At 40.7% G+C, this 127,172-nt stretch overlaps 2 protein-coding genes across 2 annotated transcripts in view; both read left to right on the top strand.

Annotated features, from left to right (window-relative positions):
* The first annotated feature begins 7,516 nt into the window (after nucleotides 1-7,516).
* znf608 (zinc finger protein 608) lies at nucleotides 7,517-98,003 on the top strand. The gene is made up of 9 exons (XM_034092080.1): nucleotides 7,517-8,639; nucleotides 67,714-67,984; nucleotides 78,799-78,886; nucleotides 81,166-83,626; nucleotides 84,619-85,060; nucleotides 88,020-88,189; nucleotides 88,963-89,110; nucleotides 89,396-89,452; nucleotides 94,858-98,003. Exons 1-9 carry the CDS (start codon nucleotides 7,737-7,739, stop codon nucleotides 94,875-94,877), a joined length of 4,560 nt encoding a protein of 1,519 aa, XP_033947971.1. The 5' UTR covers nucleotides 7,517-7,736; the 3' UTR covers nucleotides 94,878-98,003.
* Nucleotides 98,004-98,750: 747 nt separating this feature from the next.
* cep120 (centrosomal protein 120) overlaps nucleotides 98,751-127,172 on the top strand; it is a 32,117-nt gene continuing 3,695 nt past the window's right edge. The window contains exons 1-18 of the mRNA XM_034091669.2: nucleotides 98,751-99,010; nucleotides 101,015-101,171; nucleotides 102,058-102,172; nucleotides 102,259-102,403; nucleotides 103,133-103,272; nucleotides 104,183-104,380; nucleotides 104,660-104,884; nucleotides 105,548-105,773; nucleotides 107,491-107,662; nucleotides 108,346-108,495; nucleotides 110,154-110,336; nucleotides 110,415-110,511; nucleotides 111,350-111,511; nucleotides 112,223-112,312; nucleotides 112,493-112,585; nucleotides 113,859-114,020; nucleotides 114,996-115,118; nucleotides 115,475-115,573. Coding sequence (XP_033947560.1) covers nucleotides 98,965-99,010; nucleotides 101,015-101,171; nucleotides 102,058-102,172; nucleotides 102,259-102,403; nucleotides 103,133-103,272; nucleotides 104,183-104,380; nucleotides 104,660-104,884; nucleotides 105,548-105,773; nucleotides 107,491-107,662; nucleotides 108,346-108,495; nucleotides 110,154-110,336; nucleotides 110,415-110,511; nucleotides 111,350-111,511; nucleotides 112,223-112,312; nucleotides 112,493-112,585; nucleotides 113,859-114,020; nucleotides 114,996-115,118; nucleotides 115,475-115,573 — 2,583 coding nt within the window. The 5' untranslated portion in view covers nucleotides 98,751-98,964. The remainder of the gene's footprint in view (nucleotides 99,011-101,014; nucleotides 101,172-102,057; nucleotides 102,173-102,258; nucleotides 102,404-103,132; nucleotides 103,273-104,182; nucleotides 104,381-104,659; nucleotides 104,885-105,547; nucleotides 105,774-107,490; nucleotides 107,663-108,345; nucleotides 108,496-110,153; nucleotides 110,337-110,414; nucleotides 110,512-111,349; nucleotides 111,512-112,222; nucleotides 112,313-112,492; nucleotides 112,586-113,858; nucleotides 114,021-114,995; nucleotides 115,119-115,474; nucleotides 115,574-127,172) is intronic.

Here is a 127,172-nt window from a genome sequence, read left to right as displayed (position 1 = left end):
CGGTCTATTTTAGAGAAAGCTGCAAGACGTGTGTTGTTGTTTTGTTAAATTATGGTTGAAGGTTTGCTCATGTTAAGGAGGCCGTAATTACGTTGCTGGTACAACCAATATTAGCATTATCATTAAGAGAGACAAAAAACATTTTGTGGAGCAGGGTTTTGTGCATGATCTGTTTGATTTTGATTGGGGTAAAATCGATCTGTGTGCTGATGTGGAAACCGCATGGTCTTATTTTTATCTTGGTTTTATGGAGATCATTGATAGACATGCACCCCTGCATACATTTAGAGTGAAGGGACGAGACAATCCTTGGTTTTCTGCTGAGCTGTCCAGTCTCCTTCATGAGAGAAACAAGGCCTGGGCAAAGGCTAGGCAATCAGGCTCAGAGGTAGAGTGGCTGCGTTTTAGGCAGCTAAGGAATAGCTTCACTTCAAATGTCAAAAGTGCAAAGTCGAAGTACTATTTGTCAGTTACCACAGAAAACCTAAATAATCCTAGGAAATTTTGGAAAGCAATAAAATCGATATCCACCGGTGAGATCCGTAATGAGCTACCTCCGTGCCTTACCACAGCATCTGGCACTATATCGGACAGGGCTACTATGCTAAATTGCTTTAATGAGCATTTTGTGTCCTGTGGTTCTATGTTTGATTCTGTGACTAACTCTGCTTCTGTGAACACCCCAATCCGTGACTCTGAACAATGTGGTCTGGAAAACCCTTTCAGTTTTACTCCTTTTACTGTCAATGTTGTTCATGAAGCCTTATCCAAGCTAGATCCTAGGAAACCGGCTGGCCCGGACAACTTAGAACCTTTCTTTTTAAAGATAGCTGCAGATTGTATTGCTCCACCTCTTACTTCTCTTTTTAACCTCTCCCTCAGCACAAATACAATTCCAAAAGTATGGAAGTCTGCTTATGTCTTGCCTTTACTGAAAGGAGGGGAGGCAACTATTTTAAATAACTATAGGCCAATCTCTAAATTGTCAGTTCTGGCTAAGGTGCTCGAACGACTTGTGAGTGAACAAGTAAAGGAGTTTTTATCTATAAATGATATCCTGTCTAAACATCAGTCAGGCTTCAGAAAGAAACACAGCACCATCACTGCCACAATGAAAGTGGTAAATGACATTACTAGTATTTTAGATAATAAGCAGAGTTGTGCAGCTCTGTTTATTGACCTTTCCAAAGCGTTTGACACCGTTGATCATCGCATCTTAAAGCAGAGGCTACTCAGTATTGGCCTATCCAGCCTTGCAGTGGGGTGGTTTGTGAACTACCTCTCTGAAAGGTCCCAATGTGTTCATTTTGATGGACTGTCTTTCTAATGGTGTACCACAAGGTTCTGTTTTAGGACCACTTTTATTCTCCATATATATCAACAGTTTAGGTGATAATGTGGATGAAGCTACTTTACATTTTCATGCGGATGATACTGTAATGTATTGTGCAGGTCCCTCCATTAAATAGGCTGTTGTTAAATTACAGGCTGTTTTTAACACTATTCAGACTCAGCTCTCTGAATTAAAGCTTCTTTTAAATGTGGATAAAACCAAGGTAATGCTCTTTTCTAAAGCTAAAAAGACACCAGAACCTGTTTTTGATATTGTAACTACGCAAGGAACAAAACTTGAAGTTGTTGCCTGTTACAAATACCTTGGTATCTGGCTTGATGATTGTCTTACTTTTAAACTTCAGGTCACTAATTTGCTTAAAAAGCTGAGGGTTAGGCTAGGTTTCTTCTACAGGAACAAGTCCTGTTTCTCATTTGAAGCCAGGAAAAGGCTAGTCACTGTGACCTTTTTACCTGTGCTGGACTATGGTGATCTGATCTATATGAATGCACCTGCCCATTGCCTGGAAAAGTTAGATGCTGCGTATCACAGTGCTCTGAGATGTGTTACTAACTGTAAAGCACTTACTCATCACTGTACCCTGTATGCCAAGGCAGGTCTGCCTTCACTAACTGTACGGAGGCTCAGTCATTGGTACATGTTCATTTATAAAGCCATGTTGGGTAACTACCTTTTTTATATCTGCTCTCTGATCTCTCGACGAATTGAAAGTACGTATTGCCTGAGATCTCATGATGTTGTTTTATTAAATGTGCCAAGTGCTAGGACTGTCTTAGGGAAGAAAGCTTTTAGATGTGCAGCTCCACTAAATTGGAACAGTCTGCAAACATGTTTAAAACTGAGCACTTTGGTTCCCCTGCATCACTTTAAAACTCGGCTGGGTGACATGCTGTTTGATACTCATGGTACCTGTCACTGTAAATAGAGTTTTGTAAACTGTACCCTGTACATTATGTTGTATGTCATCCTTATTTTTGTTCTGTTGTTTGTATGTTACATGTGTAACTAATGTCCTGCAGGTCACCCTTGAAAAAGAGATCTTTTGATCTAAAGGGGCTTTCACCTGGTTAAATAAAGGCTCCAAACAAACAAACAATATTTCTTCACTGATACACACCTACATCGTTTTCTTATGGAAAACCAAATGTGGCTCAAAATACTTGGGAGTATTAAGCATGAGAGCAGAAGGGAAAGTTAGTTGTACTTATGGAGAAGAAAATGAATGAGGTCCAAGCTAAAGGAGTTTGAATTCGGGCCAGATAAAATACCGTCTCAGAGACTGAAAGCATTGTTAAATGGATTCCAGCTTCAAAAACTCACATTTCCTCCTCAAAAATCAACTGTCAAGAGCTTCTCCCAAAACAAGGATTTCCTGACATCTTACTATCTATTTCATTCATTCATAATTAATTTATCTCGCCTTAGAACTGCAAAGACATTTCTCAGAGCAGCATACAGATTAATACGTACTCAGTTTATTCAGAAGTATACCGTTTTATTCACTCAAAAAATGTAAACGTTGACTTTAATTAATTGTATTATGACAACCGATTACACATATATTATATTAGGTTCGATGTCATATTAATGCTTTCAACCAACTAATACAATTGTGTAATCTGTTGACATTGTAGATTTAATTAAAGTCAACGGTTACATTTTTTCACTGTATATTGTTATCAAGAACTCTGGGCTCCTGGTGTATTTATATAGCAACATATTTTAAGTGTCCCTTTAAGTGACTCTGAAAACTGTTTAGCAAAACCTTCATGTCCAACCACTTTCTCACGTATATTTAAATATATTAATTATATTTTTGATTGAAAATATCCTCGGAAAACGTATTTGGGGTCAGTATCAGAAATTAAAGCACAATTGAAACATCTAATCTCAGAATGCCCCTAAGAAATATGATTAAGATTTCTTTTTTATATACTTACCAGTTAAACATATTAAGCACAACTTAAAATATTTAACTCCAAGAAATATATACTAAAGAGACTGCTATTTAATTTAAAATTATATCAAAATGTTGTAGATTTCCCCCAATTTTTAAATGGCTTTTAGATAAGCTGCCCTACACAATGTGTTCCATACATTGTTTGGGGCATTGACCGCACACTTTAATAATATATATTCAATGAACTTTAGACCAAAAATCATTAGGCTCCTGGCTATGGAAGCAAACAAGAGACAGAAGTATTTGAATTATATCAGACACCGAATTTATAACATTGAAAATAATTACTTTGAAAATCATGTATCTGGATTTTTTTGCTCCGAATTTACCTATGTGAAATAAAAATGTAACAATTCAAGTTAAAAAAATTCAAAGTCAAATTCAGATCCCAAAAATTCAAGTAAAAAAAAAACAGTTGCACTAAGTTTTGATAACAGTTCAATATTATTTTAATAATACATTTATTTCAATGTTGATGAATTTAGAACGGTTTATTCATAATCTGATTATCTTTGTAGTACACTGTTGGATTTAAAAAACACATTCAAATAAAAAAATCATTATATTTATAGCCCCTGAACAAACAAACACACCTCTTTCTTAAATAACACACTTGCTCTGCAATAATATGTTTTTTGATATTTCTGTTAGGAAAGGACATGTCTGAGAGACAAGACTGCTTCATCATGTTCTCTTTCTCTGAGGGTCCAGAAGAACATCCAAGAGGGAAAGGAAAAGCTGATGTCATGAGATTTAAGAGCAGTACAGGACACTAAGAGACACTTATATTGTAACACAAAGACCTGCACACTGACTAGTTTTGTAGTCTAACAGGAACTTAATTGTTGTGTTGTTTTCTGTTTTACGTTGCACCTCAGAGACAGTGTGATTATTGTCAGGCCTATAAAGTTTGGCAAGAAAAAAAAGTCAGCTGATCAAATGCATTCACCTCACTTTATGAGCTTCGCAATACTTGTGCCTTGTACCGCCGAGTTTGCAACGTCACAAATAAATGGGGACAATCTTCAGTCAGATGTGAATGTGTCATTTAACATTTTCAGTAAGAATAATGGACAAAAGGAGTGCAAATACAATTTATTGAAATGTGAACTAAAAGTTATAAAGCATGAACCATCACCATTTTTTATTTTAAATAAAAACGAAATAATATACATAAATTACACTAAATGTTAATCTGTCAATTGACAGGCTAGGCCTGTGCAGGTGGTAACAGCTATGCCCAGCATGGGCTAAGTTCTGTAGGTGCAGCTGGTGCAGGTCCTCCTCCCTCAGGCCTGGTCCTCCTCCATCAGGCCTGGTCCTCCTCCCTCAGGTCTGGTCCTCCTCCCTCAGGCCAGGTCCTCCTCCCTCAGGCCTGGTCCTCCTCCCTCAGGCCAGGTCCTCCTCCCTCAGGCCTGGTCCTCCTAGCAGGGAAAGACCCTCAGCCCTCTCCGGCCAAACCAACAGACATGACGTTCATACAGCTGAGGTCTCCCCCAAAGTCTCTAATCATCCATCCTGTGAATATGAGAGGGGAACAAATAGTGTAATAGATGCTTTGGACAATAAGAAGTATAAAGTTAACTGTTGAGTTGCTCAGTTTTTTTAGATTGACAAGGTTTAATAATACAAACAAAAGGAGAGGCATCGTAAAATAAAGATTGGTCTTTCAATAAATTGTGTTGTTTTTGTCTTTTGAATTGTTTGTCTAAAGTCAAGTAGCTAGAACTGTTACTTATAGTTTGAATGATACAGTCTGGTTATAATGTTTGGAGGAGGCATCACAGTTAAGAGCACCATTTGTTGTGTTCCAACAAATGCCCACAGATTGATGTGTGTGTATTTATTGATCTACTATTTCTTGAATCATTACTGTCAGTCCAAAACAAGAGATTTTGTTTTAGTAACATGTTTTTAAAAACATTATCTCTTTTCCACAACACTATCCTGAATATTTTAGTTTTTACATCACTACATTTATCTCACAGCTTTAACATTGTAAAGGTGTCACTTCGGACTCTGGGTAATTATGACAGCATGTCCTTCTATTTTGAGAGTTTGAACAAACCAGACCTTCATCTATTAATGTAGAAAATAGTCAGCACATTAAACCATTATGAAAGTAATCATTAGTTAGCTCTTTGTTCAAAATGAGCTCCAACTACAACAGTTAAGTCAACTCTTGCATCGGTAATAATAAAACAAATGATATAATATTATAGTATAACTTGTGTCTACTTTAAATACTTTAACAACACTTTCCTAATTATACTAGCATACTTTTACTAAAGTAATATTAACATGTTTAAATGCAGGGCTTTTGTAAGAGAGTATTTGTATAGTGTAGCATGGTCTACTTGACTTATTTAACCGAAGTGATCGTAACGTTACTTTGCAAACCGTCAACCCACCCCCCCCCCCTCACTGCTTGTAAAATAATAAAATAAATAGCACAAACCAGAGATGGAGTACTCGAGTCCTGGACTCGGACTCGAGTCGGACTTGAGTGCCGATTTTCGGGACTCGTGACTTGACTCGGACTCGCGCACTGATTGACGCGACTCGGACTTGGACTCGTGAATTCTCGCACAGGATGACTTGGACTCGGACTCGGACTCGTGACTGGGGATAAATCTTTATTGGTAAACTGATTTAACCCGTAAAAGTTCCTTCAAAATAAGAGTCCCGATCTTATTACTATCAAAATAAAAGTGCAAAACGAAAACTTTACCATAGGAAAATATTGGCATACAAATATAATCACTTCTCTAAAAGGTAACTCATTTTAAATATAGTTTATTTATATATAATAATAATATTAATATTAGAAATAAGCTTTATATTTGTATAGCACCTATTACAAGAATTTTAGCCAAACTCGCTTCACAACAGTTCAATAGACAGGATAACAGCAATGTAGAGGAGCAGCTACATTTCAAAACATATATCCACGAAGATTAATACATGAAGACTTGTGACTCGGACTTGACTTGGACTCTTCTTAAGTGACTCGGAATTGGACTCGGACTCGAACACAGGTAATGATGACTTGGACTCGGACTCGACTTGGACACTCCTTGGGTGACTCGGACTCGACTACGACTCTCCCTTGGTGACTCGGACTTGGACTCGGACTCGAAGAGTGGTGACTCGAGGGTGACTTGGACTCGTGAATTGGTGACTTGACTACAACACTGGCACAAACTGACTACTTACCCGAGCCCCACTGTTCTCCGTCATTTTTCTCCCGGGTTGTTGTGATCACATGACTGACAAAGCCGTGCTCTGATAGGCCAGAAGTCGGTTTGATTGCTCGATTGCTTATCCTGTCTGAGTAGCCCGGATGATGCTGCATCGCAATTTTGGACGTCAAATTTTATACACCGAAAATGTTGACCTCAAATTTTTTTCACTTGAATTTTTGGGATCTGAATTTGAGCATTCAAATTGTTTTAACTTGAATTTTTACATTTGTATTTCACATAGGTAAATTCGGAGCAAAACAAATTCAGATACATGATTTTCAAAGTAATTATTTTGAATGCTATAAATTCGGTGTCTAATAAAATTCAAATACTTCTGTCGCTTGTTTGCTTCCATACCTGGCAGCATAATGATCCATGTACATTTATGAAGTATGAGAACAAATGTGGAGATAATTAATCAAATATTATTTTCTAGTTTCAAGTTGCCAAAATACCAGAATAAGAACAATGTGTACACAGTAGGTTGTTATAGGAATGTATTTGCAGAGAAACAAAGTCCTATTGACTAAGACTATTGTATGATGTTTCAAACATATCAAGTAGACAGCGCCCCTTGTGACCAATCAGTGCAACTGTAATGCTCAAGAAAACAGCAGCTGATTGGAAGCATCAGTCCATTAGATTTGGTGGACATCCAATCAGTTACACCTGAGTTTGAAGACTAAAGCAAACACTGCATCGCCCCCTGTGGCCAACCACTGTCATGTTCTGACAGGAATCGACATATATTTTCTTCTTAAATCAATGTGTGTCTTGTGACGCTTTCGCCAAGCTATTACTCAGGGTGGGAGAGAAATGAACACTTCCAGAATATTGGCTTAGGCTATATTTTTTTTATTTGTCAACTAAAAGGACAAGTGTCAATTATTTCTGGGACGTGATTTTACTTTCTTTGAGTGTTTTATTATAATGTACTGTAGCCTATAGCCCATGTGTGAAAAAACGTTTTTTGTATGTAGGCTATTATAAGTGGACTAAAACACCCAGCCAGAGCTGTCATTCAGTAGGTGTAGTTAGTGGTGGAGCAGGCCGGATCCAGCAGCCTATAACAGGGCTGTGCTCACCTACTCGGTGCTCTGCAACACTGCGGCGGGCTGACAATGACTTGAATGCTGATTATTGTGAAGATCGACAAAGGACACGAGGAGAGGAGGATATGAACCGTTTCCTGAGAGCTGGGGAGAATGGAGGGTTGCTGACGGACTGCAGGGAGCTGTCACCCAACCACACCGCCTCCTCCTCCTCCTCCTCCTCCTCCTCCATCTCCATCACCTCCGCCTCCTCCAGCGCTCCTGGCTCAGCCGACAGAAACGCGGCCTTGCCCTCGCTCCAGACCCGGGGACCTGTCGGCGGAGGCGGCAGCGGCGGGTCGGAGCCGAGGAGATCCGCGCTTAGACGCAGCCGAGCCGGTCGGGAGGTACGAGAGGAACCGGAGGCGGCAGATCACTCAGCGGCTGCCGTGGCGGTGTGCGGCGGCGGCGAGCAGCAGCAGCAGCAGCAGCGTAGGGAGGCTCAAGGACGGAGCGGCGGTGGAGAAGGTGTGGAGATGATTTCAGCGGTCAGCAGAGACACTGACGGCCGTGGCGGGAGCGGCATCATCAACAACAACAACGGCGTCTCCGAAGTGACCACGGCCTCCTCTGCGACATGCGCCAAAGGCAAGGAGGAGAGAAAGGGGAAAAACGTTATCCGGGGCTGGAAGAGGGAGAGAGACAGGGAGAGGGACACTGCCGTTCCTCCAGCCCGGGTGAGGAAGGAGAAGCCCGGCGATGGCTCGTCTCCTCCTCCCTCCCTCTTCCTCCCGTCGTCCGCCCTGCTCGATCATCATCTGTGCCGCGACGGCCCCGGACACTGCCACTGCGCCGCGCCGGACTCCAGATCCATGGGAGATATTAGCAACATTAGCAACGTAAACAATAACAATATTAGCGGGATTAACGGCGGAGGTGTTGCCAATAAAACAGCGCTGGAGTGTGTTAAAAGCGGCGGAGGCGCTATTGTTGTCAGGCGGCAGCATGACGACACGCCGGCGGCCAAGAAACACAGAGGAGCCGAGAAGGTAAGCATCTCTTATTGTCTAGAGGCCAATAATAACACCAACACAAACACATCAGATGTCACCTCACACCTGCAGCTTCTTTACATGCAACACACACACACACACAGCAGATTAGAAGATGGGAAACATTAAGATAAAAGGAGAGAAATTAAGTATTTTGGACATTCAGAGCACACAGTGAGATGCAGGTGTGAGGAGGCCACAAAGAAGCCTGTACAGCAGCATGACACCCAGCAGGAATGTTTAAAGGGATGGAGTTTATGGAGGGATGGCTGCCTGCCTGCCTGCCTGCCTGCCACATTATATGTATTTCCTTTTGTCGTTGCCCAGCTGGTGTCATTGTCTCCCTGGCTGTCTGCTGTTAACATACTGATGTAAAGAGATGAGATTTTTTGTTTCTTCTTTTTTTGGAGGGGAGATGAAGAGAGAAGGAGGAAGGAAGCAGCAGCAGTTTATCCTCCATCCCTCTCCCCCTCCTCCTTTCAGTACCATTACATCCAGTCCTCCTTGTGTTTGCTGGATATTGAAGCAGAGAGCAACTATTTTACATGTGCTGCAGCAACTAAGCAAATGTATGAAGGAACACAAATGAGCCTCTTCCGCAAATCCTCCTTTTTGTTGAGTCTGCACAGGCTAAATTAATTTGGGAAATTACGCGGGATGTCAAAATAAATCAGGTGTAAGAGCGTGGATCAAAATGTTTTAAAATAAGACACAACAACTGCAGCTTGACAGGTAGGACTGGAGAGGCTTAAGCCCTTCAGAGCTCTTTTTTCCAGTGAGTCTAACAGGGATGTCACCACTTGTGAAATTATTTTCGGGTTTAAATAAGTCGTCCGCAGGAGAGACAAAGATGGAGGAAGATGGGTGGAGAGAGGTGAAGTGGGGAAAGAGATGTTTGATCGAGAGGGAGGAATCAGACGTGACAGCAGAGGACACGGGCTGAAAGAGTCTGAAAGGGAGGGAAAAAAAGAAACAGATGGAGGATGTCCAGAAGGAGGTTTTTTGTTCTTTTTTTGTAGATGCAAGATTAGACGAGGCAGGAAAAACCCAAAGCTTCTTCCCTGCTGCTGGCAGATGCCGCTGACAGGAGGAACGCTGGCCTGCCCTGGCTGCTTTGTTTATTTGTTGATCTGAAGGATTCCCATTCGGCTGTGAAACACACACACACACACACACACACACACACACACACACACACACACACACACACACACACACACACACACACACACACACACACACACACACACACACACACACACACGCACACGCACGCACGCTCACACACTTATGAGCTGCGTAGTGACTCTTATTAATTCCCTGTCAACAGAAATCTGGGATGCACTGAAGAGTCTTAGTGTCCTGTGACAGTTATAGTGGCGCTCCAGAGGCAATTAACACCTATAAATGATAAACACAGAGAATAATCTTGAGTTCAAAATGTAAATATTTGAATACTGAATGTTGGCTAAAATAACGGCTAGCTGAAAACATAAATAATAGACAAACAGACGCTTTTTCCTGTGTCAATAGAAATGCTTTTCAGACATTGTTGGATGAAGATTTCTAAAAGAAGAGATAAAGATGTTTCTGTACCTCTACCAAAAGTCTGTTTGTGCCCACCGCAGTATGAAAACTGAGAAATGGTACTCCAAATGAAACTGCATTTATAAAATCTGACATGGAAAATGGATAAACCTTAAAAATGCTTTTTGAACAAAACATTGTGTTGATGTTTGAAAGACTTTAAAAAAAAGGTTTCTACCGTTTTAACTTTCGTGGCGGTAAAATCCCAGGGTATTAAGATCAACAGACATCGTATCACATCAAATGTATTACATCTTGTATAGAACAGACTGTAGTTACCAGAGAAGTATGATCTCAATCATTTGTTTGAACCTTTTAATAACATTACTAGCAACAACCTGTGTGGTCATGTTGGTCAAATCTCATATGTCAGAGAAGCCAAATAGGAAGTAATAATAATTCATTGTATTTATTTTAGAGTTTTCCAAGTGCTCAAAGCCCCTTACATTACATATTAGACATGTAATCCAGTGAATACTGTGGACAATACCCACAGGAGAAATTTAGGGACAAGTGTCTTGCCGGTATGTTGTGGGAAACATCACATCCTCCACCCTGATCCTCAACACCGGAGCCCCTCAAGGCTGCGTGCTCAGCCCTCTCCTCTACTCCGTGTTCACTCACGACTGCGTGGCCACACACAGCTCCAACACCATCGTGAAGTTTGCTGACGACACGACCGTCATCGGCCTGATCACAGACGGCGACGAGACGGCGTACAGAGAGGAGGTCGGAAAACTGACATCTTGGTGCCAGGATAACAACCTCCATCTCAACGTCAGCAAAACAAAGGAGCTGATTGTTGATTACAGGAAGCAGCAGAGAGAGGGACACGCCCCCATCGCCATCAAAGGGACTATGGTGGAGAGAGTCAGCAGCTTGAGGTTCCTCGGTGTCCACATCACTGAGGGCCTGACATGGACTCTTCACACTACCACCATCACCAAGAAAGCTCGATAGCGGCTCTTCTTCCTCCGTGGAAAAAAGTGGATTTTGCATAATAGGTGACCTTTAACAATTACAAGTAAGGCACTGACAAACAACCAATGTCAAAACGATCAGATAGGCTAAAGTTGTAATTGAATACTTCAAGTCTTAGTTTACTGACTCTTTGTCCAGATATTTCTTACTCATTAGTACCTTACTTATTAGTTTTATAATAGAAGTTCTTGTACAGCTGCTTGTGATGAGATGATAAAGCACTGCTGTTTGTGCAGTTAATCTTATTATTTTAAAGAGATGAGCTGTTATTCTATGAATTGGTATATACAACCTTGACAGAATCCTGTCAGAAATATGGCACATATATTTTCTTCTAAAGAAAGACTTCAACTGCAGATGATTGTTGATGTAGAATTGTTTTTAGGATAAATATACCATCCAGTTGCAATATCAATACAATAATAGCTTCAACACAAAGTTCCACATTAGCTGACTTGTTCTGTTCCTAGGAAAATTCATGTTTATATCTCTAACACAATTGTAGGAAATAAAAAACAGATAAATACTACCTCAAGTTAAATTCCATCTTTAGATGGTTTTACAAATATTTCTGTTAAATCAAAAATCTAAATGTGTAATCTTATATACACCATTCTCATGGAAGACGTGGTCACTTGTCAGGGACATGTCTGCCAGAACAGCTAAAGTTTTAAACTGGACCTTAAAGAGCCTGTGAAAGCCTCCCAACAACTGTTGTGCAATGAAATATTGGGCTACTAGTCATCTCGAACCGTCAGTTTAAAAAATAAGTTGCGATACCGTTCCGATAAATATCAATAATTTCGAACATCGCGGGGAAATTCCTTCGACTCATTTTGAAGTTTTGGGGGAAGCCGGAAGTGACGTCAATGCGGGAACGCTCCGAGAGCCAAACACGGACAAAGTGTGTTGTTATGCGTAGAAATGGTGAATGACTGAGTTTAGGCACGTCAATAACGTTGTAATGAAGTTGACTACAGTATATTCATATTTGTCAGTGCTTTCATGTCAATTCGGCGAACATAAACATAAATGATCGTGGTGAAGATGATGATTCAATTAGGATTAAAAATCGGTAGTGAGAGCTGCTGAATTTCCTCCTGTCGGATGTGATATAAAAACAAATCGATTATTTTTGTAGTTGTAAACTCAAGTGGATTAAACTACATTTATTAGTGCTTTCATGTCAATTCGGCGAACATATGATACATTAAATGATCGTGAGGATGATGATTAAAAATCATTTGTTTGAGCCGGTCTGCATTTCCTGATGAGAAAACAAACCGATGCTTTTTGTAGTTGTAGTACACCAACATGGATTAAACGTGTGGTTTTTTTACCACAATGTTGGGGAAATTAATGGATAAAATGCACGGATTATGATTTATGATCATGATTATTATTATTCCCACTCCGATCGGGACACTAGGTCCACCGTTTCCCCGCAGCGAGGCTCCCCCCCGTTGACAGTTTATGTGGGCTGGGCTGGGTGCAGTGGCGGACTGGCCATCGGGACAAATCCCCATGGGCTGGTACCGAAGTGGGCCGGTCGGATAAGTCACTAGCACATCCCCCACTCCCCCTGTTGACAATTTACTAGCGGTACTGAAGTGGGCCGGTCGAGAGTCCCGGGCTGATTTTTAGTCCCAGTCCACCACTGGCTACATGACCGTATTATCGCCCATATTGACGCACCTCATTCCTAAACTTCTAACAGATACAACATAAACCGATCCTTCAGCCTCATATGAGCTCTCAGACACGTTCAAAATTAAACTGTCATCGCTGTCTGAGCTTGCTGCTGTCTCCGCCATCGTGCGTTTACATGCAGATGCTGGGATCCGGAACTGTGCAGCTGGAGCTCTTGGCCCGCAATGACGTCACACATCATTTGGCGGGATTTGAAGAATCCCAGAGAAGATCCAGAATATGGTCAACATTGAAGGGCAGATTAATGGTTATCAAAGTACAAATATCCAAAATCAGTTCAGTAATGGTTTTCAAGGGAACAATATTTACTCAAATTGATGGGTTTGGATGATGGGGGAAACTCGTGTCACAGGCTCTTTAATGTAATGTAGATGGTGTTGTTGGTATTAGTTGCACCCATGATTAACAAGTTAAATGTCTGCTTAAATGTATCAGGAGATGTTTAAATAATTTCTTCTTGCATGGGAAAGGAGCCTTTTTAAGTAATTTGTCTGATCCACTGTTCTCTCCATCAGCCAGACATCAACATGACTCTTCCTACAGCTGAACGCACTTCTACGCTGTCATCGTGGTCTTTGCTTCTGATTTTTAAAATCTAAGTGTATGACTGCTAAAACAGCACAGTTCTTTTCACTCTATCCTCCTTCTCTAACTCCTTATATCTGGACTCTTTTTTAACCCACATGCAAACTGAGTTGCTGTTGACTGAGGTTATAAAGTTCGGCATTCAAAATACCGTAAAAGTCAAATGCCGTAAAGGTCAAAATAAAATGAAAGAGACACCCATGCATCTTGAATCAAACACTGCAGTTTCCATGATACAGTTTTAGACCTTTTTGGACGAGTGAACTGAATCAACCCAAATCACATACAAGAAAGAGTATGGAGATTTAAAGATGCATTTAAATTGAACAGTATTTTGAATTAAATAGTTATATACCCCTATTATTAGAGAGAGGCATCACACATATTTTGCAGAGGTTGTTGTGTGCTTATTTAAAAGTGAAATTGATTTTGGTTGACACAATGGGCGTTTCAGCTGTGTTTTTCTGTCTGTCCCATGCACATCTTTTACAGCGGTTGAACTGATTGCATATATTAGCTGTAAAGCTATTTTGTTCCATTTAATGTGGAAAATGATGGTAATTGCATTGATGACCTTCACTTATTACTGTGCCTGTTCCATGGACTATTTGAAAATTGGACGTAGTCATCGAGAGTTCACCCATCGGTTTCTGAAAAGCCTCCGCGTAGCTCAAAGTGGTTGGTTACCAATGTCCCTATCTTGGCAGTAACTACTACACCTTATCCATGTAGTAAACCATGTATGCTGTTTTTCATGGCACTCCATCTAAAAGTAGTTGAGATATTTCAGTCTGGACAAAAGTGGTGGATCAACTAACCATCATGGCTATCAGCTGTAGATATATAGCCATACCATACAAACTGTCCCATTTAAAGATCTTTAGAGTGACGGCTGAAATGATAAAAATTCCATTTAATTTCTGACCCGGCCTTTGTTGACAGATATAAAAAGCAGTTCTGCGGCTGCTAAAGCTCAGACTGTCATCTGCATGACAATGAGATGCACTTGGGTTATTCTGTGAATGACAGAGGCTGCTCTGCTATCACTTCCTGTCTGTCAAAGTGGATCCCTGCAGGCTGCATAAAGAAGAATCAACAAACACAACTCCTGCTTCTGATGTATTTTATTGGTTTATCTTGAATTCTGATCACCTCGCAGGAGCGTTAACATTCACGTTAATATCCGTGTATACCTGAGGAATTTGGAGTGATTCCAGCACATCCTGTTTACTGTAACGGCAGACGGCTGAGATGTTATGAAACCTCGCCAGTCATCACGATTGATTTGGTGGAGCTTTTAACATTGTTTGCTCATACTCGGTTTCCATGGCGACAAGGAGTGTTTTTTAGTTTGATTAAAGAGGGTTGTGATTGGGGTGTGATGTCGCATTGAAACGGCTGATCCCGGGGGAGCGAGCATCGGGATGAAGAAGGACACACGTTTCATTTCGAAATACAATTGCATAAGAAGCCAAATTCACGAAAAAATTCCAAAAAGAAAAGTAGCCCTCCAATGATGAAAAATGCCACCTTGTTTTTGGATTTCTTTCATTGGATTTACGTTTTGGGTGTATCCAAATCATGGGGTGTAAACACAAATGTCTCTCTTTAAGTAACACAGAGCTAGACAGGGCATAAGTGCTGCATTCCCAAGTGGGATAATTCACTTGAACACCCCCTCAAGCTGGTACAATAGAAATCAATGTATCGTTTAATCATTATGAGAAATAAAATACAACAGTTTTACCGTCCATGTTGTTACCACATAACCAATTAAAGATCATGAATATGAACACATTCACAAGTCTAGAAATGGGCTATCTAAGGAGCTTCTGAAATCTATGCTGCCCGAGTGCCATAACACTGTTGTTGACTTTGTCTTTACCAATCTGTGATAAACTGTTCACTGTCGTCCTATCATTAAAACAAGAATTTGGCAAAAAAACTATAATAATCAAACACTAACCAGGTATGATCATTGTACATTTAAGAGGGAGATAAAGTGCTTTACATATGCAATAAAAAAGCATCAGCATGACATGCCAAACAATATGAAATAAAAAAGCAGAACACAAATTAAAATCAATGGAATACATTTAAAAATATGTTGCAGTTCTCTGCTTAAAACACAATGCCATCATGTTAATTACATCCATTCAGGCATGGTATTTATTGCATATCAGGTTAGGAAGGTGCATCTGCTAACACTTAACTATCTGCACATATGGAATATAACACAAAGACAATCAGGATATGAAAATGATGGTGTCTTTGTGTTGGTGAGCTAACAGTCTGCGAACAACAGCCTGGAGCTTCACTTGCTGATAACACATTTTTCTCACTAACCATTTTGAGGATTTAGTGCGAGTGGGCCAGAGCTCCCCCAAATTTCATAGCAGAGAAAAAACGACTTTTAATTACAGCATCTTCATAACAGATTCATAAAATATGAATTAAAAGACACACCCCAAGGGTTTTTATGCATTTAATACAACATTTCTATTCCAATTGGTTTAAAACATATATTTTAACTTTCAACACAGATGTCGACTTTATCACAAGGCAAGTTTCTTTCTACAAGAGCATCAGCCTGTAAGGATGAAACTGTAGAGCAGCCTTACCATTTTAATACACCTTGCTCATGTTCACAGTATTACACTTACAAAGTGTTAATGACGCTGAAAAGAAAAATAACAAAAACGCGTTAATGATACTATTCAATTCAACATATATTGTTCCAGTGGGAAAGAAAACTGAAATATTAAAATAATTATTTTCAGTTTAGAATATTCTTATTGTAAATGAATTACTTAAGTATTATTAAACATGTACATGCATGAAAGTATAATTAAGAGAACAATAAAATGCATTATTGTTTATGTTCATTATAAGGTTTTTTTTAATCTTTTGATCCCTGGCAGGATTTAAGTATGGGTCTGTCCTTTTTTTGCCATCATCAGACAAAGGTCACCTGTCCTCAGGATCACATGTCCACATGACCTGATAATAATCAGCACTTTGATGTTGTTTATCCTTCGATTTTCAAAGATTATTGGCTGCAGCGGATCTCAGCCATGCTTCGCTTTGGTCAGACAGTTAACAGCCAGCCAGTCAGACGTCTTCCCAAATACACTCATCACATTTTTCTAAAGGCACAACATGTCTGCTGCTGACTCTGGATGTGAATTTCTAAACGGGGACAAACTAACTGGGGATCTGACCGATCTGACTGTCTGCGAAGATGTCAAGTCTGACATGTGCGAAGACATTTACAGCTTTTAAACTGTGAGTCATATCCACAATAATTTTTAGCAAGGAATGAGTTTCTGTTTTTTTAAGAGGTTTGTACCTCTCTGTATAAAACCATGACAAATACCAACAGTCCAAGTTGTAAAGCTAAAAGTATTTTTTAGAAGGGAATAGGTTAAAAGAAAGATAAATCACCAGAAGAAGGCAGACAGGAAGTACACACTGACAGGAACACGGTATGAGCTCTGGCAGTGTTTAAGGACTTGTTAGTGGAAAATAAAATGTGAACAGACTCGGACAGTTACAGAATAACTCGATCAGTGCTGCCGTCTTTTTAAGTTACGTTGCTGTTGCCGCAGTTTAAGCCGTTGGTAGGCCATGGAACGGAGTATTTTTTTCTTAGCAGAAGCAATACGATAATTTATAAGTCAATCAAATAATTTTCAATTAATATTGGGAGTCAAGTCATTCGTTTATTTAGTAAGGCAAGGCAAGGCAAGTTTATTTATATAGCACTTTTCAACACAAGGCAATTCAAAGTGCTTTACAAAAAACGAAAGACATTAAGAAAATGGCATTTAAAATCAGTCATTAAAAATAAAAGCTAATAAAATAAACATAAAAAGAAAAAATACATGGATAAAAGTTACAGTGCAGTCTAAGATATGAATAGTTCAATTAAAAGCAGCGACAAAAAGAAAAGTCTTCAGCCTGGATTTAAAAGTAGTTAGAGTTGCAGGGGACCTGCAGGTTTCTGGGAGTTTGTTCCAGATATTTGGAGCATAATAACTGCACGCTGCTTTACCATGTTTAGTTCTGACTCTGGGGATAGAAAGCTGACCAGTCCCTCAAGACCTGAGAGATCTGGATGGTTCATAATTTAGCAGGAGGTCAGAAATGTATTTTGGGCCTAAACCATTCAGTGCTTTATAAATTCAGTATTTTGAAATCTATTCTTTGACACACAGGAAGCCAGTGTAAAGACTTCAGAACAGGAGTGATGTGATCCACTTTCTTAGTGTTAGTGAGGACTCGAGCAGCAGCGTTCTGAATCAGCTGCAGCTTTCTAATAGATTTTTTAGTGAGACCTGTGAAGACACCATTGCAGTAGTCGAGTCTACTGAAGATAAAGGCATGGACAAGTTTTTCCAAATCCTGCTGTGACATTAGTCTTTTAATCCTAGATATGTTCTTTAGGTGATAGTAGGCTGATTTAGTAACTGTTTTAATGTAACTGTTGAAACTCAGGTCAGAGTCCATGACTACACCTAGATTTCTGGCTTTATCTGTTGTTTTGAACATTGCAGGCTGAAGCTCAGCGCTAACTTTTATACATTCTGCCTTGGCTCCAAAAACCATTACCTCAGTTTTATCTTTGTTTAATTGGAGAAAGTTCTGACACATCCAGTCATTGATTTGTGCAATGCACTTACTCAGTGTTTGAATTGGAGCATAGTCTCCTGGTGAAATTGTTACGTAAATGTGTGTGTCATCCGCATAGCTATGGTAACTTATTTTGTTGTTTTTCATTATCTGAGCCAGTGGTAGCATGTAGATGTTAAAGAGAAGAGGCCCCAAGATGGAGCCTTGAGGTACCCCACATGTCATATTTGTCAACTCAGATGTGTATTTACCTATAGAAACAAAGTTGTTTCTGTCCTTTATGTAGGATTCAAACCAATTTAGAACTGTTTCCGAAAGTCCCACCCAGTTTTCCAGTCGGTCTGTTGTGGTCAGAGACGTGCACACATAGACTAGGTAGTGCTTGAGCACCTGCCCGTTTTGCCCTCTGGACAGCAATGTGCCCTTTTGAAAGTTCGTTTTTTTTACAGTGTACTGTATGTGGCTCATGGTAACATCGATCAAGTCTGGATTAAAAGCTTCTAATATATACAACAATGCCCCAAATGCGCGTTGTAATTTTGTCAGACATCCCCACACGTGCCTGGGCCGCGGCACTCCCGTACGTGCCCTGGCTGCAGCCCCTCCCTTCCCTGCTCTCAACGTGAACGCGCAGCGCGCAGAGCTGACAGTCAAGTCACTCAGTCAGACAGGCCACGGCGGGTGTGTGGTGCAGCAGCACGATTAAAAGTGCTATAGTGACGACCAAGTAAGTAACCACCAGGTAACAAATACAAAGAGTGTATTTTTTAATCCCCTAAATCAGATGCTAAACTATACAGGGTTCGTACGGTCATTGAAAACCTGGAAAAGTCATGGAAATTCAAAATGCAAATTCCAGGCCCTGGAAAAGTTATGGAAAACAATATTTTTCCCAAAGTTTTGGAAAAGTCATGGAAATGTAACTAAAGTTGCGTCAAATATAATTTACATATTATCTAATCGCCGAAATAATCTGCGGTCGCGATGGCACATAACAGTTTATGTGCCATCATGATGATGACGCGCATGGTGTTATTTTTTAATATATGAAGCGCGAGCTGTGTGCTCGAGTCTTCTTGCCTGTCGGGCCGGCTGAACTCTGCAGCTACATTATCTACGGTGTGTTCGTTAACTGTGTGGAGTCACTGTGGCACAGACTGAGCCGCTGGTGAACAGCTGTTAGAACGGGCCGTTCAGGTGTTCAGAGCAGAGCGGCAGAGCTGATGTGAACTGAACAGTTTTTCTGTCGCAATATCATTGTCACTATCTGCTAACGTTAGCTTTAGCCTTCGTTTTCTAATAGTTTTTTTCATAGGCTATAAACAGAGGTGGTATAAGTATAGAGATTGTACTAGAGTAAAAGTAGAAGTACTCAGATCTTGTACTTGAGTAAAAGTAGAAGTACCAGAGTGTAGGAATACTCTGTTACAGTAAAAGTCCTGCATTCAAAATGTTCCTCAAGTGAAAGTAGAAAAGTATTATACAAATACTAAGAGGCATGAAAATACATTTTCAAAATGCTCAACAGTGCTGCCAAAATTATAAACTGACTGCTACACAATTAAAATAAATGCTTTTATATATTTCTACGAGATGTAACTCTTTGGCCTTTCTGTTATTATTACCTGCTGCTTTAGTTGTTCTGACTGGTGGTCAACAGTGTCAAACGCAGCACTGAGATCTAATAATACTACTAACACTGAAGTTCTGCCACTGTCTGTGTTTAAGTGGATGTCATTAAAGACCTTTACAAGAGCAGTCTCAGTGCTGTGGTTTGGACGAAAGCCTCACTGGAACACATCAAAACAGTCATTTAAATGCAAGAAATTACTCAACTGTTGAAAAACAACTTTTTCAATGATTTTACCTAGAAATGGCAGGTTTGATATGGGCCTGTAATTGTTCATTACTGAAGCATCTAGATCAGGGGTGGGTAATTATTTTTTCCATGGGGCCACATGAGAAACTGAAAATATTGTGGAGGGCCGGGCCAAAAGGCTGAACTCAATTCTGCATAATATTAATTGTATTTCTTTATAAAAAGCAGTAAATAGCATTGTTTTGACAAGCTGGTAAGAGTATATGTTATAGTTAAGCAATGAAAAAGTGAGGTTGCTTTACAAAAAAATGTCATTTATTAAATCGAATTTTCCAAAACAATGGTAAACAAAATGAACGTTGTTCACCATTTGTGACTCATATTAGTAAACATTTTCAGTCACATTCACTCAAACACATTTTGAGTTTCATTTACTGTTGGAAAGAGGTTCTTAGCATTCTAAAGACATCACAATATTGTCTTTGTACTCCAAATATTAAGCAAGATATATCATATTGAACTGTCACTAAACATCACTGAACTGTGATTTTGAGAAAAAAGGCTTCCAAAGAAAGTGTCCCAGTTCACTGCTAGTTGGTGCCTTTAAATGCCAACATTTGTAGTCTAACCACCTCATTTGGTGTTTTTAAGTTCTCTTTTCTTGTTCAGTGAGAGAAATCTAGCGCATCGAAGTCAGGTTGAATGTCTGAGGTGGAGATGCGAAGCACAGCTGACAGATGATCATCAGTGAGGGAGGATCTATACCTGGATTTTTGAAACTTCATAATTGAAAATGTTTGTTCACATATGTAGGTAGAGCCAAAGAGAACCAACATCTTCTGAGCATGTCTCCTCATGTTTGGAAAGTTCTCCTCCTTGAGAGAAGAGTAGAAATCCAGCAGAGATGCTGACTTAAAGTGCTCTGCCAGTACTGCATCAGACTGCAGGTCGATGAGTTCCAGTTGAACATCACTGGGTGCATTATCCACACTGCAGGTAAAGGGAGAGGAAACCAGCTGCATTTCATCCTCGATTTTTCTGAGATCTTTAAATCGCCTTGAAAACTCACCATGCAATGCTCCCAACATGGATGAGTACCTGCAGAGGTGATCAGCTGATGGTGTGACTTCTTTCAGAGTTTGCATGTGAGTGAGCCGATGTCACGATGCTCAGTCTCATGCTCCTCCAAAAGTGTGACAAACTGTCTGTGATTCAATGCCCGTTCTCTGATGAAGTTTACTATTTTAGTAACAACATCAATAACATGGTCAATTTTTAGCACAGACTTGCACAACACATGTTGGTGTATAATACAATGCAAACATACCAGTTTCTGATCCGCGTCGATTTCAGTCACTTTATCTTGCATACGTTTCAAAAGTCCGAAATTTTTTCCGGTAAGATTTGGACAACCGTCCGTTGTGACACCTGCCAGTCTGTCCCATTTCAGTCCCAGCGTGTCCATGCACTCGTTTACCTCCGTGAACAGATCGCTCCCTGTCGTCGTCCCTTTCATCGACCGCATTGCTGCCAGCTCCTCCGTAATCTTGAAGTCCGGTGTTATCCCGCGGACGAATACGAGTAACTGGGCTGTGTCGCGGACATCACAGCTCTCGTCCAAAGCCAAGGAGAAAAAGGCGAAACTTGCCCCTTCATGTTGCAGCTGAAGCTCCAGATTCCCCGCAATTTCCTCGATCCTTCTAGTCACGGTTCGCCTGGACAGCGGGACTTGCTCAAATGCGGCTTTTTTTTCAGGGCATATTAGTGCTGCAGAGTCCACCAAGCACTCTTTGACAAACTCCCCCTCCGAGAACGGCTTACTGTTTTTAGCGATTTTGTGGGATATCACAAAGCTGGTCTTGGTTGCTGCATCCCTGGATGTGTGAAGCTTGGTAAAAAAGCCTTGCTGCTTTTGCAGCTTAGCTAGCAAAGCTTCCGATGTCCGCGCCCTTTCAGCGTCAGTCAAGTTTTTATATTTCTCCGCGTGTTTCGTCTCGTAATGCCGACTCACATTGAAGTCCTTAAAAACGGCCATCTGCTCCCCGCAAACTAAACACACGGCTTTACCTCCGACTTCAGTAAATAAATACTTAGCAGTCCAATTTGTGTTGAAAACCCTGCATTCAGCATCTACCTTTCTTTTTTTAGCGGACATTTTGAGGGCTAAAGTCGTCTTGTGACAAGGATCCAATCATGTGCACGTCTTGATATACGTATTGCGTCATTATGCACGTGAATAAAAAACAACTTCAAAATAAAAGCAATGCAGCTTTAGTCCATGCATGAGGTAAAGTTAGAAAATATGTTTATTTTGTCATTTCCAACACGGGCCGGTCAGAATCATCCCGCGGGCCGTATGTGGCCCGCGGGCCGTACAATGCCCAGGTCTGATCTAGATTATTCTTTTTTAAGAGCGGTTTAATGACTGCAGTTTTCAGGGCCTGTGGAAAAATACCTGAGTGAAGAGATTTGTTTACTATATGAAGTAGATCTGAGGCCATGCAAGGCAAAACATCTTTGAAAAATCCTGTTGGAATAATATCAAGGCAGCAGGAGGAGGACTTCAGAAGTTGTATAATGTCCTCTAAGTTTTTATCATTAATCTGATGGAATTGTGTCATGGTGTTTGACTTGATGTTAAGTGGACACAGAGACAACACATTTGCTGTACCTGATGCAGAGGCACTGACTGCTTGTCTGATTTTCTGAATGGTGTCAGTGAAGAAGGAGGCAAAATCATTGCACGCCCTGGTGGATAGAAATTCAGAGGCTACTGACACTGGGGGGTTAGTTAGTCTGTCGACGGTAGCAAACAAGGCACGTGCGTTGTTTTTGTTTTTGGTAATGATGTCAGAGAAGAACGATTGTCGTGCGTTTTTCAATTCCAAATTATAAAGGCCAAGTCTCTCTTTATAGATTTCAAAGTGAATCTGGAGATTTGTTTTTCGCCACCTACGTTCAGCTTTTCGACATTCTCTTTTTTCTGTTTTCACGGTCATGGCCTTTCTCCATGGAGATATTTTCTTCCCAGTCACTTCCTTTACCTTAGTTGGAGCAATAGCATCTATAACATTTTTAATTTTTGAATTAAAATGATCTACTAGCTCATTTACTGAGATGTTAGCAGGGGCAAGTGTGGTAGAAAAATTCTGAGTAAACATTTCCCTAGTATTTTCAGTTAAATATCGCTTTGTAGTTATCTCTTTTTGAACATTTTTGTGAACAGAAATAGAGCTCTCAAAGAACACACAGGAATGGTCAGAGAGCGCAACATCAGTCACCACAACCTTAGAGATATTCAGACCCTTTGAGATAATTAAGTCCAGAGTGTGCCCCTTATTGTGCGTGGGCTCCGTCACATGCTGAGTCAGTCCATAGCTATCAAGCACACAAAACAGTTCTTTAGCCCCTCTGTCCTGGGGGTTGTCAACATGGATGTTAAAATCACCAACAATGACTAGACGGTCAAAGTCAATACACACTATAGACAGCAGTTCAGTAAAGTCATCAAAAAAGCTTGCACAGTATTTGGGTGGTCTATAGATATTTAGGAACAGAACTCGAGAGGAGCATTTCAGCTGAAGGACCACATATTCAAAAGAATCAAAGTTTCCATACGATGTCTTCCTGCATTGAAGGGAATCATTGAACAGAATAGCAACTCCACCCCCTTTCTTATGCATTCTTTCCTGACTCATAAAACTAAAGTTGGGAGGGGTTGATTCTATAAGAACAGCTGCACTGTTATTTTGTTCAATCCAAGTTTCTGTTAAAAACATAAAATCGAGATTCTGCTCAGTGATAAAATCATTGATTAAAAATGTTTTTCCTGCCAGAGACCTGACATTTAATAAAGCTAGTTTAAGTTCGTTAAACACACTATCAGTCAGGTTTTGTGTAACAAGCTGTGGCTGACATGGAATCACTGCTAAATTAGATAAACTCACACAAACGTTTGAGCGCTTCCTGTATCTAAGATGATTCACCGCTCTTAATCTATTACCTATCAACACAGATATCGGCAAAGCTACAGGCAGGCAGGGCCCCGGCATGTCCTGGAAAGAGTTGAAAGTGCCATACGCCCTTGAGCCTGGTGGCGGGATAATGTGCAACAAGGTTTATCAAGTACTGTAAGGGACATTGTGCAGCAAGGCAGTCATTATTGAAAAAAGAACATCATGGAGTAAACTAAAAACAAAAACTTCCAATACATTTGACACAAACAGAACAACATCTTGAGGTTTAGGCAACAGAACTATTTGCCTATTACGCAAGGATCGTAATTTAGATTGGTGATAAACTGCGTGAAAATATGAGAAAAACCTATTTTGTGCAGCAGGCCCCTTACGACCCATATTTAAAACGGCCATATCATCTGATAGTATTTCAATGGGGGGGGGGGGGGGGAGGGGAAACTTGATCGCAGTGGAACAAGCTGTTAACAGAACACTGACATGTCATCACCTCAATGTGATACATTATTATTCAGGTTTGAGGTCAAGGGATTGTTTTGCAGCACTAAACGTAGGAGCTGGATCTATGGTGATCATTGTGGAATCATTGATTTGGCAATAAATAATATGACAAGTACTATGCCAAACACTGTGCAAGGATTGATGAAGAACCAGTGTTTTCCTAGACTTTCTCTTTTGTATCTGTTACAGTGTTTCCCTTAGGTGTACTGCTTTGGCAGGGTGCTGCTCGGATACTGAGCTGCCCCCAAAGAATTGTTTGGGGTACCCGCATTTTTTGTATCCTCTGGAGCAGAGAGAGGAGCTGCGGATTATTGTTATTGATATGGTACAGTAACAAAGCATTTGTACATTAAAAAGTCATAAAGTACAGTGTTACACTGTACTTTATTACTTTTATTCAAACTGTATTCCCTTCTTATCATGTAGCCTACACTTCTTCCTTTCATTGTTACATTTAAATCACCTGACTACAGCATATAACATACCTGCTGCAACCCTGTGCTGCTGCTGCTTCTCTCTGCCTCATCCTCTATTGCTGGAGGCAGCTCCACCTCATCTGATCTCTGATATGAAAGCAATCGTGTTATGATCATATTGAGCTATTGGTGTGAGTCTAACATTAAACAAGCAGTCTGCTTGTCATACATTGCTGACGATACATTTTAAGAGGTAATTTGTTGAGTCACTGCTGCTAAATGCCGGTAGCATCAAGCTTAAGGTGAACAGATTTTCAAAATTAAAACCGGGGACATTTAGAGTTTTGCGGTCAAAACATCATTAACATATCCAATTTTCTTCACTGTTAAAGAAAAGAGGGGGACAATTCTGGTTCAATTTAATTTGAACATTTTAACTGTTGGATACAAACAGAAGGATGATAGTATTTTATTTTGAAACTCTACATCAGATTTTCCTGATTTTCTTTGATTGACTTGATGGGGTTTCCTGCTATCACCCTGAAGTGAAGTAAGTATTTTATTGACTTCGAATGACTCTTTGATTATGGACAGTTCCATTAAATAATAATCAAAATATAGATGGACAATAGATCTAATTTGAGATTTTAACAAAACAGCATACATTTTAAATTGTGCTTCAGAAAGTAATGTTATTTTAGGAGTGTGATGTCAACATCAATTGAAAATAGTCACCCAGTGGAAATGTCCGATATGTCTTCATAACTGTATCCTTACATTTTACATTCACTCAGTTATAATGTGGTAGTTATACGTAGTTTGTTTTAAATTATTATTGATCACATTATATAGTACATATTTCTTTATTTAAGCTCCAACATGAATATGTTTGGTGTGTTTTTTAGGTATTCTTTCACACACACATACGGGTATTGGGCCGAGGGCGCCACCGTACTTCCGGTATCCGCCGTTTTACGCAAGGTGCAAGCAGGCCAAGGGTTTAGCCGTACACCTTCTAGGTGTTGCTAAGCTTCCTGTACTGAATATCATAGTCTATTGCCTTAATCAATATCTAGTCAACTCTAAAATACCACATATATGCAATGGCATGATAATATTATTGTGAGAAGTGGGGTATTCACCTGGTGTTTCCAGAAATTAGACGTAGATGCAGCCAAAATCGACGAAGGCCACTTTCGAGGGTCGTTTTACCATACATCTGCAGGCAGTCTGTAAGGGTAATCCGACAACCCACACAGCTCTAGTTTACGCTGGTAATGACCTAGAGCACACCCCTCAAGTCCAGAGATGTAATCCGAAGACATGCAGAGATTTCTTCGGTTGTTAATTCAGAAAAAAAAACTAGTGCGCTCTGCCTGGCTACGTTAGCTAGCTGTTTATATGTGCACCTCCAAGATATTTGCACCTCCAGGAAAATGGCGTATTTATATATATATATATGGCGCGCGTTGCATTGTGGGTAGCTCGTGACGTCACTGTGTGTGAAAGAATATTTGTTATTGACCGAGTAAACGCTTTTATTTTGAAGGCAGTTTTTACAGGCCTCTACCGTAATGCATAGGATATTCGCACCGCAATACAACGTGCGGGCTGGCTTGACTGTGTTTTCCGAAGTGGGGGCTGGCTTGACCGCAGTCTGTTTACCCAGTGTTTCCTGACATGAAACGTTTTATTTCACCTTGCTATGTGTTTTTAACGTATATTAAAAAACGGGGACATTTCCGGGGACAGTTTCAACCGGGGACAGGCCAATACAAACGGGGACTGTCCCCGGAAAACGGGGACGTCTGGTCACCCTAATCAAGCTAGCAAATCCTGCATTAGCCTCACATCAACAGGTGTAGACAGAACATCCAATTATCCTGAGCTAATTTACTGAATAAACCAACTCACATCTCCTGTCTTTTTTTTCACCCAACTCATTAGACTATTGTTCTGCTGGCGTTTCAGTGTTATTTTCTGTCAAATTCAATACTGTAGTTCAAAACCGCGGTACCTGCTAGTGCTCACCATATGTGAGCTATTTTTAGAATGCGCACGCTACGTTCGTTGTCGCGTTCGCGCGCGTCCACCTGGGCAGGCTGTGTGTGTCCTTCTCTCGTGACGATAACGGCTTGCGGTTAAAAAATAATAATAAACAAATTTGAAACTGGGGGACACACACACGGCCAGACAGCAGAGCTCGGGGCAATAATGCAGATTTGTTTGACTTTTTTACACTTTGTTGTTCTCCTCCTTTCCTCCGCTCTTGTCTCTGATTGTGAGTGTGTGTATTCGTGTGTGTGTGTGTGTGTGTGTGTGTGTGTGTGTGTGTGTGTGGGGGGGGGGGGCCTTCAGAAACAGAGCGAAGGGAGAATGTGAATACACAAAGCAGTGGACACTGAAACATGCACATACATTGGATAAATAATTATTTTTTTAAATAAAAAAAACATCTTGAATTTCAGGCGGGGCGCGGGGCTCCGTTGGCAGGGCACAGCGTCCCGCCAATACAATGGTAGGGGAAACACTGTGTTATAATTGGCTGTGCAGTGGTTTGGTGTCTGATCCAAGGGTCTCTTTTGGCCTGCTTTCGGTTCATTTGTTCCACAATTTCTGCCTGGGTGGTCGGAAGATGCCTTGGGTTGTGATTGTCTCTATTGACTGAAGACACATTTCTATCCTTGAACATGGTTTTCTTTTAGTTTACCTTGTTTGGAAAAATATGTTTTCTTTATTTGTATCCCCTTGCTTAAGAAAGGATGTGTCAATTTAAAGCTCAATGTTTGACTTGTGATGGTGGAAGAGTTTTGATTTAGTCTTTGTGTGTCAGCTCCACTGTGCTGTGATTGACAGGAGATTATTGGTTGAAAACATGGAAATCAGACAGGCTGAAGGCAGAGGAAGTCCCGCTGGTGAATTTGAAAAGAAACCTGAAGCGTCAGAAGTTTTTCCAAATGAGCAGGTGACCTTGAAAGTCCTTTTTTTCTCTTCAACACCTAGATTCATCAGTATGCTTCAGGCTCCTCTCACCATCCTGAAGAAAACTTTGAGAGTGAGATCTGCAGGTTTCTATTCTTCTAGGTCTGAACAAGAAAACAGTTTTACCAACAAATAAAAAGATGATTGTTGAATTTCAACAAAAGAATAAAGTCAATAAAATGTTTATTTAAGTAATTCCAATATGACACAGTCCCCATCAAGTATTTTTGTCCATGTCGTATTGATTCAAATTCATATTACTATGAAGGTGCTTAAGATTCAACTCGTTAACTTGGCAGAAATGTATTACTGATCAGTGATTTCTTTTGCGAGTATATAAAGAAAATTAAGAGATCACTCCAAATGTTGCTAATATCTCAATCTCTACATGTATGGCCACCATTCCATTCCAGCCTCTGTTGAATTCCAACACAGATAAATGTTGTCAGTAGTTTATAAAATGTAAAAGAAAATGTGAATTTTACTCAAACACATAGCTAGAAACACTAACACCAGAGAAACTGATAAGGCTGCAGTGGGCTCTTCATTTTTTCCAGAGATGTATTTCAACACCTTTTTCGTGCGGACGCTCTGAGCGACTCAAGTTGAAAATACTACTTAATTTGGATGAAAAGCTTGTTTTTTAGATACTGTTATTACAAAGACCGAAAAACCCTGTATGTTGCTTCTGGTGCATGTATGCTTTTTATGGTTCTCCTTTTTCGCTCATTCGTACAAAGTGTGAGAGCCATACTGTAGTCTTCCGGTTGGTGCTCATTGTGAAAAAACAATGTCAAACAAACATGTGGTCGCACAAACATGATAACATGCCAGGGTCTTTACCGGTTCACATCATTCAGGAAAATTCTCAAGTACATTTCAAATGGTTGCTAAAGAATTATTTAAGTATTACAAAGTAAATTTGAACTGTGCCTGTGGCTATGTATGCATATATTATTATGTACACTTATTTGTATTTACTTTTGTTTGGCCTTAGGATGGCGATAATTGGATGACCATTTTAGTTTCACTTCATTTCACTGTAAATAGCATGAAATGATGAGCTGTTTTGTTTTAATTTTGTTGTATGTTTATGTATGTTTTGAGTGTGTGAGGACCCCAGGAAGAATAGCCAATGCTCATGCTAGTGCTAATGGGGATCCTAATAAAGACATAAAGGGGGCGATGCTGGTTTGTCATACAACAGCTGTGATGCTTTGTGGAGATATCATAGTCATAGGAAAGATAAAAAACAGTCGGAAATGCTTTTCTGATAAAACGCTCGGTCGAGGCTCTCCCCAGCGCCCTGCCAGCTCCTTTCTTAACAGAAAAAAGCACTCTGTGCCACATGTGGACATAGACACTTGGAAAGGTATGGTCAATTTAAAGCCAACACAGAAGCACTTTACAGATTCGTGCTGTTTTTGTTTCTTCATGCTTGATTAACTTCCATGTTGTTTTCGATAATCGTGTCAGCTGAATGGAATGTGTAACCCGTGCTAAAGTTACAGGTTCATCAATACAACGTTGTATAACTGCATTATCAGAGATATGTGATAGACTAAAATGCAAACATTTGTTCAATATATTGGTATTTTGTATTTATTTAAAAAAAAAAGATTTCCATTGACTTGGTACTTAGACATAAGTTCAGATACAAGAGAAGAACAACAATTGCACCGGGTGCGTCACAGTATTATTCTTAGCCGAGGCACACAAGTGTGTTTTCAGAGCAGTACAGCTCATGTGGAGGCTGCCAATCCATTAGGTATCAAAGAATCAATGCCAGCCAGTGTGAAAGGGCTTCATGGTACGATGGTACACCCACAAGCTCCACTCTGCAGGTTCTCCCCTGCTTTCATTCACCATAGCCTTCACTGCTGAAGGAAACGGAGAAATACAGAAAACAGCCATCGTCTGACGTTACCTTCCAAGAATCACCTCGTATACTCTCCTCTCTTGCCTTTCATATTTTATTTATCTGCAGCTTTCCTCAAATGTCGTTCCCTTCTACACAGGAGATCTAGTTCTCTCATCTGAAATCAGATTTGCATACGGTAATATACGGGTATGTATATATAAAGTCTTATTTAAAATGTGTCCAGATGTCTTGTTGAGCATCATAATGGCCTACAAGCATCTGTAGCACTACATTGTATGCAAGTTATTCTTTATCCAGAAATACTCAACTCAACTCCTTGTTTGTCTGCTATGGTTTAACACCAACGTTTCGCATAACTGATTTTAAAACAGCCTCAGGCAAACTCTGTTCTCATGTCGGAGGGATGTAAGTCCCCCTGGAAATGTCTGAAGGTGTTTCCAGAAGCAAAGCTAATTCTTAACAAATGTAGTTGTTCTCCAGACCATGCATCCACATTGATTGTTTGTTTAACCTTGTGAATTGGTTGGATATTTACGCAGAAAAAAGTACTTGTATATGTTTATTATTAGTATTACTATATTTAGTATAATGTTTAGGAAAAGATCATGGTTTGTGTTTCAACGGGTACATCTGTTATGGAATTAAGCTCCATACTTAAAGTAACCTATGTAACTTGTGTGCCGTTATTTAAGTCATGCAATATGTGACAAGTTAAGTCTGTTACTGTTATAAGTCTGTTAACTGATGTAAGTTAAGTTTGAGTTTCACATAGGGCAGGACAGGAGTGTTCAAGTCAAAATAAATCAAAGTTGACATTTGGTTTTACACAGGACGCAGCGGTCACCTGATCGAAAGTCATTTGTTTGTTGAAACCATTCGTCAAGCCCGACTTCGATCTATGTCAACCGACGTCCTCGTTCTTTCCTGTCATTGATATTAGGGCACCAGTGGTCGTCGCTTAACAATAAACATACATATTGGTCGTAATAGGCTGCTAGGACAAACGTTTTATGGGTGATGACATTCTCTTCTTTCACCTTGTTTTAAAAGATTCATTGTGTGCTCGTACCTAAGACTTCCCTTTTGGGGAAATCAAGGTTATAGTAGAGGTTTGACCAAATAAATAATGTGGTTGTTTTTCCCTGGTGAGGACAATCTCACCCATAATTGATAATATATCCTTTTTACCATCAGAGGTATCAGATGTCAGTCGTCTGCAGTCCCAACACAACGTCCTAACAATTATGTTTATCGTCCTTATTTGTTATGCCATGTGATAGGGTTTGGTTACATTTCCATAACATATTTGTCATGTCTTCTGTTTCAAGTTACATTTAATTTTTAACAAAGACTACAATATATTCCTAACCTAGACCTAAAGAGCCTTAATATTTACACATCAAATTATGTAAGCATTTGGGCTGGGCAAGTTAACACGTTATTATCGCGTTAACGCATGAATTCATGAACACCAGTGACTGCTGCAGGGCTCACATGCACGGTAACAGAGAAGAAGTGGCGAGGACAGAAACGTGGAGGAAGGTTCCAAACTCTTCCATGGACATTTCACATCTCTTATCAGAGTTCATAGAACCAGAGTTATTGTAATCACTGCAAAGTTTAATTTAATTATCTCTGGACTCTGAGGGTAACTTGTTCTTCTATAACGATCTAGATACAACGTTAATTCCCTGGCAGTGGCAACTAGCTTTGGTTTTATATTTGATTTGATTACATTAATTAAAGTTGAGATTTACAAGAAGTATTTTAACTGCTACTGTGTAAAGGGAATACTGCTGTTAAAAAGCACCGTATTTGTTTGAAGTGTTTGCAAACCAAAGGTTATTGCACTTTTGTCCCTATAGCAGTATTTTCTGAATTAATTATTGAATGTTTCCCATTAGAATGCTATTAATCGCGATTAAACATTGTAATCATTGCCTGGCACTAGTAATCATGCTATCAAGATTTTGCATTTTGGCAAATAATAACTAACTTAATGGAAAACCAAATCCTGGGAGGGGATAATGTTTCCTTCCAATTAGTTTTGCTTTTGCAAATGCGTTGTATATAATATAAAATGTCTACGACACAGGATTAGCAGTTCACATCGGGGAGCTTCCTGTCACTGTAAAACAATAACAAGAACACGGTATGGGCTCTGGCAGTGTTTCAAGTCTGGTTCATGGAAGATAATGTGAACAGACTTGAATGTTTACAGAAAATGAAAGCAATACGATCATTTTTAAGTCAATAAAATAATTTCCATTTTTTGGTTTATTCAGTAAGGACGTGTAATGTGCAGGTTCATGTGCCGAACCGGGTGTTTTCCATTAATGCCTGCCTCTAGCACATGATCCCTTACTGTACGTACTGTAGTCACCTGATTGAGTCTCTACTGTTACATCTGCTGACAGTGCCAGAAGACTGTGATTTATTTCCCAGTTCTAATGAAAACATAATGAAAATGCTGCTTGCAAACACTTCAAACTGTTTAATGTGAAATTGGACTAACATAATAATTGTTAACGGTTGATTGTGTCGCGTTGATTTCGGTGAAGAGAAGAAAATGGTTGTTGGTTATGAGGATGTTTCGCAGCAGCAAGAGTTATTATGGAAGTGAGTACACCATTAAAGCTTGTCATTCAATAGAAAGCTAAGTGGTGTGTGTGTGTGTGTGTGTGTGTGTGTGTGTGTGTGTGTGTGTGTGTGTGTGTGTGTGTGTGTGTGTGTGTGTGTGTGTGTGTGTGTGTGTGTGAGTGAGAGAGAGAGAGAGAGAGAGAGCTCTTACAGTGATGAGGGATGGAGATAAAAAAGATGTGAGGCTGGAGAGACAAAATGGGAAAAAAAGATGGCTGCACACACACACACACACACACACACACACACACACGCACGCACGCGCACACACACACACACACACACACACACACACACACACACACACACACGCGCACAGTGCGTCCTCTTTCAGCAGCCTGACAATAAAGACAGGGATGATTTCCGTCTGGGAAAAAACCTCTCAGTGTGGCTGCTCACTGGAGGATTTAATAGAAGGGGAGGAGGACGAGGAAGAGAGGGGGGAGAGGAGGAGGACATGAGGACAAGAAGAACGGAAAGGGAAGGCTGACGGAGAAAAGAAAAGGTAATAAAGCAGAGGAAAGAGGGGAGAGAAAAAAGAAAGGGGGAAAATGAATGTAAAAGACAAGAGGAGGACAGGAGAAGAGGCCAGGGAGAGGAAAAGGAGAAGATGATAAAAACATATAGGAGAGAAATTATGAAAGCACGAAATGTGACGTCAAGAAGGTGGAGAGGGAGGAGGAGGAATGAGCAATGGAGAAGAGACGAAAAGAAGAATAAGGAAGGAAATGAAACCCAAGGATAGGAAAGAAAGCATAAGGCTGACTGTTGGATAAGGCAAGGGAGGAAATACCAAAGAGGAGGAAGAGGATATTAAGAGGAGGAAGGAAGAAAGGGGGGAAAGGAAGAGCATACAAGGAGGGAAAGAGAGGGGTGATTAATGAGGATGGGAGGGGAGGAAATGAGGAGAGTGGATTATGAAGGCAGAATGGAAATAGGGGAGAAAGGAAGAAGAAAGAAGTGGAAAAGTGAGGAAGAAGGGATGGAAGAGGAAAGGACAACATGAAGGAAAGGAGGATGAGGGACACAAACAAAGGTTCATTTAGAAGAAAGAGAATGAGAAAAGGAAATGGGAAGATAGAGGAAGACATGCAGAGGTGAGTAATGGGGGAAGAGAAGGCAGAAAAGAGGAGAAGGATGCAGTAGAGATGGAAGATGGAAAAACGAGGAGAGAATAAGAATAGGATGAAGGGATCGAGATTTTCTCCTCACACAAATTGTCAAAAGTCTGTTTTACACACTCCTGCATCTATTAACAGTTAGACGAGGGGGCGGACGGAGGATGGGTGGATGGATACAAATATGGATCATTCGATTGAATAAACATTATTAGCATCTTCCAACACATACAAGATGATTTTCTCTAAGGCGTGACAAATGTGATTTAGTTTTTCTTCACAGCATAACAAATAAAGATAAAAAAGTGTCTTTGTTAATTATGGATTTTTGAGGCAGAATCAATGGGAAACTCAGCTGGCTCCCCTGGTACCCCCCCCCCCCCCCCTCTCCTGATTAATTTGGGTAAATCCAGCTCTGTATCTGCAGTTAGTGGTTCAACCTCAGAGCTCCACCGAGTCCAAGGAAACTTCGAAGTGAAATATTTAAAGATTGTTCTGCTGCTGTTTTCCTCTGCTCTCACCACCAAAGTGGGTGAATTCAATTGAAACACATCTTTTACAAGGATCTATTGAGTATTGTTAAAACAAATATTGTTTTTAGTTGAACCTACACTACTAACCTACACTACTAATATTGGTCACTCAAAGTTTTTGGCACTTTTTAAAGCAGCTACCTTATTTCCTCTAATGAGAAGGTGCTTCAAACAGGGGCAGTTTTTTATATGTTCATGTATTATTTATATCTTACATATATTCATATGTTTTAGAGACCATGGAAATAATGAAAACTTAGACGACTAGTCTTAAGCTAAGATTTCATTCAGAAAAACAATCAAAAGTGAGCCCAATTTAATCTTAACTTCAAACATTGTTTAGGTGAATAAGAGCCTTTTTAAATTGTTATTTACATTTTTCATCAACCAAATCATTGAAATGCCTTTTTTTGTTGATTCATATTATAGCACTTCAAGGCGCTAGATTTAGCTTTGTAGCATAACGTTAATACTAGTGATAACCGGCTAGCTAGCTATAAGCTAGTTTCAGTGTGCTATTGGCCAATCCAGTCGATCAAGAGTGAACCAAACTGACTGCTGAGCCCAGTCGCTATACTTTTTTTTGTTGACGGGCGGAGGCTGCGAGAGCGCTTTGAGGTGGATGTGTGTCAGGAGCGGTTGATGAGTTCAAGTGAATCTGGAACTTCAAGGTTGTGTCTCAAAAGCATGAAAAACTCATCAACATTTGTCTATGACTTAAATGATATCTCGGCCGTATGATTGGGCTATGGAAACGTTATGTACTATTGCTTACCTAATTGTTCTACACATATATAGTGATTTTTGGAAAACCAATCAAGCATTGTTATATTCTTAGGGTTTCTATACTGCATATTATGAAGCAATGGTTAACCTTACCTTAAATGATGCTATTTGACCGCAGAGATTAGGCGAGACCAATGAAATTAAGCTACAGCTAGAAGGCTAATACTTGAGGGGATTATGTGTGGAATTCAGGGAGATGATAAAAACCAAGTATGCAGTAATGCTTTACTTGAGAAAAGGTTTTAAAGACTAATTGGTTGGTAAAGTAATTTAGAGCAAATACCCATGAAAAATCAAAAAACAATCAAACATTATAATCAGACGATGACATGCTAATTGTCATTTGGAAGTCACACTAATGTCTGGTTGCATCCGTTGGTAATAAGCTTATCGAGATAATAGATATGCATCGTTATTGTGTAATCTTGAGACAAACAAATTCTTCTTAAGATATTGATATAAATATATTTCAACTGAAAAAACTAAAGCTAGATTTCTTTATGGATTCCAATATTATATATAATATTATAATATATTTTTCAAAGATAATGACTTGATAATGACATGAATCCTTGACCGTTTGTCCTTTTGAGTTTAATTTACAATTTTGTATCTTGAGAAAAATGTTCCTTGATCTTGTAGAGTGCCTTTTATATGTGTCTGATTTTGCAAGGGAGAGTTGAAAGGACAAAATCCACTAAAACATCTATTTTTTGGTGGAATATAGCACATCTGTTCAGTTGTTTGCTTGGTGAATCTGCTGCTGTCTGCGAGGAAAGTTGGGGGAGGATTTGATCAAAGACAAAGTGAGGAAGAAACATTCTGTGTTTGTGCACAGCTCCAGGGTCCATGCATATTTTAGAGTGAGTGCTTTTTAATCAGTAATGCTTGAGTTTCTCAAATTTTTGTTTAGTTTTTTCATCTCAGTCTTTGTTACTCAGCCACAAACACTGAAGGGCTCACAAAACAAGACATTGAAGACTCAGGGAATACAAAAATCCAAGAACTAAAATCGATGATAACAGAAGCTTGAGGTGAGAGACTTTGAAAAAGAACTGAAAGACTGAAATATGAGCTCTTTCTGATCGATTCTGAAAGCTTTCGGTCACTACTTGCTGACTGATGGGGAAATATATTTTTTACCATTAAAGGAAACGATAGTTACGTCTGTAACTACGGTCCTATGAGTTCCGGATGACCGCCAGAGATGGTGCTTTAGCACTGGATATGTCCATAGCGCATGCGCAGCTCGTGTACAAATAACAACAAAGTCACCTGTGACCCACGTGACACCGGCTATATCAGCCGGTGTCGTCGTCGGAGGATCTGTTCCCAGAATCTTATCGCACACAATAATTCTGAGTGACAGGATACTCTGGCGGTCATCCGGGACTCATAGAACCGTAGTTACAGACGTAACTATCGTTCTATTTTGTCCCTACTGTCAAATAACAACAATCCGTTCACGGCAACAATCGGTCTCAAATCTACAGTATAGGGTGCAATAACGATTTGTATCCAATATGCATAAACAGCGGACACTGTTTATAAGCAGCCCTCACAAACCACACACGGCCATACAGTATAGCTTATCTAACAGTTAGAACCTATATACGAGACACAACCTTTATAGTCAGAAAAAAAAGCGTGATTATTATAAAAGAAGAGAACAGCACACATAGAACAGTACAAACGTAACCGTGGCCAGTGCTTCAAAGCGTCGGCCAAACGGCTGCACACTAGCGATAATATAATATAGGGAGGGATGAAACCCTCTTTAATGGCCACACATGCAGAGCACACAGCACACACAGTGAAGATGTTCTCTGCATCTAACCCATCCTAGTGCTAGGAGTCTTGTACGAGGAGCAGTAAATACAAAGATATAGTTATGCTGCGTTCAGACCGGACGTGATGCGATGTTTGGGGGCGGCGCGATTACATGTAAAGTCAATGCAGAGACGCGGACAGATGCGAATTCGCTCCGACGGCGCGCATGAAAAGGTGGACGCGGCGCGAATCACGCGATTGAGGCGATTGAACTGTGCTGCGTCAAACACGAGAGTTCAATTTTTTCAACTCGAGCGTTAAATACACGTGACGCGTTCTCGCGGAAGCCAATCAGCGGTGAGGATCTCAGCCTGCGGTTACTGACGTTCAACCAGAAAACATCAGCCATTAGCTGTTAGCAGTTAGCACACAGAGATCACAGCTCCTCATATCTGTTCAGAAACTAGACAAAAGTTAAACAAGTACAAACCACAGACTGTCTGTGTCATGGCGAATACAGTCGCTGGTTTATTTATGTCTGTATAGGCCGTTGTTATGAGTGTGGAATGAGCATATACAACGTTAGCTTAGCCTGGTCGACCCAACTCCATTCAGAAAACATGCATTTTAAAAGGTTTTTCTCTGCCGTCTGTCTGCAGACTTGTCAAGCATTAATTCATGGTTTTTACTAACCGGCATCAGTATGTTGTTACGTCGGCATCATTTAGAAACGTGTATTACAATTTAATCACTGTAAATATGTTCATTTTGTTGTAGTTAGCTCCAGAGAAAACCCAACCCCTGCAGGGGGGTCCCCCAGGAGATTTTTTTAAATACTAACATGAAATACACATTCTGGTACTCTCTTGAGAAGAAAAATAAATAAATCTATTACTACACGACATATTTAAAAAAAATGAATGCCATTTTAGTTTTTTTTTACTTTATTCTGAAAGCTGAACCTGCTGCTCCTCACTGAAGAGGAAAGAGGTTGTGTGAATTACTTTAAATTGTGGATAAGGGTGGATAGCCCCCATTGTTCTGTGTGTCAAAATGAAAGACAGCCCACACACCTATCAATCATCAAACCGTGGGGTCTTATTTCATTACGTGTTGATTTCTATCAACACGTAATGCTGTATCGATGTATATAGGCTCGAGATGTACTACCGGTACTACCGCAAAAGTATTCTCTGTCGGGACTTCCTGCAACAACACCACGCCGTTATCGTGATTCTGATTGGCCAGAAGACATTATCAAAGATGTTTTAATGAGAAGACGATCACTACGTGACAAAAGTTTTCAAAACCGTTTCTGGTCTTCGGTATTTCCAGACAAGTGGCTACTGAAATCAATCTTACTAACTGCTGTCTGTGCAATTTACTCCGCGCAAGTTGATGGACTTTATTTTGCTTACTTTAACATCATTTTTCATGGTGGGGCTAAGCCATTTCTTGGTATGGCTGTAGCCTACCCCAGCCATACCCTGGCACCGCCACTGAGCACAGGGATGTCAGTATTGTTTATGAAGCAGGGTATAGAAAGTACATTATTGAAATGAAAATACTATTTATTTACTTTTACAAACGGTGAGCAGCTGGGCAGCTGTAGCATGTGTATTGCAGGAGATGTGTTGGACACAGACTGTGTGGTTGGACTCTGTCTCACAGGCAGGTTGCAGTGTAACATCATAGGATACTGGGCCAATTGTACATTCTCAATCTGCACCACTTAGAACCAACTAAAGAATGCAGATTATTTTCATATAATTGTATTCAATAACCGTAACAAAATTAAACAGTATGCAGTGATTTGTAAATAGGAATACAGATATGACTTAATGTTTTCATAAATATATTTTTCTCCCAGTGAAATTGGCATGGGACTTATTTTTACCCTCTCAAAGAACCGGAATCGGGAACCGAAAAGAACCGGAATCGAAAAGCATAACCGGAATCGTTAAAATCCAAACGATACCCAACCCTATGTGTGATGCAGTAAAATGTTATAGCTCACTTAACACCACAAAAAATGGAGTGTTGATGTTTCAGGGTTAGACATTTGAGAGTTGATTTTAACTCCAAAAGTGTAATTTTAACACTTTATGAAATGGTGTTCAGTGTTGGAGTTATTTGAAAGAGTTGATCACATCAGTGTTGAACTAACCCTGCAGAGATGTAATTAAGCTCCACCCACGCAAGGCACGTGCAGGCACTCCCGCATTTCAGTTCTTCCGTTGGAAACAAGAGACACTGGGTGCCATGTGGTGAGTTAAATCAAGTCAAACTACAGAAACAATTGATGCTGTATGTACAATGACTACCGAGAATATATGCGTTTACAACTTTGTTTCTAGAAGTGAACAGCAAAATGTCGAGGTGATAAGCTGATTTAGCTAACTGTCTATGTTAGCTAGCTAACTTCGCTAACTGTCTATGATAGCTAGCTAATGTTAATGTCTCCAATTGTATAAATGACGACTTAACAACGATTACAATTGTAGCTCAAAGCAAGTAAAACAAAGATATACATTTTGTTTTTACTATATAAGATTTAGTTTGAGGCTGGAGCTAAGTTTTTTACTTTGCCATTGCCATGCTTGAATATGAAAGCAGCACAGCCGCAGAAAACGTGTCCCAACACGTGCGTGTTTCAACATGCATGGGTTAAGTTGTCTGTGACCGGGACAAAGCTTTATTGTACTGTCCTTTTGTCTAAATATTGAAATTTAAAATGTTGTGTCAAATTTTCTTTCATCTTTTAGTAAAATGCTGGTCCAGGTGAAGTACTGTGCACAGCAGAAATACGTAAAATTGGATCAGGTTGATGGACGGTTTGACTTTCTGCTATTCTACGAAAAAGGTATTTCATTTTACTTTAGCTTTGCTTGGTTACAAAGTTAAATAACTTCTATATATTATTATAAATAGTAGCCTAAAAAAACTTCCTGATATTTTTTACTCTGATTTATTTAACGTTACATGCCTTTTGCCAAATTTCATGAATGGGGATTCATTTGCTAAACATTTTTTTTTTAAATGCAATATGCAACAAGCACAAGATAAATGTGCAACTTTAAATCAACTTTTAAACTTGAACTGAAAAGGTAATTTAAAAGGTAAATTAATGTGATATTAATAATATTTCTTGCTCACAATTCACTGTGAGCAAGAAACAGTGCTGGCTTCAAAAGCACATTGAGTTTTATTTTAATTTTATTTCCAGTCATTGAGAGATTTTGCCTTCCTCCTGATGCAAAAGTGATATACAAGGATGCAACAGGGACAGAAGTTGATGCAGAAATATTCAGCGACCTCGTTGGACAAGGCAATGTGGTTCTCACAGTTTTCTCGAATGACGGTAAGATATAAAGATGGGTACTCTGTAAAGTGTCTCTGAGTTTCAAGAAAAGCGCTCTATCAATAAAATGCATTATTATTATTATTATGGAATAACATTATTTTAAAAATGTTCTATTCCTTTAGAATTTTCTGAATGCTCCTTGTCCTCTTAATAATAATGTTTGTATGACACTTTCATATTATTCTTGCATGTTGTGACATGAAGTGTATGAATAACATTGACATTTCCTCATGAGCAGAGAATGACAATGCCTTTTTTTATGGTCCAAAGGAAGATTTGCAGAGGATCTGCTATGCCACCAAATATCCCTATTGACTTGGGGGGCCCAAACTTTAGAGCTGCTCAATTAATCGTATTTTAATCGCAATTACGATTATGGCTTGCCACGATTACGAAAACAACGTAATTGAAATAAAACGATTTTTTTTTTTTATTATCATTATTACTTTTTTTCTTTTTAATTGTTTTTTTTCAGTTGAATTATACTTAAAGTTCAGGGTAATCAACTGTTCAGAACATACTGTTCACATATTGCTTTCTCCAATAAATTGATGTTTTCAAATAAATGGATAATCGTTTTTAATAATCGTGATATCAATTATTGACCCAAATAATCGAGATTATGATTTTTTTCCATAATCGAGCAGCCCTACCAAACTTCCAAAGGACTGTTGATGTTGAAAGGCAGCTTGATGGGGATGCCTGCCAAGAAGCTATGTCTTCGCTTAGCCATACTTCAGACAATTCCCTGATTGTCCAGAAGATGAGGGAGACCTTTCAGCACCGTCAGAAGCCTGTGAATGACCCAGGCAGAAGTGCTGATATCATCTCCACCTTTCCAAGATTCTTGGACACAAAGGGATTGGTAAGTTTGGATTTTTAAATGTTTAGGATAGCTTGACATTTAAAAGTATTTCTTGTGGTAGTAATTTAATATCTGTTTTCGTAAAGGTGGATCAAGACTTCACGCTTCTATTTGATGATGAGACATCCTCCCGGCTGCTTCAAAAATGGGATGTGTTCTTCAAGCCAAACGTCATAAAAGAGGCCAAGCGGCTCACTGCAACACCAGAGATGCGTCGCTTGTTGCAGTCAGCTGACAGTTCCCCTGGAATTGATCTTGATGAGGCCACAAGTGAGTTATATTTGTCTTGCTGTTTTTAAAGCATTTGCTGTAATAGTATTTACAGTTACATTACAATTAGGAAATGAGAGCCTGTCATTTGCTTAATCTGTGTGTGGGATAAACATAAAAAAGATGGATGACAGCCAAAACTATGTCATAATGGCTCCTTGTCTCAATCAAACTTAAAAGTATTAAATGTGAATAGATTTAAGTTCATTCTTGTGACTCTTTGTCCTTAGCCTACAACCAAGAAATGGCCTCCCTGTTGCTGCTCATCCATCTCCTTCCACCACCACCTCAGGGACCAAAGGCTCCACAAATTAGTGCATTTGATGCAGTGGAGAGACTTGTAGTCTTCCATAAGGTAATTATATTGAGGCAATCATAATCATTTGTGACATGTCATCTTCTCACTTAGTAAAAATGAGGGTTGTTGAAAATGAAATGGAGTCATTCACATCTTGCACAAGCCATTGCCAAAATGTTTGAATAATCACTTTTCTCTGTGGCTGTGCATTTCTGTGTCTAATTATCTGTTTCCTTATTGCATGTTTTAACCCTAGTCATGCTGCAGTTTGGAGGAGCATCTCCGCAACCAGCAGGGTCGGCAGCCTTACCTCCTCACTGTTGGGCGGCAGAAAAACAAGATTGACAGCTTCTACATCGCCATGGATAAGCATCTCATCTCGTGCCAGGCAAACCGTCCCCTCGGGGCATTTGACAAACTTTTTAAAACACATTTTGTGTTTAATTTGTCCTATGATGCAGCATTAGTTAACTTTTACACATTTCTGCAGACAACAGTGTACAACATTGATGTTGGGAAAATGAAGGAGTCACCCAGAGTGAGAGACTTAAGAGCCAAACTGCTTAACCAGCCAGTAGTACAGCTCACGTTTTGCGACTAAAAAGCTAAAACAATGCTAGTCTGTTTCAAGTGTCAGAAACAATATCCTAGCAGTCAGCAGTTGATTTCACATTTAAGAGTAGAACATGGTTACTATCCCGGACCCAAGTTTAAATTGTTCTGTTTTCAACAAGGCTGCAGGCTTCAATTTCTAACATATGCAGGTTTAGGAAGCACCTAAACAGTGTTCATAGCAATATTCAACACATTTCTCAAACTTCTACTGCTGCGTGTTCCTCTAGTGCAGGGGTGGCCAACCCGCGGCTCTCGAGCCGCATGCGGCTCTTTGCCTAGTTTCATGCGGCTCTTCAGTTCATATCGAATTGTATATGTGTGAGTTTGGGGGAGAGACACTGACTCCTGACTAGTGTTGACGGTGTACCGATACTTGAAAGGTACCGCGATACCCTGTCGTTAAAACGTTACGATTTTATTTTTCATTAGTATCGGTACTTTAAGAATGATGGGGGAAAGTACTCCGGTGAGAAAGCGCCGTTTTACTAAGAGCCGTGTGTGTTCAGCGCTCTGCTTCCACTCCCTGCACTGCAGCCGTGCCTGCAGTCCCTCCCCTCTCAAGCACGCTCTAAGTCCCTCCCCTCTCTCGTGCACGCGCTAGCTGCCAGAGCATGTGAGAAAACGAGAAGCATGGCTGCAAGTGGGAGTGCAGCTGCCGCTGCGCCTCGGCTTGTTGACAAAAAAGACGCCAGAAGCTACATTTGGATGTATTTGAGCTATATCTCTGACAGTGAGGGCAAGCCTACGGACACCACGAGGCCTGTCTGTCATTTATTTTATTTATTGTTCTCATTGTTTAAAAGTTTGTGTTATGGTTATGGTTCTGGTGTGAAATAAAGCACAATTACATTTAAGACTGTTTCCCTTTTTTTAAGAAAAGTATCGAAAAATAATCGGAATCGCAATTCTTGACTTGGTATCGAAACCAAAATGTTGGTATCGTGACAACACTACTCCTGACAGTTAAACCTGATATTTAGTAGGTCTGTTAAGTATTGAATGCTGATAATTCTGACGTAATTTGGCCGGTCAAAGTTGTTTGGGCTCGGATATAATCGCTGTGTTACTTTCGTCCCATGTTACTTTCGTCCCGGTGTCAGGTGTGTATGTGTGGTGTCAGGTGTCAGTATGCGAGGATGACAGCGCGTCTAATTTTGATGTGGCCCAAGAGACAATCACAATAATACCTGCGATGCAGTGAACCAATCACCTTTGAGGGGGGGGAACCTATCGTTGATTAAACACTATCCAGTGTTTCCCCTACCATTGTCTTGGAGGGGCGCTGCGCCCCGCCAACGGAGCCCCGCGCCCCCCCTGAAATTCAAGGTGTTTAAAAAAAAAAAATATATATAATATATATATATAGCAATTGCAATTGCAAATAATCTATAACTACTGTCACTTTTCACATTCAACATGTGCTCTTTTATTAAATAAACTAAACACTTTCATTTTAAGTTGTGAGTTTAGTGTTTTTGACCCTAAGAAACACTGATGCATTAATCAATAACAATAAGCTCCTCTCTCTGCTCCAGAGGATTTAAAATATATATCCCAATGTCACAAAAACGCATCAGTGACGTGGTTGAAATCTTGTCTCCAGAAAACAAAAAACTGAAACAAGCGGTATCAGTGACTGTGTGTTTGATGTGGCTCTTTGCAGTAACATAGAACAAATGTGGCTCTTAACCTCTGACTGGTTGGCCACCCCTGCTCTAGTGAGCCAGTTGTAAGTTCTTCAAGTCAGCCAGTTGCAAGTTCTTCTTCCAGTGTTGGTTCTGTGAGCAATGATTCAGAACCTACTAATGATCAAACCAATGAAATGTGTGCATCCATAGTGGCCAAATTACAGGGGAGTGGGATTTCCAACAGTATGGTATCCTCAATTGTAGGGGATTTGGAGGAACTAACAAGTCAGCTTCGCTCGCAAGCAAAGGATAAGGTTATTTCTGCTTTAACTGTAACTGACCCCAACATATCTGTGACCCCTCTAGCCAACACCGGAAGTTGGCTAGAGGGAACGCTGGTGTGTTTTTCGCCACTCTTCTTGGCAACGCTTATTCCTCGTGTCTATCACTCCCTGCCGTCAAATCTTTTTCACATACACAGCGAAAAGATTGTTCTGCTCTGGTTTTGTGTTTCTGCCGTCTCCGTTGCTCAGTTGATTATGTTTGGCTGCTGTTTAGCTCCTAGCCTCTGCCATCCTGCCATTAGCAAAACGAGCTCACCGTCATGCTCTGCTATCCGTGGAATCCCCGCTCCGGAATACCCTGACTGGCCTCCTCTCTGCCCCGCTCCCAGGACTATCCACGAACCCTCCCTCAGTCCTGCCATCTCAACTGGGGTGTTTTCCATCACCGCTGCTGAGGTTCGAGGTCCGGTTTCTACCAGGCTAATGGTGCTAGCTGCTAGCTGGCTCGCTGTTCTTCCCACATGCCCGACCCCCGAACCTGCGGTCTTCAGACTCTGGCCCCCCGCACCAACCTGTGAACCTTCGGGGATAGAGCCTTCAGTATGGCAGCCCCCACTCTCTGGAACACTCTCCCTGCGGAGATCCACAACATCCCCACACTTGACTTCAAAAAGGCCCTCAAGTCCCATCTGTCTGCCAAGGACTTTGGCCCCAAATCTATTTGTTGTTTTGTCTGTCTAAACTGTTCGTCTGACTGCCTTTTGTTTGTTATGTTTGTTTATACTCCTGTTCTTCCTTGCAAAGCGACCTTGTGTATCATGAAAGGCGCTATAGAAATCCAAGTTATTATTATTATTATAAATGAATCCTTTGAAAAAAAAATCGAAAACCCGTTCACAAATCTGAATACAGAATGGGAACTAAATAAATACTTCAACCTTAAAGGTGGGGTAGGTCAGTTTGAGAAACCGGCTCGAGATACACTTTTTGTTATATTCCATGGAATGCTCTTAACATCCCGATAGCAATGAATATCTGAAGTGCTTTGACAATAAATACATAAAAAATGTCATCTGTGGAAGCCATGGCGCTGTAAAAAGCACGACCAATCATTTTAGCCGGCCTGGCTAAAATAACTGGATGGTCTACCTGCCTGTCAGACTTCCATCTGTGCACAAATTTATCTCGTGCCCTTATTGGTCATGTGCGCGTTCATGTGTGTTGGAGGAGGGGCTCTGTGAGGAACTCTGAAGGAAGGGGCAGATTTCTTCTGGCTGTGTATTTTCAAATTCTACCGCACTCGAGCTGGTTTCTCCACAATTACCTACCCTACCTTTAAATGGGGGAGTTGTTGAACCAGTAGAAATACCACTAGGAATTAGGTATGACATAAGGCGAAATCAGAAATCTGGTACTTATGAACAAGTATCTGTGAAGGATACTTTTATATATGTGCCGATTTTAGAAACATTGAAGTTCATGTGCAGAGATTCAGACATTTTTGAACTCCTAAAGAAAGACTGGTACATATACTGACTTTTTTGAAGGAAGTTATTTCAAAACCCACCCTAAGTTTGTTTACAGTAAACATACATGCATTGCAAATTCAACTCTATGAGGATTTTGAGACAGCCAATCCCCTTGGCTCCAAACGTGGGATTCACAAAATGGGCTGTCTTTATTTTATTCTCAGGAACTTGCCCCCCAAATTGAATTCAGTTTTGATGAACATTAATTTGGCATCACTTTTTCACACACAAACTCTGCGCAAGTATGGTTTTGATGTTATACTGGAACCATTGATACATTATATGAAAAAACTGGAAACTCTATGGCTAAGTCTTCCATTTCAGAAGCGGTGGGGATAATCTTGGGATGCACGCAATTCTTGGTTTTAATGAGTCATTCAGTAGTCATCATTGTTGTCGCCTTTGATTGAGAAGAATGATACTCAAACAGTGTTCAATGAAGATGATCCTAAGGTGTCAGAGCGAAGCAGACAGGACCCAAATGCAGATTTCACAGAATATTCGTTTATTTCAAGGTTTACTAGAAACAAACAGAACTTCCCCGTGAACACAGTCAAGACAAACAAGGATCTAACAATGACAGACAGAAAAAACTGAACTTAAATACACACAGAACTAGCAACAAAACTAGGGCCAAAAGGGTGGGTGGAGGGGGTCTGGAGGACGGGTTTGTGCTGACAGCCCAGGGGCACAGCGGAGGACCCGGAAGGGGTCTCGGGCTCGAGGGCGAAGGCCGCGGCACTCAGGGGGCTGGGCTCGAGGGCAAAGGCCGCGGCTGGGGAACTCAGGGGGCCGGGCACAAGGACGGGCAAGAAGGCGGCGACGGGACAGCTCCGGAGAACGGGCAGGAAGGCAGCACCGGGATAGTACTTGAGAGGGAACTTGAGAGGGGACTCGAGAGGGAACTCGAGAGGGGACATGAGAAGGAACTTGAGAGGGCACATGAGAAGGAACTTGAGAGGGGACTCGAGAGGAGACTTGAGAGGTGACTCGAGGGGACTCGAGAGGAGACTTGAGAGGGAACTCGAGAGGAGACTCGAGAGGGGACTTGTGTTGGTCGGTACGCCGACAGGACACGGGGAGCTGGCGTCGGCCGGAGAGCCAACAGGTGACGAGGAGCTGGAGTGGGCCGGAACGTCGACAGGACACGAGGGGCTGGAGTGGGCCGGACCACCGACAGGACACAAGGGCTGGAGTGGGCCGGACCACCGACAGGACACGGGGGGGTGGCGCGTCGGCCGGGGAGCCAGTACTAGAGCCGAAACTGGAGCCAGAAACATGGCAACTGGGGCAGGAACCATGGCTGCTGGGGCTGGAACCATGGCTGTGTGGGCCGGTTCTGGAGCTGGAACCATGGCTGCTGGGGCCGGTACAGGAGCCGGAACCATGGCTGCTGGGGCCTGTACTGGAGCCCAAAGCATGGCTTCAGGTGCTCGGTTTGCTAGCCTGGACTTGCGACTCCTTCTCTTAGGAGCCTTTTGGAGGCTCTGTGGACCTCCAAAAGCCAGACGAGTACCCGAGAACGGATCCTGGACAGGAGCAGGAAATGGGGGAAATTAAGGGGCTGACTCCAGACAGAACACACCGAGACGTATGGTGTCGGGTTGGAAATTGGGAGGCAGGGGGCTAGCAGGCCGGGAATCATATGTCGGGAGGAAGTCCATAATCCAGCCAGGTAAGAACTTCACTAAACATGGCTTCTCTGTAGCCATCTGGTGCGCCTCTGCCAGAACACTGGACGCTCCCCTCCACCTACCAAATGCAGATTTCACAGAATATTCCTTTATTTCAAGGTTTACTAGAAACAAAGAGAACTCGTCCCCGTGAACACAGTCAAGACAAACAAGGATGTAACAATGACAGACAGAAAAACCAGAACTTAAATACACACAGGACTAATAAAAAAAACAAGAGACAGGTGAGGAGGGAGGAGAACACACAGGGGCACCAGGTGAACACAATCAGGAAATCAGGTAGGAGGGAACACACAGACAGAATACCAAAGACAGATCTAGACAAGACAAAACACATAAGGTGATCCTTCGTGGAAAGGATATGTTTGAAATGCTTTGCCAGTCTCTCCAAGAAAACCCTCAATTAAAATCCTTCTATGGTTTAAAAAGAAATTCTACACTTAATTCATTGAAGTATTACCATGTTTGTAATAACTATTCATTTGATATAATGCATGATCTTCTTGAGGGTGTGGCACAGTACGAGATGAAATTACTTTTGGATATCTCACAACACTTTGTCAGAACAGGACCTACTTTCTAGGGTTTATGGTTTTGATTATGGATCTTTAGAACAAAAATATCGTCCCACAAAGATTGTTTTAGAGAGTGCTGGCAATAGCATTGGTTTACATTCCATTCAGACATTGTGTGTTGTGAAAAACATCCCTCTGTTGTTTGGTGACATTATTCCTGCAGGAAACAAATATTGGAATTTGTTACTGTTGTTACTTCAAATAATGAACATCATCTTTTCGCCTTCTGTCACTCTGGGTATGACAATATATTTAAAGCATTTGATTGTTGAACATCACAAACTATTTAAGCTTTTGTTTCCACATAAAAACTTGATACCTAAGCATCAATTTATGATCCATTACTAGGGATGCTCCGATCGCCAATTTCGGGGCCAATCGTCGGAATCAGTATCGGCCGATACCGATCAAGTGGGCGGGGCCTAAATGGAAGATTTAAAACTCAGTTAATGGGGCTCATTCACTGGAGCTTCCACAAACAACAATCAACTTAATTATTACATTCAAATGATTTACATTATTCAAGTTTACATTCACTTTGGATAATAACACGGGAGAAATGAGCGGATGCGCTCTCTTTTCCTCTCTCCCCCCTCTCCCTCCTGACAGCCTGTCAGTATCTCATGCAGCTCACTGATCCAGTAATGAGTGACCCGACAGTGAAGAATAAATATATTTATAATAACTAGTTTAGCTAGTTCCAGAGGTAGATAAAATAGCTAAGGAGGTCTAACTCTTGTGTGTTTTGCTCCGCTCACCGGTCCGTCACAGCGGGTGGAGCTGCAGGATTTCTGCTTCACACACGTTGCATACCGCTATTTTATTGTCTTTTTCGGGCACCTTGAAATACTGCCAGACCGGTGAAGACATTTTGGCGAGCTTGTTTTGCCGCACACAGAGAAAAGTGTCATGTATTTTCCGTAATGCGATCGGCTCTCGCGATCGGCATGTTTAGAGAGCACCGATCGATCGGTAGAGAGTGAGTATCGGCCGATCTCGATCGGTGACCGATCGATCCGAGCATCCCTATCCATTACCTATCCTCTATAAGAAAATTGGCCCCATATTACATATGTGGTGCATGAGGTTTGAGGCCAAACACAAGCTGTTTAAAGATTCTTTAAAAAAAATCTAAAACATTACGAAATCACTTGCTAAAAAGCATCAGATGGCCATTGCATATGATTGGGAAATATTCACTAAAAAACAAACGAGTACGGCCAATTAAACCTTATTCCCTCAGGTGAGAATGTGATCAACAATAAAATGCTTGAAATGATATTGTCAAAATATGTTTTCTCATCTGGTTGGGTTAAAGTTGATGGTGTAGAGCAGGGGTACTCAAATACAAATCTTAAAGGTCCAAAATAAATGTTTCAATAAGACAAAGGTCCGTTTATTACGGTCATTCAAACTTTTAAACAATTGCAACAAGATTCTTAACACGAGGTTGCAAAAACAAAAATAATCTGTATGCAGCAGTTTTTATTGTTATTGTGTCTGTGCTTGATCCCTCAGAGTCGCAGTGTAAGAGCTGCACAGTTATGAATAAAGGCAGCTGCACTCTTTTTCATTCAGCATTCCCATTATTGCTTTATAAATGTCTTGCCCCCTTTAGTGTCCACTGAGGTTCGTCAGGCCCAACACATCTTCAACAAACTCCCCCTTTGCCTCATCATAAAAACTCACAAACACCAGCAACTGAGCAATGTCAGTGGTGTCAGTGGACTCATCCACAGCTAAGGAAAAGCAACTGTGCATTTTTTATTCCATCACAAAGCTGATTAATTAAATCACCAGCCAGTATTTATGTTCTTCTGGTTGCTGTGGAATCTGAGAGGGGGATTTGCTTGATTTGACCTGTTATTTCCTCTTTTTGTTTGCCTTCAACATGGTCTCCATCACTTCAGTCATGCTTTCTTTTATACTTCAGTTATTATCCAGTGGAAAGTCCTTACCTACTAACCTAGTTAAATCAAAGTGGTTACTTTTTTTTGGCTGGGCAGTGTAGTTTGTTTTACACACCGTCTTATTTGACTTTCTCAGGACTTAAAACAGTTTTTTGGGGGCAGACCCCCTCAAAGAAAAAAATATATTTACACACGTAAGGTCATCATCTTAATAGTTTTGTATGCTCATCAAGCATCAAGTTGACGTGTATTACAGCTGAATGCGGCGATTACCATTTTGTTCAGCAAAACGCCTCACAAACGTATTAAGATCAACAGCTTCAGTGCGTTTGGATTCAATGCTGAGTACAGCCAAACTGACAGTCTCTTCTCTGTCAGTGTAGACCGCAAATATCTCATTCCTTCAGTGCTTGGGTCCGAATGCTTCTCGTTTTGCGCCGTCCCGTTCAAATGAAATCGCCGTCAATCATATGTCCACGCTCGCGCCAGGACCAGGGGAGGGGTTACATGACGTGCATCTTGTGCTGCATTCACTTGTACTCGGACATGAGAGACTTTCTCTCATAAATGTCCGATGAGCCACAACTTTTCTTTCAAAACAAAGCTGCCAACTGGGGTGGCAGCTGGGGTGGCAAGGCCTATTTTTAGGGTGTCAGTTGCCACCCCGGTAGGTGAAACTAGGCTACTAGCTACAGTACAGGTGGAACTAGATGAGCTGTTAACTCTCGCTCTGAATTTTTTTTTTAAACTCTCGCTCTGACTCAAGCAGGTTGAAAGAGACGAGACACACATTTTTCCCACCCGCATTCCGCGAAGACCTGTGCCTCTGATTCGCAGATTGTTTGGGGGGGAAAAAATGCTGACGGGATGCTGAATGTGATTGGACCAATGCGTTGACAGACACACACAGACAGTGGAACAGGACATACAGAGCGCTGTTTGCAGTCTATGGACATAGCGGATCATTTTGACTCGTTGCGTTGTGGCGATGTCTCGCAGATAACACAGATAATACAGATAATACATATGAAAAGTGTAAGGGAAACTTCTGCAGCAATGGAGAATCAGGACTCAGAGAGACACAAGGAGAATTGGAGCTTTGATGCCAAACACTGATAGTTTATTACAAGTCAAACGGCCGGATAATTCATATCACAAGTCACAGCAGCAAAACATTCTGACTGCACGGGTGGGTTGTCATGTCAATTCTGAACAGCCTATCTCTCGATAGACCTTTTAACTAGTTTACAGAGAGATAATCAGCATATTGGGGGAAGGTATACGTGAACACCTACACTGAATCACTTATCTGACTCATTGGCTCTGTGACCGAGAGTTGACCGGTCATAAAACTTGTAATGTCAACAATAGCTGAGACTTCCCATTCCTTAAGACAGATAACAGACTTAGGGTTCGTTGTAAAGGTCAACAGGCAGAAAGGTTAAATATCTTAGGAGTAACGACAAAATTATTCCCTCACAGTTTCTCTCTTTTTATCATCTTTGATAACCTGAAAACATTAGTCTAATAATAATTTGGTCAATACTTAAATAAATAGGCGTTTTCAGATTTGAGTGTTGTCTCACACAGCATCAATTACATCACAGAGTAGAATAAGATTGAAACATTCAACCACAATGATTGATACAGACAATCACAAAAGAAAATCATCTCTCATGAATGTTTGGATCATCTGTTGTCAAAAGCACAATAATGAACACACATCAAACACAGATGCATAATAGCAAAAACATCTTCTTTAAAATAATATGTTTTACATGTAACCATTAGCTGATCTCACTTATCAAACTATAAAATAAAACGAGCTTGCAGTTTAAAGATTTAGTTCAAGGCAATCACTAGTCAAATGCATTTAAAACATAGGATCATGAGAGATCCAGGTGAAGTATAAAATCACAGTTAAGGTATACAATTCACAGTGGTGATTTGATCAATTCGTAATCTGTAAAGTTACAGTGTCCTCAATTTTAGGATTACTTGACGTTTACTTCATTACATATTAAATCAAAAGACTATGGCATGATAACATAATTACATTACTTCAACTATCAATCATTATGTCATTTCAAAATCTGAAGGGAAAATTAAACAATTCTCAAAATGTTTAACAATCTGAAAAGGAAACATTAGGCAAATATTCAAAGACTTTTGTAAAAACCTGGAAAGGAAGGTTTAAATGTTTAAAACTTGAAACATCATTTTGTCTGTCTGTGCATGGGTAATACGTTGAAGAGTAGTGTTGTTAAGCCTGATTGCTGGACAATTAAGGATAGTAACATTATCTGTTATAATATTAGAAATATCTTATTGTTCAATACCTTATAATCTGAAAATATCAATTCATTTATTTTGTGTAGTGTGAAAGTGTAATCTGATCTGACAAAATATATTTATTACCACTATTTAACACATGTCTGTTCATTGGAAATATAAGAACAATCATTAATTGTACATCTGTAAACATCTGGTCATTCAATTCAAATGTTATCTTTGTATGAGAGCTGGAAGAACATGTCCTCCTGACTCGTTCTCCTCCTCTCTATGACACAGAGTGTCTGGTGTATAAAGGCATCCTGATACTGTAGATTAGCACTGAGGTGCTGATTGGCTCAAAACTCTTCTTCATCAGAGCGTCATATTTCAACCCCCCAATTGCTCTGCTTTTGTGTGGGTCATTCAGTGAGCACTGTATGATCCCCCAGTGAAATGGAGGCTCATCTGCCTGCATTCCTTCTGCTATCTGCTTGAGAGCAGTGCAACTGTAAACATCTGGTCATTACTCGAGAAGACTCAGTATCACCTGTGCGCAGCTCACAAAAAACAATTGTGAGAAACATATATTATGCAGGAAATGCATACCTTTGTTAAAAAAACAAAGCATAACCGATGCAGGAGGAAAAGCTTCAACCCCCTTAACATCTGAGTTACCACTGAAGGCATAGCATGAATGATAGTGGGCGTCTGAGGGTGTCATTACTGAGAAGCGTCAAACAAATTCAAAACCTTACATTTGAAAACAGGTTTGCATTCCTCCACTTAAGGTGACGTTATCATTGGAAACAATAAAAACGAACTGTTTTGATGTAGAATCTATCAATTGAATCGTCAGAGCAGAACAGAATGGTTATATTGTAGCCTGAGTTCTGTGCAGCCTCTAGTTTCACCAGGTGGAAACATGGTCCATATAATGTGAATACATGCAGAACTAGACAGTAAGAGGCCCCTGACATTAGGCCTATACTAAAAATAGTAGGGGATTTTAACAGCTTGCCAACTTACAGGCATCCTCTGCATAGCAGTATGAATAGCCTTAAAAAAACAAACAACCCACTCTGCGGTAACGAGAGTCATATTTCTGACCCTTATGCCCTAAGTCAGGGGTCTGCAACCTTTTTGACCAAAAGAGCCATTTTGCTCCTTTTTCCAAAACTTATTTTTGTCTGGAGCCGCAAAACATATTTTATAGTTTTTTATTGTTATATCAGACAAAAACTACAGTTTTTTTTGCATTTATTAGGCTATTTATTACATGATATAAAACTGTTAACCTCTAATAAGAGACAAAGAACTCTTATAAGGAGAATTAAAAATAATACACAGGCCTACTTTAAAATAAATTAAACACAGCACTTGGGGAGTCCTCTGCACATTTGAAGGAAAAAAAACATTATTAAAATGGGCCCACTTTGAAATAAATAAAACATATAGCTGCACCCTAAAAAGAGTTAAAGGTAGGGTAGGTAAGAATGGAGAAACCATCTCGAGTGCGCTAGAATTTGAAAGTACACAACCGGAAAAAATATGCCTCTTCCTTCAGACTTTCTTACAGAGTCCCTCCTCCAACACACACGAACGCGCACATGACCAATGAGGGCACGAGATAAGTTTGTGCACAGATGGAAGGCTGACAGGCAGGTAGGCCATCCAGTTATTTTTGCCGGGCCGGCTCAGATGATTGGTCGTGCTTAGGGGTGTAACGGTTCACAGAAGTCACGGTTCGGTTCGTACCTCGGTTTGGAGGTCACGGTTCGGTACGGTTCGGTACAACAACAAAAAAGCAAAAAAAAGTCCCAAATGCATAATTCCAGGTTTGTTGTTATTTATGTTTGAACAGTAGTGCAAGTTTCAGTTTAAAAATAAAGAACTCTGACATTTTGAATAATTAACTGTATTAAACAGTTAAAAACAAACCATACACAGTACCACACACACTCAGATGGCCATATTATGTATAATGGCTGATGTCAAACAAAAAGGTTTCATCAAGCTGTAAAACTAAAAAGGATGTCTTGAAAATATTACATCATAAATAATAAGAAAGTGTTTCAAGAGCGCAAAGTCGTTTAAAAACATATGCCAAAAGCTTCCGTTATTTATTTTTGGTCTCTCGGCTTTCATGTCTATTGGCTTCTTAAAAACAGCGGGGATCAGCTGTTGAACAGCTGTTGTCTTTTGCCGGGCTCCGGTGATTGGCAAATCTGGGTGATGCCTTCTGATATGATTTAGCATGTTTAGCGTGTGTTAACATATATATTGTTTTTTGTAAACATATGACAAATGTGTGAGAGGGATGACGTCAGAGCATCGTCCTCTGTGCCGGGCTTGGCCCCGGACAGCCCCAGCCCAATTTAACCCCTGGGTATTTGTGAGGGAGCTCCTATATGGCATTACCCCGCTGAAGCTCATGAAGTTTAATATATTTCATAGTTCAAAGTTTTGTCAATTGTTTTGTTTATTGGTCAAATACTGGTTTCTAATGGTTTCTGAGGAGTTCTACTGGAATGAAAGAACACAGAAGCAACAAAGCAGCATGCTGCATTAACCCTGACCTTCACATAGAGGTTGAAGTTCATGTGGAGAGGAGGCTTCAGTATTCTGTTTGCACTCTGTTTAGTTGTGCTATCTTACAATCAATAGTAAATGTGAGATAAAGTGTGTCGCCAATGTAACCGGTTAGAACTCGAAGTTGCGATGAGGTCTTAAAATGTATGGAAAGGGTCTTAAAAAAGGTCTTAAAAGGTATTACATTTGACTTCAGGATTCCTGTATATACCCTGAGCGCTACGGCTTCCAGAGATGAATTTTTTATGTATTTATTGTCAAAGCATTTAATATATGCATTGCTATCGGGACGTTAAGAGCATAAATTACATACCCCATTGAATTATGACTGAAGATCGTCAGCTGTCTTCCTCTCCTTTGTTGTTCCTCGATACGTAAAGGCTGCACCACCGTTGACAACTTCTCTCTACATATCAAACATACCGGTAAACCAGCATCGTTTGCTGTGAAAGCATATAACTCTGTCCACACATAATTAAATCCTGTGTTCCTCCGGTACTTTTCTTTGATTTATCCATAGTTCGCTCATCGAGCCGGGGGTCAGGTTTTTCGCCTCCAAGAAAAGGCGCTCGCGCGGGACCGTAGCAGGATGTGACGCATATTTTAGTTGACCTAATTAAAACCGGTTTGTTTTTTATTTATGTGTCACAGTATCACCTCAAAATACAAGATACGAAACATTTTCAACCATGCAACAAAATATAAATAGTCCTACAAATACTTTGATTTTATTTCCTTCTTATTTTTGTCTAAGCTCAAGGGAGCCAGAGCAGAGGGCTTAAAGGGCCGCGGGTTGCCGACCCCTGCCCTAAGTGAAGCTGTTAGTCCCATCTGACTGACCCAAGGGTTGGTGCTGGTGTGACAGGGAGGCGTCCAAGTGTTCAAAGCAGATGTCAAGCTTTCAGTTTCATGGCTCGGTGGGGAGGGCAGACCCACGTGAGACAGTATCAACGGCTGTAATGTTCAGTTTGAGGAATGTCATTTTCTCTGGGAGCAGGAAATGGTGTCCATTCTCGGACCAGACCATTAATGTCATGTAGAGCAGCCATAGCATCTCTGTGACTGTACTCAACCGGACTGTCGCAGGGCAGAACTGGGTGACTCTTAGTGAAGCCGTCCAAGGCCATTGACAAAATGGAACCACGTACTAACAAAAAGGACACAGGGTCATCAATGTCTCTCTTTACCATTGGCCTAATCATAAAACTAATTAGTGGGAAAAATGTGGAACACTAATCCATCATGTGAAATGTTGAGTTAATTTAAATAATTACTTATGGGTTGAAATCAAATTAACATTAACATTAGAACTAAAGTCAGTTAAAATTGGACTTGCACGGATCAGAATCTAATCAATACGCCATTTTCCCAGCTCTGTGATGAAAGGATAACAAGCAGGGATGCAAACTTGTCACCTTTCGGCAAAATTCGCCGTTTTGAATCCAAAATAGGTCGTTTGTGTGATTCATGTAGATCTGCAATAAAAATATGATTGGGGTATGGGGGTGTCTGGGACCCGGAGTAATCTGCGGCCGCGAGCTGTTATGTGCCATCATGACACGCATGGTGTTCTTTTTTTATATATTATAATGAAGCGCGAGCTGTGTGCTCGAGTCTTCCTGCCTGTCGGCTCTGCTGCTCCACGAAGATGGTCTAGCTTCAGCAGCTACATTACCTACGGGTGCGTTCGTTAATATTAACTGTGTGGTCCGGAATCACTGTGGCACAGACTGGACCGCTGGTGAACAGCTGTTAGAACGGGGCGTTCAGGTATTCAGAGCAGAGCTCCCTGTCGGAGCGGCAGAGCGTGATGTGAACTGAAAAATGTTTCTGTCGCAATATTATTTAAGGAATCATTGAGCTAGCTAACTAGCAAACATTGTCACTATCTGCTAACGTTAGCTTTAGCCTTCGTTTTCTAATAGTTTTTTTTTTCATAGGCTATAAACGGAGGTGGTATAAATATAGATATTGTACTTGAGTAAAAGTAGAAGCACTCAGATCTTGTACTAGAGTAAAAGTAGAAGTACTCAGATCTTGTACTTGAGTAAAAGTAGAAGTACCAGAGTGTAGGAATACTATGTTACAGTAAAAGTACTGCATTCAAAATGTTACTCAAGTAAAAGTATAAAAGTATTCTCATCAAAATTTTGTTAAAGACAGTAAAAGTAGTCATTGTGCAGATTGGTCCATTTCAGAATAATATATATAATATGTTTTATAATGATTGATCATGAAAGTGTTCTCAAAGCTGGTAAAGGTGCAGCTAGTTCGAATGACTTTGTATACTGCAGGGTAGCTTGTGGATTTACTCCAGGTGGAACTAAAGTCTGATTTAACACTTGATTATATTTCACATCATTCATCCAGATCTGTAAAGTAACTAAAGGTATTAAATACATGTAGTAGAGTAGAAGTACACCATGTACCTCTGAACTGTAGTGGAGTAGAAGAACAAAGTAGCAAAACATTTAAATACTTAAATAAAGTACAAGTATCTCAAAATTGTACCCAAGTATAGTACTTGTTGAGTTTATGAATGTAGTTACTTTACACCAGTGGCTATACAGATAGAAAGACTAAGCCTTGCACAGAGGCATGAAAATACATTTTCAAAATGCTCAACAGTGCTGCCAAAATTATAAACTGACTGCTACACAATTAAAATAAATGCTTTTATATATTTCTATTAGATGTGACTCTTTAGCGTTTCTGTTATTATGAACACTGCTGCTTTACACACTTTACACTTCTGACTGCTAACATAATCTGTTATTCCTCATTTTAAAGCCGATATTCCGTGGGGTCGGGGGGCTCGGATCCTTGTCACCTTTTTCATACCTGATGAGTTTGCATCCCTGACAAGACTAGGTACTTTACAGGAGTGTTAAAACACCCAAACATGCACACGTATCTTATTTTAGTAGAGATGAGAGGACAAGGTGTAATGTTGTGAATGAAATGATCAAGTCAAAGCTTCAGTATTTTATCTTATGTAGCACATTTAATTCAATAATTAATCTTGAATTACTAATAACTCTAAAGAAGGCAACAATGTACAAAGTGGATAAGGCAAATACTCATCCAAAGTGTGTGTGGGGGTGTGTGCGTTTGTGGGTGTGGGTGTGTGTGTGTGTGTGTGTGTGTGTGTGTGTGTGTGTGTGTGTGTGTGTGTGTGTGTGTGTGTGTGTGTGTGTGTGTGTGTGTGTGTGTGTGTGTGTGTGTGTGTGTGTGTGTGTGTGCATGCGTGTGCGTGTGTGTGAGCAGCTTGTCTGCCCAAGGTTTAAAACCAGCAGTGAGAATGTTTATGGGAAACAATTCGTAACTTAGACTGAACTCGAAGGAAACTAGACTGGAATTTTTTATTTTTTTATTTTTAAGAAATCAAAACAGCTGGGTGAATACTCTCTTTATGGTATTTAAATTTGGCCAAGTAGAACCCCTTCATGGATTTGTGATACTGATCTCTGTCAAAGTGATACTGATCTCTGTCTGTTCGCATTTGGAAGTCTCATGATTTATTGTGTGGGCCTGTGAAGAAGAGGCCCAGGGAAAACAACATCTATCTTGGAACTGCAATTACTTATCTTAAAGAGATTGCAACATTATACTCCTTTAAAAATTGCTCAATTCATCTAACACATTTATTATGCACTCAATAAAAACTTCAACAAATATATTGATCCTGGCTTAACCAGCGACCTTTACTCTATTGTTCATAAGCTCAGTAGTTTAACAACTATTAGAATTGTAGTAATGTCTGTAGACCAATTGTACTAGAAATAATTTGAAACAGTTTAATAAAGAATGTTAAACTATATTTAAAACTGTAATTGAACTTCAACTTATATCAATTATCTGATTCCAGTGGCCAGTTGGAATAGACAATCAACAAAGTTTCCATTTTGCAGCAACAGCGCAAAAGGTTTCAACAACAATTAGTATTATGTCTGAGTCTAGTTCTGTCTTATCTGCTTTGTTTCGGAATGTGTTCAATACATTACGTTTTTTATTCATTATTACCATACAATACATAGATTAAGAATACATTAAACAAATAATACAACATTGACCTAATTGAGCAGACAGATTTTTTTGCAACCCTGATCTCCTCAGGCCGGTATTTACGACCAGCAGTGATGCCTCTGAGGGTCTCAGGGTGTAAAACGGGCATAGGGTGTATACAAGTTCACAAAGATATCTTAACATACCAGCAATACAATTTAAAATGTATTGTTAAAGCAATATCATCTTATTTTCTTCTTACACCTACAGCGCACACCTTGAACAGTGTGCTTCTTGTGTCCACATTTTCCTCTGCACACTCGGATGCAGGACATAAAAACACTCTTTTGCTATTTATTTTCCTTTTGCAGCACATTTGCAGCACATTTATACTATAATATATAATTTTGCTTTACATCTTTACATTATTTATTTTCTCAAGTCATTTACTTTTGGTGAGATAACTAAAGTTTAGTTCATTTTACCCCGGCTATGGACTGATTCATTATTAGTTGTTACAAAGCATACACAAGACGGCGGGTAGGCAAACCAATATAGAAACAATTAGACAAACAAACATGAACTCGCAATAAACACCAGCATGACAGCAAAGTTCATCCAGCTCAATTTAGTCCGAATTAAGAGGTTTCAGAGGGGGTGGGGAATTATAGAAATGGAGCACCTACTCGCGCATCCACCCTTGTACAAGTGCTAAGATCGTGCCTGAAGACCGTCCAAAAGCGATAACTAGCTTATCCTCTTGCGACACCACTACTCTATTCTAGTGGCGCTATGATCCCCCGACCAGGAGAACATAGACTTTTTTTCCGCTACCCTTTCTCTCCAAACAACAGCACAGTTAACTGTAGTCCTACACGACCAGCCTATACACCCGCCATCGAGTTCATCACAACGATGAAACACAGTTTTATTCTACACTTGCTTGCCACTGCCCACCTGTGATCAATTAGCCTATCATATTATGTATGCGCCCCGGATCGCCACCAGCTGATCCAGCAACGTAGGGAACGCTTTCCAAGCAACGTAGGAAATGTTCCTCCAGCAGAGTAGAGAGTTGTGGCGCATCGGGTGATGGACGCACCTCGCGCTGCCCCGGTCTTACCAGCAATGCAGAAGACGGTCGCAAACAACGAGTGCTTTTAGACCATCTCGTTTTTAATAGAGATGGCGGTGGTGTGAGTTAAAGCTATAGACAAAAAGGCTGTGACTTTCTTCCTCTCAGATGCACGGCTGCAGCCACCCAACAACGGGGGAATATTTACACACACCCCCGCGGCTGCTGCTGGCCCCGTGCTGACAGAGGCGATGGGGAGAAATATCTCGTGCTGCTTATTTTTAACTGCTGTGTTGGCCGCTGAAACCCCCAGGATTCGGCGATTTGTCCAATACAAATCTTTACATTGCTCTCATACAGAAGCTCCACTTTACTGATGTATTTCTTTAAGGTTACTCTGAACATAAGCTGTGCATGCTTGTATGGTACTTCCGTTCCAAGCAGCTACACAGAGACAATCAGCCAAATGTTCATTAACCAAAAAACGAAACACAATCGCTCAGTTTCACAGGTAATTTTAGGATACCGTCAATCACAGATTCTGGTAAGGCAATGTCCAAATGTGGATTTGAAATGACACTTACCAGTTCTGAAGATGTATTGGTATCCTGCCGACAACGCCAATTTGTGAGGGAAACTTCTGCAGCAATGGAGAGTCAGGACTCAGAGAGACACGAGGAGAGTTGGAGCTTTGATGTCAAACACTGGTAGTTTATTACAAGTCAAACGGCCGGAGAATTCATATCACAAGTCACAGCAGCAAAAGGTTCTGACCCCACGGGTGGGTTGTCATGTCAATTCTGATCAGCCTATCTCTCGATAGACCTTTTAACTAGTTTACAGAGAGCTAATCAGCATATTGGGGGAAGGTATACGTGAACACCTACACTGAATCACTTATCTGACTCATTGGCTCTGTGACCGAGAGTTGACCGGTCATAAAACTTGTAATGTCAACAATAGCTGAGACTTCCCATTCCTTAAGACAGATAACAGACTTAGGGTTCGTCGTAAAGGTCAACAGGCAGAAAGGTTAAATATCTTAGGAGTCACGACAAAATTATTCCCTCACAAAAATATAATTTGCTCAGAGTCCAGAGACAGTTGTGGTTCGGGCCGGATCCGGACCGGAGTCCGTACTTTGAGGATGCCTGGTGTAGAGTATAAAGCTGGACTTGTTATTTGCAGTGCAATGGAAGGAGACATGTCAGTCTTTTGTCAAATTAGTGATATTCTTTTAGTTGAGAATGAAATATTTGTTGTTGACTATCAAGCTTTTCACAGAGAAATTTGAGGAACATCTTCATGCATTTAGAGTGTTGCGAGCTGCAGAGGACAGGTTTATACTAAAATTGTCTGAGCTGAAATGTCACAAGCCGTTTGACATACAAAGCTCTTACGATGTTTCCAATGAAAGTCAATATATTTTACCTTCATCTACAATGGCATCACTGTACCCTGTATACCAAGGCGGTTTTGCCATCACTTACTGTACGGAGGCTCAGTCACTGGTACTTTTTCATTTACAAAGCCATGTTGGATAAACTACCATCTTACATCTGCTCCCTGATCTCTCTGCGAATTGAAAGTACTTATTGCCTGAGATCGCATGCTGTGGTTTTATTAAATGTGCCAAGTGCTAGGACTGTCTTAGGGAAGAAAGCTTTTAGATGTGCAGCTCCACTAACATGGAACAGTCTGCAAAACGAATGGAAAATTACCAAGCTAGTACCACTACATGTTTTTAAAGCTCGGTTGGATGCTACAAAATCAGATGCTGTTGGTACCTGTACATGTGGTTAAATATGTAAATTGTAATCCCTGTACATTTTGCTGTATGATGTCATTTTGTTGTTCTGTTGTTCATGTTTTTATGTCTTGTGGAACCTACTGCTGCAGGTCTCCCTTGAAAAAGAGATCATTGATCTCAATGGGATTTTACCTGGATAAATAAAGGTTTTGAATTGAATTGAATTGAATGTTTTAATGCAACAGATTGAATGACTCTTGATGAAAAAAGGCAAAAATAAATATTGTTGAAATCAATTCTTTATTGTATCTCATCCTTGTGTTTTTTTACATTACAATACAATATACAATTAAAATCATTTTAACACTTTCTCAGAGTTAAAACTGACACTGGAGAAATAGTTAAAAAAATATGTTTTACTCAGAGCAGTGTTATTTGTTTAATCCATACTTTAACTCTGTTTTGAGAGTTAAAGAAGTAACACTGGCATAGTGTTAAAGTGTTAATTTAACTCTACAGAGTGTGGAGCTATATAAACTCCGATTTTTTTTTTTAAATCAACTCTGTAGGAGTTCATTTAACAATGGACTTGTTGCTGTTTAGCGGTGTCGTAAAACCGTGGGAAAATGTAAAATACGATGCCAAAGAAGAAGACTCCAGTGGCCCTAATTTGTCCGACAAATTTATTCGGACAAGTAAATTGCCAAACTCACTTGTCCAAGTACTCTCTAAAAAATGTTTCTTACACTGCCTAAAGGTGTGATGTTTAATATTGTCAAAAAATAGAAACGCTTGTCTTTCGAATAAACTGATATAGAGATGCTGTATCAGGGTTTCATGGTGTACTGCAATCTGGATTCAACTGACTATGTTGACTTGGGTTATAACAAATATTTGAAGATGTAGTAGCTAATTCCTTAAGGGAATAATTCACTGGTCTATTAGCCTGAGTTAGCAAGTGTTAGCTTAAGCAATAAGAGAGCATATTTGATGGTGAATATGAAATTAGCACTAACGTGACAGTTTGGACGGTGAATTGACATTATTACGCTTTGTCTTTTGTTTAGCTAACAGACACGATATGTAGTTTAAATGACATTGGAGAGAGCCAGCTAGCATTTTCCCCAGTTTCCAAGCTTTATGCCAAGCTCAGATAACAATGTGCGAGCTCTATCGTTATATTTTCTGTACAAACATGAGAATGGTTTTGATCCTCTCATCTAAGTTGCTGCAAGAATGAGGTTAAGCAGTAATTCGTTTTAAACTGTGACATGTTTCCTTCAAGCTTTTTAAACATCAGCAAGTTAAAATGGTCACACATCTCCCACAGCATTCACACGCCTGTGACTTTATGCTAGAGCTGCCGGCAATTCAGTTTATTTTTTTACTTTCCTTTGTATTGAAGGATTTTTTAATTTAGAAACAGTGTGAGGAAAGATTATTTGTTTGAAGCGTTTAACACACAAGAGAGCTCCGCGACTATACTGTAGCTGCTGTGTGGATTGTGATGGGAGCGTGGATATGAGGGAGGAAATGCGTTAATGGCAGAACAGCAAGCACTGGGGATGTTGCATTTTGCTTTTATAGTTAATTTGCTTTGTGATTTGTCAGAAGAGGTCCTGGGTGGTCTTTGTAAGCAGCTGCGTGGGAGTAGCAGACAGTTTCATGAAGCACAGAGGATCATCTGTCTTTTGTTTTATCTCTTTTTTGCATGATAAATGTGCTTTGTTTATCAGGGATTTATCATAGATGTGGTGCAGCTGAAAATGTTGTCCTGATAATACCTGGAGCACAAAAACTGTTTGTACAAAGACATCATCCAGCAATTGTCCACATTTACGGGGCTCAGAAAGCATGCACACTGGCGTTTTCCTTAGACGTCCAGTGTTGGCAAGGTCAGATGAATGGAAAGGGATAATTAACTCTGCATTCAGCTTTTTGTGCATTTTACAACTTTAATGCTATAATGATTTAAATATGGGCTGTTATATATATATATGCTGATATATTGTAAGTCAATGGGATAAAGTATTTTTGGGCCCCATTTTGGTCACTACAAAAGATTTGCTTCAACATCTGGTAAACTATCTGGGGGCATGAACTAATCCCTGAACCCTGACGTATTAGTGACCTCCCTCTATATATTTAACCATGCAAACACACTAACATTGTTACAAGCATCAACATTTATTGTCCTGATTTGAGTCTTTTATTTAAATGATGTGCTGATGCACTGTAACCTTGGACGTTACCACTGCAGTTTAAGTGCAGTCAAATCAGAGGGATGTTAAAGAAAGCACAGAGCACTGCTGATTGATTTGTCTTTGTCTCCCATGATGCACGAAAGATCTGAGAGCAACCTTTTTGTCATTGGTTTAACAATAATACAATAGAAGCACATCTCTTTTCTAGGAAACCCTACCACCACAGGATAACACTGTTGGGCTTGACAACGGTCTTTTCTTTATATACAGACTTGGCCTGGCTTTTCTTTTCAACTGTAATATCACTCAAGAATATTGTGCAGAGATATATCTGTAAAATCTGAAATCTTTATCGAGTCATAATGACGAGAAAGATCCTTCATCGCTGATTGCTGCTGCTCTCTCAGCAGAATATTTCCCAGAGCTGTTGTAATTGGGACCATAATACCTGGAGGAGATATGAGTGAGGCTCTTAAAGGCACCAATGATTTAGTATTTCATTACGTGTTACCATGGAGATGCCACTTGTTAAGATCACTCAAACACTTTGAAAACTGAAAAACAGTGTTCTTGGTTTTATGAACCACTGATGACTCGGAGCAGAGGAGAAGTATTACACTACACAGTAGGGATGTCACACTACTAGACTTTTAGTACTCAATAACAATACCATTGGGATTACAACATTCTCAATACCAATTCGGTACCATAGTTAATAAACTAAAACAAAATAATATATCACATATACTTCAACATACACTCCTTTATCACAATTTGCATACTGATTTTGCTGAGAAAGGTAATCATTCCCTCTGTATCTGTGAAAACATCTTCCAACAACTTTATTTATTCAAGTTTCTTGCAGAAAAGGAAATGTTATAACAATACTATTGAGGAAAATATATTTATATATTATACAAATTTGCCCAAAAGTAATTTGTACTGAATAGAGCTTGAATGCACCATAAGAAGACTCTTTGGAACCTAGGCTCACCTAACTGCTGGAATTAGCTATAGCTTTATGTTTGCATAATTTAACCCAAATGAATGATCACAATGTAGCATTATGGGAACAACATAGAGTGTGTCCCCTGAACACCTCAATAGTAGGTTAACTATGTCCCAAATATAGTTCTCTATTGCTTCCGTGAAGACATGTCACAATTAGTCTTGATCTCAATGGGCACTTATGGTACTTAGGGTACTGGGATGTCACATATTTAGTATCTCGGCATACACTTGCTACATTCTTACTTTACAAGTCCCTTAGCTGCAGTATGTTTTTGTACCATCACTTTGATGACTTCACAAACTTTATTTTGGATCTGATGTAACGCTATCCAACCTTGCCTCCTTTTAAGTAAGTCATACAAATAAAACTGAATTGTCAATTTGTCAACACATTCATTTTGCTCCATATATAATGGATGCATAAACAGTTTGAAACAAACTGGCCATAACAACTCTCCAATTGTGTTAGAAGTACTCAGATCCTTTACCTCAGTAAAGAATGAAATACTGCTCTGAAAGACCACTGTGAAAAGAAATCGTGACAAGTTCTGCATTCAGGATTTCACTTAAGAAAAGTACAAAAGAATAAACATCTTAATGTACATAAAGTATTTAAATAAAAGTATTGCTTGGGAAGACTTTTTAAAAATGTCTTTGATTCCTGCCATGTTTATCTGTGTACAGTTTCAGTTAAAGAAACCTCTGAAGTGACCGCCAACGCGGTACTACCCATGTTTCGGCTATAGGCCGCTACATATCCTCACATGAAACCCTTTTGGCCATTACAAAGTTGAAACGTCATCATCAATTTTTCCACCAGTGTCGCTCGGCTTTGTAAAGACCTTTTATAAAATTGCTTTTATGTAAAGTCATATGCTTAAAAGCAAAAAGGTTCCACTGTCACGGCGAGCCGTTGTGATTCCTCTCTGTACAATGTGCGCTTTATAGGACATATTATCTTCTGCTTTCCTTCTGCACTATCTGTTCCTACAGTGTTGACTTTGTCCGCTATCTCACACTCAACAAACCTGCTACCGTACGGTTTGGCAGAATGCCTGTCCTCAGTCATCACCACACCTATGGCAAACGGTTGCAGTTGTGCCGTTAAACCCGGGATAGTTGCTAACAGTCTCTAGTCAATGCAATACACGTCCTCTGCTTTCTTTGCCTTTTTACTGCAATGTGATTCATGGAAAACATCTGCACTGGCATAACAGGAGCGATTTAGGGCCACACTTGGTAGAGTAATTCATTTTGCCTTCACATAAAGGTTTCTAGATTAATCGTGAGCAGTACCGCATTAATGTTGAGTGCCCTAATTTGTATACGGTAACTCCATGATTTCTGCAATTGCTATATGTGATGAGTAACGATTAACTTCTGAACACTGACAATGTAACAAGAATTATCTTGATTCTTAGTCCAATGGAAAGTAAACACTGGGAATCCTTGTGACTGCGTATAAAAAATACTTGAAGTTTTTGGAAGTAGGCTCCTGCCCATACCGTTGCAATGACTTCATTGATTAACTGACCCAACGGACAAAAATATTAAAATAAAATGCATATTGCATATTGCTAATCCTAATTTCAGAAATGCCGATGCCAATGCACACACATCTTATTCCTTGTGTCATTCATTATTGTGTTATGCACTGGATGAGCTCCAGTAGTGTTGCCTTATTATACTGTTGCTGATTTCCGCCATGGCTGTCTGTGAGGAAGTGGCAGCTAATTATACTGCGCAGCTTCTGTATGCATTTATTGATAGGAAACATTCCTCCCGATGAGGGTGAATCTTCGCCTCTTACAGGCTCCACCAGTCATTATACAGAGATGGAGATGAATTAAAATAGAGGGTGTGGGAAAATAAGATGTTCTCAATCTCTGTAGAGTTTAAAGATGATTAGCTGACACTCAATATAAGGAAGATGGTAACTGCAGACTGTGGATAGAATAATGAATGGTATGACATTTGGAGAAAATGGCTCCTCTTCTAATATGTCCTTCAATTATATAGTGGGATCCAGCATTAGAATGATCAGATGTTTGTTGGATTCACACAAGTTATATTAAAATGACTGCAGTATTTTCTCCTCAACCTGTTTTGCACAGCCATGGATTTCATTAGAGTAATGAAGCATAGCTTATTTTCTAATCTCTATTTTTCTTGTCTCGTCTTTATTGTTATTTTATTTTTAACGTTCTAAGATTCTTAATGTGTGTCGGAACAAGCAGAGAGGATACACACGGAGCATTTAGTTCTAGTTTTTATAATTCTCATCTGAATATAGCAACCCTATAACTACTACACAGGAAACGGAAACAACGTCAAATAAGCGCGTCGGCAAAAATACCGTCACTACTGATAATACCATTGATCCTTTTCTGAGGTCAGAATGACTCTATATTATAGGACTATATATGTTGATACAAAGCTAGGCTACTATACGGAGCCCCTGAAGGGTCATGAAAAAGAGTCGGGACAACGGGTTAGTTTCTCGCGGTAACAAGAAACGTTCTTAAAAAAAAAATGTTTCTGAAAACCAGTCTGCCTTGATCTATGAATTCAAGTCAGTGACTCTCAAAGTATCTGCTGCCCACAGATGTTTTATTGAAGGAAAAGCTCACTGCGGTATCAGGAGGCATCAGGACGTTTAACTCAGCAGCCCCTGAGAAGTGCAGCACCAGCGCTAAGAGCTGTACCTTTTACGCAGATGAGAAAGGAACACATGTTGTCGGGGATAATTAGGCTCTGTGTTTTGTTCTGATGCCGGCCTTCGGGAAGCTGCGATCCGATGGCGTGGATATGGAGGCGACTTGTTGCATGTGGAGTTTGCATGTCACCTTGTGGGGCTCGTCCTTTACACGCTAAAAAAGATCAACAGTTTGGATTTCCTGCCCAATAAAATAATCAAAATGACCACCAGGCGCAGCTCTGAATGAAGTCTGAGGGGTTTTCCAGCTGACGAGTCAAAGCGACTAATAGGCTAATGAAAAATGTGTCGACAAAGACTTTTTTCGCCGACTAGCATTTAGTCGACTAATTGGGGGAGCCCTAGGTATTATTATAATTATTACTATTTATTCTTCATTGTGACTATCTTATCTTAGTTGTTATTATCTTGCCTTTGTGGATAATATCTTATCATCATTGTTATTATTGAATTTATACAAAAATAAAGTTTAACTGAACCAAACTCTTTTTCCATCCAGGTGGACCCCATGTTTATGGTTCCAGCTCCCCCTGCTCCAGGCCACCCCGTGGCCCCTGGATCCTCTCTACCCTCAACCCCTTCCTTCTCCCTTCCGGCCCTGCCCATCTCTAACCCCAAGCAGCTGGCGGTGAGGACGAGGTCTATAGGCACCAACACGCATGATGGAGGCGTCTCAGGAGCAGTGGAGGGAGACTCAGACTGTCTGGGGCCCTGCCTGCCCGGGACCAGTGTCAACCTGGAGGGCATCGTCTGGCACGAGACGGATGAGGGTAAGGAGTATTTCTGAAAAATAATTGGGATGTATCTCTATTCTCTAGTGACACTATACTATAGTAACATGAAAAAGGGCTGCTTCACCAACATAAAAATAAAACGGTATATTATTTAGTGTTATCAGAAACTATGACATATCCACTTCTGAGATTAATATAATAGACTCTAAAATATAAATAAATTCCACAAGGTAGACAAATATATTTTTTAACTAAACTGATCAATTTTGAACTTTATTTTTGTAAGGGGTCAAGGAGGAAAAGGATATTTCCAGATTTTGCTTGCTTTCATACACTTTTTATAGCTGTGAACACTTTCCCAGAAAGCAACATTTTTGTAACCCTATGTATTTGGCATGCTGATATAATTCCAGACATTTCACCTTTGAGATAAGAAGATAAAAAAAATCAAAGGTCTTAAAAAAGAGAGTAAGTAAACATGAATGTTTGAATGATTCTAGTCTGTGCTGGTGATGGCTTGGATAGGTTAATGTGTCAAATATGAGTTAGAGAAATACATTTCTTGAGGCTTAGTGTAAGTCAAGATGGTGGAAATGAGTTTGACTTTTATTTACCTCAATGTGTGAAATGGTAAATGAACTGTATTTATATAGCGCTTTATCGAGTCTACTGTATAAAGACTGGATAAAGCGCTATACATTTATAATTCATCATTCAATCGATTCACACCCCATTAAATCTAACATTCACACACATTCACACAGCATTGGCCATCGGGAGCAACTCGGGGTTAAGTATCTTTCCAAGGATTCATCAACATGTTGACTGCAGCCTAAACAAAAAGCTCAGATTTACCTTTCACTGCACTATTGTGGGGCGGCTGGCCCCTGCATGCTACATATCAAAGTGTCCTTGGACCGGATACTGAACCCCAGATAAGTCCCAATGTGAGTGCATGTCAATCTTTATTGGCTTCATTATTGTGTGGCAACTGGTACGGTACGGCCACCAGTGTGTGAATGCTTGCTTTTGCGATAAAGTGCTTTAAATGGTTGCATAAGTTTTTTTATTGCATCATTTTAGCATTTAGTTTTAGTCCACCTTATTAAAAAGTGATGTGTTGTTTGCCGGATATATTATGCAAGGAAGACTGTAATTGGGGACTTCATTTTTAAGGCTGTACAAGGACTGCATCCAAAATTGTGACAGCTCCAGAGAAACAGTCTGTCTGGACTCAGTCAACACTTCTACCTCGTTAGGATCTATTTTCGTGTTCAAAGAACTGCTTTGTATTTCCCAAACGGAACCATCTTCCCAGAAGAATAACAGCACAACTCAGTTCTTCATTGATGTAGCTGCAAAGTCTTAATCATAGGATGGAGTTGGTTCGGTGGTCAGAATGTGACATACATATGGACAATCGGTCAAGTGGTTGTCACACGTTGGTGTTTATGGGGATAATGATGACTAGCATCTATTCAAATGGTTTCTGGCGTCAGATGAGACAATCCTCCTGGTCCTGGTTGGGTTTGATTTACATTTGATGATTCTGCTCTGATCTTTGCAGCTTGCACCAGTTGCTTGATTGATCGTCCTCTTGTAGTAAACATAATGACATGTCTGTCAGAATGAATGGAAGAGGTGGTATACAACTTACAGGGCTCATATCATGGTAAATTATAACGGTATCAGGGTACATCATGGTATTTATTTATTTTTCAGTGATTAGAAATGTATTAACATTTAAAACGGTTTGGCCATGAGTCTTATGTGGTGATGGAATCAGAATGCATGAAACAACAGCAACAATGTAAATCATTTTAGTTCAACAACATTTGCAATAAATGTTTGTTTGGTCCACGTCAGATTTTTTAAATCCAATAAACGTCCAAACGATGGACACAGCCCCCGTCCTCGGCACAAGTTCTTCTTGTGTGTCAAATCTATTTCCATCTCCAGTCTAATTTTCTTCAGTGTCCATCTTTACATTCAGCTTTACATGTTATGATACTGCTACTACGCTTGCACTGTACCCCGGCATGCCCCCAGCGCCCTCCGCCACTTTTTCTACGGTATTGCGGTATATGAAGAATTCATATCATACACGGTATAAAGTTCACGGTTTTCGGTATCAAACGGTATACCGCCCAGCACTAACTTACATCACGCTCGCAATGAGTGTTTGAAAAAACCCTGAAATACGTCAAAGCATCAGGGTGCAATGCTGTCCTGTTTCCCAAGTCCACATGTATTGAATTACAGGAAAGGTAAGGAGCAAAGCAGGTTCAGTCAAATGGATGGACATTCAGTCTAAAGTTAAATGCTTTCAACGGTACAAGAGTTTCCAAGTTTCTGGTGAAGATTTAGAAATGGTATGTCAGAAGAGTTATCGTTGGAGATTTTGTTCCAGATGGATTTGAATCAGGTTTAGTCGAGTGATGCTTTTTGTCCTTTCAGTCAGTAGGTCCGTTACCATTCCTGTCTTTGTGTGTGCATTGGAATACACAAAAAGTGAGTGGAAAAGCCATACATCTTTACATTTTGTAAAAAAGTGTAACGCTTTGCTGAGGGAGAGGTGCAATGGAATCATATTTAGCTGATATATAAAGAATAAGAAGATATAAGAAGATGTAAAGCGGGCCAACTGGCGCTCCTTCAATTGCTGTATGTCCATTATGCTTTATTCTTCTAAAAAAAAAATCCAGCTGAACAAATGGCGCCAAATACTGCTCACCTCGAACAACTCCTCGAAATTGCCTAACAGTAGTTGATGGAAAGAAACATTAATTTACGTTTTCTCAAAAGTTGGGTTTAAAAATAATCTTTTTATAATCAGTGAGGAGAGTTTAAAACAGGTTGCTTCAGTTTAAAAAAAAAGTGTAGTTCCACTCAAATCACCTTACCATACATTCCGTATATTAGGCTATTGATACCTTCTTTTGTCTACGAAGAACTGTGCCATGTTTGTTTTATGCTTATGTAAACTGACATACCTATCAGATCCCAAAATGCTGCTATGCTGTATTTTTCATTGAAAAACGGTTTGCCTCAACCACACAGCACTACTTCTTCTATTCTTCACCACTTTGTTCGAGGAATTTGGATCCAAAAAGCTGGATATCTTAACAAAGTTTACCCCCTAAAAAGATGAATTCACCAGTTTCTGCCAAATGAAATTGGGTGTTAGAAAGAGTGTGGGTTTGAAAAACATATGCCACAATTACAGATGGATAGTTATTATCTTTTTCCTTCAAGACACTTTCCAAAATTACCAAAAGTGTGAACGATGTATTTTTAAACATGTGTCGACTTCCTCATGAGGACATATTTTGGCGTTGAGCTTTCCAAAAGTCCATCACAAGAAGAGCCAAAAACTCATCCGACACTACAAAATGGTACCATGGGAGTACCGGGCGGGGGATAAGACGGCCTGATGATTCACCCGCCACTTTTGACGCAATTGCACTTTGATAGGCCGTTAACGAGGACGGCGCTCAGCACGGCGGCCTATCTGCGGAGGTGTAATACCTGACTGCAGGCTGCTAATGAATAATCCCATCTCTCTGCTCATCTCGCACTGCCAGCCGCAGGGCCTCTGAAGTGGAGCGTTGAGTTTGGCGGGGAGGCGTTTGTATCCCAGCCTAGTATAATTACCATGAGCTACTCCATCCGGCCAGGCAAAAAAAGGAGAAGCAATACAAACAAACATAGCATAGGGGAATATGCTCGTAAACAGACCAGAATGATGGAGAGAGGTGAAAAGGAAGGATAGACAGTGAATAATACATCTCTGCTGCAGACTCCGTCTCTCCGGGTCCCTTTAAAAAACAGACGGTGGATACGACTTCAATCCGTAAAGTGTAAACACTGAAATAAAATAAAATGAAATGTCTCCTGCAGACCTTGACAACTATAAAATACAAAAACAAGAAATACAGATGCTTATAAATGAATGAATTGAAGCTTCAAGCAACCAGAGCACAAACATCCTCCAAGGCTGCATACAACAGAACAAATCAATTGAAATAATGAACTGCTAAGCAATAAGTGGATCAACCAAAACGCGCGCTAAATATTCTCCCTCCAACCTGAGGATTTACAGGCTTTCTGTTTTATAACAAAGAAAACTACGTATCTCTGGGTTTTACACTGTTGGTCACAAAATAAGACATTAAAAGACCTCACCCTCAATGGATGGATAGGTGGGTAGGTGGGTAGGTGGGTAGGTGGGTAGGTGGGTAGGTGGGTAGGTAGGTAGGTAGGTAGGTAGGTAGGTAGGTAGGTAGGTAGGTAGGTAGGTAGGTAGGTAGGTAGGTAGGTAGGTAGGTAGGTAGGTAGGTAGGTAGGTAGGTAGGTAGGTAGGTAGGTAGGTATGCATTTTTTGTCCTCGGCCGCCCTGTAGTTTCAGAGCGCATCGAGTTTAAAATAGCATCTATACAATCCAAGCACACTGCTGATGCCGACAGCCCCGCTGATGCAGACAGCCCCGCTCCTGCCGCCCGCTTGCAGCAGACCACACTTGAAAGTGTGCGGGGGAGACGCCTGGACACGTCTACGAGCAGCAAACTTTCAACAAAGATCGCTAAATGGGTGGCGACAGCTTGCAGGCCAATTAACATTGTGGAGGACGAGGGGCTGCGTGATATAATTCGGGTCGCATCCAACGACTGCACTTATGAATTGCCTTCCAGAGCCACCACTGTGTCGAAAATACACAACTTGTATGAAGTCCAAACAGCGAAAGTAGAGGAGGATTTAAGAAAGACTTCCACAGTTGCGCTCACCGGAGACTATTGGACTTCACTCAGTAATGACAGTTACCTCGGGGTCACAGCGCGTTATTTTGACCCACAGTGGGAACTTCAGTCTCATGCTTTGACAGTTATGAAAACAGAGGAGCGTCATTTCGCGCACGCACACACACACACACACACACACACACACACACACACACACACACACACACACACACACACACACACACACACACACACACACACACACACACACACACACACGCACACACACACACACACACACACACACACTCACACACACACATACCATGTATACATCACTTCAGGGGACATTACATTGACTTACATGCATTTCCTGGAGACTTATCCTAACCTTAACCATAACCAACACATGCCTAACCCTAACCCTAAACCTAACCAAGTCTTCACCCTAAAATTAATGATCCCCCTTATGGGGACCTCCAATTTGTCCCCATAAGGGAGGCGAGTCCCCACACGTTAATATGTACACAGATGTAGGTCCCCACAAGTATAGTAATGCTAGAACACACACACACACACACACACACACACACACACACACACACACACACACACACACACACACACACACACACACACACACACACACACACACACACACACACACACACACACACACACACACACACACACACACACAGTATTATTGTATTGTATGAGAGAGGTTCCAGGTTGAATTGAGGCAAATATTTGTAATGTTCAAGTGATAATAAACAAACATTTGCATAAAGCATATTTGTCCACTCATATGTTGATAAGAGTATTAAAAACTTGAAAAGTATACCTCTGAGGTACATTTAGAACAGATAAAAAATGTGCGATTAATTTGCGATTAATCGAGATTAACTATGGACAATATTTTAATCGACTGACAGCCCTACTTTTTTTCCTTCTAATTTGTTATTCTTTTCTAAATAACACACTTTTATTTACTCACCAATAACACACAATTATCCTTGTTTTTATTTATTTGTTTGATTCCATAATCTTGGGCTTTTTTGGCATCCGTCAGGAACTGAATTTCAAAATAAAAATAACCGGAAACAGACGTAGGCCCATAAGGGACATTTCAAGCCTCATTGCGATACACAGCCACTGAACTGATTACCCAAGATCCTCAGCTATGGTTTAAGCTCGCTGATTGGATGTTTTAGCCGCAATGCATGTAGGGATATGGTGTTAATGCCATATGAAATCCCAAAAACTTTTTTTTTAAAAGAACATAATACTTTATTCCGAGTGTTCTTGCTTTTCTCTTTGAAAGTCATCACATAACGGCATTGTAATACACGGTTCGGCTGTATTACATATTACAGATCTGCTGTCGTTCTTTATGTATAGAGCCCTGATGAGAAGACCTTTGGACAAACTGGAAGAAATGCCGCCGAAACTGAATACGTGACGTGGATCATAAATATATCAACAATTAATTTCTCTTCACACAATACGTCTCCTTGCAGTATCAACACTAATTCGGCTGACTTTTACATTTGATCTAATTCGTAGATAGGTTATATTTACACTATAACTGTGCACAGCTGACTTGTAGTTTATAAAGATATTACTGATTTTCTTTGAATATAAGAATGTACATACTGAGTCTGAAATAGTATATCAATATGCTGTAAAATTATGTGAAAACATGAATAAAACTACACATCTTCAGATGTTGTACATACATAAGTGTCCTACACTAATAATACAAAGTTATTATGGCTGTGTGTACCTTGTGTGCACCGCCTAGTGGTTAAAGTACGTTATTGAATTATTGTTTTTATGTGTTATATTTGATTAAAAAAATATTAAGAGTACATACTTTCATAGGGGGAAAGTAGAAGGTCTGTGATAGAAATATAGAATATAAAAAATCAAGAAGATACTATAAGCGAGTGTTTTGTCATAGCGCTGTATTTTATAATCTCTGTTAGATCAGCTGAACATTGTTCCCCCACATATTTACTTTGAATTCATTGAGAGTGCGGTATAATGAGACAATAAGAGGCTACTGATGCGGACACACACACACACACACACACACAAATAGGCTATATTTATATAAATATATACAATTTAAAGTATGAGAGCACTCTCATAATAACGTAACACAATCAGAGACTGGATATATATCCCCCCTGTTCTGCTTTCTGCACGGACCTCACAGCTGTTCTCACTGTAAACATTGCGTTGCAATGAAAGCAGTTACTAATATAATATCCAAGGGATGCATGCAGAGCTGTCATTGGCTGAGATAAGTCCGGCCGTGCGTCACGCCTCCACCGTTCCCGGAAATGCATCCGTGGAGGAGCCGTGGAGGAACCATCAGTGTCTCCTCGGTTAGAGCTCCTCCAGAGAGCCTCCTCGATCCTCGATCCTCGGTCCTCGGTCCTCGGTGTGCATTTAGAGAAATGAGATGTCCTTCAATTCATTTCCGGGTCACTACCGGAGGACCGAGGAGTCGAGGAGGGGACATTTGAATATTGAGAGAAGCCTCTTCTGTCTCGTCTGACAGGGATATAGAGCTGACGGAGAGCACCGGAACGTCGCTCCGCCAAAAATGGCAGTACCCATAAGGAGCCGTACACATGCCGCAGTTTTTGCGTGGCTGTGTCTTTAGTTGAGAGCCCAGTGGCGATCTGTTCATCTGTCACACTGATCATACAGTCAATCACTTTGTTGTTATTAGCATCTGGTTAGCTAGCTATGCTAACGAATATAAGAAGCTTTTTATACAACCAGTGAAGTAAAGGCACATCTTTATATGATCATTATAGTTATAAACTTATAAAAAACTCTTATAAAAATAAGAGAATAAAGTAAACAGGTATAAAATACTTTATGACAGTAAAAAAAAGTTTTTATTAATAAACAAGAATACAGTTTGAAAGGGGAGTGATTTGTAAAATATCCATAAAGAAAAAGAAATCTGCTTCCAGTTCTGTTTCATATGGGTGTTGAGAGATGTATCCATAGAGCTCCTAATGTTGCTCTCAAAGTGCACCAGATTGATGCTTTTAACTTCAATATTTAAAACAAATCTTCCCGGGGGAGCATGCCCCCCGAACCCCCCTAGAGGAGGTTAGGTCCCCCCCCCCCCCACTTAAATCATGTCCACATGGATAGGAAACTAAATACATTTGCACACATCTTATGTCCATATCTTTCTGTTTTGGTGGTCAAGCCACAACCGTGCACGTGCATGCATACGCGAGTCATGGTGAGATATCTGGATTAAGAGGTTGCTTTTTCTTTGCACAGCATGAAAGAAAGGCCAAATGAATGGGCTGTGATTTTAGTATTTTTAAGCAGAGATCAATAATGTGTACGGCCCTCGGAGGATGTTGAAAACATTGAAATGGGCCTTGAGAGGAAAAAGGTTCCCCACCCCTGCACTAAATACTAATATGAACCTGAAAATGAGGTCCCTTTAAATATATGTATAGAGAAGTATATTTAGCTGAGGGATTAAGTAATAGGCTGCTGCCGTCATGACCTGCAAATCAATTTCTTTGTTACTTTAGAATTCTACTTCTATTCTGTTTTATCCTAGTGGCAGATTTAAGAGCATTAGCACACTTTGAGAATTCCTCCTGACAAACAGACAAACAAAACAGCAGGACTGAAACACACTCTCTGTGGAGGAGATAAATGCAAACAGAAAACATCAAAAGCGTTGTGTTTTCAGTTTTGTGAGAGTAAACAAACATCAGTGAAATAAGAAAAAAATCTGGTGTTATAATTATAAATTGCCATTAGAAAATCAAGAGATATACTGTGATATACTACCAAAGACTGATATGCAGCGTCTTATTTAGTATACAAGGAGAGTCTGAGGAACAAGGACGAAGATGGAGGGACAGAAGAGGATAAAGGAGAGATAAATATGAGAAAATTGATCCTCAGTCTGACAGGATGGAGGGATGGATACTGAGGAGACAGAGAGATAGTGAGAGAGGAGGTGGACAGATTGGCAACCGAGGTTTCTGTCTATATTTTTAAACCACCAGGGGGGAGGAGGGATGGTGAGGAATGTAAAGATGGAGACAGAAATAAACGGATGACGAAGGATCATTTCTCTGTCAGAGTCAAAGAGAGGGTGACAAAGACAATGAGAGACATGAGGTGTGTTTTAGTTTTTTCTTTGTTCTTGTGTTTTTCATCCCTTGGCATCATCCCTGCCTCTATAGGGACTAATGTTCAGGGGGCGGAGGCATAACTCGAGAGCCCACTCCTCGTGACGGTGGAGGGATACGAGGGGAAGATGCCGGTTGCATGTTAATTAAGCAGAATACTAATTGGAAAGACAGAAAGGAACAAAAAAAAAAACGAGACCACCACTTCAGCTTCAGACACCCCCCCCTTTCCAGACCAGAGTCTGCGAGTGCTAATCGGAAGGTTATTAACTCCGTCTGTCTGTCTGTCTGTCTGTCTGTCTGTCCGTCTGTCTGTCTGTCTAGGTGACAGCAACAAATTAAATAACAAGGATAAAAAAAAAACTCAATCTATTAAACACCTGCACAAAATAATAATCTTACGGATTCATGTTACTTGGGCAAAACATGCTTCGTCATAATAGAGTGGAGCAGTCCTAAAACTGGGAAACGAGAGAGTGTTTTACCATCCAGTTAACTCGCCTCGAAGCTAACGTTGTTCACCGTCCACTATTTGTTAAACTGAGCGATCCACACTGGGAGAGTGTGAGGTGATGGCGGCGGCCATCAGGTCTAATTAAAGAACGACGAGTTGTGTATGGCAGTCAAACCTAGTTTTAAATCTGTAATGCATCCAGGATTTGATTTGCTCTGCGTTGCTGCTGGCGCATCACAACACTGGGGTTGATAGTTTTCAAATGTCAGTCTGAGAGTGTGAAAGAAAAAGAGAGATAGAGAGTGACGTTTATTTCAAATGTGTGAAATGTAAAACCTCACGTTAGAGTTTAAACCTCAAAGACTCGATTTACCTTTCAATCAAAAACATGACAGGAACAGACATCTGTATTTATTTCCTCTGAGAGAGCTGTCCGATATCAGTTTGAGTCATATCACCGAGGCTGCGACAAACAGTTTGGAGGACAACTTGAGCCTTTTCGAACCGTGAACTCACTCCTTCCCGCCTTTTATTTCCACCCTGTTAATATTTGTCTTTTATCAGTGTTTCAATGGATTTCTCAATCAATTTGAGAGAGAACAAAGTGTATTTCTGCAGAGCTTTGGAGATTATACGTGCAACAAAGAAAGGTTGCCTCAGATTGTCTGAAAAGGTGAACAAAAGGTAAAAACTTCCTTTCAGAGATTCAGACGGGGATTGATATGTTGTCTTTTGTTTCTGCAAACCAATCAACCTTTGAACGCCTGTATCACTGTTTGATTCAGTAAAAGTCACATTTTTGCTTTTGTATTCCGATCGATAAGAGATCCCTTATTTTAAAGGGGCCCTGTTATGCTTTTTGCCCGGAACTGACACAATATTTAAGCAATTCTGGGTTCACCTGTCTTGATTTTAATGTTGTTTTAATACGTTTAGAGGACTGAAATAAGGTGTGTGGTTAACAGAAGCTTACGAGATTATTACTCTTTGTTCTGCAACAGAAAAACGTCCGTAAACACCCCAATGGTGAATGTCTGTAGCTAATGTGTGCCTTATAAACAGCGGTTGTTTACAAGTAGCTAAGTGAGACCACTAAACATCATCAAATCAAGTTTTATTTATAAAGCACATTTAAAAGCGATTTTTGGTCGAGCCAAAGTGCTGTACATGTAATAAAACAGCTTAGCGGTTGTGAAATGAAGTCTGCGACTCTTATGTATCTTGTGCCTTACATTAGCTGTTTAATTCTGGCGATTGCATTTAAGCTTAAACTATTGGTGTTAACATGTTGAGGTTATCCTTCTGAACACAATGTGTAAGTATCAGCAATGAATTTGCCACAGATCTTTTTTGGTCAAAGGACTTCCGTATCGTCCTAAAAAATCTCTCATCACTCTATACCGAAGGCTGTTGTGCTCCCAGTAGATCCATTACCTAACTTCGGTCTTTGTCCCGTTTGATTGACAGGTGTGCTGGTCGTGAATGTGACGTGGAGGAAGAGAACCTACGTGGGAACTCTGTTGGACTGCACCAAACACGACTGGGCTCCTCCAAGGTGATACTACACTTTCTTTTACTGTCTTTTTTCGCCTCTATGTTTCTTTAGGGCCTGTATCCACATGGCGTCGTTTTCTGGCAGAAAAGTGTTGGCATCGCGCTGGCAAACACTTTTCCCAGCGTTCCATCAAAATACAAAAAATGCTCCTAGGGCTAATTGTTTTGTTTCTATCAGTGTTTTATCTAAAATTAAGAAAAAATGTTCAGGTTAGGCAAAGATCATGATTTTGGCAAAAGTATAAATATGGTAATCACTGCTTCCTTGGCAGCCTATTGCACTCATGTTCGAGTTCAAGTTTGTTGAGTTTGTAGTTGTACTCTTAAGAACTAAAAAATAACAGCACAAACAGCACTTTGTTTTGGATTGTGATTGGCTTGTCACATTGTTACAAGGCAACACCAACAACAAGCTGCATGATGAGGCGACTATAAACTATATCTGTAACCAATTCTGATTCTAATTGGAAACACATTTTAAGGACATGTCTTTTATAATCGTTCTGAAATTAACTTGCTTTATGTCCCAGTTTTTCGATTTATCACAGTTGTTCACATTTCATTGTTATTCATATTGCCGTGTTTTTGTTATTGATGCTATTTGATTAACTGAAAAGAGCATTTATTTTGTGTTTTTAAGCATTATTTCTTTAATGCTTTTGAAATGTGTGTTTTTTTCTGTTTAATGATGAGCTATAATATAAATACTCTCCATCACAAACGTGTTACAAATTGAGTGTTTGTTTGTAATTGCTGAGTTGAAAATATGACAGTCTCACCTCGCATGGCTGAAATCTTTCAATTATTGCTCTTCACTATCTGAAAATGATTGTTGTCATGGCAATTACGGCTTAATCTCAGATACGGGGGAATAAATTGCCTTTTTCATTTGGTCACCGCTGATGTCTATAAGAGGAGACTGGATGCTGTTTTATTACATAATTGATGGAACAAATTGCTTCCTCTTCGTTGATTCAGCAGACAATGAGCGATCAAATGATGCAAAGCACAACATATAACAAAATCAATATAAAGAACGTCTGTTGAAACAAATTATATATAAATGAGCTCAACATGTGTAACTTTAGAGGTTTAATTGAAGGTGGTCGTCTGGAATAGGTCAAACACATATTAAATAGAGGCATGAAAGCAACAAATAACCTTGAAATGCCAAAATAAGTCCATAACATTTCAGTCGGACTCCCTCGCAGCTTCAGTGACATTCAGGGACACACTGATGTAAAAAAGCAATTACAAACATCATAAGACATGTGAGATATCATCGCTTTCAAATCACAGAGGGGGAACAAGAGAGTCTAATCTCAACCTACTTTGCAGTCTGTTCCATTAATAACATGATTAACACCTAAAACAGTCTTTCCAAGGTTAGAATATATTCATTGAGTCCTGCAATGTAGTGTCATAATGTATGCACTTAAAGGATAGCACATATGCAAGGTTCAGGGTCCAGCTTGAAAAATAGCGTCTTACTCAGTCAATAAATGTACAGGAATACCTTTTCCTCATCCCAGCTGATGTTGATATACATAACAATGTGTGAAGAAGAATCTTCAGTGTTAAGATGTGAGGGGCAGCATCAAAAGACTTCAAAGTAGAAAGGACGGCATGTGAATACAAAATGTTTCAATATCAAATACTGTGGATTGTACACGTTTTTTTTATGTTATCTAAAGAGAAATAGGCTTTGCACAAAAAACTCAAATAGATTTGTATCCTAGACGTCTGTGGTAAAGTGGTCCACATGAGCCCTGAAAGATAATCTGTTAGATTCTACGTTTTTTTTTCAAATTCAATTTCGGTGATAATATGAACAAGTTGTTCCCTTTTTTTTTTCTGTTTGGTGGTTTGATGTGTTCTTCAGTTTATCTATTAGAATTTGGATCAGTAGAGCTTGTAAATGGCCAATATGGTGGTGACTGTTTTGATTGGCTTGCTAGAAAAAATGTGGCACACCTTTGTAAAGGTATATCTTAAGCCATTGGAAATACTCAGATGGGGATGGTTTATTGCAAAAAGCCTGCAAGGGTATCCAAATCTGAATGGCTTGTTAAATCCAATGTTTTCTGACCCAGACGGTCCACAAAAAACCGTCTTGGTTGTCTTATTTCACAGTCTGTGCCCCCTCAATTAACTTCCAGCAACTTGTTAATACATATTTTATCAATACTCGGCACAACAGGACACAACCTAATACAATCCGCCTCTATTGTTGTGAGTAATTTTCATCCCAATCCCTTGTTTTTCTCTTTCTCTGTCAAGGTTTTGCGAGTCTCCATCCAGTGACCCTGAGCTGCCAGGTGGGCGTGGTCGGGGGAAACGGATGCGAATGGCCATGGCCGAGAGGCCCTGCGTTGAGCCATCCCCTGTTGCCAAAGTCAGGGGTCTGTCACAGCACAGAAGCCGTGGAGGTGGTGTGTCTGGAACCACTGTACCCATCCACAGCAAGGGACGGAGAGGAAGCCTAAACCTCATCAACAGCAACTGCCGAACGCCTGCTTCTTTCTTCACTGTGGATGAGGTAAAACCCACCAACAGCACCTCCTCTCTCTCCTCCGGGAAGCGCAAGAACAAACCACCGGCTGACCTAGACCTCAGTCTGGTCTCCTCTGACGACATAAAAAATGGGAATGGAAAGAGAATCCGAGCCAAATGCCGCAGCGCCCCCTCCACGCCGCAGGGCAAATCTGATCCCTCTTTCATGGACCCTGGAGGGGGTTGTGCCTCTTCACCACCTCCCCCGCCTATTCTCATTGACTGCCCGCACCCGAACTGCACTAAACGCTACAAGCACATCAACGGCCTTCGCTACCACCAGACACATGCACACCTTGAGGCTGAGGAGCAGAGGAAGCCTGAGCTGGAGCCAATGAAGGATGGAGAGAGTGAGGAACGACTATCAGACTGTGAGGACACGATCAACATGACATATGATCTCTCAGAGACAACCAGCACTAATGCCATCAGCTCCTCTAAGAAACCTGCCCCTCTATATAAAGTGACCACAGTGGGGTCTCCTAAGAACAGAAGACTACTCCTCAGTACTGACCACAGCCCTTCAGCCAACCCCAAGACCAGAAGAACCTCTCTGCTAAAAGATGGTCTGATTGATGACCTTAGCAATTTGCCTATCATCTCCAACATGACCGTGGTTTTGGAGAACTGCATGGTCCCAGACAGGAACTCCATGGTCGAGATGCCCAAGCTGGAAGCTGAAGGCTTGATTGACAAAAAGGGAGGTACATGCGACAAAGGCAAAAAGGCCAACGGCAAGGTAGAGAAACTGTCCAAGTCCCGGACCAACCGACCTATCGCACCGGCCCCTGCTCCTCCCAAGCTAGTAGCAATACCCAATACAGCTTATCCGACCAGCACAGCAGATACTGCCAACTCACAGCAGTCCTCACCTATGGCAGCCGTAGGCCTCACCAGTAAAAACCTTCCCCTGAAACCCATCAAACCAAAGCTGAGCATTGTTGTGGAACCGAGCCTTGTCAAAGCCACTCTGGTTACCTGCAGCAAAGAGACCAGGAAGAAAGAGAAACGGAGACTGAAGGACAAACATAACAAAGATGCGCACACCAGGACCCCTAATGCTGACAGCAGTGCAATCAAAATAGAAGATGGTGTTACTGGAGGTTCCAAAATGGGTGTCAAGGAAATTTCTGGAAGCCTTCTAAAGGAGCACCTCAGTAAGCAGGATGTAATCAACGGGCTCACAGAGAGCCAGGAGAGCAGGATGGCCAGTATCCGAGCTGAGGCTGACAAGGTATACACCTTCACCGACAACGCCCCCAGTCCGTCCATTGGTGGTTCATCACGGATTGACTCCAGTGGCGTTTGCCTTGCAACAGACAGCAAGAACAACAGCCCAGCCTACTCTGACATCTCAGATGCCGGGGATGATGGAGGATCTTCCGAATGTCGTTCAGATGGAATGCGGTCCAAGTCTGCCTCCTCAGCCTCTTCAGAGGTGAGCTCTAACAGTAGCCATAGCAACTCTGGTAAAACCCCACCCACAGCATCTGCCCCACCATCAAAAGACCCCCAATCCCCGTACTACCACAGCTACGACCCATACTATCTACAGGGGTACATGCAGTCGGACAGGCAAAACAGCAGCAGCGTTCCTTTCCACAAAAGCGTTGGACTTGACGGCAAAGGCAAAGACAGAAAGGAAGAGGTGAAAGATGATGACAAATGCCTCTCCCACGAGTTCTCAGACTCAAAAAAAGGTGATGGGCCACCTCAGTCTCAGCTCCAGCTGGCTATGAGTCAGACACAAACTGCATTGGCCCAGTCGTTATACTATGGCCAGTATTCCAGAGGACTGTACATGGACCAGAAAATGTTGCTGGCATCAAAGTGCTGTGACCAGACGCACAGTGCCAAGCAGAGGGGCGAGAGAGGGCAGGGGTTGAGAGACAGTGAGGATGACAAATATTTGGTTGGGGGTTTGGCTGGTGGACCCATGCTAGGCAAAGGTCCAGATGGCCTTAAAGGTTGCTGCCCCAAACCTGTCCTGTCCCACGTGGAGATGAGTGAGAGGGGAGAAAGGGGACAGTGTCACGGCGTGAAGGTAGTGCACGGTGGCATGGTGGACCAGCACCAGGTCTTGATGAAAGACTGTGATGACATCAAGTCACCTTCCTCTTCCTCTTCTTCATCAGTCCACAACCCAAACAGTCAGACAGATCTGGACTCAAATGTTTCCTATTCCAGTGTAAGTTTCTCCCTCTGTCTATAACCTGCCGCCGCCGCTGATGGTGTTGTTGGTGTGCTTTAATGACTGTTGTTGCGTGTCACAAAGAGATTAACCACACATTGTGTACAGCTAAACCAATAGGTGCTAATAACAAAGACCATTTGGCTTCTGTGGTGCTGTAGCTGTCCATTGGCATACTTCCATAGTCATTTTGGTTGAAATCAAAATGATGTGGTTTGATTTGATGGATGCAAATGTTTTAAATGTGTAGCACTAATGAGGGAAATGTGTAATCCAACTTTAGCTGTATATAAAACATACAACACTTAAAAGAACAAAATCATTTTAATACATAAGTGTTGGTTTTTGTATGAGCTACTTTTAAAGAATGCTTGTACAGATTGTTGACCATGTCATCTCACAATGCATTTAACCGCTAACTCTAGTACTGCTGGGTATGTAAAAAGGTTGTATGAATCGAATGAAAGCTGTGTGGGAGGTTGTTTTTTCCTTCAGCTTGGCCTAGCAGTTGATGATGTGTGAGAAGTGTCTTGATTCTTGTCATTGAGAGGGACGCCACACTCCTCACATTCCACCTGTGAATGGCCGCCTGCTGTTGAAACGTCGTCATGCTTCATCAACATCACACCCAGAGCCAGTGATAGATGGTCTGTCTATGGTTCTGTTCACTCAAATACACAGTGTTTCCTCTATAGTCATTCAGCAGCGGTGGGCCACCGCAGCAAGAATTTCTCCAAACCCTGCTAAAAACGAAATGCACAAATGAAAGTCATAAATTAGCCTCCAAAAAACACAGTCAAAAGGTAATGTTAAGACTTGTGAAATAGGCCTCAGATTGAGCTCTGAAACTAGTCATCTTAGCAAAAACTGGGACAGAGACGTGGACAGAAGTTGAAGTGAACCAAAAATGACTCCCACCCACCACTGTTGGCTAAAAACTATAGGGGAAACACTGCAACTACCACCAATACTTGTCCCCATCGATTTAGCCCTCAGACAGCCAGGCCTGGGCTCATTGCCTTGCTCACAGCAAATACTCAGAGCTACAACATGCGGAGGAGGCCGAGGAAGGTGAAGCAGACATGGCAAAAGAGTGGGGCTTTTCTGTGGAGCCTGCTGGTGCCAAGATGACCTCAGGAGAAAGAGGTGTTGGCGGAGATGCTAAGAAAGCCAGGGTCCATGATCTCCCGCCCGCCATCGACGTGGAGGATTCAGACAGGCTGGATGGGCTAGATGATCAAGGCCAGGAACCAATAGGAGGGCTGGCAGAGGAGTCCCAGAGTGTCCGATCGGCGGTGTCCCCTCCCATGGCCCCCCAGCAGCCCTACATCCAGTACCAACACTCCTCCTACCCGCCCTACCTGGCAATGTGTGAGAGCGCAGGGGGCTCCTACAGAGGGGTTTCCCCAACACTGGTCCACAATTACCCAGGTAAGAGTCTGATTAATGGTTTAGGTTTAATTTAAAGGAACATGTTGTGAAATATGTACTTACTTTATTTACTTCTTGAACTGGGCACAAAGACAGGAAGGTGCTGTTAATCATTCTCAAGTTTTGTTGGAAAAACGGAGCTTTAACGTTTGAACTAGGGAGCTTCAGACCTTCATGATGGTGGTATTCAGCCCCCGCAACCGTAGCTGGCCAGACAACAGGTTCCAAAGAATAATTCTGCTTCAGGACTTCCGTTTAAAGCTCAGAAAGCATTGTAAAACTGAACACACAAATGTACATTAATTTAGTGCATAGAAATCATTCAACATATCATACACTTCCCGCGTATGCTCACAACCACAACATTAACGATGGGTTAGCTTCATGCTATCACACATGGGAACTTAAATTGATGCACTAGCATTCATCGATGTCACTATGAATTTACAGCAGTATTTCCATTATTCCTTGATGTAGTCCGCACACATACTCTTTATAACAATACTGAAACAACAGAGCATGGACATTCTAACAGGCATATGTTTTCCTAGACAACAATGACAAGTGGAAACGTGCGTCTGAATACATGTGACTTTCGCATAACTACTAGTACGGCAACACTGAACGTACAATACAGAACTCAAAGCATTGCAATTGGCACTTTTAGACACAAGGTTTCCTTTTTGAACTACATAAACAATTTGGCAACACAGGTGGGCTCCTATTTATTGAAGTTGCTCAGTGGCACATGAAGCCAAAATGACTGGAATGCTGAGTGATAAAATGACCCTGATCCACAGGTAATGTTACATATCTATGGCCTCATAGAGCATGCACACAAGCTTTCCCTTAAACCCCCCACCAGTCACTCTGTCCCCTATTTTCTTCAAAAGGCTACAGTTTAAAACATAAATGCATATTTGATACTCTATAATGGACTATAACTTCGCTAGCATCGAGAGAGAGAAAGGTTTTAATATTTCTAAAATTCGCCAAGTTGTACTTTATGGTTTCAACCTTTTCTTTTACATGTTTCTTAAAGATATATATATATATATATCGGGGCAGAGTGTGATCCATTATAACACAATTGTTAGTGACCAACACCTTTCGTATTTACAAAATGGCATTATTATCTTGTAAAAACGGGTTATAAATTACATGACTTAAATTATATATATATTTTCATGAAAATATTGTATTGGTCCTGCATTTTTTGGGGACTTAAAGAGTTGAAGCGACAGTTGAAGTTGAAGCACTGACATGCTTTGAAATGTCAGACGAAGAGTTACTTTTGAAATAATTTGAAGTTGCAGGTGCATGCCCTGTTCTCATCAAACAAGTTCTCAAAAAAGGGAATATCATGACTATTTCTTAGATGAATCACAATTAAAAAAAATGGCACATTTACAGAGTTTGTGCGTGTACAGTTTTCTGGGGAACGGCCTGTAATAAGATTCATATTTGAGGTTATTGTAATGTGTAAGTTGCAAAATGGCAGCAAATCCATGCATCAGTAAATTATATTAAGGGTTAATTTTGTAATAACAGTAGGTGTTTTAAACACTTTAAACCCCCTAATTCATCCCCAAATCCTCTTTAATGCTTCTTAATTTGACTGTCATGAATATATATATATATATATATATATACTGAACAAAAATATAAACGCAACACTTTTGTTTTTGCTCCCATTTTTCATGAGATGAACTCAAAGATCTAAAACATTTTCTATATACACAAAATAACCATTTCTCTCAAATATTGTTCACAAATCTGAACAAATGTGTGATAGTGAGCACTTCTCCTTTGCCGAGATAATCCATCCCACCTCACAGGTGTGGCATATCAAGATGCTGATTAGACAGCATGATTATTGCACAGGTGTGCCTTAGGCTGGCCACAATAAAAGGCCACTCTGAAACGTGCAGTTTTTCTTTATTGGGGGGGGTCTGGGGGGTCCGAAAACCAGTCAGTATCTGGGGCAGGGTTAGGGTTAGGGTAATGTTGTGAATCGAGTGGCCCATGATGGTGGTGGGGTTATGGTATGGGCAGGCGTATGTAATGGACGACTAACACAGGCCACTCGATTCACAACATTACCCTAACCCTAACCCTACCCCTCACACCAGATACTGCCTGGTTTTCGGACCCCCCCAGACCCCCCCAATAAAGCAAAACTGCACGTTTCAGAGTGGCCTTTTATTGTGGCCAGCCTAAGGCACACCTGTGCAATAATCATGCTGTCTAATCAGCATCTTGATATACCATACCTGTGAGGTGGGATGGATTATCTCGGCAAAGGAGAAGTGCTCACTATCACAGATCTTTTCAGATTTGTGAACAATATTTGAGATAAATGGTTATTTTGTGTATATAGAAAATGTTTTAGATCTTTGAGTTCATCTCATGAAAAATGGGAGCAAAAACAAAAGTGTTGCATTTATATTTTTGTTCAGTGTATATAATGTATATATATATTCAATGTAAATGTGGGATGAACCCCATCAAGCTTATTAAGGTTGTAAACTGCTGCTGAATTTGAACCTTAAATAGAAGATTATTTTTTCCGTTTAAATCATTTTAATGTGTATGGGCTCATGTCCCCTCCTTTTTTTAAAGGGATTGTGAAACAACAGTGTTTGATAGTGAAAGGACATGTTCATTTGCATAAATCAGGCACCCAATAACAAATAGTGCATGTAGCAACTATGGTATCTGAATTTGTTGTTGTCACTTCATTTATCAATAGCACATTTCATAATATTCAAGTTTACGAAATTGTCAAATCATACGCAAACATATTAAAGGCAACCTACTTTATATTGCTTAAGGGATTCTAAATATACTGTATCTATAAATATAAGGCCTCAAAATGTACAACTCTTTTCTTTTAGGTGACTATTTGAACTCATTGTGCATGTGTGTTTCTTGGTCTGTGTGTGTTTGTGTCGACCAGGTTTCCACTACCCTCTCTACGGTAAGACGGCAGGCAGGGAGGAGTCGGAGGTGACTCCGCCTGGCAGGGGAGGAGCCGTGAGCAGTAAGCAGAGCGGAGACTCGTCCTCGTCCTCTGCCATGGAGCTGCTGCAGCAACAGAGCCATCAGTACCACGGGAAATCCCCAGCTGTGAGACACCACACACATTACTGCCACATCCACACTGTAGCTCACAGCGCCTCAACATGCATCACACTACACAGATGGGATTATCCAGAGACACACATTAGAAATCTGATTTCGCTGATTTCTTTTTGTCGCTGCTTTTAATTGAACTTTTCATATCTTAAACTGCACTGTAACTTTTATCCATGTACTTTTTCTAAACGTAATTAAACTCCATGACATTTATGAGAGGGACTGCTCGAAAGCAGAGATATTTGAAATATCTGGCATCGACGGATGAAAAATAGTGTTTTGGTAACACGGAGTGTTTTGGTAACACTTTAAAGACTTTGTTATGAAAGCAAAGCAGGGGAGGGGGTGTGTACAGCCTCCTGAGGGTCCGATTGTGGATGTCATGCGAGCAAAATATGGTGAAGAAAGTCTGTCTAAATTAAATCATATTTTAGACTGCACTGTAACTTTTATCCATGTATTTTTCCTTAATGTTTATTTTATTAGCTTTTCTTTTTTAATGCTTAATGTCTTTCATTTCTTTTTTGTAAAGCACTTTGAATTACCCTGCGTCGAAAAGTGCTATATAAATAAACTTGCCTTGCCTTGCCTTGCCTTAAACCTTGGTGAATATTACAAAAAAAAGAAAAATGCTTTAAGGACTTTAACTTACACACCAGCATTTACAATGATGTTTGAAGTAAATAACATGCAAAACATAAAAAAAGACAACCAGAAACATTTCTGTAAAAAGGTGTAAAACCCAATGTGTGTGTGTTGAACAGCCCGGTGAGAAGGGCTCCCCCGAGGGAGAGAGGGAGACGGAGCGAGAGAGGAACCAGATGTCATTCGCCCGACACCTCCACACACACCATCACACACATCTGGGTATGAGCTACAACCTGATCTCAGGACAGTACGACATCTACCAAGGTACAACTCACCCACCCAGAAATCACATGACCAGGGCCGGATAATTAAAGAGTCAAAGAACTTCGTAATATCTGAAACTAAAGCCAACGTATAGTAGAGTGTGTGAGGTGACACAGTCCATATGTGGCTTTAATGATCATGTGACTTTGTACTTTTGGTAAGGTAGTTGCTTGTAGATCCATAGGGGATAAAACTAATGTATGGGTTTAGGAGTCATCACTGCACCTGGACATATTATTTCTAAATGTGATGTTTCACAGCTGTTTTTCTCTCACGGTGTTGAAGGGTTGAGCTCCAGGTCGCTGGTCTCCAGTCAGCAGGCGTCAGGACACTCCTCTACTGGTGGGTTAGTGCTTTAAGTACCAGACTGTGTTCTATTAATCATGTTCAAACATGTGTCCTTTTGTTAAGTGAAAATGTTTCACAAGCCCTGGGAGCAAACGTGATTCAAGGGGATATTTTAATAATGCCTTGATATCCCATATGGCAATGGGATTTATTAATGAAACTTTTTAAATACCTTTACTCATTTATAGGGGTCTAAACGTTTCGTTACTTAGATTCAAAATCAATTCTGGATTCAGTTCATTGTCATTTATTAGTAAATGATGTCATTAAAGCATGTGTGTATTAAGTATCGGAGTTGTTTTGTTTATAAAAGTTAAATCAACTGTTTGAAATAATGTAAGACACAAAGACCGATTTGAGCAAAAGGTAACGCATTCGTTTTTTAAAGAATTATAATTTCAAGTTACACAAAAAAATGAATGTTAAATAAATGCAATTGGGGGGCTTAGGCTAGTTGCCTTTTTTCTGAGAAGAGGACACATTTGAAAAACAACTTACAATAACACTAAAACCGGTATTTGCTGCAATGCTTGAAACATCTTTGATTTGGTGAATAGGATTTTCGCAATATGTAGTTTATTTTTGGAGTATTCCTCTTAAAAATATTTTTTTCGTCTCGATTCTTACATGAACTCTTTTATCTCTGCATTAAATATCTCAGTTTTTGTTGTTGTCCATTATAATGTTTTAGAAAATGAAAAACATACATTCAAATTGCAATCAAAGTTTTTCCATGCAAACATTTCTACTCAATATTGTTAAATAAAAGGATATTCTAAAAATATCCGTTTCAATTATTAGCCTGCTCTATACAACACACACATATACTTTATATGGTGCCCAAAATACTTACATTTGGAGAAAGCGCTGCAGCTTCAGAAACGATGCAAATGAAAACACACAAATGTGCCAAAAGGAATAAAGAAACATCTTCATCAACTTGACAACACATGCTCAGCCTTTAAAAAACATTCACCAACTTGACGAAACTTGAGCAGCATTTACTAAAGCGCTGCAAATACGAAACGCTGCAAATACGAAACGCTGCAAATACGAAATGCTGCAAATTTCTAAAACGCTGCATGAACCTCAAAACATAACGGAAACAAGGACACTAAAGAGTGACGCACACAGCTGGGACCATGGCGCTTGTTGACTTTCTGGGATTATAAAGTTGGCCAACTGTCATTGTCATTGTTACATAAAATAACAATGCGATCTCATGATTCCCTTCAATATTATTTCAGATCTGTTGTGAGCTAGCTAGCTAGAGAGTGAGAGTTGGCCAACTGTTGTCCTAGCCAGTGGTGTAGGCGGCTCTTCTGATGATGTACTGTAGTACTAGTAGCAGCTTCACTTGTAGCTTCGGTGCTGCTAGCCTCTTTCTTCTCGTGAATGATATTCCTTTTAGAAAATAAGTCAAGTAACGTTTTTTTGCCTGCCATTATAGAGCCGTTTCGTTTGTGTTCATGAGGGAAAGAGCTGCTGCAAAATCGGTGGGCGGCGAGCTGGTGGTGTCACCTTGGGGTCACGAGCGTGATGACGAATCATTATTTTTTAAGGAAATTGTTGTTATTCTTTATTATAATTACTGTGAAATGTATTATGTTTTTGTCATTATTACAACAAATACACACTTGCAACTGATAACACTGGCAATGATTTTATATTTATTAGACTATTCAAAAAAGTGGGGGCCTCCAAATAAGTGGGGGAACGGCACTACACCACTGGTCCTAGCTGTGTGCATCACTTTTTAGTGTCCCCTGGTTTCTGTTGCGTTTTGAGCTTCCTGCATCTTTTTTATTTGCAGCGTTTCGTTTATGCATCGCTATTAGTAAACACTGCGCAAGTTTCGTGAAGTTGGTGAAGGTTTTCTTAATTCTGCACTTGTGGTCAAGTTGGTGAAGATGTTTTTATGCGTGTTGGCTACCGTACATACACATCATAGAAATATACACACAAACTAGGGCTGTGCAATTAATCGTATTTTAATCGCAATTACGATTTTAGCCTGCCATAATTACGAAAACAACATATTCGAAAAAAAACGATTATTTTGCTTTGCTAGGTTGTGACAGTGCACTGCAACATGTTTGATCTAATTTATTTTAGTCTAATTTATTTGTATTCATCATATTTATATATGTTTAGTAGCTTGTTGAAGTGTGCTCCAAAATATTTGATGATCTTGTTTATTGGTATTTATTATTTATGTAAATATGAATTGTTTGTTTGTTTGTAGCCTTTATTTAACCAGGTGAAAGCCCCTTGAGATCAAAAGATCTCTTTTTCAAGGGTGACCTGCAGGACATTAGTTACACATGTAACATAAAAACAACAGAACAACAATAAGGATGACATACAACATAATGTACAGGGTACAGTTTACAAACTCTATTTCCAGTGACAGGTACCATGAGTATCAAACAGCATGTCACCCAGCCGAGTTTTAAAGTGATGCAGGGGAACCAAAGTGCTCAGTTTTAAACATGTTTGCAGACTGTTCCAATTTAGTGGAGCTGCACATCTAAAAGCTTTCTTCCCTAAGACAGTCCTAGCACTTGGCACATTTAATAAAACAACATCATGAGATCTCAGGCAATACGTACTTTCAATTCGTCCAGAGATCAGAGAGCAGATATAAAAAGGTAGTTACCCAACATGGCTTTATAAATGAACATGTACCAATGACTGAGCCTCCGTACAGTTAGTGAAGGCAGACCTGCCTTGGCATACAGGGTACAGTGATGAGTAAGTGCTTTACAGTTAGTAACAGATCTCAGAGCACTGTGATACGCAGCATCTAACTTGCTCAGGCAATGGGCAGGTGCATTCATATATATCAAATCTCCATAGTCCAGCACAGGTAAAAAGGTCACAGTGACTAGCCTTTTCCTGGCTTCAAATGAGAAACAGGACTTGTTCCTGTAGAAGAAACCTAGCCTAACCCTCAGCTTTTTAAGCAAATTAGTGACCTGAAGTTTAAAAGTAAGACAATCATCAAGCCAGATACCAAGGTATTTGTAACAGGCAACAACTTCAAGTTTTGTTCCTTGCGTAGTTACAATATCAAAAACAGGCTCTGGTGTCTTTTTTGCTTTTGAAAAGAGCATTACCTTGGTTTTATCCACATTTAAAAGAAGCTTTAATTCAGAGAGCTGAGTCTGAATAGTGTTAAAAACAGCCTGTAATTTAACAACAGCCTATTTAATGGAGGGACCTGCACAATACATCACAGTATCATCCGCATAAAAATGTAAAGTAGCTTCATCCACATTATCACCTAAACTGTTGATATATATGGAGAATAAAAGTGGTCCTAAAACAGAACCTTGTGGTACACCATTAGAAATGTTTAACCACTCAGAAGACAGTCCATCAAAATGAACACATTGGGACCTTTCAGAGAGGTAGTTCACAAACCACCCCACTGTATCATTTATTTTATTTATTTTTGTATCGGTTTTTCAATTGAATTATACATTCAGGGTAATCAACAGTTAAAAAGACACTGTTCAAATTATTATTTGTATTTGTTTTAAAGTTCAATAAATGGATGTTTTCAAAGTCAATGAATAATCGTATTTAATAATCGTGATATCAATTATTGACCAAAATAATTGTGATTATGATTTGTACCATAATCGCACAGCCCTAACACAAACATTGCTACATTTGCCTCAATATTCTTGTTAGTTAATATTTTACATTTTGTTTTGAGCTCTCACTGTGAATGACAGACATTTAAATGGCTATTTTCTTTATAAATTACAAGAATAACAGCTCAGTCGGCTCGCTGAGACTTGTTTCCTAAATGATCCAAAAGCACCATTAGCCAGTTTGGATTATTTTCCATCTATTTTCAGAGGCCATTATATATAACTCTCTGAATGTGTGAAATAATGCAGAGGGAACCTGCCAGGCTGTTAAACAGCATAATGTGATAATTACCTTATTGCTGCACAGCCTGCAGTTATCTATAGATGTGGAATAATAGAGATTAACAGAAGAGAGGCTGATAGTGGAAGCAAATACAGAAATGAAGGAAAATACCAGCATTAGGCGCTTTTACACCAGAGTACTTTTCCCAGTATAGTTCCGAAAATGTGCGTTCACACCAACCTTTTCACCAACTTTTCAGTCCCTGCTAGAGAGCAGGTACTTTCATGGGAGAAAAAGGTTCCTATGTCTGATTGGCTGGGCGGATTGCAAACCACGCCCCGTAAAACTCCCAAAAAGTTTTGGTAAGCCGCCATTTTATTATCCTCGCAGCATTAGCCCAGCGCACAAACGGAGAGAGACTAACTTATGGCAACACAAAAGAAAACATGGGAGCGGTGGAGATGAGGAGGTGTCGGCGTTCTGGCGATTTACTCGGAAGGCTTCAGTAGAAGCTGCCAGTCCCCAACTCCGGGGACTTCCGGCCGGGAACTTTGGGCGGCAGTATACACCGTGAAGTGGTTTGCGGCCTGCCAGTAAACCCAAAGCAGAAGAAGTGACGTCAGCGGCTTCATTTGCCTAATCCTCCCCCAGGGACTTATTCCGGTGTGAACGCGATCTGTACTTAGTTCATCAGAACTAAAGAGTTCTGATGAACTAAGTACGGCAAAGTACTTGGTGTGAAAGCGCCTATTGTTCTCCAGAGGCTATTGTTCAGGATATCTGAACATCAGTAATTAATTATTTTCTTATCTTGGGAACACCTTTTCTTTTTTTCACAACTTAATGATCTCATTATCTCTAAACAACACATCTTTGTCTTAATCGGTGCTGTTACTTTAACTGGAGGCTGACAGGAACAATGTTTATTTTGTGATCACAAGTCTCAGGTTTGTATTTGTCATAAAAATTCAGTTGTTGGCAGGGTTGGGACCTCATGACATCACTAGGTAACACTTTCGCTTCTATTGGCTAGCGCTCCAACACATTCTTTGTGATAGGCTAACATGACATGTACAACAATTCTCTTAGAGGTTGACCAATCACAACAGAGCCAGCCAGCTAACCAACTAGAGTAGACTGGGCTCTGGTTTCAGACAGAGGGTGAAAAGAGGTGCTGCAGCACAGGCAGTATGAGAACAATAAAGAGCTTTTTGAACATTAAAGCATGGAGACATGGCACAGGAGAGACACTAATATGAACCTGAGAATAAGCATCCATCACAGTAAACGATTTGTAGCTTTCATTTGTTTAATCAAAGTCATTATCCACATAATATAAACCTCCAAAACTTTTCCAAGAATCCTTTTTTTGTCCTTTTTGAATATACAAGCATGGAGAAATGTCACTAAATCCAAATATGAATTCAAACGAGCAGAATAGGACCCCTTTAAGTGTTCCTGAGAAAAGGCTAACATGTGACTGGAAGTGTGTGTTTTTCCTCTTGTCTCCACAGAGAGCGATGGGAAGAAGTAGGTCCATGTAAGAGGCCACATCTCACATGAGGAACGGCAGATTTATCAGACATCAATTCCATGATGTTTAATAAGCTTCGCCTCGCTGAGAGGCAGAGAACAAAAAAAAACAACTCTCATTTCTTAATAATGAAAATCACCTGTTTTATGACACGTCATCGAAGAGCAGGCAACAGGAAAGAGAGCGGGATCGGGAGGAACAATCTGAACGAATGCAGACCACTGACTTTTGAAGCTTTCAGTTCTGCAGCATTTTAGCAGAAGCAGCGGCGCATATATAAAACACCGGGCGCTGTGCAACAGCCCATCTGAAGCTGTAGCTTCATAAAATGCACATTTAAGGTAGTGTATAATGATGATGATGATATGACTGAATGTACTGAAGATGACTTATTTTATCCCAAGAGTGTTGATTGTTTTTTTTAAAACTCCTATTGGGAAACAGCATTAGGAAGCTAAAAAGTCTATTATTATCCTTATTATTCTCATTCTGATTAATGAAGTGGTCCTCTTCCCTCCATAGTGCTGACGCTACATTTGTATTACTAACCTGTACTTGAGCGTAACCATGTTGATTGTATTGTCTTTATGTGAGAGTAAACCTTCACATCGACCTGCCCAGTGCCATGTAGGAACCCAGTGGTGTATATATTCTGTACAGACTCATGGCAGAGCACTAACACGCTTTATGGTACTCTGAGTTGATCTCCATCAGCCATGCAGGGGAGCGGCGGGCGGAGCTAGCAGCAACAGAAACATTATTTCTTCATTAGACGAGTTTAGTTCCTCTTTTGGCGAGAATGTTTTGCCAAATGAAAACAAAGTAGTTGCCTAAACAGATGTGGAAATGGTCAAACCAAATCGACAGTGAGAATTGGCTTCGGAAAGCACTGACTAATTGTATATATTGAAAATAATATGAAGGCTTTGTTGGACTTTTGCATTGAAGATTACAGTCTATACTGTTGTCAATCTTGGCGCCAAATTAGGGCATGTTTTTGCCACATGACTCCTAAACAAACAGGGCAACTGTGGGAGGATTTAAATAGTTACTAGCTTTAATTTCTATCAAGTTCTTCTACCTCTGTTTGGGTCAAAGTAGTGTTCAATAGATAAAGTAATGCTTGAAAGAGTGTGACAAATATTTAGTTCATTACTTAAAGGGTGCTAGGATTGTTAAATTACCTGTTGGGTTTTTCCTGAAACAGTGACTTATTTCTTATTATATGACTTTAATATGATCAACACTCATCAGCAGCATCTTCAATTGGAGGTGCAACATGAGGCTGAATGGATGAGTACTCATGATGGATACCATTAACGTGCCATCTTTGTTTGAACATGAGACATGGATTTCAATTATCATTTTTAGACGGAACACTTTTTAGGACATTTCCAGTGTTAACATGAGTGTTTGCTAATTTTCTACATCTTTTTATTTAAAATAAGCTCTACAACCTACAATTTACTCAAAACTAAATGGAATTTGGTACGTTTGCTCAGGTACAATAGTGAATTTATGACCAAAAATAAGCTTCAGCATGAGTACAAAAAATACTTTGTGTACTCACGTCTTGTTTTTAGGAACTTACAATGTGTATATAAAAGCCTTTTCAACAGCAGTTTGAGAACATTCTTTATTCAATACATATTAGTAGATTGAAGTGTAGAGCAACAGTTGCAAATTGATGCGAAAATAAAATAGAAAATATAGTAAAAGCTCAAAACCATTTATAGTATATTGGAACAGATGGTAAACACTGGAATTGCCCTTTAAGTAAAAATGCTGTCATGTTTGCAGTCAGTAATCCACCTTTTTCAGGAGTTCAACAGTCCTTTGCTCCGCCCTTGCTCCCATGCCGTTTACAAGCTAACAAGCTAACTAGCTAACTAGCTCACTGCAGAGCCGCTGATAGACAGAATGGTCACTTTGTGTCTTTGGTGCCAAAACTAATCCCGCATTTTTAGATCTTTCTTCTTCCAAATGAATCACACTTGCCTGTTAGTAAATCAAAAGACTGTGTTCATATATTGTGTGTAGCTTTTTGCGAAAAGTTAACAGAGTAAGAATTCGGTCAGGGGATGGTTGGGTACAAAACATAGGACTTTCACTCTGGGAACCGTGTGAAGCCAGAAGTCAACGTTTATTTAATTGGAAATGTAACCAACCTACTTTAGGAGCACAACTTTCATAGTTATTTAACAGATGGTTGACGTATTTGTCACATACCTTCCGTACATGAGTAACGCCACTTCCACAGTAAGTGTTACTCAAACCACAATATTTTCTTAAACCTAAACAAGTAGTTTCCCATAAGGAAGTTGATTTTGAAAAGAAGTATGTAAGGAGCGAAAAACGCAAACTTTCATGCTCTATTTGATCATCCTTTGAAACGATAACAACAGATAAAACTACTTTTTTTTTTATAGTTTAATGACTATTCAAATGCAAGACCTATTCCTAAAATTGAAAGGTTTCGCTGGATTATCATAAGAAAACACATGATAAATGGGGATACGTTTTTGTAATATTAATTCCGAACTATGCTAATATGTTTTTTTCAGAGGTAGAGACATCAGGAATTTCATACGATATTTCCTAATGATTAAAAATGATTTATCATCGTCAAATTGTCAGGGAATATCTAAATGTAATGAAATATTAACAATTTCTTAGCTTATTAAAAATATACACATTGTATCATTGTGACGACATGGCTAGCATGAATACTCACGATTTGTAACCATTCTTCCTATTTTGCCAATGTAGCTCAAAGCAGCATGAAGCAGTATTCCCATCATGTGGGGTGAAATATTTTTTTAAATATATAGGCTACAAGCTGGAAAACTCCCAATCCCAGTGGCGCAAACTCGACTATCAGCGGCTCTGCCTCACTTACACAACACCTTACCTGCATAGTGTCTGATCATTCTATTACTTGAATATAGTGCTATGAACTCTGTTTACAAAATGCTGTCATCTTTTGGGAGACACAGTGTTGTCTTATAAAGGCTGCTTGGTATATGTTCAGTTCATCCACCCGTTGTATCCAGTTAATAACACACTGAAATAGTATAAACATAAACCTGCTGTTGCTTTTTTATACTGTATATGCCTTAATTCATATGTTTGGCAATCATGATTAAAGGATGTTTATATATATTCTTTTGTCTGTGGCTTTTTCTCTTCATAAGCAAAACTATTTTTGGAAGTTAGGCTTGTGTTGGGGCGTTACCAAAGAGGGCGTTACAAAGGATTACATTTTTTTTTTTTTTTAAATAGTGAGATTTCCCCTCTGCCTTGATTTCAGAAAAAAAAGAAGTTTACTTTTGAAAGATACGTGGACACAGGAAAAAGACAAAGCTACACATGATCTTATAGAATATGATGCATTGTTCCAGATTACACTACACAACGGGATATAAAGGAGGTACACACATCAGAAGTAACATGCAACATACACATTAATGCAGCAGCAATATTAATAGAGAAACATCAGATATAATAGAAAGGGAACATTTTATTGCACCAGGAGCTATCTCGGGACCTGTCTGTGAATACAAAATAAACCATAGTGTTGGTGATATACAGTGTTGTCATTCTTCAACAGCAAGACCGCTAACATCCTATTTTAACAATCTCACTCCCTGTAATTGACATAATTAATAGTTTAGCTTCTCACCATCATTTGCTGTGGCCCATTGATGTTAACGATCGCAACTGAAAGGCTGCCTGCCAAACGTAAACATTCAGCCACGTGACTTGCAAACTCTCTCTCGTTGTTTTACACAACACGGATCCTTTCTAGCCATAACCTTTATACAGTCTATGGCCATAACCGACCAGCAGGGGCGCCGAACAGGCAACCGTCTCCTTCATCACTTCCGCTTTTAAAACAAAATGGGTGGCGCCAAAGCTTGACAACAGAGCGGCTGTTTGCAGCCTTCAACTGACACTGCGTCCAAATAAACAAATGTAATGTCTGCTGTGTTTAAATGTCATGCCCACAAGTTGTTTTCTGACATAAGCGACAGTGTAAAGAGGAGTTCGGATAACTGCGTCCCGTGAAAGTTGTACAAATGTCATCATGTCGAAGACAGACCAACTTCTTATCGTTGTGTCCATCCTTGAAGGTAAGAACACAGTTATCTTCTTAAGTACCAATTTACAATATCAATTACCAGTGTGGGACAATAGTAAATGTGTGTTACTGTATACAACGAGCTTACTATTAATAATAATACAATATGTAGCATGTCCAACCTTAAGCATTGTCTCTGCTGTTTCGGTAAAAGCTAGAGACTGTAATTTCTGCCAAAGCACCACATTCGGACCATTTATTACAGTAAAAGGAAAAAACAGCCTAAAATCCAATCACTTATATATGATTTTAAAGTAAGTGTCTTATGGTTTCGTGCCTACAAAACAGAACGTTGAAATACATCACCTTGGAGTTTGAGATACTAGGAGGGACATTGTTTTACTTTTTTCTGACATGTTAGACCAAACGATTAGTTGAATAAATTGCTAGTTAGTTGGAGTCTTAAACATTGTATTGCAAATATCCCAGTAGGGAAAGAGAAGCAACAATAATTTAGAATAGATCGACTTGAGTATATACTTTTTTTCTTTAGATCTTTTTACGCATCTATTCGTCAAATAGGCTTTCAAAAGTAGAAAAATGATATTATACAAATGCTGTGCCAAAGTGTCTGCTTACCAGATGATGCTGCGAGCCATCACCGGAACCTTTATGAGACCGAGTCATGACTGGTCATAATACATAAACTAATCCAACTTTATTGTTTTTAGTGGCAAAATATCATCAAGGACTCATCTAAAATGTAAATTCAGTCTGTTGATATGCCTCAAGTCTCAAGTAACTAATTCCTGAGAGTTATTGTTAATGATAATTTGAGTTGGAGAGAGAATGTTGACTACAATTCATAAATCAACTAGTATAATAAGGAGAGTGGCTCATTTTGTCACGTCAAACTGTCTTCTTATTATTTTGTCAAATGCATGCATTCCTTTCATAGTAGTAGTAGTAGTATGGGGAAGATCTCTCCCAAATTCTCTCCATAAAATGGTGTCCCTCCAGAAACGCTTCGTAAGGATTGCCACAAAGTCCCATATCTCCTCTGCTCCTTTATTTAACAGTCCTCAGATTTGTACAGTTTATGACATCAACGTTTATCAAATTTGTGTTTAAATATACTCAGGAAAAGGGATCATCCCTCTGCACTTCAATACTGACTTCAGAAAATGTCAACATTTGTATACAACACGCCACTCATCAAATCCCCTAAGTGTCTCATCTCAAATTACCATCCGTTTTAGGGAAAGATCTGGAACTCCAACCAGAGCTGTTCCTCGCTGCATTGCTTCAAAACATATCTTCAAACATTATTTGACCACTATATGATGCCTGGTTTATATAGTGTTATTTTGTTAACATTTTTAGTATAGTATATGTTGTCTTTAAAGTTTGCCATTTTTGTATTGAATTTAAGCAATTGTTGATATATTGATCTTTTGTTTTATATATAATTGTGATTTTGTTATCATTAGTTTAGTCAATGTATTGAACATGTCAGAAACAAAAAAATATAACAATAATATATATATATATTTTCTCTTTTTTTCACTCAGATTAATAATTATAACAAAGTACCAAAAAAATAAAAAAATAATAACAAACCAAAAAATAATAATAATCATTTTCAGATAGTCTCTGTTCATGTTCAACAGGGGCAAGAAAAAGCTTTAAAAAACTGTTCTGGTCCTACCCCCTCGAACATATAGGGGGTAGGACCAGAACAGTTTTTTAAAGCTTCTTCTTGCCCCTGTTGAACATGAACAGAGACTATCTGAAAATTATTATTATTATTATTTTTTTAAATTAATTTTTTTTTTTTAATTATTATTCAGGTAGAGGCTTTAAATAAGCCCAATGGGTTCTTTGCCTCTTCCTGCACTCGTCATTTATTACCTGTTATGTTTGTGTATTGTGAAATTGTGCAAAACCATTAAAACCTTAACCGTAATGTATCTAATAGTATGTTAGCAGTGTACAGGAGACACAGTAGAGTATGTATAAACTACACAAAAAAGTTAATATGTATTTTCCTACTCAGGTCGCCAATTCCCGAAGAGTCCCCATCTCAGTCTGGTGGTGCAGGCGAGCTTCGATGGCGAGCAGCTGGCCACAGACCCGGCCGAGCACAGCGAGCAGCCGCACTTCAGCACGGAGCTCGCCTGGGAGCTGGACCGCAGGACGCTGCACCAGCACAGGTCTCATGCGACTTTACATTACATCACAACAACCATTTCTCCCACCCTCTTTTCAATTGGGTGGCTGTGGCTCAGGGCGGCTTCACCGTCTAGCAATGATCTAGGGTCAGCATGAGGAAGTGGCATTGGGCAAGTTGCTTCAGATTGCTTCCGTGTGGTATGGAAGTGTATTTAAGGTGGTTTGGATAAAAGTGTCAGTTAAACGACATGTACTGTAATGTCATGTTTGTTTTACTAAGCTGATCAAATCATTCCACTAAAGTCGACGTCAGCAGACTTTAAAGGTTTTTCAGATTGAGGGTGACGAAAGGTTATCGACTCAAAGATTACTTTCATAATCAATGAGTCTGCATTTCCCCGTTACTTTGTTAATTGATTGCTCTGTACACCAATGTATATCACACTCCTCCAGCTGTTTTAAGACGAGCTAAAGGAGAACATTCTTGTTACATTAGTTTGGAAAATAACCTAAATGATCAATCGGTTATCAAAAACATGCAAAATAATGTCTTGTTTGATTAATTGATTCATCTACTGATTGTACCAACTTCGATTCCCTGCTGTTCATTTATGGTGAAATCAAATCACTGTTGCTCGATGCTACAAGTCCTACACGGAAATAATCATTTCACTGTAGATTCTAATAATCCCCATACAATTAATAATAATAGTCACCATTCAAAACAAAGTCCTAGTTAGTAGAACAATGATAAACAGCTGATCACAAATAAATACTATCAGTTAGCAAAAAAGACACAAAATAAAAGGACGTTTTCATGTTTTGAAATGATTGTAAGCCTGCTAACCTTCTCTCTCCCTCTCTGGAGTGATATTGTAAAGATGCATAAACCCCAAACGGTGTGATGAAGCCTCTTCTGTCCCGCAGACTGCAGAGAACTCCCATCAAGCTCCAGTGTTTCGCCATCGACTCTGTCAGTAAGAAGAAAGAGAGCGTGGGCTACATCGTGCTGGACCTCCGCTCTGTGCAGGAGGTCAAACAGGTGAACCTCTGCTCCTTCTCTCTTTGGGACATGTTGGGACTCTCAGTGATCAAAGTGAAAATAAAGTAAACGTGTTGTTCTCTCAGGACCCTCGCTGGTATCCGTTGCTGAGCAGCAAATACACCAAACAGAGACCCGCCCTCTTCCTCAGCATGGCGCTGGAGAGCGACACCAAGCCCTCCGATCCCTCTCCTGATAGGTTCAAAGCCAAGAAAGCCCCGCCCCGACAAGGTCAGCTGTTCTGTTACATACAGCACTCTGTCTCTCTGTCTGTCTGTCTCTGCCTGTCTGTGTGTCTGTCTGCCTGCCTGTCTGTCTGTCTGTCTGTCTGCCTGTCTGTCTGTCTGTCTGTCTGTCTGTCTGTCTGTCTGTCTGCCTGTCTGTCTGCCTGTCTGCCTGTCTGTCTGTCAGTCAGTCAGTCAGCTAGCTAACGTAGTCATTTCAAATAAACTGACAAAACACTTACAATAATGAAACAGACTAACTCAGCATCGTTTTTGAAACTGCAGTGCTTTTGCTCCTAAAGGAAGTGTTTTGGGCCGTTTGGAACTGTCGGCAATGTACTTCAGTACTACTAAAACCTTTCAAACTAACTGATAGTAAGGTAGATAGATGTATAGTGTATTGATCCCAATGTGGGAAACTCTTTCCTTTTGAAGCTAACAATGTTTCCCTTTGGAAACAGTCTTTGTGGTGAATGTGCTGTTAATGCTGCACCTTGGTGCTCTCTCTTTAACGCCCCCATGGTTCATGGGCACTGTGACCTTGCGACACACATTTACATGATTGGAGATATGCTAATTAAGACCATTTTACACCATAAAATAATGAACTTAGGATATCGTACAGGCATGGATGAAAGTGTAATTTGATCGGTTGGTGGAGACATGCAGCCTTGAGGCTGTCATTCTAGTTTTCCTCGTCCTTCCTTGTAAATCATGTGCGGCTCTGCTCCGGTAGGTTCTCCTGCAGTAACTGCAGACAAGCTGGAGGCCACACTGATCCAAGACCAGGGCTACCATCAGGTGGGACCTGCAGATCACTGCGGTGACATGTTCGTCCTGTCCGTCACCGTGGCTTTTGCTACCAAACTAGAACAGGTGAGGACAGCACTTGATCCCTGACCTCGGAGCTGTTATACTGTTGTTAGTTTAGGCACAATGAGGTTAAGTTCCCGCGGGGCAACGCATCCAGATAATGTACTTACAGAAAAATAGGGAAGCACTCTTTCTTGATTGTTTTCACTCGAACTTCTCTTTTCACGTATAAGAATAAAGTAATCTGACAGGTGGCTGCTGGTCTGTCTCCCCTGCAGTGTGTTCTGTAGGTTTCTGTGCACGTTCCCTGCGTTTCTCTCCCACACACTCCCCCCTTGCCGAGACACCTCCATTGGACTCCTTTGTTTACTTCAGTAATATAGTGACATCATGTAACACGATGTAGCACTTGCTATTGGCTAGCGCTCCAACACATTGTGCATGAAATACTAAGGGGAGGTACATCTCTAAGCGTTGGACCAATCACAACAGAGCCAGCCTGCCAACCAATCGGACCTAATCCTCACCTATCCCTAACAACAACCTTCTTTTATATAATGTGTTGGAATTCACAGATTGGTGATATTTTGAAAAGGAAAGAACATCTCGGGTGGTACATGTTGTTTACACATTATTGTTTTAACTTTTCACCACGGTCTGTCCTCCGTTGTGTCATGGAAGCCTCTGAAGACACAGACTCCAAATCACACCTCTTTAGTCAGGAAGCAAAGCACTTCGGACCTTCACCAGTGGGGACGTTAGTGATGTGTTTTATGTCTTAGAACTAAACGTGAACATCTCTTAAGCTAGTGTGAACCTCAGATCTTTTTCCAGGCATCTTACCCAAACACGAAGGAACCAGACGTTGCAAACAGCGAACCCATTCCTGGCGTGTAGGACTCATCCCTGCACCCTTTACCCCATAGTGTGAGCCAACAGACACGCTGCATGTGCTTTCTTGTTGTTCCCACAGTTGATCCCCAGCACTCTGAAGCTGTCCGCAGAGGGATCGGGGTTCTTCTTCTACTACTCTTTACTGGGGAACGACATCACCAGCGAGCCCTTCCACAACCTGCTGAGCCCTGACTTCGAGCCGGAGCGCGCCTCTGTGCGCATCCGCAGCAGCAAACAGACCCTGCAGACCTTCCTGTCTCAGCAACCCTCTTTGCAGGTGAATAAGTTCCAACATATCAGAGTTCTACAGAGGAGATATTATGCTCATGTCCATGTTCATATTTGTATTGTGTGCTTCTACTCTGTGACAAGTTGACATGTTAAACCTTTAACACACTGCAGGCAGGGGACAACCCCAGAAAGCAGAATAGGGCCCCTATACAAGAATCTATTAAAGAGTCAGGGTCCCGGGCCCTTGGCTGTCGATGCAGCGTAGGAGACGGTGATCTCCCTTCTGTTCCCGGCCATGTCTCATCCTAAGTTCCCGTCCCCTCAGGTGTACCTGTGCTGTGGGACCCACTCCCTGGGCAGCACAGACGTGTCTCTCTCGGCTCTCGCGGCTGTGTCTGTGGATCTGCAGAACAAGGCAGCGACGGTGGAGGGAGCGTTCATCCTCCAGCCTCCTAAGCGCACCAAACAGGCGCTGCCGGCTCTGCCCCCCGACCTGCAGCCCACTGTGGGCGTGGCTGTCACCCTGAGGAGGGAGGATGTCACGCCACAGGTACACTAACTCGGGCCATGTGGACTCGCAGCAGGTGTTCCAAGTGTTTTAAATGAGAAAAAGTGAATTAATACGGTCATGTAGTTTGACATGTCCCAATAGAGTGGTGAAGGGATGAGTCCTAAACCAGGAAGTGACCAGGAACACTTTAAGAGATCTCAGAACGACTAAACGACAGCACCCTGAACATTAACCCCCTTTAGCTTAGTGATGGTGAGGAGAAGTCATGTGACAGTAGCTTTGGCGAAGTGTGTGAACGCGTGAAGAAGAGTCTGTACCTCATCTGTGGTGAATTTGTCTCCATGTCCCTCAACAGTCATTTACTGTATAGTTACATTACAAGTACTTGATGCAGAGTAACCTATATAGTCATCGTTTTCCCTTTGGTGCAACACAACACAAAGTAACTGTGTAATCGGGTTGAACAGATGATGAACTTTTTTTTTAATCTGATTGTTGCATTCTACTCAACGATCAGACCCTCCTTTGTTTCACTTTTAAACCCTACAGGAGTCTTTTATTGCAGACACAAAATACCTTGTTAAGAAACACTTGGCTAGCCTTCCAACACATTAGTTAAGAGTCTTTAAAGTGAGAATCTTTTCATATTCGTCAGGGCAGAAGGCTTTACTCTTCATCATATCACTTCTCTCTGTCCTCCAGTCTTTAGGGAATAAAGAAGGAAGTGGACCTCCGACCCACTCCGTCCCTCCTCCCTCTCTTCCTCCTGCTGCACCAAGGAGACCTCGAAGCTCCTCTCCGGTCCACAACCCCCCTCCTCCTCCTCGTCCTCCTTCTCTTCCTCCGCCGTCCTCTCATACAGAGAGCGAAGCAGAGAGTCTTCTGGAGGAGCTTCAACGAGGCGAAGAGCAGGCGGGACAGCTGGAAGGTAAGGCTGTAAATACCACCGAAGAAGTCACATCAAAGAATAATTTTGTAGCGACGACGATCACAGCCACAATGCAGGTCTGTCTGACAAGCGTTATCCCTGTGAGAGAGCCAGAGGTCGTGAGTTTCAAGATTCAACGGCTTCGTTGTCATGCACAACAGCTACAGTGTCATGTTGGCAAAGGAACTCTTATCTGCCAGACATAAATACCACATGCAACAATCACAATAGAGCAAGAGGAAGCAGAAATACAAATAATAACGGCATACTTTCTATTCATTGTATAAAGTCAAAATAATATACATAGCCTACATGAAGCAAAAATAAACAATTGTGTATCGGGTTCACGATGCATCTAAATGAAATCATGATCGTAATATGGGTTAGGGCGATATTCAAATAGCAGGAGGGGCAATATTTGGGGGGGCGGCAGTAGCTCAGTCTAGGGAATGGTCGGGGAACCGAAGGGTCGTCGGTTCAAGTCCCGATGGAAGCAAAAATACGGTGTGTTCTTGCAGCTGGAGAGGTGCCAGTTCGCCTCCTGGGCACTGCTGAGGTGTCCTTGGGCAAGGCACAGAACCCTCAACTGATTCCCGGTGGTGTGTAATTGTAAAATAACACGAGTGAAAATACTGAATTCTTCCTCAAGGATTAATAAAAGTTTATCTTAATCTTAACCTTACAGGAAAATATATGGAAATATGATTTTGAAATAAGGATTGTGGTTCTGCAAAGATAATAAAAACTAAACAAAAAAAAGATCCTAAAAATCATATTGTACTAAATAAAATATCTTTATCTGGTCAAATCCTCTTAAAGTGGACCTATCATGCTATATTTGAATAATATATTGTAGGGCCATACCTATATATAAAAAAATAGTCATTATTATTAATATTGTGAATCATATATCAATTGCAATACCAGTCCAAAAAAAGCCATTTCTTGATGCCTTACATTTCCCCTCTCTGTGACAAACGAATGATTAAGGTGCAGGTCTAATGAGTTACTCAGTGACACACACACACACACACACACACACACACACACACACACACACACACACACACACACACACACACACACACACACACACACACACTCACACTCACACTCACACTCACACTCACACTCACACTCACACTCACACACACACTAAATAACCAACAGTCCCAATATTCATTGTGGTGCAGTGATGAGGTATTTTTGTTGGCAGACCCGCACCACGATGTTAGCATCACAAGTGCCTTGGCAAAAAACGATGTTTTTATTTATTGGTGGAATACGAAATATTGCAGAAGTAAGCTCTGTGGCAAACACACCTTGATGTCGTCTTGTATTCGGCAGGATAATCTCCACATATGGACACAACTAACAAAGCTAACGTTCACACAATAACACATCACCACCACTTGGCTGAAGGCGGCTTATCAGTTGATTAACAGTCTCATTTAGTCACTTGTTAGCTTCTGCTGTTTATATGAAGCATGGAAGCTTCGGACATTCCCCAGTGGGGTAAATAATTCCCTATTTTATTTCTTTATTTCAGGAATTTAACTTAAAACAAGTTCAAAATACTGTTGACTTAAAAACGAGGGAAGCTGAAGACCTAAAATGCAAACTATTTCCGGGTTTTAGGACTCCTTCCTGCAACACTCTGGAGCCCAAACCCGTCCCTTTCCCCAACAAGTAACATTGAATGTGTTCATGTGTCCAGCGGCAGATTTGGAGGTTCAAGCTGGAGCTACCGCAGAAGGTGGAGCTTCATCCGTCAGCGTCTCTGCTCCCAAAGTGTCCATCCCCCCCTCCGCCCATCACTACTGCTTCTCTCTGGACCTCCGCAGCCTGGGACACCTGAGCCTCACGCACCCCATCGCTGTCACACTCAGGTGAAAGACTTCATCCTAATCTCAGCTGTCTCCAGAGAACCTGTTGGGTATGATAGCAGGTCACGTGTAAAGGGAATGTCTGGCTCACATACGCTGATGCTCTTTAGTATGTTGGTATTTCCCCGACATTGATTCCTTTTTGGACGTTTTTCTTTGTTTTGGAAATAATTGCTTTCTTTGGATTATATTTGTGCCTTTTTGAATGACATTAGGCGCTTTCACACCGCAGTACTTTTCCCACGAAGGTTCATGAGAACTCTTTAATCGTCAGAACGCCGACACCTCCTCTTCTCCACCGCTCCCATGTTTTCTTTTGTGCAGCCATAAGTTAGTCTCTCTGCGTTTGTGCGCTGGGCTAATGCTAATAATGCTAATGCAAGGATAATAAAATGGCGGCTTTACGTAGTTTGCAATCCGCCCAGCCAATCAGAAAAAGGTTCTCATGTTAGTTCCGGATGTTTTTGGTGTGAACGCAACATTTCGGAACTATATCGGAACTAAGTGGGAAAAGTGTGAACGCGCCTGTTGGACCTTTTGGTTTAACTGAATATTCAGCTGCATTAAGAAGTTTTTGAGTTGGACAATTCTTGTGGGCCATGAAATGTAGATATATCCACTTCATAAGTTAAAAACATCTACATGTTCTTTAAAATGTGCATTGGTGTTTTTATGTTGTGTTGCAGGTACTCATATCAGTTCTTCGGCAGTGCTGCTCCCATCATGACCAACCCTCCTGTGGAGCTGCAGAGGAACATGGAGGCGTCTCTGCCTCAGTCTTACTGCGCCTTCGACTTTGCCGCTCTGCCACAACAACTGCAGGACACCTTCCTCAGGTACCAGAATCGTACAAAAACGATATTATCCTTTCCATTCTTAATGCTTAAAGGCGGGGTAGGTAAGTTTGAGAAACCGGCTCGACTTTTTTTTTTTAACTTTTTGTTATATTCCATGGAATGCTCTTAACATCCCGATAGCAATGAATATCTAAAGTGCTTTGACAATAAATACATAAAAAAATGTCATCTGTGGAAGCCGTAGCGCTGTAAAAAGCACGACCAATCATCTGAGTCGGCCCGGCTAAAGTAACTGGATGGCCTACCTGCCTGTCAGCCTTCCATCTGGGCACAAACTCATCTCGTGCCCTCATTGGTCATGTGCGCGTTCGTGTGTGTTGGAGGAGGGGCTCTGTGAGGAAGTGGCAGATCTCTGCTGTGTATTTTCAAATTCTAGCGCACTCCAGCTGGTTTCTCCAAAATGACCTACCCCACCTTTAAATTGTGTAAAAAATACAGTATATGGATGCAAAGTGCTGACCTGTTGATAGGGTGAGGACTGATAAAGATTAGACTTCTGCTTTTAGATCCAAACAACAATGACAACTTTATTTTTACTCAGTTTTTTCTATCAGATTTGTCTTTTATCTGATTTCTTTAAATCTGCTCAGCAGTTCAATAATATAAAGCTGTATTTACCTGAGGGAAATGGTTTTGCAGCAGATGCAAAGTAGGAACGAGTGCAAATAAAAAGGTGAAGGTGCTAAAAGCAAATGTACATTATGCCAGAAATGTAAACAGGTCGACATTTACGTATTGTAATGTAACGTTCTACAAAGGGAGTCGGAAACAGGCTTCAAGTTATGGAGGGTTTATCCACTCCTTTGTTCACACACGGACAGAGGTTACATGAACAGGTTGTAGGTTTATCCTCACACTGAACACTACACCCCAACTCACACCCATAGTGTCTACGTCACAACTTCCTCGCCCTCCCCCCTCTGCTCCCCCAACCACAGGCCCGCACCTCGACCAGCATCACTGTGCAGCTCTGTGATTGGCAGAGAGACGGGGGACGCTTGAGTGACACACTCGGCACCCTATACAGGGTCGTTACAATATACACATGCCAAAAAGTAAACTAAGTAAAAAAATAACACTACAAATAACATAATTGTTCCGCTATTACATTTGATTCTATTTTCAAACATATTTTCCACTATATTTTTATTATTGCACGAATGAATTTCTTATGTGTTGGATTCTCAGTTTTCTTGTCTTTATTACATTACATGTTAACATTGTGTAGGGAGCTGCTCCGCTTTCGGCATTGAATGTAACACATGTCTTTTTCAAATCACTTACCTTCTAAGTATTGATACAAAATGATTATTTAAATTGTTATTTTGGATACCAGTGTTTTAGCAACTTGTTCTGGGATCAGCAGGCACGGCACAATCATTAACTTAACATCTTATTGGCTTACAACAAAACGTGTCATTTATTTAATAAGCGGCTTCATTTGAAGACTGAAAGAGAAAAACTAATATTTAAAAAGAAAATTGACTAAAGCCTCAAAAATATTATCTTTTTGTCTGCAAAATCACGTTGGTCCAGCAGATGGCGCTGTAAGACTGAGTTTTGTCTCTGAATGTTAAAAATGGAGCTGCTGTGGAAGCATTTCAGTGCAAGTTATCTGAACTCATCGTGTGTTGTAGGGTTCCTCTGGTGGTGGAGGTTTGGCACAGAGACTCCACCAGCAGGGACCAGCTGATAGGACGAGCCTCCATCCAGCTGTCCCACCTGCTGAGCTCGGAGAGGAGCAGACTGCGGGCGTCTTCCGGAGAGCAGAGCTGGAGACAGACTCACCAGGACCGCATCCCTGTGGTCGCGGTACAGCGGTAGGAAGCAGCACGGACTGACACACTGATCACTTGGAGCACGGCAACTAATGTTAAACAACTTTTTCTTTCTTTCAGCCCCGGGGAGAAGGTGGCAGAGTTGAGCTACGTGGCAACACTGGAGGACCTGGGACCGGTTAAAGCCAGAGAGGTCATCGTGTCCGACTCTTCACAGGTGGGAACGATGTGTGTTGTGGAGGTAGATTTATCTCAATATTATTTGTGTGAACAAATCAACAACCACTTTGTGAATGTGTAATCTGTAAATGTAAAACGACTTCCACAAATGCAACAAAGCAAACTAATTCCAGACATAAAAAACAAGTTGTAAATGATGTATGGTGGCCACGACGCATTACACAACGGCACAAAACACGTACCTTATGAGAAACGCGCTGCCGTTAAAAAAATGATGCAAATATAAATAAAAACCCAAATGTGCCAAAACAAATGCAAATTAAGAAACATCTTCATCCACTTGACGAAGCATGCGCAAAAACTGAAAGAGGCTCAAAACACCTTCACTCAAGATGGTTGTTATTGTTTTTCTCTTAGTTACAAAGTTCTTTCACATAAAACAGAACACCATTAGAAATACACCAACAGAAAATAACAAAATGAACTAAACAATGATATAACACGTGAGATAAAACAAAAATAAAATCACATTAAAGCAATTCTAAAATAGTGAGCCTGAGTTATGTAACCTTGCAGCAGAGTTTGGGGTATTTACAGGGGTAAGTACAGGGGTAAGTACAGTAATCTACTCGAGTGTTAATGGATCTAACCTAATAATGTTGAGATGAACTTTAACGAATAGCTACATTCATCTCTCACACTGTCATTTCAAACGTGGACATTTTCACTTTTGTAAAGTTAGAAATAATGGATGAGTGAGAATGAGTTCTTGTATTGGATTACGGCAACAGGTGTACTTCATAAAGTCACCTCTGACTGTAGTCGCCCTTTCTGTGATGGTATTTGACCTGTTCTAAATCCTCCTCTGTCACCAGGACCAACCTGCAGTCCCCAAACAGCCGCCCTCCCACCCTGCTGCTCCAAACCACACTGTCCCCCCGCTGGGCCCCCTGGCCCCCAGAGACACCCTGGAGTACCGCACGGCCCTGGAGCTGGAGCTGTGGAAGGAGGAGCAGGAGGATCTGTTCGATGATCAGGTACACGCAAGACCGAAAGGAACCGTGAAAAGGCCGGATATAAAAGAGTACAATTATTAGATACAATATAAAAATAACATCAGGTAAACACAGAGATGTTGCGAGCAAGTGCTAAGTAAATAGACTTACCTTGAGTCTAGTTTCATTTGATGCTACTTATTAGGTTATGATGTTACATCTAACTCCACTACAACCACCTACTTTCTGAGCCAAGTAAAGAATTGAAAAAGACTCTTGGATCAGCTGTTAAAAGCAACGTCACAAAGATGGAAACAGGGCTGTTTTCTGAGAAACTCATGAAAGGTTGACCTTTTTAGACACACATGGTTATCACAGGAAAACCACAAAGCATATGATGAAGGCTGAACATGATGTGTTTCGGGGGACCTAACGGTGTATACCGTAGTTAAAGAGGACAAATGATGCTCATTTTCAGGTTCATATTTGTAATTTGAGCCTCTACTCTGACTTGCAGACACCATTTACAAAACCTTTTTAACACTCTACAGGAAAGGGAAACCCCACAGAGCATAACGGGGCCCCTTTAATTTGAGCACCGCATAAAAACGTATATACAGTACTTGTTCTACTTTATTAAGTCAAAAGGCTGATCATACTTTCATCAACCTTTAGTAAGGTTTTGATGGCAGGACTTCTTTTAGCAGAGTATTTGAACAGTGTGATATAAGTACCCTGTTGCGTTGGTTTCAGTTGAGGAAGAAGGAGCTGAGCCACATGCAGGCTCTGGCAGAGGAGTGGAGGAGGAGAGACCGAGAAAGAGAAGCTCTGGTCAAGAAGAAGGTGAAGCGCGCGCACACACACACACACACACACACACACACACACACCCTGCTTGCACATTACTGTATATACTGCAAGTACTTATATTCACACAGACTCATGGGACACTTAAATCCTAATGTAATAATGACTGCCCATGTTTCCCTCTGGCCTTCTCCCTAAATGTCCCTCTGCCTGCAGGAAGTGGAGTACAACGTGCTGGAGGAGCAGCTTCAGAAGACTCTGTCTGATCTGGAGAAAAGAGAGAAGCAGCTGGCTGAGGCCGAGCTGGAGGTCAGACTCACTTTGACCACACAGCTTTTTCAAAAATGTATTTAAAGGTTCCCTATTATTCAAAATCCACGTTTTCATGTCTCTTCTACATCAACATGTGTCCCCTGTGTAAAGAGACTGAAAGTTTCAGGAACAAAGATTTTCTCACTCTCACCTGCTACATCTTTTTATTAGATATATGGCTGCAATTATTATTATTGTCATATTAATAATTTCATCCGCAAACTTTTTTATAGATAAATGTATTAATTGTTTGGTTAAAATAGTGACACAATCTTTTTATTTACTGTCACAATGTCACGTTAGACAAAGAAAAGCTGAATATTATTATATTGATGACCTTAACCAGCAGTACTGGTGAACTTTCTTCTTTTAGAATTCCTAATTGCTCCTGAATTACCCCCATTTTCCACCGGGTTCGTCTGCGGCGCACTGCGGCTGCGGCGCATTACGGCTGCGGCGCATTACCGCTGCGCCGCGGCGGTCGTAAGGATCGCGGCCACTCTAGTCAATGGGTGCTATTCCACCACACGCGCCGCGTTACGGCTCAGACGCGTCCAGAAGCGTGCCAGAAGCGTCCCAGAAGCGGCTCGGCGCAGCGCTTCTCTAAAATTAGGATGAATCCTATTTTTGCCGCGGCACAGCCGTAAGGTCGGGCAGGCAGCCCCCCCTCGCAGGAAGTGGAAAGGTGAGCATCCGGGCCAGGCCCATCCCCCACATATACTAATTTAGCAAACCCCCCTCCTTCATCACAACACCTCCACTACGATACGCACAATGGACGACGAGGTTTTCATCATGGAAGTGGAGAAACACACTATTTTATATGATGTAACCAATGCTTACTACAAGGACAACATCAGAAAGGACAAGGCCTGGTTTTTAGTCGCTGCAGTTTGTGGAGTGGAAGGTAACAACTACATATTCATGTTTTAAAGTTAATTAATACTTGTAGGTACAGTACAGAGCCATTCAGTAGTTTAACATCTTGTGAAAGTCGTTAAAAAACTGTTCAGACGCTACGGTTCTGAGACGCTTCTGGGACGCGTCCGGTGGGTTATGGCGCAGACGGACCCAGTGGAAACTGGGGGTTACTATGTCTTGTTAGTGAACCAAATCTTGAATTGATACCATAACTATCCCATAAATCCAATAAATATATCAATGGGATACTTGCTATTATCAACCTATTACTTGCCTTTAGCTAGTAATGCACCACAGTGGTGTGTGTGTGTGTGTGTGTGTGTGTGACTGTGTGTGTGTGTGTGTTCAGACCCAGAGGCTGCAGAGGGAGCTGCGTGCCGAACACGATCTGACCCAGAGGGAGCTGCAGGAGAGCAGCAGGAGGCTGCAGCAGGACTGTGACCACCGGGCGGCGCTGGAGAGGGACAAAGTCCGCCTGATGGAGGAGGACCGGGCCCGGCTGCTGCAGCAGGTGGGGACAGAGTGGACGAGCAGAGTGTCAGTCGGCAAATACTGCTCAACCACTGTGGTTAACAATGAACCACTGCACCCTGGAGAAGAGGATACAGCTGGGGAAGTCGTTTTGCTATTTCATCGGGCTTCGTACAATTAAAAGCGACATGAGCACCCATTCTTGTTGTTGGTAGCGGCCTTGCTGAGAAAATAAGCAACATAAGCAGTGAGGTCACGAAGTAGCACCAGTCGGGCTCTGGGCGGTGGAAAAGCAACTGGTTCCTAAACAGTGAAATAGTTACAAACCAAAAAAGCACGGAGCGAGAACTGGGTTGGGAACAGTACTCCAGCGTGTACGAAGAGGGAGTTTACCTCAAAAACAACACCATACAAATTCAGGGCTTTATTTGTCATATGCACAATATCTAGAGTAATGATATTAATATTAAAAACCCATGGTATTTACATGGTACTAATCCCAATGTTTGAAGAGACTTAACAAGCAACTAAAGACAAAAACAACAAAGAAAAAAAAGTTGTGAGTCAATTGAAAGGAGAAGATTAAAGGTTGCTTTCTGGATGTGACTGGAGGTTGTTCCAGTTGGAAACAGCTGTCCTGGGGCTAAGGGTAGGGTTGTTTAGGATTTCTAAGTGGTGAGTAATGTTTGTAGTCAATTATGTATTTGACAGCCAGCCAATGGAGGTCATGTAGGATAAGCGTAAAGTGGTCAGAGCATCCTTCAACAAAGCAACATGATATACTTAACATAAAAGTAAAAGACATAAACAATGCAATCAAATAGAACAATAGACAAAATGGAGCAAGTCCATTGCAGGCTGGGGTGATGGGGGTCTTTGATAATCCTGAGGGCTTTCTTCCTGAGTCGCTGGGAGTAGAGGTCCTCCATGGATGGCAGCTCCGTCCTGGTGACGTGCTGTGCCGTTTTCACCCCCCTCTGTAGAGTCTGACGGTTGTGTTTCTGTTTGTATCCAGATTGCAGATGGTGAGTCTCGCTACAAGCAGCTGGAGAGAGAGTTCCAGGTCTGCAGAGAACAACAGAACATCAGACCTGAGTTCAGACTGCAGTCAGAGATCAACCTGCTCACTCTAGAGAAGGTAATCTACTCCTTTCTGTATCACTACTTCCAGATAGCAAGTGCTTAACATGTCATAGAAAGAAATGATTTCAATATGAACTTGTCACTTAATATAAACAAAGAAATCCAACCAAAGAACAAGTGATACAAATACATCAGAATCAGGTTTATTGTCAAGTAGGGTTACACATACAAGGAATCTGATTGGGTGTTTAATGGTGGATTCATTTACACCGCAAAAGGAATGAATACAAAACTATTACAAACACAAATGTAGTGTGTTGCATAGGTTGTTGTGGCTTGTGTGGTTTACGCTCTTAACTCAAGTCATTTTCAGCCGTGTGCGACTGACGTGTTTGCTCTGTGACCGTTAAGGTGGAGCTGGAGAGGAAGCTGGAGACCACCACCAAGTCCAAGCTGCACTACAAGCAGCAGTGGGGGCGCGCCTTAAAGGAACTGGCCAGATTCAAGCAGGTACTGTGTGTCTGTCTCTGTTTCATTTAGGAGGATTTAAAATATATATATCCCCCCCCCCCCCCAAAAGCAGTGAACCTAGGGGAAACACTGTAACATGAGGTCTGTTGATGAATCCGAGGCTGTTGTTGGGGCTGCATAAAGGTTTTTGTTTTGTTTTTGTAGGCAGGCCATGCAGGCCAGCCCGATGGTCACCAAGGTTCATGTGAAAAAAGGGCTTAGACCTCAGAGTTAAACTTGGGCCTGCGACCATAGTTTTACTATATTTTGTTTTGAAAATCCACAGCGGAGGTTTTTGTCGTACTACATGCGGTGTGTTTTGCATATCTCTCAGTAGCCAACGATCTGTGAGTCTGTTGGCTCGGACATAAACTCTGTAATAAATGTAGTCTACATTTCATAAGAGGTGTAAAACCTATGAGCATTTGAACGAAAGGCTTCTATAATCTGTAGTTGTTATTGTTGATTTAATGTGTGAACGAGGCGATATAGAGAGGTCATGTTAAGCTGTTGTTATTATTAGGCTGTACTTTGTTATAAACTGTTGGAGTGGGAAGCAGGCCTATTGTTTTTGGGGAGTCAGGTGGTCCGCGAGTGTTTTTTTATTGTTTAAGTGGTCCTTGGAATGAAGAAGTTTGAGAAACACTGCAGTAGAGGGACAAAAATATGAACCTGAAAAGGAGCGTACTATGGCTCCTTTAAGTTAAGGGTTCATATGTTCATTATTAGAATCAGACAAAACAGAATTGAAATGACTGAACAGAGCTCTGACAGCAACATACCATTATTTGTATTATCAATGAATTAACTCATCAATTAATTGTTGGATCTATGAACTATATAAAAAATTGTAATTTAATTGTTTATGTCTTATAATGTCAACATTTGAAACCGAATTGTATCAGACTATTTCAATGTGGCTGTTAATTTCTGTGGATTGATTCAAATAGAAAAAAAGACAGTTCTTGTACAAGTTCTTAAAAGACTCGAGAGCCTCCTTGAATATAAGAGAGACAGTTCAACATGTACAAAGTAAATTACCCCATGACCGAAATTGAAATTGAAATGAACTGAAATAATGAATAGATAAATGCACTGATAAGAGTAACTCTGATTAACCAGCATCAAAACAACTGAAGGAAAGACATGATGGAAAGCCGCCCCGCGTCCTGACAGCGCTCATATTTCACAGCAGATAAACGTAGTTTTCTGAGTTGGGATTTCTGCAGTGTTCAGGACGCTGCAGGGTTTTAATCTGCTGCTGGAGACGAGCTGACAGTGTTAGGACATTTAACAGCTCTGTTTAAAGACACGCTGCAAGCAGAGGAAACCGAGCTCAGCCGGCCGCCATCCGTCAGACAACATAACACCAATATCGTGTGCCTGAGTACAGAGTGGACATGGCCCTGAGCCTAAAGGCTACAGAGGCTCATGGTCCCTTAGATACAAAAAAGCACCACTAACAGTCTGCATACAAGTCAAAGCCCTGCACTCAAAGTCAACTCATATCAGCAGCAACATTGCTATATTATTCAAATAACTCAATGTTAAGAGTTGTACCGTTCAAATTAATGATCAATGTTTCATGTTATCTTGTTTTGTTTATTTAACAATTCTTGTTAAAAAGACACTCAATTGAATGCCTTACAAATGTTTTTTTATATATGTTTAAAACATATTTATAATAAATTCTGGATTTTTTTGAATGGCATCACGTAATGATGCCAGACGGTATAACTACTTATTAAATATGGATACATAAATGTAGTGATCATTCATTCATTTCCTGCTATTTCTTCTGGCAATGACAAGAAATAACCTCTTATCCCGACATAAAAACATTTAGAAAAGAAATTGACCCTAGGTTAAAAATGTGAACGCACAGCCCCTAGCTTAAAGTGGACCTATATTTGAAACATATATTGTAGGGCCATACCTATATAAAGTATACTTTTTCAAAATACCAAACGGATCCCGCATTTTAGCCATGCCTCATTTCGCTCTATTTGCTCTTTCCAGCCCTGTTTTTGCAGAGGGCTGATTCTGTGAGCTGCAGCTGACCACGCCCCTGCAGGAGAGGGGAGTTGCCAGTTCCTTTGGCATTAGGGCAGGGATATCTAGATACTTTCCAAGGTTTGACATAATGAATCGTGCTACTTTTAAAGCAAGCAACGATTTTTTTCAAATCTGTAATCAAAAAGCTCCTCAAAAACGCTATAGAAGCAGTTCCTGCCGTTGCTACGTTAGTTCCAACAGTAACAACGGACTATTTTTCTTAGCGGATGCATGTCAATTTAAATCAATACATAAAACTATTTTTTAAATCAATAAAATCATTTTCTAAATCCATAAAAGCATTTCAATTAATATTGGGAGTCATATCGTTACTTTGTTGAGAATGTGGCCATGTGTAATAAGCGGGATAATATATATGCACATTGCATAATGTGCTTTCATGCCGATCTAGATCCATCCGCTTCGGGCTCCTGATCAGCCTTCATGTTCTTTTCCCCATAATGACCGCGTCGCTGCACATTACATATGATTATATAGAGTCAGTATTCATTTGTTTTAAAGCAGGAGGCGCAAAAGCTTGCCTCGGGGAGGGAGAAAAAGAGCCACAGCGGAGAATAAACAGAAGGGCAACCATGCAAGGGAAGTCTTCTTCGCTGCTTTTGTGGCAGACTACAGCGCCACTTACAGGCCTGGCATATGTACTACAGCGTCTTCAGCGCTTTCGAGCAGCAATGGCCGGCCGTGGCCCAACATCTCATTCCCCTGATAGGTGGAGAATTGACCAATAGCCGTAGCGCCACTTTACTGATGTCAGTAAAGTGTTCAAATCTGGATCAGTCTGTATCAGATCCGTTGCAGACCCGTTTTTAGAGATTTGGGTATGGAGGAAAATAGAGAGGGTTGTGTTTTCTGACACTTGGTGAGTTCCCTGGAACACCGGGGACACATATTCATGTATAAAAGACGTACAAAAGTGCATTTTGCACGATAGGTCACCTTTAAGCTTTTTAAAGTTTAAGCTTTTCAGTGGACAGAATCCATTTGATTTCTAACAAGGCTTTTATTACAGTTCATAACCCAGCGGTGGAAGAAGTATTCACATCCTGTAATTGAGAAAGTGCACTATGTTAAAATACTCCGTTACAAGTAAAAGCCCTACATTTCATTTCCTACCAAGAGTTAGAGGAGTATTATCAGCAAAATATATGAATTCCCTTGTTACATTTAGAGCAGTATAAGTATAAAGTAGCACTTGATTGGAATATTCAAGTAAAGTACAAGTTCCTCAAAATGTTAAGTAATTAATTACTTTCAACCACTGTGACTTCTCCACAATAAAAGCATCCCCTAAGATATCCAGGGGCACGCTTTTGTTTTGAAGAAACAACAGCAGCAACTGTTCGGCTTGCTTTAGCAGTAACTTAATGTGTGTGTGTGTGTGTGTGTGTGTGTGTGTGTGTGTGTGGTGTGTGTGTGTGTGTGTGTGTGTGTGTGTGTGTGTGTGTGGTGTGTGTGTGTGTGTGTGTGTGTGTGTGTGTGTGTGTGTGTGTGTGTGTGTGTGTGTGTGTGTGTGGTGTGTGTGTGTGTGTGTGTGTGTGTGTGTGTGTGTGTGTGTGTGTGTGTGTTTCATTGTCTACTTTACCTCAGCTAAATATTTGGCTCTGGTGTAAAAACACACCTCTCTTTTTCTTTCTTGCTCACTTTTTCCTTTTCCTACACACACACACACACGGCACTAAGTGGGGCTTTAGTCAGCCTAAGACTAATGTAAACACACACAGACCTTATCTGACAAACTAATAACTGTTACTGACATAAAACAGCTGGAAAACTGGGCAGACATATTTCCTCTTTTCTTTTTGCATGAATCTGTCCCCCCCCCCTCTGTTTTTCTTCCCAATGACTCCCTTCATACTCCTCTCCCTCTATCCTTCTCTTCCTCCTCCTGTTACCCTCAACCACTCTACTTTATTTCTTTTCATCTTTCTGGGTCTCTTTGCCTACTTTCTCTTCCTCTCTGTCTCGCTTTGATTTGATCTAATGTGTCCTTCCTCTTATCCCTCTATTCAATTATTTAACATTTCTTTCTCATGTATTGTTTCTGTTTGTATAGACCATTTTTCTTTCTTCTCTTTTAAGTCTCCCTCCTCCCGTCCCTCCCTCCTCCCCTCTCTAAGTGCCACATCATTGTAAAGAAAACACGGTGTGATTTATGCAGCTCTAAGGGGGTTCAGCGCCGAGTGTCACCCCCCGCCTATTAATCACTCCTGGGATTGCGTTGAGCAACAAGCTAGCCACGCTAACTATTCAGATGTCACACTCTCGCTTTTTATAAAATATCAGGCGTGTGTTTACACGACCATCCGTCTTGGCGCTCTGCGGTTTTTAAAGCCGGCTCTTGTTTGGTTTTTCTCGGCCTCTCCGCGCCTATTTATCCTCTCCTCTCAGCGCCTCGCATGGCGTGCTGTTTAGCTCAAGGCAGATCATAAAAATTCTTGTCTGCGGAATAATGTGCTTTTCAACCCGGGAGGTTCCGAGCGAGAATAAATGCCCAGACACCGCTGAGGTATTAGATCAGAGAGTTAGCCCCTTTTTTATATTCAAAATATTGGGACAAGGAGCTTAAGTTGGTCTTTTCAAAGCAAAGATACGCGACAAAGAGATTAGAGTTCTGAGCCTGGAAGCTACATGTTGTAATTGTCCAGCCCAAGTAGAAGGTCAGGCAACTAAATGTGGCTTTTAAAAAGCTTGTTGAAGCAGAAAAGAGAACGAAGCTGTTATTTTATAAAGGCCATAAAGAAAGAAGCACTTCTTTCTATCTTGAATCCAACACTAACATGAGCCGTCTGTACAAACGTCCAGTTTTTCAAAACAGCAAGAAAGTCTGATGTTTGGTAAATGAATTCCAATCGACGTCAGATGCTCATCTGTTTAAAGCCTCGCTGTAACAGTCGGTCTCTTGGCTGAGTCTTTTGATGGGGGAAGGTAATGGACATATTTTCTTTTAAAACCTTGTTTACAATTTTACACAAAAAGGCACATTCTATGCCAGAGCTTACAGCAAAAAACGTGTTTCTGATTGGCTGCCAGGTGACCATTAAAGGGGCCCAAGTATGCACATGTGCTCGACTGTGACTTGTTTACAGGCTATAATGTTCACAATGGTCTTCATTTAGTTTTCTGTAGTCTGAAACCAGAGCCCAGTCTGCTCTGATTGGTTAGCTGGCCGTCTCTATTGTGATTGGTCAAGCGCTTAGAGATGTCCCGCCCCTTAGCCTGTCATGTACAATGTGTTGGAGTGCTAGCCAATAGAAGTGCAAGAGTTACCCTGTGATGTCACTATGTTACGGAAGAAACCAAAGGAGTCCAATGCAGGCGTTTCAGGCGGGGGGGGGGGGGAGAAACTCACAGGGAGTGGAGCCTTTGTACCATTTACATGCACAAAAACAAACAATATGACACAGGAAAGGGAAAACCCTTACAAGTTTTGATCAACTTTTTAATGATTGTTCTGAAATCATTGGCTTACCCTTTGCTAAGGCGTCTTGATGTCGATGATATTGATGGAAGCGTTACCACTATTGCTCTGATTGGTCAGGAAACCAGTTCCTGTTTTCTCAATATAATAAACATCATGACAACAAAGAAATGTATAGAGGATTAAAAGTCTTAGCAAGTATTGCGTGTCGGCTTTTCGTATTGATGTCGGATAGCCGCCCCGGACGTGGTGATTAGTTGTTCTGTTTGGACCGGTTCACCTTAATCATATCTCGGGTTCAGTCATTCAAAGCATTCAACGCTGTTCCCTCCGCCCAGACTATAAGTGCCCTCGCTCATGAGTCTGTTTGCAGACATGTTGTCAGTTAAACGGCAGATGCAACATGTCGTCTGAGGGAATTCTAGTATTACTGGTCAGTGGAGACTCGGAAGGTTCCCACTGGTCATTTAGTTCCAGACAGAGAGGGTCAGGGAGGTTGATCCATTTCCTGGAGCAAACAAGGGATTTGGTGGAACATTTACAACAGACAGCAAAAACAACATCATCAAACCAGAAATGATAAGCAGTTTCTGGAAGCACAGGTTTCAAGTTTTTAGTTGTAATGCCTTTTTTCACCAAACTTTGTCATCTTCGAAAAATAATTCTGTGACTCTTAAAGGTGGGGTAGGTAAGTTTGAGAAACCGGCTCGAGATACACTTTGTTATATTCCATGGAATGCTCTTAACATCCCGACAGCAATGAATATCTGAAGTGCTTTGACAATAATGTCATCTGTGGAAGCCGTGGTTCTGTAGAAAGCACGACCAATCATCTGAGCCGGCCCGCTAATGTAACTGGATGGCCTACCTGCCTGTCAGCCTTCCATCTGTGCACACACTTATCTCGTGTCCTCATTGGTCATGTGCGCGTTCCTGTGTGTTGGAGGAGGAGCTCTGTGAGGAAGTGGCAGATTTTCTCCGGTCGTGTATTTTCAAATTCTAGCGCACTCGATCTGGTTTCTCCAACTTACCTACCCCACCTTTAAGGTCATTGATGGGGCTAAATGGCTGATGCACACACAACATTTAAAAATGTTTTATATATTTTAAAACATGCTCTTTTTTATTTGATTTTTACACCAATTTTGAGTGACTTTGTGTGGGTTCATGACATAACATGCAAAGAACAGTATTTGTTTATTATTGGTTGTAATGCAAAGGGACATGCCAAGTGAATGCTTTTGCACGGCACTGTAAAATAGGTTAAGTAGCAAATCGTCACATTTGATAACCTTAAACCAGAAAAGGTTTGACATGACTTCACACGGAGTTTCCAAACCTTCGTCTTTGCGGAGCATTGATAACAGATACCAGAACTTTATTTGGTATTTATTGTGTTTACTTATTCAATTCTATGCAAAACCTGCTACTTGACACTTTAGAACAAATCTAATTGTCGGACCAGTTCTTCCATGAGGCCCTAGAACCTTTACTTTGGTCCCCAGAGGGAACTTGTTCCGCCAACACAAGCCTCACATATCATGGCTCGTGTATTTTCCACTGAGACTTTGAAAGTGATGACGTTGCATGAATCAGCACAGTCGGAGTGGAAACGGCACCCTATGAAAAACAGACTTCAATACCTTGTGAAACGCTAACATGACATGCTCAAACTTTTTTAATGTAATTTGATTTGGTATTGAAACACTATCTGGTTGTATTTGAAAAACAGTAAAGGAACACTTCTTGTGCTCTGTGGTTGTAATCCTCACATTGGAGACGTGTTAAGAGCAGTCCAGCAGCTTCTATCTTAGACAAACAGACCACATTCTTAAACTCTGCTCCTGTGTGTCTAATCTCATACTTATCGCTTTGAAAACCCGACGGAGCAGCCTGAAAACACTGATCTTAACCCTTCAAACCCCGCGGATAGGAGGCTGCTGTGGAGCTGTTTAACCCCGTGTGGGGCACATTTCGTCTGCTGGGCACTTGTCGCTTTATCTAGGCTCCCCATAGTGTGATCAAGAATTACACTTTCACTTATATCGGTTATAGTATAAAGTAAACACAAAAACAGGTTAGGGTACACAATCACATTGTTTTTATTATTCAGAACGTTTCAATGTTAATGTCATTGTAGGGAGCCGAGACATTCTGGGTAGAAAGATTATTGGCGACTTCTTAATCGATTGCTTTTTCAAGCACAAATGTCAGACATTTTGTAGTTTCAGCTTCTTATGTGTTATAGTTTGGATTCCCAAAGCTTTTAGTCCACTATCCCATCATTCAAGGGTGGTTTTCACTATAAGTAATGGTTTTTCTTTTGGACGGGCACTATCATTTACATTTTTTTACTGTGTTCAATCTGAATTTACTTTAAAATTAAAAAAAAATCTATATTGATTCTGACTTTTCTACATCAATCTCACAGGTTTATCCTTGCTTTGAGAAAAAAGATGATTAATTTACCCTTTTAGAAAAGGCCTGAGACCTGGAAAACAGGCTCGGGGCTTAACAGGTTAACAGATCTGTGTGTGATGGTTGATTTGATTCAAAACAAAAGATTTGCAGATGTTTGGGAATATGATCATCATTTTTTTTACTATTTTTCTGAAATTTGAGATGCTAAACTATTAAGATTTTTGTTCAAAATATGAATTACTAGTATTATTGATTATGGTAATAGTTTTTTGCTGAACACAAACTTACAGTTTAGCTCCAGGTGCCGCTGTCTTTGTTGTCACTGTCTGTGATGTCACCGAACATCAACCGGTTATGGATGAAAATCTAAAATCTTAGGAAATAAATATCAATTTCTTTATTTTATATTTTTGTTATCTAAATGTCTGACTGTTGGTTGGACTTGATTTTATAAATTAATTCTGCAACATGTCTAATCAAATATTTCACTATTTTCACAAAGCAACGTTATAACATTCACGCCATGGTGATGAACACATTTATATCTGTAAAGAAGGAGACATTCATTTATCCTGGATAGTTGAAACTTTACCTTCCGTTGAAATGACGTTAAGATTTGACTTTCCTGTAAATCAGTAAAGGAGAAACACCTGAACACCCTGATATCTTTGCACAAAACGTTTTATATGTATCTATTTCTTCAGCAATATAGCCATTTTGCAGAAACTCATGTGTGTCTTATCGGGTTTTAATCCATTACATCCCCCCAAAAAGCCCAGTGGAGAACTCTCCCTGAACTCCCACAAGTGGGGAGCTGCTCAGAAAACTCCATCTGAGCTGAGAAAAGTATGTTTCATGTGTTTTTGGGAGCCGTCCTCCCCCAGCTGCTCGGGACCGTCCGCCTTCAAAGGTGGAGGCAAGTAATGGAGGAAAGATGGGGGAGGAGGAGAAGTCATTCCCAAAGTCTGAGAGTGTCTGGGACCTGGACTGGGACTTCCCTCTGCGCGCTCACAGCTCGTTGGAATTGGACGGTAGACTTGTTGTTTTGCCGATCCGCTTTATATACTAACTTTAGATCACATTGGAATAGACTTCCAGGTTCTGCTCGTTTTTGATATGTTTTAGACTGAGCATCCTCGGTTTCACGTTTGGTCAAATTTGTTTTGGATCTGTGTATAATTATTTTTGACTCATTATTGCTGTTATTTTCGAAGGTCAAATCTGTTCCATTGTTGCGAAGTATGTTTGAGAAACAACAAGTGTAACCACGGTTTGTTTTGCACTTCTCTAAATACATCCCAAAAATGTGACATTAGAGCTAAGAGCAACGACACAGCTGTATACATACATTTAGGGTACTTATAACATATCATTAGCAAAATGACCAACAACATTAATGTAATCTTCTTCATACAAATCAAGTGTGTGTGTGGGTTGTAAACAATAGAAATAATGCAAGTAAAGTAACTTCAATTGTCGATCGTGGTAAAAAGTACAGCCAATAAGTCGATAGTGGGGAATTCCATTATTAGAATAATTGTGAATATCCTTATGTGATGGACTTTAAAACGTTGTTTGCCTCACGTCCCTCACAGGTAGTGAAGTAAAAAAGAAAGCCTTCGTTTTGTAAACACATTTTTAAAACCTCACAATTTTCTTATTTTTGTTCTTATTTATTCTAATTACCCAGGGGTCTTATGAAGTAAAGGATGTTCCCCTAAATACATTTGTCCCATCTGTAATTCAATGAGAACATTTCTCCCGACTGAAATTAAATGGAAGGTCATTCCAGTATGTTTTCGGTGCCATTTAAAAAAAAAAAAAAAAAACGTACAATGTTCCCAATGCATGTTGGACGTGCATTATAACTGTAAAACTAAAATCATGCTCATCTATTTTTCCCTTTCCATCAGAATGAGCTCGTCCTCGGCTTTAGCTACTGAGAATCATGACGTCGCTGTAAAAAAAAAATCATCTCATGGGTCTTGAGTTTTAGTAGCTTTTCTCTTCCACCCCTTCCTCCCCCCCCCCCCCCCCCCCCGCCGAGGCCTCGGTATCACCTCGTCCTCTAATTGTTTCAGGACTCGGCCTCAGATTGTCCTTGGCAGCGGGCACTAGAGAAAATGTTTAGCAAGTTTGTTTTTCTAGTAATTAGCCTTAAAACGGCCCGTAATACAGACTGCTAATGGTCCACAGAGAGCTGCGCCTGTGTCAACACACCGCCTCCGTGTGTGTGTGACTGATGTGTTCATGAGAGATTGTGTGTGTTTTTTCTGTTGGAAGCTGAGGTGATCAGGCGTGTGAAAAGTGGTCGGGCAGTAATGTGAAAATGTTAGTTTTCCCATCCAGCTGCTTGTGCTGCTCTGTATCAGCAGAACACGCAGACGGATCACTGCTTCACCTCCAGTCTGCGGCCCGCCATGCCTCCATATGTCCTCCTGCCCCGTTAGCATAGCGGCTATTCATCAGACACATGTATGTCCTTCTGCCCCGTTAGCATAGCGGCTGTTCATCAGACACATGTATGTCCTTCTGCCCCGTTAGCATAGCGGCTGTTCATCAGACACATGTATGTCCTTCTGCCCCGTTAGCATAGCGGCTGTTCATCAGACACATGTATGTCCTTCTGCCCCGTTAGCATAGCGGCTGTTCATCAGACACATGTATGTCCTTCTGCCCCGTTAGCATAGCGGCTATTCATCAGACACATGTATGTCCTTCTGCCCCGTTAGCATAGCGGCTGTTCATCAGACACATGTATGTCCTTCTGCCCCGTTAGCATAGCGGCTGTTCATCAGACACATGTATGTCCTTCTGCCCCGTTAGCATAGCGGCTGTTCATCAGACACATGTCTGTCCTTCTGCCCCGTTAGCATAGCGGCTGTTCATCAGACACATGTATGTCCTTCTGCCCCGTTAGCATAGCGGCTGTTCATCAGACACATGTATGTCCTTCTGCCCCGTTAGCATAGCGGCTGTTCATCAGACACATGTATGTCCTCCTGCCCCGTTACCATAGCGGCTGTTCATCAGACACATGTATGTCCTTCTGCCCCGTTAGCATAGCGGCTGTTCATCGGACACATGTATGTCCTCCTGCCCCGTTAGCATAGTGGCTGTTCATCAGACACATGTATGTCCTTCTGCCCCGTTAGCATAGCGGCTGTTCATCGGACACATGTATGTCCTCCTGCCCCGTTAGCATAGTGGCTGTTCATCAGACACATGTATGTCCTTCTGCCCCGTTAGCATAGCGGCTGTTCATCAGACACATGTATGTCCTTCTGCCCCGTTAGCATAGCGGCTGTTCATCAGACACATGTATGTCCTTCTGCCCCGTTAGCATAGCGGCTGTTCATCAGACACATGTATGTCCTTCTGCCCCGTTAGCATAGCAGCTGTTCATCAGACACATGCCAGTCCATGAGAAGATATTTTGATACCTGCTGAATAGGTTGGAATGTAATTGTTGAGGGTGTTTCCCAGCAGGGGTTAGGGTTAGGTAAACCATCGATCCTTCTGCCCCGTTAGCATAGCGGCGGTTCATCAGACACATGTATGTCCTCCTGCCCCGTTAGCATAGCGGCTGTTCATCAGACACATGTATGTCCTCCTGCCCCGTTAGCATAGTGGCTGTTCATCAGACACATGTATGTCCTCCTGCCCCATTAGCATAGCGGCTGT

The sequence above is a fragment of the Pseudochaenichthys georgianus genome, chromosome 9, assembly GCF_902827115.2.
Source record: "Pseudochaenichthys georgianus chromosome 9, fPseGeo1.2, whole genome shotgun sequence".
Taxonomy (NCBI): Eukaryota; Metazoa; Chordata; class Actinopteri; order Perciformes; family Channichthyidae; genus Pseudochaenichthys; species Pseudochaenichthys georgianus.
The sequence above is the reverse complement of the archived record's forward strand: the minus strand, read 5'-3'. Positions and strand labels throughout refer to the sequence as shown.

Bases quoted from the DNA above. Each gene is read 5' to 3' on its own strand.
- znf608 (XM_034092080.1), top strand. From the start codon at position 7,737: ATGAACCGTTTCCTGAGAGCTGGGGAGAATGGAGGGTTGCTGACGGAC. The intron at 88,190-88,962 runs GTGAGACACCAC...TGTGTTGAACAG, and splicing joins ACCACGGGAAATCCCCAGCT to CCCGGTGAGAAGGGCTCCCC. The intron at 89,111-89,395 runs GTACAACTCACC...ACGGTGTTGAAG, and splicing joins ACAGTACGACATCTACCAAG to GGTTGAGCTCCAGGTCGCTG.